Source organism: Salmo salar, chromosome ssa06 (assembly GCF_905237065.1).
Source record: "Salmo salar chromosome ssa06, Ssal_v3.1, whole genome shotgun sequence".
In the NCBI taxonomy this organism is placed as follows: domain Eukaryota; kingdom Metazoa; phylum Chordata; class Actinopteri; order Salmoniformes; family Salmonidae; genus Salmo; species Salmo salar.
The window spans coordinates 24,369,429-24,491,324 of NC_059447.1; the positions used below are offsets into that span (position 1 = coordinate 24,369,429).

The window sequence follows — 121,896 nt, forward strand, 5'->3', positions numbered from 1 at the left end:
TCACATTGTATTATTTTTAAGTAATTAATTTGCATTTTATTGCATGACATAAGTATTTGATCACCTACCAACCAGTAAGAATTCCGGCTCTCACAGACCTGTTAGTTTTTCTTTAAAAAGCCCTCCTGTTCTCCACTCATTACCTGTATTAACTGCACCTGTTTGAACTTGTTACCTGTATAAAAGACACCTGTCCACACACACTCAATCAAACCGACTCCAACCTCTCCACAATGGCCAAGACCAGAGAGCTGTGTAAGGACATGAGGGATAAAATTGTAGACCTGCGCAAGGCTGGGATGGGCTACAGGACAATAGGCAAGCAGCTTGGTGAGAAGGCAACAACTATTAAAAAATGGAAGAAGTTCAAGATGACGGTCAATCACCCTCGGTCTGGGGCTCCATGCAAGATCTCACCTCGTGGGGCATCAATGATCATGAGGAAGGTGAGGGATCAGCCCACAACTACACGGCAGGACCTGGTCAATGACCTGAAGAGAGCTGGGACCACAGTCTCAAAGAAAACCATTAGTAACACACTATGCCGTCATGGATTAAAATCCTGCAGTGCACGCAAGGTCCCCCTGCTCAAGCCAGCGCATGTCCAGGCCCGTCTGAAGTTTGCCAATGACCATCTGGATGATCCAGAGGAGGAATGGGAGAAGGTCATGTGGTCTGACTAGACAAAAATAGAGCTTTTTGGTCTAAACTCCACTCGCCGTGTTTGGAGGAAGAAGGATGAGTACAACCCCAAGAACACCATCCCAACCCGTGAAGCATGGAGGTGGAAACATTCTTTGGGGATACTTTTCTGCAAAGGGGACAGGATGACTGCACCGTATTGAGGGGAGGATGGATGGGGCCATGTATCGCGAGATCTTGGCCAACAACCTCCTTCCCTCAGTAAGAGCATTGAAGATGGGTCTTGGCTGGATCTTCCAGCATGACAACGACCCGAAACACACAGCCAGGGCAACTAAGGAGTGGCTCTGTAAGAAGCATCTCAAGGTCCTGGAGTGGCCTAGCCAGTCTCCAGACCTGAACCCAATAGAAAATCTTTGGAGGGAGATGAAAGTCCGTATTGCCCAGCAACAGCCCCGAAACCTGAAGGATCTGGAGAAGGTTTGTATGGAGGAGTGGGCCAAAATCCCTGCTGCAGTGTGTGCAAACTTGGTCAAGAACTACAGGAAACGTATGATCTCTGTAATTGCAAACAAAGGTTTCTGTACCAAATATTAAGTTCTGCTTTTCTGATGTATCAAATACTTATGTCATACAATGTGATTTTCTGGATTTTTGTTTTAGATGCCATCTCTCACAGTTGAAGTGTACCTATGATAAAAATGACAGACCTCAACATGCTTTGTAAGTAGGAAAACCTGCAAAATCGGCAGTGTATCAAATACACTTATCTACAGTGGGGAGAACAAGTAAGGGGGCTATTATAAGAAGCAAAGCAAAGTAGTTTTTGGAGGGGGAGAAATGCACTTCCTTTTTTCTTGGATTAGAGAAGAGTACTCAAAGAAGAACATATCTTAGACAGATTGAAAATGTAAAGGGTCAAGTAGTAGATGATTATGTTGAGATTTTAGAGACAGTGCAGAATTTTTATAAGGACTTATTTAAGAAAGGGGAGGTGGATGAGGGGTGTTGTACAAGAAATTTTAGGTAGGGTGGAGGTGAAAATTAATGTGTGATGGGAAGATTACAGTAAATGAAGTTATAGATGCGATAAAGGATTTACAGGTGAATAAGAGCCCTTGTGTAGATCGTATCATTGCAGAGTTTTATACAATTTATGAAAGAAAGTCTTTTAGCACCTATTTTATTGGAGGTTTATCACTATATGGAGGAGAATGATTGTGTATCAGAATCGATGGTGACAGGGATGATAACTATTTTATATAAAAACAAAGGGAGTAAGGTAAAATTTGAAAATTATAGGCCTATTAGTTTATTAAATGTGGATTACAAGATTTTAGCCAAAATCTTAGCGAATAGGATGAAGAGTTTTACATGATATTATTGCACCAACACAGAATTATAGTGTTCCTGGGAGGGATATAGCTGACACAATTAATACAATTAGAGACGTGATACACAAAATGAATGGAGATAAGATGTATTGTTTTAAGCATAGATTTAAATAAGGCTTTTGATAGGGTAGAACATGAATTTATGTTTAGGAAAGATTTGGCTTTGGTAATAAAATAATAGGGTGGAATAAATTATTATATAGAAATGCAAAAAGTAGGGTGAAATGCAATGGGGTTTTAACTGATTATTTTACTCTGGAGAGATCTGTGAGACAGGGATGTCCTTTATCTGCTTTACTTTATGTTTTAGCGGCTTTTAAGAAGAATAATTGTATTAATTGTGTACAGACTCCACAGAAGGGTTCTAGTTTGATTCACCAATATGCAGATGACAACTATAACAGTTAGAGATGAAGACAGTGTAAAAAAGGTAAGAGAGTGTTTTAAAGTATATGGAAGAGCATCAGGAGCAAAAGTTAATATGGAAAAGTGTTGTAATGTATATTGGGAAAGTAAATGAGGGGAATTTTCCTTTTAAAGAGGTCAAAGATTATTTTAAGGTGTTAGGAGTTTTTATAGGCGTAAAAGAAAAGGAAGCTAGGGATTTGACATGGAGTGGGGTGATAAATAAAGTCAGGAAGGTTGTAAATATGTGGAAGGGGAGGTTGTTAAAATTAAAGGGGAAGGTTATTGTTATAAATTCTTTATTGATTTTTGTTCACGTCATGAATGTCTTAGATGTGCCAGAATGGGTTTTAACTGAAATTAATAAGATCTTAGTTTAATTTTTATGGGATGGGAAGGGGGTGAAAATCGCTTTTAAAACATTGATTGCAGGTTATGAGGAGGGGGGCTTGAAGTTAGCGGATCTAAAGGTGAGGAAAATAGCGATAAGAGTGAAAATGGTTCGGAAGTATTTATATGGAGAATTAGATTACGGGTGTAAAAAGTTTTTTACAGAGTATTTGCAGGAGGTTGGGAGGATCGGGGATAATGGTTTATTAATGTGTGTAAAACAAGAAATGTTGGGAAAAATACCTTTGTTTTATAAGGAAGTTTGAGGCTTGGGGACAGTTTTTACCACACATTTCCTATGAATGTAACATTTTGGAAAATATTTTAAACCAGCCAATCTTTTTGAATCCAAAGATCAAGTATAATAATGCAATGTTGTATTGTAAATATTTTATGAGAGCTGGGATGAGACAGATTGGTGATATTCTATATGAGGTCATTCCGGGGTTTCTACCGGTACACGCTATTTATGACAATGTTATTGAGGTAGATGATGAAATAAGCAAAACTACAGTAGAAAATATGTCTAAGAGAATTCTGGGGTGTATTCCAGAGGAGTGGGTGGTTTTAATAAATACAGAGGTGGTTAAGAGAGCCAGGGGTTTACCGGTTTTATTTTATGAAAATAATGGAGTGAAACATGATTTGTCAGGTTTGAAAGTTACAACAGTCTATAGTAAATGTATTTTAAAAGAGATAAAAGTTCCTGCTTCGGAGAAAGTGTGGTCGGAGGTCTCTGTAGATTTGGATGTGAAATCAATATGGAAGAATGTTAATGTAAAATGGAATTCCATAGAATGTGAAGATAATGATTTTAAAATAAAACATAAGATTTTTACTAATGTGGTTCTACATCAAATCAACAGAAATATTAAGAGAATGTGACATTTGTCATATAGGGGTGGAAAACTTTATGCACTTTTTCATTGAATGTAGTAGATTAACCGTCCCACCTACTCAACAGCCAGTGTAATCCCGTGGCGCGATATTCAAATACCTCAAAAATGCAAAAACTTCACTTTTTCAAACATATGACTATTTTACACAATTTTAAAGACAAGACTCTCGTTAATCTAACCACACTGTCCGATTTCAAAAAGGCTTTACAACGAAAGCAAAACATTAGATTATGTCAGCAGAGTACCCAGCCAGAAATAATCAGACACCCATTTTTCAAGCTAGCATATAATGTCACAAAAACCCAGAAGACAGCTAAATGCAGCACTAACCTTTGATGATCTTCATCAGATGACAACCCTAGGACATTATGTTATACAATACATGCATGTTTTGTTCAATCAAGTTCATATTTATATCAAAACCCAGCTTTTTACATTAGCATGTGACTAGCATGTGACTAGCATTCCCACCGAACACTGCCGGTGAATTTACTAAATTACTCACGATAAACGTTCACAAAAAGCATAACAATTATTTTAAGAATTATAGATACAGAACTCCTCTATGCACTCGATATGTCCGATTTTAAAATAGCTTTTCGGTGAAAGCACATTTTGCAATATTCTCAGTAGATAGCCCGGCATCACAGGGCTAGCTATTTAGACACCCAGCAAGTTTAGCACTCACCAAAGTCAGATTTACTATAAGAAAAATGTTATTACCTTTGCTGTTCTTCATCAGAATGCACTCCCAGGACTTCTACTTCAATAACAAATGTTGGTTTGGTCCCAAATAATCCATTGTTATATCCAAATAGCGGCGTTTTGTTTGTGCGTTCAAGACACTATCCGAAAGGGTAAATAAGGGTGACGAGCATGGCGCATTTCGTGACTAAATATTCCATTACCGTACTTCGAAGCATGTCAACCGCTGTTTAAAATGTATTTTTATGCCATTTTTCTCGTAAAAAAGCGATAATGTTCTGACCGGGAAATCGTTTTTTTTTATTACAAAGAGAGTGAAAGTAAAAGCATGCTATCCCCTCATGCACGAGCCTCAGTCTAATGGCCCTCTGATAGAGCACTTGCCAAACGCGCTAATGCGTTTCAGCCTGGGGATGGAATTACATCGTTCAGCTTTTTCCCGCCTTCTGAGAGCCGTAGGAAGTGTCACGTCATGCCAGATATCCCTTGTATTTGTTAGAGATGATCAAGGAGGGCAAGAAATTGTCAGACAGGCCACTTCCTGTAAGGAATCTTCTCAGGTTTTGGCCTGCCAAATGAGTTCTGTTATACTCACAGACACCATTCAAACAGTTTTAGAAACTTTAGGGTGTTTTCTATCCAAAGCCAATAATTATATGCATATTCTAGTTACTGGGCAGGAGTAGTAACCAGATTAAACCGGGTACGTTTTTTTTATCCGGCCGTGCAAATACTGCCCCCTAGCCCCAACAGGTTAAGAGGGTTTCATGAATTTTTAAAGGAGCTTTTAGTAAAACATTGGCGGGAGGAGATTTTTGATGGGGTGGAAAGGAGGAGATTTTTTCTTTTTGGTATAAATGGGAAAAGTAAAGTTTTGAACTGTAATTTGGTTAATTATGTTTTAAGTCATGCTCGATATGCTGTAAGATTAAGAAGGAACTTGGGTCATTATGGAGGGAAATGTGTGAGTGTGGAGGTACTTTTTAAGAGTATGTTGGAGAAAAATATAGAGAATACATAGATATGGTGGATGCAACTTTGAAAAACAATGTGTAGGGGGGAGTACATTTATTCGAATTTCATCAAATGGAAAACTTCTGTTTAATTGATTGCATTTTCTTTCTGATTTTGTAAAAGGGTGAATTGTTCACCCTTTAATGATGATTGAGAAACAGACAATTTGACATCGTTTCATAATAAATAATAAAAAAATACGCCCGATCTCGAAAGCTAAGCAGGGTCGGGCCTGGTTAGTACTTGGATGGGAGACCGCCTGGGAATACCAGGTGCTGTACGCTTTTTGCTCCAGTAGAGGGTTCTCTTGTGTCATGCATGGAGCAGAGCAACTGCCTTTTATTTATGGCCCTAATAATATTGTGTCTTTTTATTGGACTAAATGCAGTTTGTTAGTGCTTCCCTGCCCTGCCCTGATCAAATCAAATATTGGACGGTGCGTTTCCCTCAAAATGTAGGCAGTACATTCAGCATTTCTTTTTAGTCTAGGAGACTGTCAATGTGTGTAGTCCATTAGGGCCCAGTAAAATCCCTTCAACGTTTTGCCTGATTCCCCCAATGTCCCCCTTTTCTCCGTTTACATTTCCCCGTTGACCGTTTGTCCCCGTTTCTGCAGGTTTTCAACCTCAAAAGTACACCTTTGTAATAGAAATATAACACGTTTGGATGTTCCATGTCCACGACATTGTTTAAAGCCTATCAGGAGACCACTTTTGAGGTCTGGGAAAAATGGAAGACATTTCGATTTTGGGGTGTAGTTACCCTTTAAACGCAAGTGATGATACCATCTGTACTGTGCGGGATGGAGGGAGTGAATTGTCTGATGAAGTGTTTTGATGTGTATGGGAGAGCTTCTGGGGCAAGGTGAATGTTGAAAAATCTCAAATGTTATGTGCTCCTGATACGGTTGTGTCTACATTTAACATTCCTTTTAAGACTGCTACGGAACATTTGAGAATTTTGGGTGTGAATATTGGGGTAGAGGAGCGGGAGGCGAGGGACTTTACTTGGACAGGGGTGATTAATAAAATGAAGTCGACTTTGAATTACTGGAAACAAAGGAAATTAAAATTCAGGGGGAAAGTGGTGGTGGTGAATGCTCTGTTGATGTCAAAATGGGTCTATACTTTAGGGGTTCTGGACATGCCTGTATGGGCTCTGAAGGAAATTAATAATGTAGTGTCTGGTTTCCTGTGGGGTGGGAAGGGTGTGAAGATTGCTCATGATGTGATGATAGCAGATTATGATAGGGGTGGGTTGAGATTAGTAGATCTGGAGGTTAAGTTAAAAGCCATGCTGGTTAAGAGAGTGAAACGGTTTTTGTATGGGGAGGAGGGTCAGGGGTGGAAGGAGTTTTTTAGGCATTGGTTGCATAGGAGTGGAGGATGCGGTGACTATGGGTTGTTAATGTGTCTAAAGCCTAGCATGTATGCAGAGGTGCCTGCGTTTTATCAGGTGTCCAGGGCCTGGGCGGAGTTTTTAACCTCAGGTTAACTATGAGTGTGACTCTATTGGGATGATTTTGAATCTACCGGTTTTTATGAACCCATTGCTGAAATCTGAAGGAAAGATGCTGGAGAGTAAGGTGCTTATGAGGGCAGGTATGATAAGAGTGAGGGACTTTAGGTATGAGGTGGTGCCGGGGTTCCTGCCTGATCAGGCGATCTTAGATACTGTCTGGGGTGTTGATGAGGATGTCAGGAAAGGGACGGTGTTGAGAATGTATGAGAGGATAAAGAGTGTTTTCCAGGGAGTGGGTGAGGCTGCTGGACAATCACTTGAGTAATGGGGTTTTAGAGACCTTGCCTGAGATGCAGGTGAAATGTGGGGAGTCTGTGCAATCCTTATCCTCTACCCAGGTGAGGGCCTTCTACTGGGCTCTTACCAGGAAGGTCAAGGCGCCTGCATCTGAGAAAGTGTGGAGGCAAGTGTTTCCAGGGTTGGATGTAGAGCGGTTGTGGGAGAATATGGTAGTGAGGCTCAGTCACATTTTGATTTTATGTTGAGGCACAATCGGGTTTTTACCAAGGTGGTGTTACATCAGGTAGACAGGTCAGTGTCTCGTGTATGTAGAGTTATGGATGAAAATCTGATGCACATGATGTTTGAGTGTGTTGATGTAGCTGGGTTCTATGTGAGGTTGAGGGACATGTTAGAAAGGTACTGGGGAGTAGAGTTAATAGGAGGGGTAGATTGGAGGTGTTTGGTATTGTTTGGAGTGTGTCAGCATGTGAGGGGGGTGAATATTGACTTATTGAATTTTATGCTGCCACATTGCAAGGTATGCTGTATATTCGAGGAGGAACTTGGCAAGGTTTGAGGGCAAGAGGGTGACAGTGTGGAAGGTGTTTGAAGGTTTGGTCAGGAAGGATGTGGGATTTATGCATAGGTCTAGGATTGTGGATTCATTGCTGTGGGGGAGGATGGTGGTTTGGTGTATGGGTTTTGATGTGCAAAGTTTTGGGGAGATATCATTAACAATCTTGAAAGCATTGTTTTGAGAATTTCTTAGATTTTATTTGATAGGGGGTTGCTTTGAACCTCTATTTTTGTGGAATTTGTTTTATCTTAGTCTTGCATGCAATGTTTGTATGTAGTTGGTTTTGGTATTTTTATTTCTTTGGGTTTTTTGATTTGATAGGGGGTGAATTGTTTACCTGCCTATGTTGTTTAGTCGTGTTGATTGAATTGGTTTTTGCAAATTGAAAATATTGTCAAATAACATTTTTATAATACAAATAAAATATGCCCGATCTCGTCCGTTCTCGGAAGCTAAGCAGGGTCGGGCCTGGTTAGTACTTGGATGGGAGACCACCTGGGAATACCAGGTGCTGTAAGCTTTTTGCTCCAGTAGAGGGCTCTCTTGTGTCATGCATGGAGCAACTGCCTTTTATTTATGGCCCTAATAATATTGCGTATTTTTATTGGACTAAATGCAGTTTGTTAGTGCTTCCCTGCCCTGATCAAATCAAAGCAAATATTGGACGGTGCGTTTCCCTCAAAATGTAGGCAGTACATTCAGCATTTGCTTTTAGTCTATGAGACTGTCAATGTGTGTAGTCTGCCTGATTGCACACCGCCCCCCATTTCTCTGTTTACATTTCCCCGTTTGTCCCTGTTCTGCAGGTTTTCGCTGTCAAAAGTACACCTTTGTAATAGAAATATAACACGATTGGATGTTCCATGTCAACGACAAAGTTTAAAGCCTATCAGGAGACCACTTTTGAGGTCTGGGAAAAATGGAAGACATTTCGATTTTGGGGTGTAGTTACCCTTTAAACCCAAGTGTGCGCCAGGAAGAGATCTTTGTTTGGTTAAGCGGTGTTGCTGTAGCGCTCATGTGATTGCGGCGTTTGCAAAACAAATGGCCACTGGATTGATGCAAATAATCATGATATAATTCTGCCAGGCTGGCATAGGCTACTTTGCAGTTAACATTTAATTGAGAAGGTTTTGGGGGAAGCCTTTCCTTCTCTACCACAAGAAGGTTATCATTAGCCTCATCGCTAACGGCAACAAAGTGTAGACATGCGCGCGCTCCGCACGCATGCGCACAGAAATTGGGCAGTCCTGTGCCGTTCCTGAAAGTTGCATGGAAAACCGAACCGCTGATGCATTTTGTTCATGTCTTATGATTCACTTGGGCAAATGAATGCATTTTCTAACAAGTCGAAGGGATTTAATTGATTTCCTCTTTAGTTAAATACATTTTAGAATATTGTTGAATTTCGGTTTAACGTCTGGATTCCGTGATTCCGTGTGGGCGAGCCGTATTTTCTAGGGCCCTAGTCTATGAAGTTGTCATAAGTGTCAACATAGGATATGCCCTCTCTCCCCTCTCTCCCCACCGCCCACAAGAGTCAAATATAGGGTGTGGAAATGTAAGCAAGGTTTGAGCTTTTTCAGAGTGTGTCACAAAGTGTACATTTCGCTGTCTCCTTATTTTGTGGGCGACACATTGACTTTATATAGTGTACCAAGAATTGTCCCTTCGCTTACGGCCATACCAGCCTGAATACGCGCTTCCGGTGAATAAGACAGGTGCAGGTAATTACGCTGTGAGTGAGTGTTCGCTCGAGAGCTATTTCTTCGATATTCTTAGTTTTTTGACGGACAATATCTGATTTTGAATTCAAATAAGTTTAAGTTTAGTGAGTTTTTTCCCCCCTTGCAGTTCTGCTGCTTGGGGGTGAGTTTGAGACTTTTTTCTGATTTCTTAATGACGGACAACATGGCAACGAATAATGGAACGGATAAAGACAAAGGCAATGCACAAAGGACAAAATTTGGACCTGAAGGTGGCTTATAATACGGCAAGGAACGAACGGTGGCGGTGGAATTGATGGGAGAAGACAAGATAACGACGATGGAATTACTAAGATCAATTAAAGATGTGTGCGGAGAGTTGGTGGGGTGCAGAATTAAAGGAGAAAGGAAATATGAAGTCACGATGCGGGATGCAAAAGGTAAAGAGCGTTTAATGGATGGGTTCAAGATCAAGAATACGAAGATAATGGCGAGAGACGTGATGGCAAACGAACTCAGTCTCGTTCATGAATTTGCCAGTTTATATCGAGGACGGAGCTATACTAGACAAATTGCGGAGCTGGGGTGTAGCTGCCGTCTCGGAAATCAGAAGGAGAGTGTGGCCGGGGATGGAAATCGTAGATGGGACAAGATACTGTAAGGTAAAGTTCACGGACACCGTGCAGTCTTTGCCGTATTCCACTAAGTTTGAGACACTGGAGGGTGGTGAATATTTCAGGGTGATACATGACAAGCAGGTTAGGGTGTGCCACTTGTGTATTCAACCTGGACATATTTTAAAGGACTGCCCTGACTTTAGATGTTTTAAGTGCGGAAACCAGGGACACTATGCGAGGGAATGTGCTGGAGCGAGAGATAGGGCAGTTTGCACAGGATGTCGGAAGAGAACTGACGAGTGCAACTGTGGAGAGGTTGCAAATGAGGAGGAGAGCCAGGACCTCTTTATGGAAGCTGATGAAGCACCGCGAGGAGAAGAAGAGGATGGGAAAGAGAACGTGGAGGAAGGTGGAGAGATGGAGAAGATGGAGCAGAAGACGGATGAAACGGGGAGCAGCATGGGTTCAGAGATGAGAAGAGGGAGTTTCCAGGAGGGGGGGGGGAATAAAAAAAATTGGGCTGGGTGGAGGCACTGGGGACGCACAGGTTTTGGGGGAAAGCTCAGCCCTTGCAAGTGCCTCGGGGGGGTGAAGATATGGAGGGGGGTGAAGATATGGAGGGGAGTTTGATTTTGACGACAGTACCAGAGACGGAGAGCGATACAGGGAGTACAACGGATGTGGGAGGAAAGAAATTGCGTTGGTTGGATGATATGGACTTGGAGGAGATATCTGATACGGACGATGGGGAAAAGATAGAAAGACTAAGGGAAAGATACAGGAAGAGGAAAGCGACGGGGGGGGGGAGGAGGAGGATGAAGGAGGAAAGAAACAGGACAAAAAGGTAGAGGACAAGGAAGGTATATTTTTTCATTTTATTATTTTTTGAAATGGTTAATTTTGTGACCTTAAATGTACATGGGTTAAGGACAATGGATAAATTTCAAAATATAGTGCAAATGAAAAATGTGGATATCTTATGTCTACAAGAGACGCATTTGGACAATGATTGTGTATTGAAAGTAAAACAAATATGGAGGGATTTTATTTTTGTTAATAATGGTAGAGGGAATTCTAGTGGGGTTGCTATTTTAGTGAGAAAGGATGTGGTGGACAAAGTGGTACATGATGATAATAATGGGAGGATTTCAGTTTTAGAATATGGATATAAAGTTTAGAATTATAAATGTTTGTGCCAAATAACGAAATAGAGCGTAAGGTTTTATTTATTGAAGTGGGACAATGGAGTGTGGGAAATTGTATTGTGGTGGGGGATTTTAATGTGAAATTGGACCGATTGGATATGACAAGGGGAGCAGCTTTTAGAAATGATGCATCTAGAGGGGTTTTAAAGAAAATTATGTTTGAGAAAAAAAACTTATTGACATATGGAGAGATGACAATCACGATAAACGAGAATATGAGAAGGCAGGTGGTTTTAGGGGAATTAAAAACTAGAATAGATTTGATTTTAGTTAAAGAAGGTTTAAGGGATTTTATGAAAGATGTTAAGTATGTTTTTACAACTTTTTGTGATCATGCATGTTTAAGTTTCTCGGTGGGTTTAGACAAGGAAAGAATAGGAGGTGGTACGTGGTGTATGAATGCAAGTTATTTGGGGGATGAGGATTATTGTAAACAATTTAAATCTTTGATAACATGTGAAATGGAGGATAAGCAGAAAGGGGATGATAAGTGTATATGGTGGGACAAGGTTAAGGAAGAAATACAAGTGTTTAGTATAAGATATGCAAGGAAAAAGAGGCAGGATGAAAAGAAAAGAAAACAAGTTGAGAGCTAAATTGGATGAAGAAATGGGCAAGTGTGACAGTGAACCTAATTATAATATAGAAAAGTTTTTAGAGTTGAAAGCAAAATTGAGTAAATATGACATGGATAAGTGTAAGGGGGCTATTATAAGAAGCAAAGCAAAGTATTTTTTGGAGGGGGAGAAATGCACTTCCTTTTTTCTTGGATTAGAGAAGAGTACTCAAAGAAGAACATATCTTAGACAGATTGAAAATGTAAAGGGTCAAGTAGTAGATGATTATGTTGAGATTTTAGAGACAGTGCAGAATTTTTATAAGGACTTATTTAAGAAAGGGGAGGTGGATGAGGGGTGTTGTACAAGAAATTTTAGGTAGGGTGGAGGTGAAAATTAATGTGTGATGGGAAGATTACAGTAAATGAAGTTATAGATGCGATAAAGGATTTACAGGTGAATAAGAGCCCTTGTGTAGATCATATCATTGCAGAGTTTTATACAATTTATGAAAGAAAGTCTTTTAGCACCTATTTTATTGGAGGTTTATCACTATATGGAGGAGAATGATTGTGTATCAGAATCGATGGTGACAGGGATGATAACTATTTTATATAAAAACAAAGGGAGTAAGGTAAAATTTGAAAATTATAGGCCTATTAGTTTATTAAATGTGGATTACAAGATTTTAGCCAAAATCTTAGCGAATAGGATGAAGAGTTTTACATGATATTATTGCACCAACACAGAATTATAGTGTTCCTGGGAGGGATATAGCTGACACAATTAATACAATTAGAGACGTGATACACAAAATGAATGGAGATAAGATGTATTGTTTTAAGCATAGATTTAAATAAGGCTTTTGATAGGGTAGAACATGAATTTATGTTTAGGAAAGATTTGGCTTTGGTAATAAAATAATAGGGTGGAATAAATTATTATATAGAAATGCAAAAAGTAGGGTGAAATGCAATGGGGTTTTAACTGATTATTTTACTCGAGAGCTCGGTAAGACAGGGATGTCCTTTATTGAATTTATCAGTTGAACCTTTAGCGGCTTTTCTTAATAAGAAGGATAATTTTATTAATCGTGTAGACTCCACAGGGGGGTTTGAGTTTGATTCACCAATATGCAGATGACACAACTATAACAGTTAGAGATGAGGACAGTGTAAAAAGGGTAAGAGAGTGTTTTAAAGTATATGGAAGAGCATCAGGAGCTAAAGTTAATATGGAAAAGTCTGTTGTAATGTATATTGGGAAGGTTAATGAGGAAAATTTATTTTAAAGGAGGTCCAAGATTATTTTAAGATGTTAGGAGTTTTTTTAGGGGTAAAAGAAAAGGAAGCTAGGGATTTGACATGGAGTGGTGTGATAAAGTTAGGAAGGTTGTGAATATGTGGAAGGGGAAGCTGTTAAAATTAAAAAGGGGAAAGTAATTGTTATAAATTCTTTATTGATGTGAATAAAAATTGACGTCATGAATGTCTGGATTCCGTGATTCCGTGTGGGTGCGCCATATTTTATAGGGCCCTAGTCTATGAAGTTGTCATAAGTGTCAACATAGGATATGCCCTCTCTCAAATATAGGGCATGGAAATGTAAGCAAGGTTTGAGCTTTTCACCCTATGAGTGAGCGACACATTGACTTTATATAGTGTACCAAGAACTGGCCCTTCGCTTACGGCCATACCAGACCTGAGTGAGCACTTCCTGTTTGGAAAGTGAGACAGGTGTAGGTGATTGAGCTGTGAGTGAGTTTGCTTGAGAGCTTTTTTGGTTCTTTTTCAATGTTTTTTGAAGTATAATTTAGATTTTTGCATTTTGGGGGAGAGTTTTTAGGTCTCATTTTGGTTTACTATGACGGACAACACGGTAATGACTAACGGAATGGACAAGGACAAAGAAAATGCTCAACGGAAGAAACATGGAGATGAAGGAGGAATGAAATACGGCAAAGAATTTACAGTGGCAGTGGAGTTGATGGGAGAAGATAAAGTTACAACGATGGAATTACAACGTTCGATTAAAGAGGTGTGTGGGGAGGTGGTGGGATGTAGAATGAAAGGAGAAAGAAAGTACGAAATTACAATGCGAAATGGAAAGGAACGCTTAATGGATGGTTTAATGATAAAAGACAAGGATCATGGCGAGAGATATGATTGCAAACGAGCTAGTAGTATCTTTCATGAATCTTCCAGTATACATCGAAGAAAGTTATACTGCATAAGCTGAGTAAGCTGGGGCGTAACTGCTGTCTCAGAAATCAGGAGGAGAGTTTGGCCAGGGACGGAGAGAGTGGATGGGACGAGATTTTGTAAAGTAAAATTCACTGAAACAGTACAAGCATTGCCATATTCGACAAAATTTGAGACACTGGAGGGAGGAGAGTATTTTAGAGTAATACATGATAAGCAGGCCAGGGTTTGTCGACTCTGTATCCAGCCTGGGCACATAGTCAAAGACTGACCTGAGTTTAAATGTTTCAAGTGTGGGAAACAGGTTCATTATGCAAGGGAATGTGTTGGAGGGCAGGAAATGGCTTTTTGTGGTGGATGCCGAACGAGACTAGAGGAGTGCAACTGTGGAGAGGTTTTGGCTGAAGAGGGGAGTCAGGAACTTTGAGGAAGCAGTTGTATCACCGCAAGAAGGAGAAGAATATGGAGAGGACGTGATAAATAAAATGAATCATGATAAGAAGGGGGGGGGAGATTGTTTTAAACATAGATTTAAATAAAGCTTTTGATAGGGTGGAACATGATTTTGTGTTTAGGGTAATGGAAAAATATGGTTTTGGTAATAGAATGGATAAAATTATTATATAAGAAGGCAAAAAGTAGGGTGAAGTGTAATGGGGTTTTAACTGATTCTTTTATTCTTGAGAGGTCAGTGAGACAGGGGTGTCTTATCAGCTTTATTATTTGTTTTATCGGTAGAACCTTTAGAAGCATTTCTTAAAAAAGATCATTTTATAAATTGTGTACAGACTCCGCAAGGAGGTTTTAGTTTGATTCATCAATACGCAGATGATACCACTATAACAGTTAGAGATGAGGGAAGTGTAAAAAGGGTGATGGAGTGAGAGGAGAATCTGTTTTTGAGCAAGAGGAGATTTTGTCTGCCTAAATCGGCATTTATAGTATAATTGAGATTTTGTTTTTGGATTAAGTTTGCTTTTTATTTTGTGTGTGTTCCCTGGCAGCTGAGTGCTGTTAGGGGGACTCACCCCAGTTTGTGTACGGACTGATCTAATGGCTGAGACCCACGCGAGTATAATGACGATGAAAAAAGGAAAGGAGGCTGGTGAATCTACAAAAGAGCAGAAAATGAGTTATGAAAACCTTTGCGGGGCATAAAGGAAGTGTGTGGAACGGTGTGTGGCTATAGGTTCAAAGCGGACAGGAAATATGAAGTCACGGTGGCGAATGCAAGTGCAAAGGAGAGAATGCTGGATGGTTTCAAGATAAGAGACTCCAGTATTAATGGCAAAGGACTTGTTGAGGGATGAGATGGTGGTTTCGTTCCTAAACCTGCCAGTATATATCACGGATCAGGCGATAGTGGAGAAACTCAGAGTATGGCGAGTGTTGGCGATATCTCAAATTAAGAGGCGCTTCTGGCCAGGGACAGACATAGCGGATGGAACGAGATTTCTCAAAGTGAAGTTCACAGACACTGTGCGTTCGTTGCCGTATTCAACCCAACTTGAGACGCTGGAGGGGACTAAATATTTTTGTGTTATACATGATCGGCAGGTGAGGGTATGCAGGCTGTGCATTCAGCCAGGGCATGTACTACGAGACTGTCCAGACTTTACATGCCACAAGTGTGGAGTGCAGGGGCATTACACACGGGAGTGTGCGTGGAGGAGAGAGCGGCGCTGTCCAGGCTGTGGAAGTAGTGCAGCGCAATGTTCCTGTCCCAGGAGGGAGTGGTTCCTGAGACCCAATATGAGGATCTCAGCGAGGTGCGATGGAGGAGAGAGTGGCAAGGACAGGACGGGAGAGGAGAGTGGCGATGAGGAGAGGGGGGGAGGAGAGGAGACTACCCAGGAGCAGATGGAGGACGGAGAGGAGAGGGGAGCTGTACCTGTGGTGGAGGAGGGCTCCAGAGAGGATGAACTAGGGTCGACCCTGGATGATCTGTATGGAGATGGAGGAGAGGGGTGGTGAGGAGGAAACGAAGGAAGCCGCTGGTCGAGGGGGTGTCTTTAGGATGGTGAGTCCTGAGCGGGAGGAAAATGGAAAACGGAAAGGGTCTGATGAGGAGCAGATGGGGGTGGAAGTGGATGCGATCCCTGAAAGGTGGAGGGAGAACATGTTGAATCTGTGCGCAAAGAAAGGGGAAAAAAAGGACTCAACATGATGGAATACATATATTTTCTCCTAATTATGTCCATAATGGTGAGTGACTTCTGTAAACATTAACGGACTACGTAGTGTGAGAAAGATGGAAGCATTCTCTGTGGACATATGCTTACAAGAGACGAATTGGACTGAGACATGTATTAAAAGCGTAAAGCAGAAATGGAATGGACACATCTATATGAGTAACGGAACAGTACGTTCATGTGGGGTTGCTATACTTAAAGAAAGGAGTGGTGAGTAACCTAAGACTAATAATGAGCGACAACGAGGGAAGGATGGTGGGAGTAGGATTTGAACATAAAGGGACAGAATATGCTCTATACTGTATATATGCACCGAATACGGAGAGAGAGCGATCTTTTTTGGAACATTGCGACAGAAGTGTGTGGGGAACTGCATAATGGTAGGAGATTATAATGTGTGGGTAGATAGGCTAGATGCATCAAGAGGGGTGCATTTCAGATCAGACTCCTCACGAAAAGTACTGAAGGAAATAATGAGTGAGAGAGGAATGGTTGATAAATGGAGAGAAGAGCACCCAGAGGCTAGAGTTTTTTCAAGGAGGCAGATGGTGATGGGGGAATTGAAACAATCCAGGATAGATTTGTGTTTGTTAAAGAGGGAGGTAGAGCACCTGGTCGGAGGGGTGGAGTATCAGTTAACGGCGTTCAGTGACCATGATGCTCAGTCCTTTACGCTAGGGCTGGAACAGAGAGTGGGAAGAGGGGGCTTATAGTGTTTTAATGCAAGCCTGCTTAGGGAGAAAGGGTTTGAGGAGGTGGTAAGAGAATGTGTGCTTGGCCATGAAAGAACAGATGTATGAGAGTGAAGTGTAAATTAAAATCGGTGACAATAGCTTTTGCAAAACAGGTAGGGAGGGAGAGGATGAAGAAGCAGGGAATAGACCATGAGAGGGTGGATGGTATCCCAGGGTATAATATAAGAGTATTTGAGGGTGAGGCAGGAACTGAGGGAAGTAGAAAGGCGGAAATGTGAAGGGGCTGTAGTGAGGAGTAAAGCACAATATGTGATATAGGGAGAAAGGAGCACAGCCTATTTCTTAGGTCTAGAGAAGAGAAAGCAAGAAAAGGGGAACATTTTAGAATTGGTGCATGAGAATGAGGGAAAAATGACAGATTTAGTAGGAATTTTGGACACTGTTCAAGCTTTCTATACAGATCTGTATACATCTGGGGGAGTGAATGGAGAGTGTATGAACCAAGTGTTAGGGGCGGTGGAGGACAGAGAGATAACAGAAGAAGGGATGAAGTGTGATTCAGGACTGACAGTGGAGGAGATTAAGGCAGCCATAATGGGGTTAAATCTAAATAAAAAGACCAGGGTCTGATGGTTTGACACTGTACAGAGCTTTTATTGATATACTGTCCCCTATCCTGGGTAGAGTGTATGAGAGTATGGAGAGAAGAAGGGTCGTGCCGGACTCTATGGGATTGGGGGCACTAACCCTATTATATAAAGGCAAAGGTGAAAAGAATAGTTTGAAGAACTACAGTGAATGTATGGTGTTTAAATGACGTACTGTCACATGCCAGGTACGCCATATATTCAAGGAGAAAATTAGCAAGGTTTGAGGAAAAGAGGGTAACTAAGGAAAATATTTGAAGGATTGGTAAGGAAGGATGTGGGGCTGATGTATAGGACAGGTCAAGGGGATTTTGAGAAGTTTGTTCAAATGGATTGTGGGTTTATCAGAACAGGGGAGGATGGAGGATTGGAGTTTGGTTTTTGAAGCAATCATGTGTTTTTTTTAAAGTTTGTTTTCGTTGATTTTCCGGGGGGCAGTGCCTGCCCGGTATTTTGAGTGCATGCCGGTCATATGGTGTGTAGGTACAAAGAATGTATTGTTCAGGATGTTTAGTGGTATGCCCATGTAACATTTTGATTTTGTCAATCATAGAGAAAGAATGGAGACTCCTGATTTTTGTTTTATGATTCTGTGAGCAGTAGAGGGCATAAGGGAGTGATGAGACTGTATAATTTTGTTGATGGAGTGGAATAATGTGAATGTTATATCTATGATTGTTTAGTATTTATATATATAAAATATTTTACAAATATGCCCGATCTCGGAAGCTAAGCAGGGTCGGGCCTGGTTAGTACTTGGATGGGAGACCGCCTGGGAATACCAGGTGCTGTAAGCTTTTTCTCCAGTAGAGGGTTCTCTTGTGTCATGCATGGAGCAACTGCCTTTTATTTATCGCCCTAATAATATAATGTATTTTTATTGGACTAAATGCAGTTTGTTAGTGCTTCCCCGCCCCACCCTGATCAAATCATGGACAGTGCGTTTCCCTCAAAATGTAGGCAGTATTGTCAGCATTTGTTTTTAGTCTAAGAGACTGTCAATGTCTTTAGTCCAATAGGGTAAGGTGAACAGATTTCTGAAATTAAAACCGGGGACATTTCCAGTTCGGCGGTCAATATATCATTAAAATATCCAATGTTATTATCTATGAAATAGAAAAGGGGACAATTCCAGTTTCATGTATTTAGTCTAACAGGCACACTGTGATAGAGAAAACAACTATATTACAGAAACACTACAGACAAGACAACTGTCCAATCTGAACAGCCATTCAGTGGTCCTGGTAGTCTGGGTAGAATAAGAACAGAAGAGAACATGAGCAAAATTTAAACAGAAAATAGTATATGTGAAATACTTACCAACATAATAAAGAAATAAGATGAGATTGGTAACTACATAATATACTAATACCAACCTAATCTGTATATTTCTCAGAAGAATGTATCTCCTTCAGGATTGCTCTGTCTTTGGCATGCTTCTCCATGAACTCCTGGCAGGGGAGGTTGAAGTTTGTCTTCACAATAAGCATGACCTTGATGGTAGGAACAGTGAACCTATTTCTTGCTGCTGTCCATATATCATTCATTTGGGAGAACACTCTCTCGACTGGTGCATTACTTCCAGGTAAGCACATGACAGCAGACGCTAATCTAGCCAGGTTAGTGTGTGGGATGTCGTTCTCTTTGAAGTGGGTAACCACCGGGCTCCATCTCTGACTAAGCGGTGTCTCAGATGTTTTCCATGCTTCAAGCGATCCCCCCCTTTAGGAACTATTGCAGGCCAGTAACATCGTCAAACAATGCATCGTCATTGATGGTCACATTGGGGCATTTTTCCTGCTGCCTTCTGGATCTCTTCACGCTGAGATTGCCTTTTTAAAAGGAGACAATGTAAATCTTCTAGATTATCTGTGTGCTTTCCCCATGCTTGCAAGTAGTTCACAGCCGTAGTGAAGAATGATTGGGATGTTTTGAGAAAGCTCTTGTTAGACATTGCTCCATTTCCCTCTAGCTCTCTCAGAAGTCCTCTGACCAAAACTGGAATGAAGTTGTCATCACATCTTGCAGTCAATTTTGCCTCAACGTTTCTCAGAATTGCAGCTGACTCCACAGCCCAGTGGTCCTAGCTTTCAAGCATCTTGATCGTGTCACTGAATGCGGTCAAGTTACCATGGACAAAGGCCAGCCAAAGTTCAGTCAGTGGATCTTCGAACATTGTTCGCAGGACAACAGGACATTTGTCTTCAGAAAAAAGGATTTCAATGGCACATACCTTTTCAGCACTCTTTCTAGCGCAGGGAGCATGGACAGCCAGCAAACATTGCTGTGTCCTAAAATGTTATGGTACTCCTGGCCAACAAACTCACAAAAGCTCTTCAGTCTTTCTACTCTGACGGTGAAAATATCCAAATATCTTTGTGAGCAGGTACTCAACATCAAGGGGAATCATATCCAAAGCTGTTCTGGCCATGTTATGAATGATGTGGGCAGGACAACCTAAGCCAATCACCTCCCGCTGCAGAGCACTTTTAACTTTGGTAAGGACATTGACCCTCCCCAGCCTATTCAGTCCTCCAAAGTTGGTATTTGTGTTGTCGGCAGAGAATGCCATGACTTTATTTTGCAGGTTACATTTTTGGATGACCACCAGGACCTCAGCTGCAATCTCCTCTGCTGTTTCTCCTTTCAATTCAACAAACTCAAGCAATTTTGTTTCCACAAATGTGTTGCCACCATATATCTTACAATATCTGACTACTATTGGCAGCAGCTTTACATGTCTATGATTGGACACATCAATGGACAGGGACACAAATTCAACCTGGTCTAGGTCCTGTGTTACCAAAGTAGTTGCCCATGGAGCTAACACGTTACTCACTATGGCTTCACATTTTGTCCTAGCACATGTAAACTTCGGCTCATAAAGCTTTCGTGTCAGTTGTGCTGTGCAGTCCATAGATCTGTAACTATGATTGTGTCGCATAGTGTGGTATGCAAAGACACCCTCCTGCACAGCTAAATCATATTCTTCTTTTAGAATGTGGTGACAGAGGGCATACCAACACGGGAAATCAGAGAGGCTTTATGCTTTTTTGTCTGTTGATGTTCTACCACTGCCGTTCTTCCCCCGCTGCCCATTGAAAAAGAAGAATTACAAAGGGTGCAGTTAACCATTCTATCGTCTTGACCTGAGCGTATAAATGGAAAGTCTCTCAGCATGTTGTCATTAAAATGGCAATTCCATTTCTTGGAAAGAGCCATTGTACCTCCTCTGTCAGCTCTTCTTCACTCTCCTTGTGTCACTCTTCTTACTCTCTTAACTTTTTCTTCTCCTCCAATCTTTCTCCACTCGTCTTCCTTTCCCACCTCACTCTTCCACACTCTCCTCGCTTCACTCTTTTTACTCCCTTAATTTTTCCTTCTTCTTCTTCTTCTTCTCCAATCTTTAATAAATAGTACACTATTAGATAACCAAAGTATTTTAACAGATTCCCATTACTTGCCCCATTTTTGTATTTTATCTCAAAAACATTGTTTGGAATAATAAATTGGCAGGCTCTGTAATCTCTTTCACTCTTCTTCCTATCCAGTCTTCCTCCTCTCCTTCCTCTCCACTCTCTAACAGAAAACATTATGCTAATGTTATGCATGAAAATGTCAAAATATGTTCATACTACTTATAATGCCAAAACATTACAATTGTAATCTACAAATAAATACTCATAATTGTGCATTAATTTAATATAATCATATTTTCAAAATAGCCCGTACACTGCATGTTTACATGTGAACGTTTTTTAACCTAGCTACCATGACAGTAGCTGGCTAACCTAGCTAGCTAGCTAACTTAGTCGACAGAGCTAATGTTAGCTAGCATAACCAATTTAAAACCTTATAAAGCAGAGCATCTATCTACATACTAAATTGTGACATTATAACATCATTAGCTAGTATTTCAAACGAGTGTAACTTACCTGGCTTGAAAAGATGTTTGTGGCGATGTTTTAGATTCACTTCACACTTGCTAGCTTCTGGCCGAGTTTTCCATAGCAGATTTCTCTAAAACTAGCGCGAGCAAGTAGTTAGAAGAAGAAGAGTGAATGAAGCTGATATACCGAGCAGCGCCCTCTGCTGGACAAAACAAGCACAACGCGATTGAGACGTCAACCGGTAGACTCTGCTCCGCGGTCTTTCTTGCCACGTAAAATATTATTTCACTTTGCAGTCTGTTTTTAACGCACAGTTAAAAACGGGTACAGGCCACCAAAAACGGGGACTGTCCCTGGAAAACGGAGACGTCTGGTAACCCTCTGTAAAATCCCTTCAATGTTTTGCCTGATTGACCACCCAAATCCCCCCTTTTCTCCGTTTCTGCAGGTTTTCGCTCTCAAAAGTACACCTTTCTAATAGAAAAACAACACGATTGAATGTTCTATGTCAATGACAATGTTTAAACTCTATCAGGAGACCACTTCTCTACCACAAGAAGGTTATCATTAGCCGCATGCGCACAGAAATTGGGCAGTCATGTGCCGTTCCTGAAAGTTACATGGAAAAACGAATCGCTGATGCATTTTGTTCATGTCTTATGATTCACTTGGGCAAATGAATGCATTTTCTAACAAGTTGAAGGGATTTAATTGATTTCCTCCTTAGGTCAATACATTTTAGAATATTGTTGAATTTCGGTTTAATGTCTGGATTCCGTGACTCCGTGTGGGCGAGCCGTATTTTCTAGGGCCCTAGTCTATGAAGTTGTCATAAGTGTCAACATAGGATATGCCCTCTCCCCCCCCCGCCCACAAGAGTCAAATATAGGGCGTGGAAATGTAAGCAAGGTTTGAGCTTTTTCAGAGTGTGTCACAAAGTGGACATTTCTCTGTCTCGCTATGAGTGAGCGACACATTGACTTTATATAGTGTACCAAGAGTTTCCCCTTCGCTTACGGCCATACCAGCCTGAGTGAGCACTTCCTGTTTGGAAAGTGAGACAGGTGTAGGTGATAGAGCTGTGAGTGACAGAGTGTTGGCTTGAGAGCTTTTGTGGATATTTTCAACGTATAATATTTTGAATTAAAATAAGTTTATGTTTGGTTAGTCCCCCCCTGCAGTTTTGCTGCATGGGGGTGAGTTTTCGGGTCTTTTTTTCTTTCTTAATGACGGACAACATGGTAATGACCAACGGATAAGGACAAAGGCAATGCACAACGGACAAAACATGGACCTGAAGGTGGTTTAAAATACTGCAAAGAACAAACGGTGGCAGTGGAATTGATGGGAGAATACAGGATAATGACGATGGACTTATTAAGATCAATTAAGGATGTGTGCGGAGAGGTGGGGTGCAGAATAAAAGGCGACAGAAAATATGAAGTCACGACGCGGGATGGAAAATAGCGTTTAATGGATGGTTTCATGATTAAGGACACGAAGATAATGGCGAGAGACATGATGACAAACGAACTAATAGTCTCGTTTATGAATTTGCCGGTTTATATCGAGGACGGCGCTATACTGGAGAGTTTGGCCGGGGACGGAGATGGTGGATGGGACGAGATATTGTAAGGTGAAGTTCACTGACACCGTGCAGTCTTTGCCGTATTCCACCAAGTTCGAGATACTGGAGGGTGGCGAATATTTCAGGGTGATTCATGATAAGCAGGTCAGGGTATGTCGCTTATGTATTCAACATGGACATATTTTAAAGGACTGCCCTGACTTCAGGTGTTTTAAGTGCGAAAACCAGGGACACTATGCGAGGGAATGTGTCGGAGTGAGGGATAGGGCAGTTTGCGGTGGATGCCGGTTAAGAGCAGGGGAGTGCAACTGGAGAGGTTTGGGCTGTGGAGAGAAGTCAAGAACTGATCGATGAAGCAGCTGTATCACCGCAGGGAGAAGAAAATGGTAGAGAAGGGGACGTGGTGGATAGGAGATGAGGAGAGAGGGAAGGTGTAGAAGCAGAGGGCGGATGACATTGGGAGTAGTATGGATTCGGAGATGAGAAGAGGGAGTTTTCAGGAAGAGGGACAGGTTGGGCTGGGTGGGCACACTGGGGACTCACAGGTTTTGGGGGAAATCTCACACCTTGCGAGTACCTCGGGGGGTGAAGATATGGAGGGGAGTTTTATGTTGATGACAATACCAGAGACGGAGACACGGGGAGCACAACGGATGTGGGAGTAAAGAAATTGAGTTGGTTGGACGATATGGACTTGGAGGCGATATCTGTTACGGACGATGGGGAAAAGATAGAAAGAACAAGGGGAGGATACAGGAAGAGGGGGATGGAAGAGGAAAGAAACAGGACAACTGGTAGGACTATATATATATATATATATATATGTGTATGTTTGTTTGTTTTTAAATGGTTATATATTTGTTTGTTTTTAAATGGTTAATTTTATGTCCCTAAATGTAAATGATTTAAGGACAATGGATACATTTCAAAATATAGTTCAAATAAAGAATATGGATATTTATGTCTACAAGCAGCCCAACCTCACATTAAATTCGCGTATATATGTACAAAATGTATTTCAGCAGATTTCGTACGTTTTTGTGCATTTTTGTGTGGTTCAAATCGTTCGAAAATACACGAATTTATGTGCTACTTAATTCGTGCGAAAAGACACGAATTTAACCAGTAGGCGACACACAAGCATTTGCAACAACCATAGACGCAATAGTCTGTAATAAATTATTGATTTATTTTACTTTATGAATATATAGGTATGTTGTATTTTTTTTAATCCCTATTAAAACATTGTAGTTGTATGCCTATATGTACTGTTTTCGATTTTTCGGAACTGACTTTTCAGTATAGAATGAATGTAAGCAATGCATGATGGCGAATTGTGTTTTATTCGGTTGTATTTCTTACAAAAAAACGTGTAAACGATTTTTATTGACCAGAATGTAACTGAAAATACAATAGCAGCCTTGCCATTGTCCTTCAATACCAAAACATTTTTTTTCCGTACATTTTGGGAAACGTATGCAGTCATTGTAGTCTTAACTTTAGTTGGCCAACCAAAATGACCAACACGTTAACCCGTGCTAAGGCAAGGGTGGAATTGTACTATGAGCTGGCTGAGTGTAAATACATGGCTCTGAGTGTAAGCACCTTTTCACTCGAAACTTTCTTGCGTTCAAATTCCCATCAGTGCGAAATAGCTAGAAAGCTTTCGTATGTCCACTTGGCTGCACCTACGGTTATGAGAACGATAAATCAAGTGCAATACCTGCGTCGACCTGTGACGAGCAGCAAAACACCGGAAAGCTTCTCGGCTACCGGAAAGTTACAAGAAGAACAATAATGGTTACCTCATCCGGTCATGTGACATTTGTTGATTATAGATTTTTCGCCCACAGCAGACGTTGAGACCCTGGACAGATAACAGGTAGATCGCCAGTTCGTCCCTTGTTGTCAGAAATAAAGCAAACATACACATTTGTTGGGTTGGAAAAAAACGTGTTAAACCAGCAATGAAGGTTACTTAACTAAGGTGAATAAAGTTGCATACACAACATAGAATGTGTGGATATTTTTGGTGCATTACTTACATATATTTGGATATCATTCTCACTTATTATTTGAGCCACCTATACATTAGGCTATATATTCCCCTTTTTATTTTATTTTATATATATTCCCCTTTTTTATATATTCCTCCTCTGTGTGGAGGAGGATGATCTTCAAAGAAATACACATTGAGTGGCAATCTATTCATCTTGTGACTTCTCCTTGGAAGAAGGAGAGAGGGACCCTAGGAGGGACGTAAAGGAGTTGATGAAATCCTGTTCAGACAGACAATCAGGTGAGAGGAGGTCCTATCTAGTCAATGATCTAAATTGATCAAAACCTGTAGACACTGTAGCCTTTAAGGACTGGAGTTGCACACATGCCATAGAACAACATGAACAAGGAAGTGACAGACTAATAGTGCATTGTTGGTAAATAGAGACATACTGACTGATCTGCAAGTAATAATAGATATGTATTTGTTATTCAAAGTGATTTGTAGATCAGTCAGTCTGCGTGTGGGGGAGGATGAAGACCTTTAGTGACGTGCAGGACATAGTTAAACACACACGCTATCAATGACATGCAGCTTTTCTCATAGACGGGAGGTTACTATGTGAAGGAATGTGTTAGGATTGGAAGTTATCTTTATGTTTCTTTTGAGATGGTATGGCCTCTGAGGACCCACAAGACCAACTGGTTGAGGCTATTAAAAAGGCAGAACGCCTTGCTGAAGAGCTCAACCAAGAGAAGGACCCACAAGCCCAACTGGACGAGGCCATTAACGAGGCAAAAAGGCTGGCTGAGGAGCTCAACCCAGAACGGGTAATGTAACAAGTCATACATTACCGGTAATGTAACCCCTATAGCTCCCATACGTGGACAAATATTCCCAACACAACCCCAGCACCACAGCGTTATGATATCATTGCTTTTTGTTTGTCAAAGTAGACCCCACATGGCACAAATGTGAATTTAAAAGTAGACTCCGTGATATGCCCTGAACACGGGCATCAATGATATTGCCCATTGAGCATGAGGCACAGGGGTGCACTTGTTAGCATCCTTGTGAACTTCTACACATGTTAGCTGTGTGAGTGAGCCAGAACGTGGGTCTACTGCAGATGTATTTCCTCAGCTGACAAATCACTTCACCTTATGTGAAAATAAAAGTATTGCTTGTGCTCCATATGTGCACAAGCAAGCCATGCTTGTGGGAGACCTTTATTAGTGGGCCAGCCATTATAATTGAAATATACTTTTTAGGAAAATAATAAGAAAAAGACAAACAAGCCTCCAGTGATTAGGTTCAGATGGAGACAAAGGGATGAGAGAGGACAGATTGTTCCTCAAACCAGGAAGGCAACTACATCCACTTCTGTTGGTAAGTTTCATCCCGTCTAGGTGTTTAATTTTATTGGTCCCTGATCTGACTTTTTCCTTCCAAACATACTGCATCATAGCATATCAAACGTTTGTTGCCGTGCCATAGGCCGGTCTAGTACCATCTACCCACAGCAAATAATACATTACATGCAGGTCTGATCCCACCTTTCACGGTCTCTAACTGTTGTCTGTCTCTGATGAAAATACATATTTAACGAAAGGAGAGTCAGAACTCCAGCAAATCTTTAGAATTAAAAACCTTTTTATTACACATTTTTTTCAGCTCCAAGGGCCAGTACATCAAGAGCCAGACTAGTGCAACATTTTGGGCCAGTCGCTGAGGAGGAAGAATCAGGTATTGATCTATACAATTCCTTGTTATTCAGTGGCCTTGTAAAGAATGTATTGTATTTGTATTAAATCTGTGATCGGTAGTTGAAACCATAACAAAGCACACTCCCCTCCCCTGTTTTGGTTAAAAGCTGAGTGATGGGGTTGGCGAAATGTAACCACTTTCAATTTATTGACAGAGCTATTATTGTAATCGCATCTCTGCATGTCTGTCAGACATATCAGTGTGGATGACGGATCACCAGCTCAAGCTGAACCTCGGCAAGACGGAGCTGCTCTTCCTCCCGGGGAAGGACTGCCCGTTCCATGATCTCGCCATCACGGTTGACAACTCCCTTGTGTCCTCCTCCCAGAGTGCTAAGAACCTTGGCGTGATCCCGGACAACACCCTGTCGTTCTCCACTAACATCAAGGCGGTGACCCGATCCTGTAGGTTCATGCTCTACAACATTCGCAGAGTACGACCCTGCCTCACACAGGAAGCGGCGCAGGTCCTAATCCAGGCACTTGTCATCTCCCGTCTGGATTACTGCAACTCGCTGTTGGCTGGGCTCCCTGCCTGTGCCATTAAACCCCTACAACTCATCCAGAACGCCGCAGCCCGTCTGGTGTTCAACCTTCCCAAGTTCTCTCACGTCACCCCGCTCCTCCGCTCTCTCCACTGGCTTCCAGTTGAAGCTCGCATCCGCTACAAGACCATGGTGATTGCCTACGGATCTGTGAAGGGAACGGCACCTCCATACCTTCAGGCTCTGATCAGGCCCTACACCCAAACAAGGGCACTGCGTTCATCCACCACTGGCCTGCTGGCCCCCCTACCTCTGAGGAAGCACAGTTCCCGCTCAGCCCAGTCAAAACTGTTCGCTGCTCTGGCACCCCAATGGTGGAACAAGCTCCCTCACGACGCCAGGACAGCGGAGTCAATCACCACCTTCCGGAGACACCTGAAACCCCACCTCTTTAAGGAATACCTAGGATAGGATAAAGTAATCCTTCTAACCTCCCCCCCCCTTAAAAGATTTAGATGCACTATTGTAAAGTGGTTGTTCCACTGGATATCATAAGGTGAATGCACCATTTTGTAAGTCGCTCTGGATAAGAGCGTCTGCTAAATGACTTAAATGTAAATGTAATGTAATAACTTACCATCAATGTTATTAAAATAATAGTTTTAACCATGTTTAACCAGTGTTTTTTTTACATTTACTTTGTTTGCAAACATTGACTAAAACAAGCTTATAGTTTGGATTCTGATGGGTTATGACAGTTGAATTAAACTCATGAGGCATTAATATGTTATAATCTTCTAGAATCAATGGGTATATATCATTAATATAAGTCCAAAAATGGCTTTATCAACTTCTGAATGCCCCTGTAAGTCTAATCCTTTCCTTTTTTGCATATCTTATTTTAGAGACAAGGACCAGTGGATTAGAATCCACTCCAGTTTTAAACATTGATGAATAAATAGGTATGTTTAAATTGTTTTACTTTCAAAATAGGGGTTATCTTGGTGTTACTGAATTATACTGCACTACATCTTTATTTTGACAGTGATGCAACATTTTTAAATGTGGCTCAAGTCTCCAGAATTTCGGATTTGAGATCAAATGTTTGATATGAGGTTACAGTACAGAATTTCTCCTTTTATTTCAGGGTATTTTCAGACTTTTCTGATTTACCGTTTCGAAATTAAAGCACTTTATATGTCTAGTTGCAGGTTTTATTAGTGGTATGTACAGGATACTGATGGTAACCACATCCCACAAAATGCTTACTTGCAGGTAGCTTCTCGACAAAGCAATTCAAAATACTGGAGTATAGAGACAAGTTCAACATTTTAGCATCACTGTCCAAATATTTCTGTAGGGGAGTGCAATAACAAAATTCTGGCAGAGCTTTTTCCTGCACATTTCCTTTAATATGAAGCAATCTGCCATTCCACATTATGGAATTAGTCTTAGTTGAATTCATTCAAATCCACTATTGGAATGTTTACACAGTGTCGTTCCTTTTGCAACCGCTGTCTGTAATTGTGAAAGCATTTGCCTTTGAGGCGAGTTTACTCTGTAGTCAAAATACACTGAGTGTACAAAATACTCCTAATATTGAGTTGCACTCCCTTTTGCCCTCAGAACAGCCTCAATTCGTCAGGGCATGGACTCTACAAGGTGTCGAAAGCGTTCCACAGGGATGCTGGCCCATGTTGACTCAAATGCTTCCCACAGTTGTGTCACGTTGGCTGGATGTCCGTTGGGTGGTGGACCATTCTTGATACACACGGGTAAATGTGGATCGTGAAAAACCCAGTAGCGTTGCAGTTCTTGACACAAACCGTTGGACCTTGCACCTACTACCATACCCCTTTCAAAGGTACTTAAATATTTTGTCTTGCCCAGTAACCCTCTGAATGGCACACATACACAATCCATGTCTCAAGGCTTAAACATCCTCCTTTAATCTGTCTCCTCTTTATCTACACTGAAGTGGATTTAACAGGTGACATCAATAAGGGTCATAGCTTTCACCTGGTCAGTTTGTCAGCGAAAGAGAACGTTTTGTACACTCAGTGTGTTTTTGCTGTTTTAAGAACATTCAGAATTTCTATTCGACGATGGGATCAAGTTCTATTGTTTGATATTCCAATTTAGACTTTACTCAATATTTTGGTTTGCCCTGTGATTTAATTAACTGTAGAATCAAAGCTGAGGTTTTTGGCTTGTCACACCATAGATTGTGCAGAGATATATTTGCTGTGACCTACTTACAGCCCTATGTGCGTTTTAATAGATTAATTATATAATATTCTTAATTTAATCCTTTTCCCATTTTTGTGTTTTCAAAAAAGCAATACTTCCATCGAAAAATTAACATCCTCCTAGCTGACTTAGAAGACTCTGAGTGTTCAAATCCTGCTGTGCCTGGTGCATCACACAGTTGGAGTGTGAGGATGGAACTCACAGCATAGTTGGAGGGAGTCCAGGCCTGAGATTGTAGATTCTCTGCTGGCTGCAGAGCATGCTTCTCAGAAGATCTGTCAGTCATGCAATGTGAAAAGGGCTATTCTGCGATGTGGAGACTGTCTGCCGAAACAGCTTTACTGCGAAGACTGCAATGTCTCTACACATGCAAAGTTCCCCCGGCACAACAGTCCATGATGGAGGGATTCTACACGCCCCTTCCTCCAACTACAGCCATATCACTCCACACTGATGGCAAATATGCACTTCATGAACAGGGTGTGTTTTCATTTATTTTGCGGCTGAATGTATTATATCAAATTTCAAATGTATTCTTGTTTATTGTTGTATATAAATATTGTCCCTAGATTGATATGTGGTTGCCTGACTAGCACCATCCATGTTGGCCCTGGGAAACATATCCTCGTAGGAATAAATAGTATGTGCAATATCTACAAGAACCAAACAGTGATGTAGCAATGCTATGTAAAACAACATTAATTCAGACTACATTTTTTCCCTCAAGGTCGCTACAATGTTACAGTGCCAGTGCTGACATGCACAACCTGTCTTAGCACCTGGACAGCAAACTTGGCAGATCCGATAAAGAATGGCTTCTGGCCTGCCACTGTCAACTGTGACACCATATACCAGGTAGATCCGTTCAGCTCTTTTGAGGAGCTGAAAGTGTCAGCCCCAGGAATGTCCCGTCTGGCGTTTGTGGATTTTGGAGCAGCGAACTGACTTCTTTGGCAGGGTAACAATACATTATACTCAGCTTTACCAATGTATGACTTCAGGTTAACTATGTTACATTTGTTACAACACTTTGTGTAACTTAACTTTATTTCCAGTACTACAACTATGTTAAAAGTTCAGGTCTCTTGCTACAGTATGTGTTAGCCTCCTGCACCACTGTCCTGCCATGCCCCTTATCTGTGCCCCTTATCTGTGCCCCTCTTGCATCCAATATTTCCTGTTCTTTACAACATAAGTACTCATCCTACTTTTGCATTGGCTTTCACCTGATTTGCTGTCAACACTATGTACTGGCCCTGCTTTAACTCAAATCCAGTCAGCCATAGTGAATTATAGTATGTTTTGTTTATACTATTGTTGTAAGTTATTTCATATGTATTTTTCCCTTACCAGAATGGAATGATCTGTGGGGACACTTTTCAAAAAAGCTTCTTTGAGTGGATGTACTGCCGCTCTGAAAATGATCAGGTCTGTGATATACAGTACTTTGACTGTTCAGTCTGTTCACCCAGCATGCTTGCAGTGTCAGTGGACGGGAACAAGAAGCTGTATCGATTCAAAAAAAGGGTATGTAAAACGATTCATAATTTATTAAATAACACCATACTCTATATCATTTAAACAATCCAAACAAGGTTTGCCTTTTCTTTGTCCAGTGTGAACGTTTTCAAATGCAGTTGAGTTTATTTTAGCTTAAATGTTTTGAGTTTGTAATTAAATTAATTATCAACATTGTCAAGTGTCCCACAATCAGTTACTGAGGTTGATTGCTATGTCATATTTAATGTATTTCACGTATCCTTTCAAGGACTGATGACAAAGGATTATTTAATGGCGTGTTTATCTGCAAGGATGAGGATGTGTCTGACTTTGAACTATGTCCATAGAAAGACTAAACATGTACGTTTCCTGTGTATCTTCTAATAAGTGAAATAGGACTGGCCTCGGGCCATCTGACTCAAAGGCAGACTCGTTATACACTATTCCAATAAAAACATTATTTTGGAGAGATGGTAATCCTCGCTCTTCAAGTCCATGGTCGTTACACTACTCCCTCTGTTCAGAAATGCAACACACTTTACAAGTGCTTCTTTTTGACAGTCAATCTCCAACTTCTGATCTCCATTGTAGCGAACATAGGGGGTAGCTCAGCGCCCTAAGCTAGATTTTAAAAACCTAACCACTGTCCCGTTAACACTTCCCCCCCCCAAAAAAACATTTTTTCTACCTATACTCTTCTACTTCCTTGTCTAGGGTTATGGAAAAGGGGCATGTGGAGCATCCCAGTTCACAGCAGCTAAAGAGTCGTCGAAAACAAACGACAAACTTGATGAAGAGGGACTCGAAGTTGCCGTCTGCCGCCACGGAATACTACTAAGGAGCCTCAACATGATGCGTGAAGAGATATTTGCTGTTCTTGCAGAAGGAATTGTCTGGCAGCAGGAACATACAATTCATGTGTACAGATGTGATCTGCAAATTTTGGCCATACCTGACCAAAGTTGCCCTTCATTGTCTAGAGCTCGCCACTCTTCTAGACATGAAGCCACTTCTTTCCGTCATGCATGCAAAGGCACATCCTTTGAAATGCAAGGTAAGTTTTTCTTTATTAAACTGTTCTAAGAGAATTTCCAGCTTCAGTCCTTTACAAGGCTTCCCATTTAGATGTTTGTTATTCACATAATTGCAATATTAAGTCAATATTTTTTTAATGTAAATTAAGATTAAGTGGGGAGGACGGAATCAGGAAGGAGCTGGCACAACTCTGGGGGAGGAAGTGGAACAAGGGAACAGCTTCTTGTCGAAGGCTGCAATCTGTTCCAAGCAAATGTCCAAAGGAGGTAAACAATTTGTTTAAGGTTGTTCTATTCAGCTATGTTAATACTTATCTGGAATAAGGACTTCTATTTGGCTTTTCTAGCAAGAACAGACATGCTAACCATCCAGGCCATGGGGTGGAACAGAAGGAAGAAGAACAACCTGCACAGAGTATTGTCCAGAAGATACTTGAAGGTGTATTGTGTGGAACAATACATTTATTTTAGAAGTATTATATCTACGCATTTAATTTATTTTAAAACAATTATTCTGTTTTGTTTTTGTCAATTCTCAGACAACAGCAAAAATCCAGGAGACCCAGACTCTTGAAAAGTTTGAGAGATTTGGGTGTAGGCGATGAGACTCTACAACTGGACAACGGAAGTTCAGCAATGGGCTAATACAGGTAAATGGATACAAAAATATAAATAATCCTAAATGTAACTCTCCTGGACTGTCACCTTGACGTGGTGGAGAGGCTTGCGTATTCCAATGACCCCGAGCTAGCCCTTAGAGGGTGTATTCCACCGGCAGGTGCAATCAAGCTGGACAGGTGGAAGGGTAGGAGGCAGACAAAACATTCCCTGGTTCTCCAGGTTGGGGCTCACTCACCCCCCCACATAACAAATCATTTATTACAGAAACCTTCACAGGGCCTATGTTCCTCCAGGAAGTGAGTGCAACTACTCACCGTTGGAGATACGTTGTTAATTTATAGATTTATTGTATTTCAGAGGAAACAAATGAGAACATGGATGGTCCCCAGGTACTACAGAGAACTGAAGTCCTGTTTCTTAGCATCAAACAAAGGAAACAGAACCTCTACCGTCAGACAGGTTTGTTACATAGTTCAACTGCAGTACCCTATCAGATCCCAAAATATATTTTTTTCTACTCCAATGTTTGTAAACATACACTAGCATGTGTCAAACTCATTCCACAGGTGAGCCGAGTGTCTGCGGGTTTTTGCTCCTCAAATGATTGACGAATTAAGGTCACTAATTAGTAAATAACTCCCCTCACCTGGTTGTCTAGGTCTTAATTGAAAGGAAAAAACAAAAACCAGCAGACACTAGGCTCTCCCTGGAAGGAGATTGACACCACTGGACTATAGCCTGGAAACATGGTTTAAACTATGGTTACATTTCTCCAGCCCCATCCCTCTGCTTTTTACAGAACCATTGGCAGGGAGAAAGATTTGTTTCACCTGGTGATTTCCGATTTAAACATTGTTAAACTGTAATGTACTGTGCTTGTGTGTGCTTATTAGTTTAGTTAATAAAAAGGTCATCCTTGTCTTCAAGTAATCGTTTGCATCCTGATGGAGCTACATTAGTCATTTAAGTCAACGATTCCTTATGTATGAGATGTACAAATGCTTAACTAGTACTGAGTACTTTGACCAGTTACTTCTTTACTCAAGGAGTTTGAGAGGGCTACTTTACTTGTACTTGAGTACAAGAACTGACTCCCATCAGCTGCAGATAAAACCGGTTAGTTGAAAAATGTTGCCAAGAATCTACAGGCATTTGCAATGAATCATCAAAAGTATGGACACAGAATGATTGAAGTGATTATTGTATTTTATTATGCTGACCCAATTATGACCTATGACATCTTTTGGGAAGAGTAAGGCATAGATAGCCCTTGTGTTAAGCTGCAAACTTGGAAATGTTCCTATTGAAATGGGGGTTGTCCCATCCTGAACAGGCCAGTTGCAAGTAACATGCTACTATTAGCAACACCGTATTATTAAAATTAGATGAAAAAAAAGTTATGCAGGTCTGACAGTGGGAGAATTGTGAACATGCGCACACACACACACACACTATGCACCTACATACACATATGCACATGCACATATATACATATGCACACACACATACATACACATACTGCTCAAAAATAAAGGGAACACAATGTAACTCCAAGTCAATCACACTTCTGTGAAATCAAACTGTCCACGTAGGAAGCAACACTGACAATAAATGTCACATGCTGTTGTGCAAATGGAATAGACAACAGGGGGAAATTAGCAAGACACCCCCAATAAAGGAGTTGTTCTGCAGGTGGGGACCACAGACCACTTCTCAGTTCCTATGCTTCCTGGCTGATGTTTTGGTCACTTGAATGCTGGCGGTGCTTTCACTCTAGTGGTAGCATGAGACGGAGTCTACAACCCACACAAGTGGCTCAGGTAGTGCAGCTCATCCAGGATGACACATCAATGCGAGCTGTGGCAAGAAGGTTTGCTGTGTCTGTCAGCGTAGTGTCCAGTGCATGGAGGCGCTACCAGGAGACAGGCCAGTACATCAGGAGACGTGGAGGAGGCCGTAGGAGGGCAACAACCCAGCAGCAGGACCGTTACCTCCACCTTTGTGCAAGGAGGAGCAGGAGAAGCACTGCCAGAGCCCTGCAAAATTACCTCCAGCAGGCCACAAATGTGCATGTGTCTGCTCAAACGGTCAGAAACAGACTCCATGAGGGTGGTATGAGGGCCCGACGTCCACAGGTGGGGGTTGTGCTTACAGCCCAACACCGTGCAGGACGTTTGGCATTTGCCAGAGAACACCAAGATTGGCAAATTCGCCACTGGCGCCCTGTGCTCTTCACAGATGAAAGCAGGTTCACACTGAGCACGTGACAGACGTGACAGTCTGGAGACGCCGTGGAGAACGTTCTGCTGCCTGCAACATCCTCCAGAATGACCGGTTTGGCAGTGGGTCAGTCATGGTGTGGGGTGGCATTTCTTTGGGGGGCCGCACAGCCCTCCATGTGCTCGCCAGAGGTAGCCTGACTGCCATTAGGTACCGAGATGAGATCCTCAGACCCCTTGTGAGACCATATGCTGGTGTGGTTGGCCCTGGGTTCCTCCTAATGCAAGACAATGCTAGACCTCATGTGGCTGGAGTGTGTCAGCAGTTCCTGCAAGAGGAAGGCATTGATGCTATGGACTGGCCCGCCCGTTCCCCAGACCTGAATCCAATTGAGCACTTCTGGGACAACATGTCTCGCTCCATCCACCAACGCCACGTTGCACCATAGACTGTCCAGGAGTTGGCGGATGCTTTAGTCCAGGTCTGGGAGGAGATCCCTCAGGAGACCATCCGCCACCTCATCAGGAGCATGCCCAGGCGTTGTAGGGAGGTCATACAGGCACGCGGAGGTCGCACACACTACTGAGCCTCATTTTGACTTGTTTTAAGGACATTACATCAAAGTTGGATCAGCCTGTAGTGTGGTTTTCCACTTTAATTTTGAGTGCCAAATCCAGACCTCCATGGGTTGATAAATTGGATTTCCATTGATTATTTGTGTGATTTTGTTGTCAGCACATTCAACTATGTAAAGAAAAAAGTATTGAATAAGATTATTTCTTTCATTCAGATCTAGGATGTGTTGTTTAAGTGTTCCCTTAATTTTTTGGAGCAGTGTATATATATTCCATAAGTCAATGGTGCCACCTGTCAATGATTTTAGAAGGCAGGATGATTTAAATGGTTTTACTGTCAACTCCAGACGTGGTCAGGAAGATCTGATCAAAATGCTTCTTTTAATCGTCTACACCTGTCTGAAAATGTGGGAACAATCAGACTGTGGACAAGATCAGGACATATAATGCATGTTAGAACCAGGTATAAACGGGGCTAAATAGAGGTAAGAAGGGCCCAAGGAAAGGGTGTGATGTGTGAGTGAGATAGCAGGTGAGTGAGCAGGTTTTGCGCATATGTGTGAAACAGAAAAGGTGTGTGTGTGGGAATGGTAGGCCATGGTGAAGAGGTGGGTTTTTAGGCAGGACTGAAAGATGATGATGGACTTAGAGTGACGGATGGCTGGAGGAAGGGAGTTCCAGAGCCTAGGAGCAACCCTGGAGAAGGCCCTGTCACTGAAACTCAGGAGCTTGGACCTGGGGATTTATTATTTTACCTTTATTTAACTAGGCAAGTCAGTTAAGAACAAATTCTTATTTTCAATGACAGCCTAGGAACAGTGGGTTAACTGCCTTGTTCAGGGGCAGAACAACAGTTTTGTACCTTGTCAGTTCAGGCATTTGATCTTGCAACCTTTCAGTTACTACTCCAACGCTCTAACCACTAGGCTACGCTGCCGCCCCAATGACAAGTTGGCCAACTGTGGTTGAGCAGAAAGAGCATGAGGGCTGGTAGGAGAGAAGGTCAGAGAGGTAAGGGGTAGCAAGGTGGGGGGAGAGTTTTCTTTAGGTCAGGAGGATCTTGTAATTCATGCGGTGCGAGACGGAGCCAGTGGAGTTCAGAGGATGGGGGTGATATGCTGCCAGGATGATTTAGTGTGGGTTAGAAGATGGGCTGCTGAGTTTTGAACCATTTGGAGCTTATTGAGGGAGTCTGTGTTAGTGCCAGGGAGTAGTGAGTTGCAATAGTCTATTCGGGAGAAGAAGAAAGCATGGATGAGAGTTTCGGCCCGCAGGACAGGAGAGGGAGAGGCTGATTTTGGCGAATTTGCCTAAGTGGAATAATTCGTTTTTTACAGTCTGACGGATGTGGTGGTTGAGGGATAGAGTCTTAAGGTAGACAAACATACATATATGTCCAAATACCTTTCACAATTGCCTCATACAACCTTTGGATTGCTGCCATTGAGGTCTGATTCATCATACCGCTGTGAGGACACAGTGCAGTCGACGGCAAAATGTTATCCTTCTTCCTCTTGCTGAGGAAGAGGGTACACTCCTACATTGTGGAACCTATGTACCTAGAATCATTAATGACAAAATAACTTCCAGAAACACAACAAATATCAGTCAAATAATGACATTTAGATTTACACTCTTAAATGACACAATGAGACAACAACAAATAAGTGCATAGGGCCTATCATATCCCTAAGCTAGAAATGCAGAAATCTTTTTAGAGGAAAACATAAAGCTTACCAGCTTGTTTGCTGCATTAACCAAGGTAGAATATCTTCCATGTCTTATTTGCCCATTCATCTGTAGCCTTCCTTTTTTGGGCCTCTAACTTGACCTTTAGCTGGATTGTTGCACCACAGAACTTGCACTTCTTTGATACTACTCCTATTGATGTGTTACAACTAGGACACAGCTTACGACTGGAGCCAGGAGCCATTCTGCATGAAAGGTGGATACAAAAGTGTCAGAAAGAATAGCCCTATACACAACTTTGACTGATGGAATGCACCAGGGAGGTCCACTCTGGCAATGGGCTTGAATTGACAAGGAGAACTAGATACTGAGATAAAAACTATACTAACAATAGCAATTAATAAAGAGAGTTTGGCCAACTAAGCAGCTAATGTTGAGCTCACATTAAACATCAAGCCCTGACCCTTCTCAAACCCACTAAAGAAGTGCTGTGTGTGTGTTCGAAGGTGACATGGGTTTCAATGACTCAATCATATGGGTCAGATCTGATAATGGACCTCGTCTAGTAATAAAACTAAGCCTGAGGCTTTAACATGCCACACTGTAACATGTCATACTAACTGTTGACTACTATTGTAATCTAGATGTTAGCTACCTGCCATAGCCTCAGGTGCACAGTGCAATGAGTGTCATTAGTTGGCAGATGAAACAATACCTGGGCCAGTGGGATTTGGTTACAGATGAAACAGTACCTGGGCCAGGGGGATTTGGTTACTTATTTTACGATACCATTTTTTTAATAATCTCCTCCAGTTGGTTTACATTTTAAAACTACAACCTGGTTTGTTTTTGAAAACAAGAAATGGGGAGAAAGCTGAATTAAAAGAGAAAAAGTCTCCACTTACTTAAAATGTAGCCAGAGGATGGATCAAGAGATCTGTCCATCAAGAGGATGGATAGAAAGAAGAGAGATAGAGAGACTAAAGGTGTCAGCCGTGGGTCTGAGTGGTCTGAAGAGAAGGGTGGTAGGTGTGAAGAGTTTATTTGGAGCTGCAAAGTAAAGAGAATAGAACAAGTTTAGAATTGTATTTCACAGCTGTATATGTAGGATACTTATTTTAATAAAAAAATGTAACTGTGGATTTAAATGTACTTAATTTGTAAGTGGATTACATCACAAAAACTACAGGTGGTGTACAAAAATGTAAAGAATGTGAATGATGGATAACAAGATGACCATTGGATAGATACACATTCACTGTGGATGGGAGCATTGTTGTCTGGTGGTCCCAATTCATCCATTGGTTGGAATTGTTTTCTCCACAAGATCTAAAACTGTCTTTAGAAAGGCTTTGCAAAGACCAGTTGAACTAGCTCTATGAAGCAGGGGTGTCAAACTCATTCCACAGAGGGCCAAGTGTCTGCTGCTTTTTGGTTTTTCATTTCAATCAACACCTGGACAACCTAACCAGGTGAGGGGAGTTCCTTAGTCATTTGTGACCTTCGTTTATCAATCAAGGGTGGAGCAAAAACCTGCAAACACTCGGACCTCCCATGGTAGGAGTTTGACTCATGTGGATTAAAGTAATTAACCACTCAAACTAGTTTAATCAGGTGTGTAGATGTTGCCCAGAACAAAACCCTGCACCTACCATGAAACACCAGACCGTAGCCTAGCTAAAGCTAGCTGAAACTGTTGAGTAGGCCTATAGCTAAGATTTTGATTGAAAACTTTGACAGATCAGTGAAAATGCATAGTGATTTGAGAAATGTCGTAAAAAGCAATAAATCAATCTCCATTACATTATATACTAACGATTACAACCACATGGTTTATTTGCATACTTCACTTACCGGGAAAGAGAATGATCGCATGGGAGGATCGGGTACGTTCCAAGTTGCCTTTTTTGTTGAGGTCATGATGCGCATTTGTGTTGTACGTCAAATTACACAGAATCTGCACAGAATAAGAATATACATTCAAACTGCCTGGAAAAGCGTTTCTTAGATTAATTTAATTTGATATTCTTATATAAATTGAACAACACAGAAAGTAACCTCCCCTGCAGCCGATTGTGTTGACGAGCTGGAACGCTGTCCGCATTACATTGGGTTGAAGTTGCATATGTACAGTACTGATCTTGGGTCCGTTTTCCGTCATTTTCTCGTACGACTTGGGGAGAGAAAGCAACATCACCCGCAAGGGTTTTGATCGGCCAACATATTTTCTGACTGCAATGAGCGCAACACCCAAAAATATTAAGTGAAATCAAGCATAGAAAACTGTATTTGCCATTGATAATGTATTTAAATGTTCCCTGGCAAAGATCCCAAAGAGTGCCATTACTTGGAGTAATCTCTGAACGGTTTCAAAATGCCTACCTGTTGAATATCATCTTGTCTGCAGCAAATAAATGTATCGGAAGAGTGGAGTGGATGATTAAATACATTTCTTCCAATGGGAAAAAAAATTAAATAAATAAAAACACACCCATAAAATAAATCTGAAGACAGATGTAGGCTGCTATTACACATACTAATGCCTCGTTCATGTACTATCGAAGTTCTCGGGAATTCCTAGTTCCGACTGGGAAGTTTAACTTGAATGACCCTCCAAGTGGGAAATTAGAAATGTGTGTGGCCAATCTTATTGGTTTAAGAATTGTTCAGACTTCAAAAGCACTTGAACACAATCATGTCGGAGTTAAAACTACCCATTTTCCCGTTTCCCACGAGAATGTGAAGCCAGCATAATAATGCATTCAAGTGCCAGTCGGTACTAGGAAACTGACATTTCTGACTTGCTAACTAGTTGAACGCGTTACAGTAGCCTAAGTATATAACATGAGTGACATGACCGTAATAATCATAATGGAAAGGCCTTGGAAGTGCCATAAGTGTAAGCCAACATAATTCATTATTTTACATTCACCTGTTTAACATGTAATACATGCATCATGAAGAAAATTGTGTGATTTAGGCTCCACGAAATATGAAATGGGTTAAAATCGTGTACTGTTGCCTACATGACAAAAAGGCCTTCTGATTACAAGTGCACCTGTATCCAAAGTATTAAGCGAAATCAAGGACAGAAAACAGCATTGGCATAAATAAAACCCATTTTCCCACGAATTAAGTCGCACGTAAATGTGCGTCTTTTCTCCAGAATTCTGTTCAGAAAATCTAAAACAGTGCATATAGGCATTCAACGACACGTTTTAAAACAGGGTTAAACAAAGACAACATTTCTGTATATTCATAACGTTGAATTAGCCATTAAGAACAGCAAAAATGAAAAATAAACTACCGCGTCTATGGTTGTTGCAAAGCCTACTGGATAAATGTGTCTTTTCGCACGAATTAATCCACACAAAACGCACGAAATTTGCTGAAATGCATCATGTGCATATATGCACGAATTGATCGTCAGACTGTTGCTACAAGAGACGCATTGGGACAATGATTGTGTATTGAAAGTAAACAAAATATGGAGGGATTTTATTTTTGTGAATAATGGTAGAGGGAATTCTAGTGGGGTTGCTATTTTATTGAGGAAGGATGTGGTGGACAAAGTGGTACATGATGATAATAATGGGAGGATTTTAGATTGAATATATGGTTATGATTTTTAGAATTATAAATGTTTATGCGCAAAATAACGAAATAGAGCGTAAGGTTTTATTTATTGAAGTGGGACGATGGTGTGTGGGAAATTGCATTGTGGTGGGGGATTTTAATCTGAAAAATGGACAGATTAGATATGACAAAGGGAGCTATTTTTTAGAAATGATGCATCTAGCGGGGTTTTAAAGAAGATGATTTTCAAGAAAAAACGTATTGACATATGGAGAGATTACAATCCCGATAAACAGGAATTTTCTAGAAGGCAGGTGGTTTTAGGGGATTTAAAACAAACAATAGATTTGGTTTTAGTTAAAGAAGGTTTAAGGGATTTTATGGAAGATATTAAGTATGTTTTTACAACTTTTAGTGATCATGCATGTTTAAGGAAAGAACAGGGGGTGGGTGGTACGTGGTGTATGAATGCGGGTTATTTGGAGGATGAGGATTATTGTAAACAACTTAAATCTTTGATAACATGTGAAATGGAGGATAAGCATAAAGGGAATAATAAGTGTTTATGGTGGGACAAGGTTAAGGAAAAAATAAACGTTTTTAGTATGAGATATGCAAGGAAAAAGAGGCAGGATGAAAATAAAAAATGAGTTGAGAGCTAAACTGGATGAAGAGATGGGGAAGTGTGACAGTGAACCTAATTATAATATAGAAACGTTTTTAGAGTTGAAAGCAAAATTGAGTAAATATGACAGATACGTGTAAGGGGGCTATTATAAGAAGCAAAGCAAAGTAGTTTTTTTGGAGGGGGAGAAATGCATTTATTTTCTTGGATTAGAGAAGAGTGCTCAAAGAAGAACATATCTTAGATAGATTGAAAATGTAAAGGGTGAAGTAGTAGATGATTATGTAGAGATTTTAGAGACCGTGCAGAATTTTTATAAGGACTTATTTAAGTAAGGGGAGGTGGATGAGGGGTGTGTATAAGAGATTTTAGGTAGTGTGGAGGTGAAAATTAATGTGTGATGGGAAGATTACAGTAAATGAAGTTATAGATGCGATAAAGGGTTTACAGGTGAATAAGAGCCCTTGTGTAGATCGTATCATTGCAGAGTTTTATACAATTTATGAAAGAAAATCTTTTAGCACCTATTTTATTGGAGGTTTATCACTATATGGAGGAGAATGATTGTGTATCAGAATCGATGGTGATAGGGATGATAACTATTTTATATAAAAACAAAGGGAGTAAGGTAAAATTTGAAAATTATAGGCCTATTAGTTTATTAAATGTGGATTACAAGATTTTAGACAATTTCAGCGAATAGGATGAAGAGAGTTTTACACGATATTATTGCACCAACACAGAATTATAGTGTTCCTGGGAGGGACATAGCTGACACAATTAATACAATTAGAGACGTGATACACAAAATGAATGGGGATAAGATGGGGGGTATTGTTTTAAGCATAGATTTAAATAAGGATTTTGATAGGGTAGAACATGATTTTACGTTTAGGAAATATTTGGCTTTGGTAATAAAGTAAAAGGGTGGATTAAATTATTATAAAGAAATGCAAAATCGAGCCTAATGGGAAACTTGTGTTTAATTATTAATTGGTCTTAGTGGTTGATTTGGGTTCTATTTATATTTCCCTTTTATTTCTCTATTGTAAGAGGATGAATTGTTCATCCCTATTTATTTTTAAAAAAGGTTCCCGATCTCGGAAACTAAGCAGGGTCGGGCCTGGTTAGTACTTGGATGGGAGACCGCCTGGGAATACCAGGTGCTGTAAGCTTTTTGCTCCAGTAGAGGGTTCTCTTGTGTCATGCATGGAGCAACTGCCTTTTATTTATCGCCCTAATAATAATAATAATCATCTCTTTTTATTGGACTAAATGCAGTTTGTTAGTGCTTCCCTGCCCTGATCAATTTAATGTCTGTAGTCCATTAGGGCTCTGTAAAATCCCTTCAATGTTTTACCTGATATCAAATCCCCGCACGCATGCGCACAGAAATTGGGCAGTCCTGTGCCATTCCTGAAAGTTCCATGGAAAAACTAATCACTGATGCATTTTGTTCATGTCTTATGATTCACTTGAGCAAATGAATGCATTTTCTAACACGTTTAAGGGATTAAGTTGATTTCCTCCTTAGTTCAATACATTGCTTAATTTCGGTTTAATGCCTGGATTCCGTGATTCCGTGTGGGCGCGCCGTATTTTATTGGGCCATAGTCCATGAACTTGTCATATGTGTCAACATAGGATATGCCCCCTCTCTCTCCCCCCCCAAGACTCAAATATATGGCCTGGAAATGTAAGCAATGTTTGAGCTTTTTCAGTGTGTCACAAAGTGGACATTTCTCTGTCTCCATATGAGTGAGCGACTGTTATGTGCACCTCTTAGAGGAGGGAACACAACACCCTGCTACAACTCAAAGGCAGAGAATTGATCGTTTACTGGGAATTTATTTATTCCTTCACACAGTAAATTTGGGGAAAAGTGGCTGGATGGAACCAAAGAAAAGAAAGTTGAAGTTAAATAGCCCCCTCTCCTACCTTACCTGCCTACAAACTATTTACCTAACCTTTTAGCACCACCTGGTGCGCTAACCAAAATACAGGGGGTGGTCCGCCCAGGTCTTACCTAGTGTGCATAGCCAGTAAATACTACGGGTTATGTATGCCCGCAGGCCTCTTGCCTAAGCACTCCCTAGGTGCCTTCCCCTTCCCCCCGGGAACAAAACAGAATAATACAACCAATTTCAACAATAAAAACAGTCCTTTGGACATAAACATACCTCCGCAGAACCGATTACAAAATACTTCACAAAAAATGCTTGAACCAATTAATTTGTAGTTTTGATTTCTGGGTGTCTACTACTTCCAACACAGGAGTGACGTTACCACCAGCAATATCGTTCCCTAGTAGCAATGCGACTCCTTTTACTGCAGTGTAGACACTACACAAACACGGAAACATCCTGATACCAATTCTGACACTAAGTGGACCCAGTGTAATGGTACAGGTACAGTTTGTCTCTATACCCTGTAATATGACATGCGAGCCACAATACGTTTCAGGAGACCCGGGTAAAGCATCAGTAATGATTACTGACTGCGCCACCCCGGTGTCTCGTAACATTTGTATCGGCTTTTGATCCGCTTGTTCTCCAGTTAAGGAAACACAACAGGCAGAGATAAACGGAGCATAGATATTGATTCACCAATTGGGAAACCGAATCCTAACTCTGTCCAACGGATGAGCCAAAGAATTGACTAAACCCACACTTTTCAATTTAGGGGATGGTGACAGGGACTGTTTCGGTTTATTTTTCAAAACCTGGCAGTCCGCAATCACGTGACCCTTTTGGTGACAGTAAAAACATTCACGGATTTCGTGCGAAGGCTTAGTGTTGTCGTTCGGCCTTCAAAACGAGGTGCACCAAAGACAGTCTTGTGTGTCAAAGCATACTCATCTGCCAACACTGCTGCCTGGGCCAATGTCGCCACTTTCTGTTCATTTAAATGAACTACAATTCTATCAGGGAGGTTGCTTTTAAAATCCTCCAACAGCATCAACTCCTGAATATCAGCACAGGTGTTAGCTTTGCTGGCTGAACACCAGCAATTAAACAGAGACAATTTGTCCCAAGCAAAGTCAACAAAAGTAAGGTGAGATGGCTTTTTGTAGTTCCTGAAGCGCTGCCTATAAGCTTCAGGCACCAACTCATAAACCCGCAATACGTTTGTTTTAACTATATCGTACTGTAAACTGTCTTCCAGGGAGAGAGCAGCTACTACTTCCTGGGCTTTCCCAGACAATTTACATTGTAACAGGAGCGGCCAAACCTCAAGTGGCCAACGCAGCGCAGCAGCCACGCGCTCAAACGCAGAGTAATAGGAATCAACTTCCGACTCCTGGAATGGAGGGACTAAAGCAATATTTTTACTCACATCGAAGTGGGCTTGATGATGAGCAGGTTGTGGAGCCAGCGTCTATCGCCAGTTGTCGGATCCTCACCTCTAGATCAAACGTCACCTGTCTCGCTCTCTCTATCGTTTTGTGCCATTTCCAAACGGGCCAGCCTCACCTTTAGCCTACCGGTCCCATCTGAAAGACCCGAAGCAGAAGCTAAAGGGTCATATCGGGGCAATGTAAAGGGGGTACGATGAACCCCTTCCTCCACCCCATCCTCAGACTTGGCATTGGAAGGTCTACCCGTCTCCTCTCCTGAAGCCTCCCTCTTGTCATTCAATGAGAAATTGTTTTCTCATTAAACCCTCCGACTTGCACCAAAAGCTCAGCCATTAGGGCGTTCTCAGGGACGAAGAGTCCATAATGGTCAGTTATGGCACAAAGGTCTACTTTACGCAACCCCACCAACAGATCAACAAAGGGCGCTTCAATAAACTTGGAGATTGCTGAGGCAGCCATTTTGTAGACAGCAGCTTACTGAACACAGGTAACTAAACAAGTCATCCAAACTCACAACCTACCGTCACACCCCAATCACAGAGAGCTCAGAGCAGCAGGGTCCGGTGGGTTTAATTAATTATCCCGGATGAGCCCCCATTATGTTACGAACGCCTCTTAGAAGAGGGGACACACCCTGCAACAACTCTACTCCCCGTGGAGGGATAGATGAATGGGATTATAGGTGAAGGTAAGGATGACAAAGGCAGAGAATTGACCGTTTACTGGGAATAAAAAAAAAAGGGGCTGGACGGAAACAAAGCAAAGAAAGTACAAGTTAAAGAGCCCCCTCTCCTACCTTACCTGCATACGATATTGTAACGTGAAATTCACTGACACCGTACAATCTTTGCCGTATTCGACGAAATTTGAGACACTTGGAGGGTGGAGAGTACTTTCGGGTAATCCCCGATAAGCAGGTCAGGATTTGTCGGCTATGTATCCATCCTGGACACATAATAAAAGACTGCCCTGAATTCAAATGGTTCAACTGCGGGAAGCAAGGACATTATGCGAGGTAATGTGTTGGAGGGAAGGAAAGGGCATTTTGCGGTGGATGCCGAATGAGACCAGAAGAGTGCAACTGTGGAGAGGTTGTGGCTGTGGAGGGGAGTCAGGAACTGGTTGGTGAAGAAGCTCTATCACAGCGAGAACGTGGAGAGAGGAAGGGGGGAGAAGATGGAGCAGAGGCCGGATGACATCGGGAGCAGTATGGACTCTGAGATAAGAAGAGGGAGCTGTCAAGAAGAGGGAAAGATTGGGCTGAATGGAAGCACTGGTGACTCACAGGTGTTGGGGGGAAGCTCAGCCCATGTGAGTACCTCGGGAGGTAGTGAAATGGAGGGGAGTTTGTTACCGACAGCTATACAAGAGACTGAAATGGACACAGGGAGCACAAAAGATACGGCACAGAAGAAAATGAGTTGGTTGGAAACATGGAATTAGAGTCTATTTCCGATTCAGAAGAATTTGAAAAGATAGATAGAACAAGGGAAGGCTACAGGATAAGGAAAGCGGTGGCGGATGCGAAAAAGGACGGCAGAGGGAAAAAAAACAAGAAAACAGGTAGAGGAGAATGAGAATATGTTTTCTATTTCTATTTAATGTAATGGTTAATTTCATGTCAATAAATGCTAATGGTTTAAGGATAATGGAAAAATGTCAAAGTATAGTGCAAATGAAGATTTCTGATATTTTATGTCTGCAAGAGACACATTGGGACAATGACTATTTTAGAAGTAAAATTAATGGAGATATTTTATTTTTGTAAATAATGTTAGGGGGAATTCAAGTGGTGTTGCAATTTTTGAGGAAGGATGTGGTGGAAAATGTAAAACATATTCATGCTGATAATAATGGGAGGATTTTAATTTTAGATTTTGAATATGAGTATGGTTTTTAGAATTATAAATATTTATGCGCCTAATAATGAAATAGAGCGGAAGGATTTATTTCGAGAATTAGGACAATGGTGTGAGGGAAATTGTTTTGTGGTTGGGGGTTTTAATGTTAAAATGGACAGACTTGATATGATGAGAGGAGCTACTTTTAGAAGTGATTCATCTAGGGAGGTTTTAAAGAAGATGATGTTTAAAAAATGAATTATAGGTTGGAAGCCAAGGATGTAGAACGCGTTTCCCTATTGCTCCTGAGTTAGTGACCAAATGTATATATTTAACCTTGCTAAATTGTATTATATATATATTTTCTGTTTGGCCAGGAGTCTGAAGAGACCCATAAACAATTCAGATCAGGTTTGAGAAATCTAAGTTTGTAATGTCGTCTACCCGGCCACAAACGGAGTCTGCAAGAGCAGGCCGCAGCAAGCCCGCGCCCTTTCCTGATTAACCCCCGCCAACGGACGCTGCTAATGCCGGACACACCGACTGTGGAGATGCTACATTCCCTGATAGGTGTAACCGATGTGAAATGGCTAGTTAGTTAGCGGAGGTGAAATTATTTCCTACACCGCACATGAGAACTAACTGGAAAGGGATAGGCTATCTATGTTAACACTCTGTATTCCCCAATTAGATGACATTTATGCCGTTTCACCATCCCCGGATATTTATAAGCAACGTTTAACTCTGCAAGCAGAATTTGACACATTATTAACAGACCAGGTTACTGAACTGATTGTCAAGTCTAGGAGCACTTACTATGAAGAAGGACATAAAGCCAGTAAATTATTAGCTCACAAGTTACGTCAACTATCATAATTTCATATTCCTAAAATTCGTACATCATCTGGGATATCGTTAGATCCTAGGGGGATCAATGATGAGTTCAAGAGATTTTACCAGTCTCTATATATTTCTGAAAGTAAAGCGGATACAATGGAATTGGATGATTTCTTCCACTTACTTGCTGTGCCTTCTGTCAGCCGGGATTTGGTTAAAAAAAAATAGCAGTCGCTGACTGCTTTAGAATTGTCTACTGCTGTCAAATCCCTTCAATCTGGAGAGAAACTCAGGGCCTGACGGCTACTCTGCAGAGTTTTATAAAAAGTTTATCCAAAATAGCCCCTATTCTAATTGAAATGTACAATGAAGCATTTGTAAATGGTGCTCTTCCACAGACTCTCACTCAGGCAACCATTTGTCTTATTCTTAAAGAGCCTGTCCAATTACTGTCCAATTAGCCTGCTAAATGTTGACTATAAAATTCTAGAAACGCGTCTGGAAACAGTCCTCCCATCAATTATCTCACCCGATCAAACAGGATTTATTAAAAATAGACACCCATTCCTCAATCTTCGACGATTATTTAATATTATATATAATCCTTCTGTCGTCAATACTTCTGAAGCCATTATATCCCTGGATGCGGAGAAAGCGTTTGATCGGGTGAAATGGAAATACCTGTTTTACACTAAATAAATTCGGCTTTGGCTCCAAATTCATGGCTTGGATAAGACTTCCGTACTCATCCCCTCAAGCCTTTGTCAGGACTAATAACACTCAATCAGACTGCTTCCCTTTGCAACGATCGACACGCCAGAGTTGCCCTTTAAGTCCCCCGCCATAGAACCACTTGCAATAACACTTCGCTCCAACCCCCTCAAAGGTATAGTCAGAAACGGACACAAACTGTCTTTATCTTTATATGCAGATGATTTATTATTATACACATCCAACCTTTCTGTCTCTGTTCCTGCTGCCCTTGCCACGTTTGCATCCTTCGGTCACTTATCAGGGTATAAACTGAATCTCAGTAAATGCGAATATGGTAAAAGATGAATAAGCTGAATATGGCCGCAAAAAAATCCCTCTACATAACTTGCCATTTAAAATTGCTCACAATAGTTTCATTTATCTCGGGGTACATGTCACAATCAGATTTGAAAAACCTTTTTCAAGGCAACTTAGCTCTTCTTTTGTAACGCTGGTCTTTGTAACGCTGGTCTTTGCTACAACTCTGGTCTTTGCTACAACTCTCCAATAATTAATTATATTAAAATGAATGAATACTCTCCCTAAATTCATCTCTATCAGTGCCTATCAGTGCCTTCCAATTTTTCTTCCCAATACATTTTTCAAAAACATCGACGGCCTAATACTACCCTTTATATGGGACAAAAAGCCCCCCAGGATACGAAAACAGCTTTTGCAGAGGCCCAAACCAGACGGCGGTCTAGCTCTACCGGATTTCAGAATCTATTATTGGGCCGCTAACCTTAGGATCATTCACTACTGGTTGCAGAGCAGAGAGATATTCCCACCCCCAATTTGGCTAGAGATGGAGGCTGCCTCGTCTATAGCAGCATCATCGTCTTCCCTCGCTCACTCCTCCGTTACAGGCCCTTACTCCTCCATCACCAAAAATATGTGTGTCAAAACAACATTGAAGATCTGGAATCGATTTAGGCGCCACTTTGGGTTTCAAACAACAGTATATTAACAATACATTTAGTACGTTTGAACAATTATCAGATACATTTGGTCTCCCAGACATACTTTTTTTAGGTTCTTACAAGTCCGGAGTTACATCCGCAGCATAAATCCAGGATTCCCCACCCTTCCTGGTGAAACCCAGTTTGACACATTTCTTGTCCCACTTCCTACTCTGAAAGGCACCTTGTCAATAATCTATAGTCAAATTTGCTCACTACAAGTTCTCATTAAACAATATTAAATCCTCATGGGAGGAGGAACTGGGTGAGGAAATATCTGATGAACTATGGGAAGGGGCACTCAAAAGGGTACATAGCTCTTCTATTTGCGCTCGACAAGGCCTCATTCAATGCAAACTCATTCATAGGGCCCACTGGACCAAAGCAAGATTATCCAAAATTTACAAGGATGTGAACCCTAATTGTGTATGATGTAATCATTCTCCTGCTAATCATGTACATGTTTTGGTGTTGCCCATCTCTTGTTGGTTTCTGGAAAGACATCTTTAACACACTCTCTGAATTAAGCGGCACACAGATTGAGCCAGACCCTTTTATTGCACTATTTGGGGTTTCCTTACCCACAATACAATTGACCAAAATGAATAAGGATGTAATTGCCTCTGTCACTTTGTTAGCGAGACGATTCATTTTACTTAGATGGAAATCCTCTGCAGCCCCTTCTCATGCTCTTCGGATTAAATCTGTTTTGAATGGCATAAAGTTGGAAAAATGTAAACACACTGCAGACAAATTCTACGCAATATGGGCTCCCTTCTTTCTTATGTTAAACGAATACATTTCCCTGCCGTTCCAGAGTGATGTATATTTATATATTGGTGACGTAAGAGGCCAGGTATGTGCAAACACGACATCTTGGATGTTAAGGACGGTATTAGAATATGTGGACAACTACAAATACCTAGGTGTCTGGTTAGACTGTAAGCTCTCCTTCCAGACTCACATCGCACATCTCCAATCCAAAGTTAAATCTAGAATTGGCTTCCTATTTTGCAACAAAGCATCCTTCACTCATGCTGCCAAACATACCCTCGTAAAACTGACCATCCTACCGATCCTCGACTTCGGCGATGTCATTTACAAAATAGCCTCCAATACCCTACTCAATAAATTGGATGCAGTCTATCACAGTGCCATCCGTTTTGTCACCAAAGCCCCATATACTACCCACCACTGCGACCTGTACGCTCTTGTAGGCTGGCCCTCGCTTCATACTCGTCGCCAAACCCACTGGCTCCAGGTCATCTTCAAGACCCTGCTAGGTAAAGTCCCCCCTTATCTCCGCTCACTGGTCACCATAGCAGCACCCACCTGTAGCACGCGCTCCAGCAGGTATCTCTCTGGTCACCACCAAAGCCAATTCCTCCTTTGGCTTTCTCTCCTTCCAGTTCTCTGCTTCCAATGACTGGAAGAACTACAAAAATCTCTGAAACTGGAAACGCTTATCTCCCTCACTAGCTTTAAGCACCAGCTGTCAGAGCAGCTCACAGATCACTGCACCTGTACATAGCCCATCTATAATTTAGCCCAAACAACTACCTCTTCCCCTACTGTATGTATTTATTTATTTAGCTCCTTTGCACACAATTATTTCTGTTTCTACTTTGCACTTTCTTCCACTACAAATCTACCATTCCAGTGTTTTACTTGCTATATTGTATTTACATTGCCACCATGGCCTTTTTTGGCCTTTACCTCCCTTATCTCATCTCATTTGCTCACATTGTATACAGACTTATTTTTCTACTGTATGTTTGTTTTACTCCTTGTGTAACTCTGTTGTTGTATGTGTCAAACTGCTTTGCTTCATCTTGGCCAGGTCGCAATTTTAAATGAGAACTTGTTCTCAACTTGCCTACCTGGTTAAATAAAGGTAAAATAAAAAAAATACAAATACAATTATCTGTACTACTTGACCCATAACAACTGTATCAAAATATATTTTTCCTTATTATCATTATTTAATTTTGTATTAATTTTTTTATGTCTGTCTCTCTATGTTTTGCTGTATTGTTGTCTTTGTGTTTTATACTACTACCAAATAACTTACAAGTGCAATTCTTTTCTAAATGCTGGTATTGAAAATTCAATAAACAAAGTGTAAAAAAAAAAGAAAGGAATTATGGATATGGAGGGATGAAAATCCAGACAAAAGAGAATTTTCTAGAAGGCAGGTGCTTTTAGGTTAATTGAAACAAACAAGGATAGATTTGGTATTGGTAAAAGAAGGTTTAAGGAATTTTATGAAAGATATTAAGTATGTTTTTACAACTTTTAGTGATCATGCAGCGTTACTATTCTCGGTGGGCTTAGATAAGGGAAGAACAGGAGGTGGAAAATGGTGTATGAATGCAGGGTATTTAGGAGATGAGGAATATGGGAAACAACTTAAATCATTGATAGAATATGAAATGTAAGATAAGCATAAAGGATATGATAAGTGTCGTTGGTGGGAAAATGTTAAAGCAAAAATTAAAGTATTTAGTATTAGATATGCAAGGAAGAAGAGATTTAGGATGATAAGAGAAGAAAATGAGTTAAGAGCAAAATTGAATGAAGAAATGAGAAAATGTGAGTTAACCTAATTATAATATAGAAACCTTTTTGGAATTAAAAGCAAAATTGAGTAAATATGAAATAGATAAGTGTAAGGGTGCAATTATCAGAAGTAAGGCAACGTGTTTGAGGGGGAGAAATGTACTTCCTTTTCTTGGTTTAGAGAAGAGTAAACAAAGGAAAACATAGAGAGATTGAAAATGTAAAGGGTGAAGTTGTAAATGATTATGTAGAGATACAGGAAACAGTGCAGAATTTTTATAAGGATTTATTTAAGAAAGGGGAGGTGGATGAGGGGTGTGTAAAGGAGATTTTGGAGAGTGTAGTGGTTCAAATTGATGTGGAAGACAAACAAATGTGTGATGAGAAGATAACAATGAATGACGTTAAAGATGCGATTAAGGATTTACAATTAAATAAGAGTCCTGGAGTAGATGGAATAATTGTAGAGATTTATAAAATATATGGAAGTCTTTTAGCACCTATTTTATTGGAAATGTATCAATATGGAGGATAATAATAGTGTCAGAATCTATGGTGACCGGGTTGATAACAATTTTATATAAAAATAAGGCGAGCAAATTGAAACTGGAGAATTATAGGCCAATTAGGTTATTAAATTCAGATAAGATTTTAGCTAAGATACTGGCAAATAGAATGAAGAAAGTTTTAAATGATATTATAGCACCTACACAGAATTATAGTGTGCCTGGTAGAGATATTGCTGATAAAATTAATACAATTAGAGATGTGATAAATAAAATGAATCATGATAAGAAGGGGGGATTGTTTTAAGCATAGATAGGGTGGAACATGATTTTATGTTTAGGGCAGGGGCGAAAATCTGATATCAACTTTGGAGGGGACAATTACATTACATTTTCTCAAGAGCAATTCCTGAGGGGGACACCAAAAGTAGTGCTGTAACACATAGCCTACGTTTAATATGGTAAATGTATATTGAGGAACCAAAGAAATAAGGTGTTTGCCATACTCCTAACTATGGCAAACACAACTAATCACAACAGCAATACCATGCCTTTAACAAATCTTAGTTCAGTCACCAGTTTAAGTTGAGAGTGGGGGTATCCATGGCATTTTCCAAAATGTGCCTATTTTACAAGTAAAAAAAATGGCGAACCTTTCATAATGTTGCCAAACAAAGACTCAACAAACTTACCTGAGACTCCCTGTCTCTGCCAGTCTGTCCCTGCATATCTGTCCCCAACTCTGCTGTCTGTGTGCCATCTGTTGCCTGCTCTGCCTAATGACATCATTGTGAAACATTTCCATTAGAATTTCATTTCTTTCTTATGAACATTTTATCAACTAGTCTTTGAGATATTAGGCTACTAGGGTTCTTACTTTGCGTTTTGGTGTACTGAAAAACACTCTGATGTCCGTCTTTTTTCTTTTTTCTGCCATTTTTCTACCTGGCTGGCTGGCTGGCTACACACACACACAGGATGTAGGTTATTTACAGTAGGAGATGGGCTTCTATCATCTTATCTTCTATCATTCTATATGGGCTTCGATCTAAAAGGTTGCTAGCAAATGTGAAACGGATTGCAGTGACAAGAGTTGACAGCTGTATGAGTTCACCATTTACACAACATATGCTGCAACCTTTTGTAATTTTAATCGTTTGTTTCATATTGGCTGGCTTCTAACAATAGCTGAATTTGCAAAGCTAGCGAGCACCAATTCAGTGGTGTTTGCTATAATCTTTGCTACCCGGGTTAAATAAAGGTGAAATAAAATATATAAATAAAAGTTCCCTTGCGACAATTTAGCTTTTGCAACGAGACCATTAAATATATTTAAAACAATGGTAGAAGAGAGTGTAGTTCTGTTCAGTTTATCGCTAACCTTATCACAGGGACTTTGAAGCACTAACTTACATGCATGCTGATCTTGGAATAAATTGACGATAGCAAAGATTCCATCTTTGACGACGCCACATAAATGGAATAGGTACTAGCTAGCTTAATAGTTAATATTTGCGGACTAGCTCTGCATATTCAGCTAGTGTGTGTGCGCGATTGACTGGATTAACCTCACGTCAGTTACGTGCATTGAGTACCTTTCAGACAGTAGATACGACCTCTACGTTACCTCGCAAGCTAAGGAACTGGCAGTGGATCAAACCATTGTGAGGCAAAGGGTGGGGGGGGGGTCGCAATCTTTTGAAACTTAAAAACGAGCTTGAGTGCATTTCCCTCAAAATGTAGACAGTACATTCAGCATTTGTTTTTAGTCTAGGAGACTGTTAATGTCTGTAGTCCATTAGGGCCCTGTAAAATCCCTTCGAAGTTTTGCCTGATTCCCCCCCAAATTCCCCCTTTACATTTCGTCCCTGTTTCTGCAGGTTTTCGCTCTCAAAAGTATACCTTTGTAATAGAACATCCAATCGTGTTATATTTCTATGTCCACGACAATGTTTAAACCCTACCAGGAGAAAAAAAGACATTTTGATTTTGGGGTGGTGTTACCCTTTAAACGCAAGTGATGATACCATCTGTACTGTGCGGGATGGAGGGAGTGTGAATTGTCTGATGAAGTGTTTTGATGTGTATGGGAGAGCTTCTGGGGCAAGGTGAATGTTGAAAAATCTCTAATGTTATGTGCTCCTGATACGGTTGTGTCTACATTTAACATTCCTTTTAAGACTGCTACGGAACATTTGAGAATTTTGGGTGTGAATATTGGGGTAGAGGAGCGGGAGGCGAGGGACTTTACTTGGACAGGGGTGATTAATAAAATTAAGTCGACTTTGAATTACTGGAAACAAAGGAAATTAAAATTGAGGGGGAAAGTGGTGGTGGTGAATGCTCTGTTGATGTCAAAATGTGTCTATACTTTAGGGGTTCTGGACATGCCTGTATGGGCTCTGAAGGAAATTAATAATGTAGTGTCTGGTTTCCTGTGGGGTGGGAAGGGTGTGAAGATTGCTCATGATGTGATGATAGCAGATTATGATAGGGTTGGGTTGAGATTAGTAGATCTGGAGGTTAAGTTAAAAGCCATGCTGGTTAAGAGAGTGAAACGGTTTTTGTATGGGGAGGAGGGTCAGGGGTGGAAGGAGTTTTTTAGGCATTGGTTGCATAGGAGTGGAGGATGCGGTGACTATGGGTTGTTAATGTGTCTAAAGCCTAGCATGTATGCAGAGGTGCCTGCATTTTATCAGGTGTCCAGGGCCTGGGCTGAGTTTTTACCGCAGGTTAGCTATGAGTGTGACTCTATTGGGATGATTTTGAATCTACCGGTTTTTATGAACCCATTGCTGAAATCTGAGGGAAAGATGCTGGAGAGTAAGGTGCTTATGAGGGCAGGTATGATAAGAGTGAGGGACTTTAGGTATGAGGTGGTGCCGGGGTTCCTGCCTGATCAGGCGATCTTAGATACTGTCTGGGGTGTTGATGAGGATGTCAGGAAAGGGACGGTGTTGAGAATGTATGAGAGGATAAAGAGTGTTTTCCAGGGAGTGGGTGAGGCTGCTGGACAATCACTTGAGTAATGGGGTTTTAGAGACCTTGCCTGAGATGCAGGTGAAATGTGGGGAGTCTGTGCAATCCTTATCCTCTACCCAGGTGAGGGCCTTCTACTGGGCTCTTACCAGGAAGGTCAAGGCGCCTGCATCTGAGAAAGTGTGGAGGCAAGTGTTTCCAGGGTTGGATGTAGAGCGGTTGTGGGAGAATATGGTAGTGAGGCTCAACAGTCACATTTTGATTTTATGTTGAGGCACAATCGGGTTTTTACCAAGGTGGTGTTACATCAGGTAGACAGGTCAGTGTCTCGTGTATGTAGAGTTATGGATGAAAATCTGATGCACATGATGTTTGAGTGTGTTGATGTAGCTGGGTTCTATGTGAGGTTGAGGGACATGTTAGAAAGGTACTGGGGAGTAGAGTTAATAGGAGGGGTAGATTGGAGGTGTTTGGTATTGTTTGGAGTGTGTCAGCATGTGAGGGGGGTGAATATTGACTTATTTAATTTTATGCTGCCACATTGCAAGGTATGCTGTATATTCGAGGAGGAACTTGGCAAGGTTTGAGGGTGACAGTGTGGAAGGTGTTTGAAGGTTTGGTCAGGAAGGATGTGGGATTTATGCATAGGTCTAGGATTGTGGATTCATTGCTGTGGGGGAGGATGGTGGTTTGGTGTATTGGTTTTGATGTGCAAAGTTTTGGGGAGATATCATTAACAATCTTGAAAGCATTGTTTTGAGAATTTCTTAGATTTTATTTGATAGGGGGTTGCTTTGAACCTCTATTTTTGTGGAATTTGTTTTATCTTAGTCTTGCATGCAATGTTTGTATGTAGTTGGTTTTGGTATTTTTATTTCTTTGGGTTTTTTGATTTGATAGGGGGTGAATTGTTTACCTGCCTATGTTGTTTAGTCGTGTTGATTGAATTGGTTTTTGCAAATTGAATTGAAAATATTGTCAAATAAGATTTTCATAATAAAAAATACAATTTAAAAAAATACGTCCGATCTCGTCCATTCTCGGAAGCTAAGCAGGGTCGGGCCTGGTTAGTACTTGGATGGGAGACCGCCTGGGAATACCAGGTGCTGTAAGCTTTTTGCTCCAGTAGAGGGTTCTCTTGTGTCATGCATGGAGCAGAGCAACTGCCTTTTATTTATGGCCCTAATAATATTGTGTCTTTTTATTGGACTAAATGCAGTTTGTTAGTGCTTCCCTGCCCTGATCAAATCAAATCAAATATTGGACAGTGCGTTTCCCTCAAAATGTAGGCAGTACATTCAGCATTTCTTTTTAGTCTAGGAGACTGTCAATGTCTGTTGTCCATTAGGGCCCAGTAAAATCCCTTCAATGTTCGGGCTTGGTTAGTACGTGTATGGAAGACTGCCTGGGAATACCAAGTGCTGTAAGCTTTTTGTCCAATGAAATGCACTGCAAGCAAATAGTGTAGTTTGTGTAGACAATAGCAGCAGGAAATAAATTATCAATTTTTCCCATTCTATATTGTTTTATTTTCAATACAAATGGACTTTAATTTAAGCGCTTTCATATGCTTCTGAAATAGGCCACATGATAGAACTTGAGATGAAATTCAGTTCTTGCAAGATGAGATTACTGTTTCACCACTGTTCCTGCCAATGTGAGTGGCCTTATTGTTGATAGTGGATGAGAATAGACAAACACCAATACCTCAATCAAATCCATACAATAGGCTATGCCCATAATGTCAAGCTGATCAATAATATATTCTCCCTATCCCAGTCTGCTGTCCCCACATGTTTCAAGATGGCCACTATTGTTCCTGTGCCCAAGAAGGCAAAGGTAACTGAACTAAATGACTATCGCCCCGTAGCACTCACTTCTGTCATCATGAAGTGCTTTGAGAGACAAATCAAGAATCGTATCACCTCCACCTTACCTGTAACCCTAGACCCACTTCAATTTGCTTACCGTCCCAATAGGTCCACAGGTGATGCAATCGCCATCACACTGCCCTATCCCATCCGGACAAGAGGAATACATATGTAAGAATGCTGTTCATTGACTATAGTGCAGTATTCAACACCATAATACCCTCCAAGCTCATCATTAAGCTTGAGGCCCTGGGTCTCAACCCCACCCTGTACAATTGGGTCCTGGACTTACTGACGGACCACCCCCAGGTGGTGAAGGTAGGAAACAACATCTCCACTTTGTTGATCCTCAACACTGGGGTCCCACAAGGGTGCGTGCTCAGCCCCCTCCGGTACTCCCTGTTCACCCATGACTGTGTGGCCATGCACTCCAACTCATTCATCAAGTTTGCAGACGACAACAGTAGTAGGCTTGATTACCAACAACGACGAGACAGCCTACAGGGAGGAGGTGAGGTGTCAGGAAAACAACCTCACTCAATGTCAACAAAACAAAGGAGATGATTGTGGACTTCAGGAAACAGCAGAGGGAGCACCCCCCTATCCACATCGACGGGACAGCAGTGGAGAAGGTGGAAAGTTTTAAGTTCCTTTGCGTACACATCACAGATAAACTTAAATGGTCCACCCACACAGACAGTGTGGTGAAGAAGGCCTGACAGTGCCCCTTCAACCTCAGGAGGCTTAAGAAATATGTCTTGTCACCTAAAACCCTCAAACTTTTACAGATGCACAATTGAGAGCATCCTGTCGGGCTGTATCACCGCCTGGTACGGCAACAGCACCGCCCACAACCGCAGGGCTCTTCAGAGGGTGGTGCTGTCTGCACAACGCATCCCCAGGGGCAAACTACCTGCCCTCCAGGACACCTACAGCACCCGATGTCACAGGAAGGCCAAAAAGATCATCAGGACATCAACCACCCGAGCCACTGCCTGTTCACCCTGTTACCATCCAGAAGGCAAGGTCAGTACAGGTGCATCAAAGCTGGGACTGAGAGACTGAAAAACAGCTTCGATCTCAAAGCCATCAGACTGTTAAACAGCCATCACTAACACAGAGAGGCTGCTGCCTACATACAGACTTGAAATCATTGTCCATTTTAATAAATGGATCGCTAGTCACTTTAATAATGTTTACATGTCTTGCATTACTCATCTCATATGTATATACTGTATTTTATACCATCTATTGCATCTTGTCTATGCTGCTCTGTCATTGCCCATCCATATATTTATATGTACATATTCTCATTCATTCCTTTACACTTGTGTAAGGTAGTTGTGGAATTGTTAGATATTACTGCACTGTTGGAACTAGAAGCACAAACATTTCGCTACACTCGCAATATCTGCTAACCATGTATGTGACCAATAAAATTGTATCTCTATAGATAATTAGAATAGGTAAGCCTACTGTAATGTTATAGGGTTGGCATACAGTGCAGAATTCATTAGAAATTGAATCATGAATCACAAAAACATGTTCTTTACATTTTCCACAGTGGTGTAAATCTTGAGGACAGGACAACCTCTGGGTGTTGTTGAGTTCCACCTGGCATACGTTCTGTTCTCTGCTGAGGTCACAGAGCTGAGGAATGCAGTGTGGAGTCTATACAATGAACTGAGACATACAGCTATGCATTTGGGACAGAGAGGCATGGGGACGTGCATAACATTCTGACTCCCACACCTCAGTCCAGCTAGCCAAAATATTTGAATGGAGTTCTGGCTCCAAGCTGGAATCTAATAAGACATTTCACATGTATATAGGAGCGCCATTGACAGGCTATAGCCTAGCCTACATTTCAGTCTCCACTTTGTGTTGCATTGAAGTTGTTACAGGCCTGAAGAGAACATACGTCGCTTTACCATTACAATCTTTTATCAGAAATCAATTGCAGGTTGATTTGAAAGCCAACACAAAGTTCTCTCAGTGTCCACAGAGTCCAGAGCCTTTGCAAGACAGTCTCTTTATGGCCGAGATTAGCGTGTAATCCCCTTTTGTGGAGGGTTAGTGGATTTGGGGGTTGGGAGTAGGGCAGGAAACTAGCCGTTATGTAAAAGCTATTAGCGGTCTGGAAGACAAAGCCCTATTATTGGCCTGAGAGGCGATCCCCAAGGACATTGGGGACTGAGGTGCTCGTTCAGAATTAGGGGGTGGGGGGGGGAGATTTGTCCCTTGATCAGAAATACTAATTTGTTCTATAATACATGTAAAGTAGGATATCTAATATACTGTATGACACAAAAGTTGTCATACTGGCTGTATTTCTGCCTGCTTGAACGGCGAATAGCTCAGATACACAAGAAAACATTAAAATGACCCCGGGAATTGATAGAACATCGCTCAGAGATGCACAAATACGATATAACATCAAAAATGGGTTTCTTTAAGAGGAGGCCATTTTAAGAGTACTGTAGGTCTACATGTGTGACGGTTGTCTACTTTGTACCCTTTAGGATGGATTCTCTCACCATAGTTTGTCAGTTCACATGAATATTGAGAGAGATTAACATGCCCTATTTAATACTACAGACATTAAAACATGGAAGGAGGGCTGGCTGAGACAGCCCTCCAAGTAACAATGCAGGGACACGATGGTATCAATCTATGAAGCCTATTTTATCTAGCCAATATATATCCCACGTTTGCTTGGGCATGTTCTCCATGAGGCTCTTGTATGGGAAAGAATCATAACATCTCTTGCACAATTATTTTTTAATGGTTCACTGTAAGCATGTGTTAGTCATCATGGAGAACACTTGTAATGCTGATCTATGACATCTTACTATAAGCTGCATCTATATATTAATTGCAGTTGTATATTACTATGAAATTGCCATTTGTAATAGTTCTCATTTTCATTATATCAAGTATAGAATTAATAAATAGTTCAGCCAAATAATATCATTTCAAGTTCTAATTTGATGTAAAACACAAAATGTAAGTCAAGTTTGAGTCTCGGTCCAGGATAAGTAACGCCATAATGGACCCTGGTCGTAGAGGGAGAAAGGGCGACTTGCAGTTCACCATTGTTGATGTACAGCTGCATTTTGAGCCCAGAGACTGTTATGAGGTTTATTCAAAACAGAACAGTCATGGAGGTAATGGGAAACTACACAACAAAGAACATAGACCAGGGGATCAGTTAGCTTACATGTAAGCCATCTTCCACTGTTCTGAATAAGCTCCTGAAACAAAGAAGTAGGCTATAAGAGGAAATTCCTCATCTGACCGTTTGGCTACTGATCATCTAATCCAGATTGTATATTCATCTAATACACACAACTCTAGTCCTTGAAGGCTGCAGTCCTGCTGCTTTTATGTATCTCCTTGTCAAATTATAATTTATTTTTATTCCTTATGTCTGCCCTGAGACACCAAGTATTTTGAAAGGAGCAAAAAGGAAGTCAATATTGACAGGCTTTGTTTCTACTTTTCAGTCCATCACAAGTAAGAAACAGTAAACCCATCCGGAAAACCAGACACTGAGAAGCATTGGACTTGAGATGGAAAAGATGTCGATGTATTGATCTGACCTCTTGTTTTTTTCTGAAGTGTCTCAGTGTCTGTTTGACCGACTCCACTGCTCCTACCCTCATTTGTTGTGGTCTAAAGGCAGGATATTGCTGAGCACAGAACCACCAGTCTACCATTCTTAGGGCTTTGAGATTAAGCACCTTTTGTTGAGGGATCCACAAATTAAAAGACAACTCGCTGCAACCTTAATCATATCTTCTTTTTTCTGTTGTGTTAACACTTCCGCTTACAAAACCTAAGTTTCACATATTCAATTAAGAAGCACCTTAACATACTTTGAACCTCAGTGTCAGTCAAACTCAAAACCACTGAAGTCCTCTGAATCAGCATTCGCTACAGCAACAATCACATTATAGATTTGGAATACAGTGACAAATATTAGCATTGTGAAATAAATACCATCTCATCGTCTAAATAATTGTCAAATAAATACTTTTTTTTTTTAAAGTGTCAATGGAAAGTGCAAAGCCGCGATGTGTCCTGTTGGCATAGGTAGCTATAGGGACACACATTACACAAACGAACATAGAAACAGTGAGAACAGACTGGGCCTTTTCCAGTGTTCACTTATGGTTCTCTAGTATTACAGGCCAATCTATCTATAAATCAATGTTGACTACTATAGGCCTAACCTCCATAAATACACTACATGACCAAAAGTACATGGACACCTGCTCATCGAACATCTCATTCCAAAATCATGGGCATTATATGGAGTTGATCCCCCCATTTGCTGCTATAACAGCCTTCACTCTTCTGTAAAGGCCTTCCACTAGATGTTAGAACATTGCTGTGGGGACTTGTTTCTATTCAGCCACAAGAGCATTAGTGAGGTCAGGCACTGATGTTGGGCCTGGCTGTCAGTCGGCGTTCCAATTCATCCCAAAGGCGTTCGATGGGGTTGAGTTCAGAGCTCGGTGCAGGCCAGTCAAGTTCTTCCACACTAATCTCGACAAACCCTTTCTGTATGAACCTCACTTTGTGCACTGGGGCATTGTCATGCAGAAACAGGAAAGGGCCTTCCCCAAACTGTTGCCACAAAGTTGGAAGCACAGAATCATCTAAAATGTAATTGTATGCTGTAGCGTTAAGATGTCCCTTCACTGAAACTGAAGGGTCTAGCCCGAACCTTGACAAACAGCCCCAGACCATTATTCCTCTACTACCAAACTTTACAGTTGGCACTATGCATTAGGGCAGGTAGCGTTCTCCTGGCATCCGCCAAACCCAGATTTGTCAGTCGGACTGCCAGATGGTGAAGCGTGATTCATCACGCTAGAGAACGCGTTTCTACTGCTCCAGAGTCCAATGGCGGCGAGGTTTACACCACTCTAGCCAACGATTGGCAATCTTACGCTCCCGCCATGGAAATCTTACGCTCGGTCATGGAAATTTCATGAAGCTCCTGACGAACAGTTCTTGTGCTGACGTTGCTTCCAGAGGCAGTTTGGAACTCGGTAGTGAGCATTCGGCGTTGCCGTTCTGTGAGCTTGTGTGGCCTACCACTTTGCGGCAGGACCGTTGTTGCTCCTAGATATTTTCACTTCACAATAACAGCACTTACAGTTGACCTGGGCAGCTCTGCCAGGGCAGAAATTTGACAAACTGACCTGTTGGAAAGGTGGCATCCTATGACGGTGCCACGTTGAAAGTCACGCAGCTCTTCAGTAAGGCCATTCTACTGCCAATGTGTGTCTATGGAGATTGCATGGCTGTGTGCTCAATTTTATACACCTGTCAGCAACAGGTGTGGCTGAAATAACCAAATCCACTAATTTGAAGAGGTATCCACATACTTTTGTGTGTGTGGAGATATAGATAGATATATAGATATATATAGATATATATTGCATAAGTACTTATTGAGTCTAAAGTACTCCATCTAGTCCAGTACTCTTTAGTTGGCATAATAAAAAGGTACACAAATGTAGTTAAATCTATAATCTGGCAATATGTACAGTGTGCACAAAAGGTATGGCTCCCCCGACATACTTAACACTAAGCGGATTGAACACAGACTGCTAGATAGTCTAAGCAAGTTCAAGATCTGTACAATGTTGGTTCTGTACGTGGTATCAGCGTACAAACAAACACTTTCAAACACAGCGTAGGCCTACTCATTAAGCTGCAAGACCAAATCTATGGTACATACACATACCATTCTAATTGCTATGATTACTTGAATTTAGTAGAAAACAAAATAATAGAAAAACCCTGCTTGTTAATATTTTTTGCACCCACTGACCTCAAGCGAAGAGGTGGTGCAATCGAGCTAAATGAGGCATGAGAGCAGTCGGCTGCTAAGAGGTGATAGCATCAGGACTCAAACAATCCATTTATCAACATCTGACCTGGAAATGTTTGCACCAAAAACAAACTTGTAGATAAGGATGGAAAGTAGTCAAAGGGATGGACGGTAGATAAGAATAGTGCTTATTGATGAAACCATCGGAGCGTGTCGAGGTGATAGTGTTGACAGGATTGAAGGAGACAACAGGGTACATGTAGTATAAGAGGTACAGGTGTTAGTGCACGTGCGCACACACACACAGAAAACACCCTTTGGGATCTACTATTTGAGGCCCTCTCCTATAGCAATATCCTCTTGAGCAGTCCATTCAAAGGTGCAGAAAAAACAAATACTGCCATCACTGTCCCCAGAGTCAATGACCCTGACTCGGCCACTTGTTCTCACTTAGGTCCTCTTTGGTCTTCTGGATGCAGGTGAAGATCTCCTGGAAAAGGGCCTTGTACTCCGGCTGAGGCCCGTTGTCTTTGGGGACAGCTGGGAGCCCGATGGAGGTGGCTGAGCTTGAGAGGCGCCGTCGGGGGTAACTGACAGTGCCGTGGGAACTGTGGGGTGTCTGCACGGCCTTGTGACTGAACCCGTCTGCCCCCAGCTGGCAGCGCCGAAGAAGCTCCTCGTATTTGACCTGCAGGAGGCAAACGTTCAGTCACTCATTGGCAACTTTAAGCAATAATGATAAATGAAAACCTTTACCTGTAGTGCACTATACTGGGCGTCCACCTCATTGAGCAGGGAGATTCCTCTCTGCTTCACCGCCTCTGCTCTTCTGATACATGTACGCTCATGCCCCCGCCGGATGTCGTCTGCTAGTGTCCCCTTCAGAACACTTTCGCTGTTGCACCTCTGCAGGCTGCGCCTCCCCTGCTCCCCCACCTCCTTCTCCTCCTCCCTTTGTACCAGACTGGGCTTCTCCTCTGGGGCGAAGAAGACCGTGTCGGGCAGCAGTAGCCGGTCAGGTCTCCTGACGCTGGTGGAGTAGAGTATTGTCTTTATTATGCTGAATATACAAACAACATGTACCAAGTATGAATAGAAAGTGTTATGATCATACCTGTTGGCATAGTCGGCCTGCCACAGCTGCCGTAGCTCCTCCACCTCTGCCTCCAGCTCCCTCTGCCTAGCCCGGCAGCCCTCCAGCAGGGCCAGCCGCTGCTCCAGAGCCCCGTTCTCCCTGGCAGTCAGCTCAGTCTCCTGTTCCGCTGCCTCCCGCTTCCCCCGCTCAGAGGCCAGAACAGCCTGCAGGGTCTGGATGGAGTGCTGGAGCACAGAGTTCTCCTCCTCTGGGTCTGGGTCCTGACAGGACTCCTTCCTTGCTGGCCAGGAATGCTCCACACGCAGGCTCTCATAGGCCATGTACCTGGGACAGGGAAAAAGACTAAGGGTCAACAAGATGGTGAAAGTGGTTATAGAGGCCTGTTTTTTTATCATGTACAGTACCAGTCAAAAGTTTGGACACCTACTCATTCAAGGGTTTTTCTTTATTATGACTATTTTCTACATTGTAGAATAGTGAGGACATCAAATCTATGAAATAACACATCTGGAATCATGTATTACCAACAAAAGTGTTAAACACTCATTCATCACACACTCATTCTCTCAACCAGCTTCATGATGTAGTCACCTGGAATGCATTTCAATTAACAGGTGTACCTAGTTAAAAGTTCATTTGTGGAATTTCTTTCCTTCTTAATTAATGCGTTTGAGCCAATCAGTTGTGTTGTGACAAGGTAGGGGTGGTATACAGAAGATAGCCCTATTTGGTAAAAGACCAAGTCCATATTATGGAAAGAACATCTCAAATAAGCAAAGAGAAATGACAGTCCATCATTACTTTAAGACATCAGTCAATGTGGAAGGTCAGTCAATGTAGAAAATTAAGAACTTTGAAAGTATCGTCAAGTGCAGTCGCAAAAACCATCAAGGGCTATGATGAAACTGGCTCTCATGAGGACCGCCACAGGAAAGACCCAGAGCTACCTCTGTTGCAGAGGTTACGTTCATTAGAGTTACCAGCCTCAGAAATTGCAGCCCAAATAAATGCTTCAGAGTTCAAGTAACAGACACATCTCAACATCAACTGTTCAGAGGAGACTGCGTGAATCAGACCTACATGGTCCAATTGCTGCTAAGAAACCACTACTAAAGGACACCAATAAGAAGAGACTTGCTTGGGCCAAGAAACACGAGCAATGGACATTACACTGGTGAAAGTGTCCTTAGGTCTGATGAGTCCATATTTGAGATTTTTGGTTCCAACCGCCTTGTCTTTGTGAGATGCAGAATAGGTTAACTGATGATCTCTGCATGTGTGGTTCCCACCATGAAGCATGGAGGAGGAGGTGTGATGCTGCTTTGCTTGTGACACCGTCAGTGATTTATTTAGAATTCAAGGCACACTTAACCAGCATGACTACCATAGCATTCTGCAGTGATATGCCATCCCTTCTGGTTTGAGCCTAGTGGGACTATCATTTGTTTTTCAACAGGACAATGACCCAACACACCTCCAGGCCGTGTAAGGGCTATTTGACCAAGAAGGAGAGGGATGGAGTGCTGCATCAGATGACCTGGCCTCCAATCACCTGAACTCAATCCAATTGAGATGGTTTGGGATAAGTTGGACCGCAGAGTGAAGGAAAAGCAGCCAACAAGTGCTCAGCATATGTGGGAACTCCTTCAAGACTGTTGGAAAAGCATTCCAGGTGAAGCTGGTTCAGAAAATGCCAAGAGTGTGCAAAGCTGTCATCAAGGCAAAGGGTGGCTACTTTGAAGAATCTCAAATATATTTTGATTTGTTTAACACTTTTTTGCTTACTACATGATTCCATGTGTTATTTCATTGTTTTCACTATTATTCTACAATGCAGAAAACAGTACAAATAAAGAAAAACCCTTGAATAGTAGGTGTGTCTAAACTTTTGACTGGTACTGTATGTGCTTTATCAATGGTTTTGTATTGCATGCTAAAACAGGCTACTAAACTATGTATGTATGTTAGTGTATGTATACAGGCTAGACTTAAATCTTTCAGAGGGGGTTATCTGCAGGGGATTATGTCCGAAAAGCCTTGGCCCAGACTAGGTGACCTGGGGACGCCCAGTCAGCACACGGCTGAGAATGGCGGTAATACATAGTCATTAGACTATGGACCCATCTCAATAGTCAAAAGTGTCTCTCTGCCTGTCTCCTTTTCTTAATATGTACTGAAAGGGAATACACAGTACGCAGATCACTATAAGGGGAAGAGAGGAGAAGCGGCTCTATGACTGCTGGTTTGACACCATTGATAGTGCAATTTCTATAAACTTTCAGAAAGACCTGTGCCTTGGCCAGACACACAGTTCCTGGAATGATGTACTTTAGCTTGGCCAGTGACAAACATTCAGGCTAGCTGAAGTAAAACATTCCTCTCAAGGCACATGCTTGTTACTGTACTTTAAAATAACATTTAAGGTAACTTCCTCTGTTTATTATTGTGTTCCCTGTCTTAGCATGCACATAATCTCCAAATTGTTTAGTTACTATAATCCGAGTGCAGGAAATTAGTGTTGTGACACAAAGTTCACGGTGACCATTCCCACTGCAGAATAAGGCCAGCTCATTTGGTTTCTCAGAGTTGGTCTCGTCTCCATCTACTCTCTTCTCAGCCTAGTCTTGGTTTGCATGGTTGAGATGAGAATTAAATTGATCAACATTGATTTGAGCTGAATAAAGCTGAACACATCTGGTTCTGTGGTGGAATGGCTATGTTTTAGAGTAACAATAACATTAGCAGTTTGTTGGTACCAGGTTCAATTGCACAGCTGCAGGACACTCACTTGTCTTTCTGCAGGTCATACAGCTCCTTGAGGCAGGACACACTCTGTGCTCCGAGGTTGTGTCTATGTTCGGCCAGTTCTCTCCTGCTCCGGTCAGACTGGGCTGTCCTCAGCTCCTCCACCTGGGTCTGCAAGTCCTCCATGTGGGTCTCAAGACTGTTGATCGTTTCTGTCAGGCTGAGAGAAGACAAGCATAGAAGTGGTTCAAATTACTGAGCTTTGTGGAGAAAATGTATTAAGCCAAAACCTTGCCACTTAGTAAATTTGGGTTCTAAGTATTTATACTGGGGGGAAATGTTTGCAGTTACTATTTTCAGAAAGGAATCAAAGTCCTGAGTCTCACCAGTTGATCCTCTGCTGGGCGACGCGGTTGTCCAGAATCAGCCTGTGGTTGCCCTGCTCCAGGTCTCTGGCCGCCACATCTAGCTGCTCGTATACCTTAGCATGCTGGTCATTCATGTGCCTCAGCAAATCCACCTGCTTAGTCAGGTACTGGGAGGAGGTCAAAGGTAATTGCCATTGAAATAAGATGGATAGAACCGTTTTTGGGTCCACTAATAGGGTCCAGCATTTGTCAGGTGAGAGTTTATACTGTATGTAAGTATTAATCAAGCATTTAATTATGGTTCCATTATGACTGCTACAGTATGCGAGTTCTCTCATTCTTGCAATTTGATTCTCAGAACAGTGATCCATTACGAAACAGGTCAGTGCGTCTTCTGAAGAGGACCAGAAGCACCGAACACACTATTGGACTGGCAAAACACTGTGGCTTTGTGACCGGAATACTTTATGCAAGCATGGAGCTGGGACATATACCACTTAGCATTATCAGGATGGGTCACTGCCACTTGTTAAAGGACTCCTAAGTGATCCCCCTGTGTGCCCTCGAATTTAGGCTTAACCATCATGACTCATTCAAATCATTAGATTTTGATATTAACTGACTGGCAGACGAGGCATAGGAGGATAAAGCCCTAACCCACATCACTCAGTGAGCTCCTTCAGAGAGACACAGTTCAGTTGAGAAATACATCAATGGAACTTTGAGCTGGTTCAATTACATGTGAAAGATACTTTACTGATCTTGCAGTCAAAAATGTACAAAGATCTTAAGAGTCCAAAGTGAAACAAATAGCAGTGTCACAATACTGACAGATGAGTAACACTGTCACAGTAGTTGCATAGGTGACAATAGTACCTTGAACTTTACATATCTATCTAACCATTACCTGAAAATAAAAAGCCTATATTCCTCTGTTAAAGGATCCAACACTTTAAAATTACATACCCAAATCTAACTGCCTGTAGCTCAGGACCTGAAGCAAGGATATGCATATTCTTGATACCATTTGAAAGGAAACACTTTAAAGTTTGTGGAAATGTGAAATTAATGTAGGAGAATATAACACATTAGATCTGGTAAAAGATAATACAAATAAAAAAACATGCGCTCACTTTTTGTTCCATCATCTTTGAAATGCAAGAATAAGGCCATTACATGACTTAGGACTCTAGGCGCAATGTAGCTTTTGGCCACTAGATGGAAGCAGTATATGTGCAAAGTTTTAGACTGAGCCAATGAACCGTTGCATTACTGTTCAAAATCTTGTATCAAGTCTGCCTAAATTGGTTAATTGAATCATTTAAGTTCATAACAGTGCACTCTCCTCAAACAATAGCATGGTATTATTTCACTGTATTAGCTACTGTAAATTGGACAGTGCAGTTGGATTAACAAGAATTTAAGCTTTCTGCCCATATAAGACCTATGTCCTGGAAAATGTTCTTGTTACTTACAATGTCATGCTAATCACATTAGTGCACGTTAGCTCAACTGTCCCACGGGGGGGGACACCAATCCTGTAGAGGTTTTAACCCTCTAGTCTAAGACCTCTGTCTTGACGTTTAACCCCAGGATGTCTGACTATTACTGACTGTACCAACTGTCCCGTTCTATTTGAATTACTGGAGAGACCATCTAACTGACAGCAGGTCAACAAAGGACCTTAAAATTCTTTAGTGCTTATTATGAGGCCAATGCCTTCAGTGCTTAGAGTTGTAATCCCATGTATCTGACCATCTCTATATGTGGTGTCTGTACCTGGTTTTAGGCTAGTCTTGGGCTATTCCACGATAACAGAATGATGGTCTGTGCTGTTTGTGCCGTCATTCTGTTACCAAACGTTGCCTCTGCACTGTTCTTCAAGTAAACGTGTTTTGGTAAAATTTTCTGTGGAAACTGTTCAAAGTAGTCCTTGTACATGAAGTTTTATGTTTTTATTTTTTTACTTTGCGATCATTGGTTTTTATTTTACGTACATTTGAAAGTGGAAAATCGGGAGTCTCAGCATCATTCTGTTACTGTGGAATTGGCATTTTTCGTTAATGTTAAAATCCCCTGTGGTTGGTTGTGTGCTGAACGAACACGTTGCGCCTGAACACCCTTTGAATGTATCACCTGTTTGTGTGAACTCATTGAGACTCCTCACCGAACACATACTGCTTGTTCCACCATGGTCGCCCAAAGCTAGCACCTGCGCAGTGCACATATTTGCCAATCTTTGTACAGATCTGTTGTTCATGCTTATTTCTTTGGAAATGAAGTGACTTACTGTACAAATCAGACCTGTTCCGCATGCCTGGCACCTATAGCTCAAGTTGACCCTTGTGAACAAGCAAGGAGTTCATACTTAAGAAGTGGTCACTAGACAGGATGATGGAGGAAAGGCAGAAAGGTCTGATACGAAAATGTAATGTTGTTTGCACCACCACCCTAACTGAGAACATGTGTGTTTGAGTACTCAGCAGGATACATCCCGTGAATATAGTGAGGGTACTATTAGGCAACCCCAAAATGTTGGTCGTTAAACACATCATGATACATTTTAGTCATTTAGCAGACGCTCTTATCCAGAGCGACTTTTTTTTTTGTACTGGCCCGCCGTGGGAATCGAACCCACAACCCTGGCGTTGCAAACACCATGCTCTACCAACTGAGCCACAGGGAAGGCCCATATATCATGAGGTGTGAGGCAGGAAAAAGCATTTGCACACCAAGTTCTCTTAGGCTGTGCTGTCTAAACACAGCCTTAAATACCCTGTGTTGAGAGGCAGGATAACATCAGTAGTAACTATGAAAATTCACTACCTTGACTAAGCATAAAGCCGTTGGCCACTGCTCTCCTTACAGAGAGGAAGTGAAAGGTGTCCTAAAGGTGCCTTAACGATAGTAAGACAAATACCTGTCCATGCAATGCACCATGCCAAGGACCAATTAAGACATGAGCTAATCCAGACAGGCTTTCACTTGATCCCATTAAACGAGAGGAAACTAACGATCGGAAGAGCCTGACAAGAAAAGAGATTTGGGCGAGAGATTTGTCAACGTGGACTTTCGGCTCCCATTGACGGACTTGTTGGTCTGTGCGTAGGGTTGTTTCCTAATGACGTCATACAGTTGAGCTAAGCTTCTTATTGCTTTTGAACACCGGAAGTCCTGTTTTTGTTTATATACAGGACAGGTGCAGTTCCTTCGGAAAGTATTCAGACCCCTTGACTTTTTCCACATTTTGTTACAACCTTATTCTCAAATGGATTAAATACAACAAAAAATCCTCAGCAATCTACACAGAATACCCCATAATGACAAAGTGAAAACGGGTTTAGACATTTTTGCAAATTGATTCAAATAAAAAAAACAGATACCTTATTTAGATAAGTATTCAGACCCTTTGCTATGAGACTCGAAATTGAGCTCAGGTGCATCCTGTTTCCATTGATCATGCTTGAGATGCTTCTACAACTTGGAGTCCCCCTGTGGTAAATTAAATTGATTGGACATGATTTGGAAAGGCAAACCAAGACTAGGCTGAGAAGAGAGTAGATGGAGACAAGAGACCAACTCTTATTCTGCAGTGGGAATGGTCACCTTGAACTTTGTGTCACAACACTAATTTCCTGCACTGGGATTATAGTAACTAAACAATTTGGAGATTATGTGCATGCTAAGAGAGGGAACACAATAATAAACAGAGGAAGTTACCTTAAATGTTATTTTAAAGTACAGTAACAAGCATGTGCCTTGAGAGGAATGTTTTACTTCAGCTAGCCTGAATGTTTGTCACTGGCCAAGCTAAAGTACATAATTCCAGGAACTGTGTGTCTGGCCAAGGCACAGGTCTTTCTGAAAGTGCAATTTCTATAAACTATCAATGGTGTCAAACCAGCAGTCAGAGCCGCTTCTCCTCTCTTCCCCTTATAGTGATCTGCGTATTCCCTTTCAATACATATTAAGGGCACTGCGTTCATCCACCTCTGGCCTGCTCGCCTCCCTACCTCTGAGGAAGCACAGTTCCCGCTCAGCCCAGTCAAAACTGTTCGCTGCTCTGGCACCCCAATGGTGGAACAAGCTCCCTCACGACGCCAGGACAGCGGAGTCAATCACCACCTTCCGGAGACACCTGAAACCCCACCTCTTTAAGGAATACCTGGGATAGGATAAAGTAATCCTTCTAACCCCCCCCCTTAAAAGATTTAGATGCACTATTGTAAAGTGGTTGTTCCACTGGATATCATAAGGTGAATGCACCAATTTGTAAGTCGCTCTGGATAAGAGCGTCTGCTAAATGACTTAAATGTAATGTAATGTAAATATTAAGTAAAGGAGACAGGCAGAGAGACACTTTTGACTATTGAGATGGGTCCATAGTCTAATGACTATGTATTACCGCCATTATCAGCCGTGTGCTGACTGGGCGTCCCCAGGTCACCTAGTCTGGTAAATTAAATTGGTAAATTAAATTGATTGGACATCTATATAAAGGTCCCACAGTTGACAGGGCATGTTCGAGGCACAGATCTGGGGAAGGGTACCAAAAACAATTCTGCAGCATTGAAGGTCCCCAAGAAAACAGTGGCCTCCATCTTTTAATGGAAGAAGTTTGGAACCACCAACACTCTTCCTAGAGCTGGCCACCCAGCCAAACTGAGCAATCGGGGGAGAAGGGCCTTGGTCAGGGAGGTATGTATATACAGGCTAGACTTAACCCCCTCTGAAGGATTTATCTGCAGGGGATTATGTCCGAAAAGCCTTGGCCCAGATTAGGCGGTCTGGGTCTGTGTGACCTGGGGACACCCAGTCAGCACACGGCTGATAATGGCGGTAATACATAGTCATTAGACTATGGACCCATCTCAATAGTCAAAAGTGTCTCTCTGCCTGTCTCCTTTACGTTTGGAACCCCCAAGACTCTTCCTAGAGCTTGCCGCCCAGCCAAACTGAGCAATCGGGGGAGAAGGGCCTTGGTCAGGGAGGTGACCAAGAACCCGATGGTCACGGACAGTAAAAGGCACATGACAGCCTGCTTGGAGTTTGCCAAAAGGCACCTAAAGGACTCAGACCATGAGAAACAATATTCTCTGGTCTGATGAAACCAAGATTCAACTCTTTGACCTGAATGCCAAGCGTCACTTCTGGAGGAAACCTGGCACCATCCATACGGTGAAGCATGGTGGTGGCAGCATCATGCTGTGGAGGTGTTTTTCAGCAGCAGAGACTGGGAGACTGGATCAAGGGAAAGATGAATAGAGCAAAGTACAGAGAGATCTTTGATGAAAGCCTGCTTCAGAGTGCTCAGGACCTCAGACTGGGGCAAAGGTTCACCTTCCAACAGGACAATGACCCTATGCACACAGCCAAGACAACGCAGGAGTGGCTTCAGGACAAATCTCTGAATGTCCTTGAGTGGCCCAGCCAGAGCCCGGACTTGAACATCTCTGGAGTGACCTGAAAATAGCTGTGCAGCAGCGCTCCCAATCCAACCTGACAGAGCTTGAGAGGAAGAATGGGAGAAACTCCCCAAATACAGGTGTGCCAAGCTTGTAGCATCATACCAAAGAAGACTCAAGGCTGTAATTGCGGCCAAAGGTGATTCAACAAAGTACTGTAATGAAACAGGCAGGGAGCAGGTCTCGAACCCTCGACCTTCTAGCCCAGCACGACTTTGCCGCAAAAGCATGCTTGTGCGGCAGAGTCGATATCCACGCTTATAAACACAGGGTCGTTACACTACTCCCTCCTTTCAAAGAGCGCGTCCTCACGCTAGCTTGCGACTCTACGTCTTACAGGAACGCGCTCACCGGCCAAGCACACGCACTGTGTGGCTCAGTTGGTAGAGCATGGTGTTTGCAACGCCAGGGTTGTGGGTTCGATTCCCACGGGGGACCAGTACGGGGGAAAAAAATAATAAAACAAATGTTTAAAATATATGCATTCACTACTGTAAGTCGCTCTGGATAAGAGCGTCTGCTAAATGACTAAAATGTAAAAAATGCACTGCCGTGGATGCAAGGTCCGATCACTTCTGACACCAATGTAATGAAACAGGCAGGGAGCAGGTCTCGAAGCCTCAACCTTCTAGCCCGAAGTCCAGTGCGCTATCGACTGTGCCGCAAAAGCATGCTCACGCGGAAGAGTCGATATCAGCACTTATAAACCCAGGGTCGTTACACTACTGTGAAAAGAGTCTGAATACTTATGTAAATGTGATGTTTAGTTTTAATGAATTAGCCAAAATTGAAAAAAACTGTTTTTGTTGTCATTATGGGGTATTGTGTATGGCTTAATGAGGGGGAAAAAACTATTTAATACATTTTAGAATAAGGCTGTAACCTAACAAAATGTGTAAAATGTTGTGGGGTCTGAATACTTTCCGAAGGACAGGTTAGCTAAGACTAAGTCAATTTGGTGAATGAATGTAGGGCTACTCCAGTGGTATAGTATCTGCAAAATGATAATTTATTAACAGTCAATATTCCAGCCATAGTGACCTTCAGAGCAAGGTTTAAAAAGTGATTCATTCATATTACACAACTTGCAGCCGTTCAATATGTTGCGGACTGATTCTAAATCACTGGGGGGAAAAATTAACCTACAATGTGGTGTGCGTGTTTGTATTTGCTCTCAGTGGCTTAGTATGATCATATTTAGACTAGCTACCTCAATCTCCTGCAGCTGCTCCTGGTTGGTGGAGTACATCTGCTGCAGCCCCTGCTCCAACTCATGGTTCCGGTCCAGCAGGGTCTTACCCAGCTGAGCCGCCAAATGGAGATCTGTAAATAGATACACGCAAACAAAACACATTCATTGTATATGTAACCGGGTTGGTTATGTTTCCAACTTGCCTCTAAAGAAAAGTGTATTTAATGTTCAAGCATTCTTATTGGTTGGTTCAATTCCGATGACAATAAGGCGTGTTGTTATTGGCCCCGCTTGCAGATAGGGGGAGATCGCGAACGTCAGGTCTCCCCAGTATGAAAATGTGACGCAAGGGGTAGGTCAAGTTCTGAATACTGTTTTCTATTTGACAATGTGTTACATTGCTGATTTATACATGTGTGGGTATATGATTGCTGTATATAAGTGTGTTAGCTAGCATGCACCGATGGAATGGTCACATAAACCCACTGCTAACACAGTTGTTTTCGTGCTACAGATTTCACCATCAACAGCCATCAACATCATTAAGCCCTGCACAACTAACGTGCTGTTTCCTATTTAACAACAGATACTAAATAATGCTCAACTGGGACGATTTATTTATACAAAACACTACGCAAGGAGAGTACGATTATCATCTGTTACATATACACACTAAACATGGATCAGTTCACACTTTCACAAATGTGTACACACACAGTATGTTAGGCTCCTTTAGTCCAATATTGGGCTAACATTACTCCTTTTAGTCCAAGGACCTTACATGTTCTGTTTAAAGGTGAATTGGCTCTGGAAGTCAAAACAGCCAAAAACTCCATCTAAATCGATTCTCAATTGCGGTATGGTTCTAGAAACATAAATCCCTCTACTTTCATATCACAATATAATTTCCAAATGCAAAATACACACTTACTGTACACAGATTTAAGCGGTTTTAACACAGTTGCAGCCGACAGTATTTTTCAGTGACAACACATTTGTGGCGTCTGACTTCCGTTTACACAAGTGTTCGGATACGCAGATAGCTAATTTACACAGGTAGTCCACTTGTTGTTTTCTGTAAACAAGCACTGTAACATGGAAATATGGCTGTGTGGGAACCCTAACAAAATAAAGGTGTATCAATTTAACCTTTTGTTTTGTATAACGTGAACGTCTAGCAACCCAAAGGTTGCGAGTTCGAATCTCATTGCGGACAACTTTAGTATTTTAGCAACTTTTTCAACTACTTACTACTTTAAGCTACTTTGCATGTTAGCTAACCCTTAATCATTTTAGCCAACCCTTCCTTTAAACTAACCCCTTAGCCTAGCTAACGTTAGCATCCTAGCCACCTATCTAAAATTCGTAACATATTATATTGCAAACTCGTAACATATTGTACATTTTGTAAATTCATAACATATCATACAAAATGGGTGATAGACATCCACAAATTAATACATAATATACAAAACGTATCATACTAAATGGAGTGTGTTGGATTTACATACAGAATAATACAAAATGCTCTGAGACCAGGTTGCAGACAGCCACGTAACGTAATGTAATGAATGTCATGATCAACAACATACAGGTGCACAATAATAATGCAGTACACATGTACATGCAAATAGTGCCCAAACAAACTACAAAAACTGTAGCCTACACACACACAACACACAACAATCAACACATGGGAAGTGACAGCCTCAGGATATCCTGGCAACAAGAAGGCTCTCAGTAACTCTCAATATAGACCCCACTATTACTGACCGTGTGAGTGTCACAAGAGTTACCATTTACAATAAGATGTGTTAGATACAAATCACTCATTTTGTTGAGACTTTAATAAAAAAAAATGAGTTTTTAAAATGGAATGGATGTGGGTCTATGAAATGGTATCATTTGAGGCTTGCGGTTGCAATGTGGCAATTGCATGTCTGCCACTGAAAATGTAATCAGCCTGAGTGCAATAATCGTGAGGCTATTCACTGATTTTGTCTAGGACAGTTTAAACTGACCTTGTAATTATATTCTATCTGTAACCTCAGATGACTGTAGAATAGTGGAGTCGTATTGCAATAAGAGGCTGGTGATTGTTCTCTCTCAACTGCGGCTGTTTAGGGCGCAACCGAGCTATCCCTCCCTTCAACGCCCGCAACACAAGTCTCTTACCGTGCTCAAGGTCCTGTTTGCCATACCATGGCTCCTCATCCTTGAGCTCAAACTCTTCCTCCACTATCATATCGGTCAGCATTTTCCACTGACAATTGTATTCCAATAGAGAGTGCGCGCTCCACCCGGCAGAATCCTAAAACACCGGTGTGATAAACAGCCTGGAGTGACCAGACAATATCCTCTGGTGTCGTAGTCCGGTGTCTTTCTGCGGCAACGTGGCAATCTGCGCAGCCGGAGAACGAACTCAGCCCCTAAGGAAAAAGCAACACTACTTTTTTAGTGACAGTTCATTGACCAATAATTAGAAAGTAGGTGGGACCAGAGCACCTTTTTGTCCAATGTTTGTTTGTTATGGTTCGGTCACATGGATTATTGCCCCGCCTATTTCCGCATTTACAGAAACGGGTTCGATAGCTGCAAGTGAGGAGAGGAGCATAATGTTATTATTTTATATTAACACATAGTTGTGATTGTGTATTCATCAGTGAGGTTATCTTAATTAGTATTTGTAAAGCCTGTTTGCTGACTAAGCCGAAATAGTAGAAATCCTGCGCGCGACTGCAGCACTTTTGCCATGGAATATGAATAGCTGTGAACTCCGTTTCTATAACCTCACCTTTCACTCAAGTGACACTCGACTCACTTTGCAAATCTGTGGTAATTAGATCAAAGTGAGTAGCCTGGAGACATTAAACCACCACCAGGCATGACCTTGGAGAAACCAGCCGCAGGTGTTCGCACCTACGGCGGCCTGAACATCCTGAGGCACCTGGCGAGTCTGGGGGCTCACCCCGCCGCCGTGGCTTACTCCATGACCACCCTGGGAGCAGGCATGATGAACAGCATATTCAGCTTCTACTATGTCAAGCTGTTCCTCAACAAGTACAAGATATCAGAGGGAGCTTTCCATCAGTCACAAGTGAGTACTGTACTACAGTAACAGATACTGTAAACTTTATGAGAGGCAGGTAGCCCAGTGGTTAGAGTGTTGGGCCAGTAACCGAACCAAATTATTATTTATTAAACAGCAACTGTAGCCTTTGGGCCCTATGACTATGGTGCACTTGTATAATAATAGGCCTACATTGTGCACTGCCCAATAATAGTATGTCAATTCAAAATGGGAATAACTGGCTTGATATGTCAATGGAATAGTTGGAATATTTATATTTGAGTGTTTCAGCGAATGGTTAGTGAGGGAGGCCCTGCTCTCTCGCTTCCCCAGTTGTTTAGTTAATTTTCTTTCCAATCTCCTTTGCATTAGCGTAGCCTGTCAACTATGTGTCTGTCTATCCCTGTTCTCTCCTCTCTGCACAGGCTACACAAACGCTTCACACCGCATGGCCGCTGCCACTCTAACCTGGTGGTCCCAGTGCGCACGACCCACGTGGAGTTCCAGGTCTCCCGCAGCCTCTGGAACTGCCGGTCTGCGGCCAACAAGGCAGAGTTCATATCAGCCTATGCTACCCTCCAGTCCCTCGACTTCTTGGCGCTGACGGAAACATGGATTACCACAGAAAACACTGCTACTCCTACTGCTCTCTCCTCGTCTGACCACGTGTTCTCGCATACCCCGAGAGCATCTGGTCAGCGGGTGGTGGCACTGGAATCCTCATCTCTCCCAAGTGGACATTCTCTCTTTCTCCCCTGACCCATCTGTCTATCTCCTCCTTTGAATTCCATGCTGTCACAATCACTAGCCCATTCAAGCTTAACATCCTTATCATTTATCGCCCTCCAGGTTCCCTTGGAGAGTTCATCAATGAGCTTGACGCCTTGATAAGTTCCTTTCCTGAGGATGGCTCACCCCTCACAATTCTGGGTGACTTTAACCTCCCTACGTCTACCTTTGACTAATTTCTCTCGGCCTCCTTCTTTCCACTCCTCTCCTCTTTTGGCCTCACCCTCTCACCGTCCCCCCTATTCACAAGGCAGGCAATACGTTTGACCTCATCTTTACTAGATGCTGTTCTTCTACTAATCTCACTGCAACTCCCCTCCAAGTCTCCGACCACTACCTTGTATCCTTTTCCCTCTCGCTCTCATCCAACACTTCTCACTCTGCCCCTACTCGGATGGTATTGCGCCGTCGCAACCTTCGCTCTCTCTCTCTCCTGCTACTCTCTCCTCTTCCATCCTATCATTTCTTCCCTCTGCTCAATCCTTCTCCAACCAATCTCCTGATTCTGCCTCCTCAACCCTCTCCTCCCTTTCTGCATCCTTTGATTCTCCATGTCCCCTATCCTCCAGGCCGGCTCGGTCCTCCCCTCCTGCTCCGTGGCTCGACGACTCATTGCGAGCTCACAGAACAGGGCTCCGGGCAGTCGAGCGGAAATGGAGGAAAACTAGCCTCCCTGCGGACCTGGCATCTTTTCACTCCCTCCTCTCCACATTTTCTTCCTCTGTTTCTGCTGCTAAAGCCACTTTCTACCACTCTAAATTCCAAGCATCTGCCTCTAACTCTAGGAAGCTCTTTGCCACCTTCTCCTCCCTCCTGAATCCTCCTCCCCCTCCCCCCCTCCTCCCTCTCTGCGGACGACTTTGTCAACCATTTTGAAAAGAAGGTTGACGACATCCGATCCTCGTTTGTTAAGTCAAACGACACCGCTGGTCCTGCTCACATTGCCCTACCCTATGCTTTGACCTCTTTCTCCCCTCTCTCTCCAGATGAAATCTTGCGACTTGTGACGGCCGGCCGCCCAACAACCTGCCCGCTTGACCCTATCCCCTCCTCTCTTCTCCAGACCATTTCCGGAGACCTTCTCCCTTACCTCACCTCGCTCATCAACTCATCCTTGACCGCTGGCTATGTCCCTTCCGTCTTCAAGAGAGCGAGAGTTGCACCCCTTCTCAAAAAACCTCCACTCGATCCCTCCGATGTCAACAACTACAGACCAGTATCCCTTCTTTCTTTCCTCTCCAAAACTCTTGAGCGTGCCGTCCTTGGCCATCTCTCTTGCTATCTCTCTCAGAATGACCTTCTTGATCCAAATCAGTCAGGTTTCAAGACTGGTCATTCAACTGAGACTGCTCTTCTCTGTGTCACGGAGGCTCTCCGCACTGCTAAAGCTAACTCTCTCTCCACTGCTCTCATCCTTCTAGACCTATCTGCTACCTTTGATACTGTGAACCATCAGATCCTCCTCTCCACCCTCTCCGAGTTGGGCATCTCCGGCGCGGCTCACTCTTGGATTGCTTCCTACCTGACAGGTCGCTCCTACCAGGTGGCATGGCGAGAATCCGTCTCCGCACCATGTGCTCTCACCACTGGTGTCCCCCAGGGCTCAGTTCTAGGCCCTCTCCTATTCTCGCTATACACCAAGTCACTTGGCTCTGTCATATCCTCACATGGTCTCTCCTATCATTGCTACGCAGACGACACACAATTAATCTTCTCCTTTCCCCCTTCTGATAACCAGGTGGCGAATCGCATCTCTGCATGTCTGGCAGACATATCAGTGTGGATGACGGATCACCACCTCAAGCTTAACCTCGGCAAGACGGAGCTGCTCTTCCTCCCGGGGAAGGACTGCCCGTTCCATGATCTCGCCATCATGGTTGACAACTCCATTGTGTCCTCCTTCCAGAGTGCTAAGAGCTTTGGCGTGACCCTGGACAACACCCTGTCGTTCTCCGCTAACATCAAGGCGGTGACCCGATCCTGTAGGTTCATGCTCTACAACATTCGCAGAGTACGACCCTGCCTTACACAGGAAGCGGCGCAGGTCCTAATCCAGGCACTTGTCATCTCCTGTCTGGATTACTGCAACTCGCTGTTGGCGGGGCTCCCTGCCTGTGCCATCAAACCCCTACAACTCATCCAGAACGCCGCAGCCCGTCTGGTGTTCAACCTTCCCAAGTTCTCTCACGTCACCCCGCTCCTCCGCACACTCCACTGGCTTCCAGTTGAAGCTCGCATCTGCTACAAGACCATGGTGCTTGCCTACGGAGCTGTGAGGGGAACGGCACCTCCGTACCTTCAGGCTCTGATCAGTCCCTACACCCAAAGAAGGGCACTGCGTTCATCCACCTCTGGCCTGCTCGCCTCCCTACCTCTGCGGAAGCACAGTTCCCGCTCAGCCCAGTCAAAACTGTTCGCTGCTCTGGCACCCCAATGGTGGAACAAGCTCCCTCACGACGCCAGGACAGCGGAGTCAATCACCACCTTCCGGAGACACCTGAAACCCCACCTCTTTAAGGAATACCTGGGATAGTATAAAGTAATCCTTCTTCCTCAACGTCGTCTCTCCATCCTGTATGGTGCTCCCTTCTACGCAATCGCCTTCCTGCTCGCCTGGTTTCCATGGCAAGAGTACGCCCCCGGCGACTGGATGAGCGGCGTCCACCTGATGGTGGCGTTGTGTGCGTTCAACGGGATGCTGACGTTTGTGTTGCTGGCGCAGTGCGCCCTCTTTGCAGAGATATCAGGCCACCACCAGAGCAGGCTGAGACTCATCAAATACAACCAGGTAGGAAAGGGAGGTGTTTTGTGTACTGTTTTCTTTTACACGTTTTATTTTAGCCTGTATATGGTATTTATTTTGTTGTCTGAAGTCAGTAAAGTGTTCTCACGTTTGTCTCCTCTTCCCCCTCCTCTCCCCAGGTGGCGTCACTTATAGGTTCCTCCAGTGTTCTATTCTGCGGCCTCCTCTCCCAGAACATGGATGACTTCCCATCCTTCCAGGGCTTCACTGTCCTGGTGGCTGTTCTGGCTTGTGGCTGCATGATCTACACGGGCCTACACAGCAAGAGCCGCTTTGACACCAAAGGGTCAGCACCGGGGTCAAACTACCAAGGTTCTGGCCAATCAACTCTTTCCTTCTCTTTGGTGACCTCTATGACCTTGCAGATCCTGACCAATAGGAACTTCCAGCTCTTCGTGCTCATGAACTTCTTTCAGGTCAGAAAATAGACTGGGATACAGCCACTCAATGGGGCCACAGAATGTGGTTTGATCTGTTAATGGGGATGTGTGTATATGAGTGTGTACCACAGCTGACCATTACATTTATATTTCCTATCCATTGCACTTTTTCCAGGTCTTCATGGTGGCATTCTGTAATAACTTCACTATGATCTTCGCCGAGCATCTGATACCCCCCAACGTGCTTCCGTCACTGGCCAAGAGCTTCATGTATGGAGCTGGCTTCATCTGTCCTCAGGTAACATACCGCAGCTCAAAACACTTTATACTGACTGGAGGGAGTCACTAACCTCACTCAGCATCACCAATGTATTGCATTGAGTGCCTTGCCAAGTGCTGACCACACACTAGACCACCTATTTTATAACATTGCCTCATTGATTTATTTCCCAGTGTTACTTACTGTATCTTATTGTCATCTCTCTGTGGTGCGTCTCTCTCAGTTGGTTGTGCTGAGCAGTCAGAGCCTGCTCCACGGCCTAGGTTACTACAAGATCATCCTGCTCACCTTCTACGTGGAGGCTGGCATGGCTGCCGTCATGCTGGTGCTGGGGCCACATCACTACTACATCCTGGCATTCTTCCTGACCGCTAACATGTAAGAAGTTATGTTGTGGTAGTGTCATTTTAATGCTATTATATCATCTATTTCTATGTTATTGTAGCCACTGGCATTAATGACAGTGAATTTCCACATATATCAGTGTCAGTTATGTAATTCAGTAACATGATTTGCTCCATGAGTTGGATATTCAACTGTGCCATTTTACAACTGTTTGCTTTATCATACAAACACTATTTAATTGTAAAAATATATATATATATATATATATTCTCTTTGTCGCCATTAAGGGTCCTTGTCCAGGCAGCCTTCAGTCTGTTTAACCTGCCTCTGGCTGACATTATCGACTCAGACCTTCAGAGACACAAGCGCAGGTAAACCCAGGTCTGCTGTGTGACAGCACAGTTATAAAAGTGCCACATCAGCACACAGTGACCTCCACACGCCCAGCCATCCATTACAGATAGACAGAAATAGAACACTACTCTCTCAGGTGTGTTCTGTAGGTTAACACTGAGCTTCATTGGCAGTGCTACAGTACCTAACAGCCTCCCTTGGAAGGGCACCTACCTAACACTACAAAAGTAACAGAGGCTGTATGTACTTTGTAGGGCACATTAAGTATGTATTGATATTAACCCACCAAAGTAAGTGTGTAAGAGGAAGTTATTTGAACTTCAAATGCAAAAGGTTACAATCAATGTGCATCTCTGTAAGTCACGTACAGTACACAGACAGGAATGTAAACACAGTGATGGAGATAAACACTAGCAAGGGTATGGCTAAAAGCGCTTTGAGCCCTTGATGGAAAATATAAATCCAATCATTCCAATCCATGATTATTATTGTCATTGTTATATCCTTATGACGTTTAAGTAAGTGGATCAAGTATTAAAGCCTTGTTGTGTCCTTTCCCTCTGTGTCCCCTACAGCTCCCCCCTCTCCTCCATGGTGTTTGGGACCAATGCTCTGTTCACTAAACCAGCCCAGTCTCTGGCTCCTATGCTGGTGGTCTCCATCCTAAACCAGTTTGGCTATGAGAACCTAAAGGACGCTGGGAGGGATGCAAACCCCTGGTAAGGGCTGCTGGGAGGGATGCAAACTCCAGGTAAGGGCTGCTGGGAGGGATGCAAACCCCAGGTAGGGGCTGCTGGGAGGGATGCAAACCCCAGGTAGGGGCTGCTGGGAGGGATGCAAATCCCAGGTAGGGGCTGCTGGGAGGGATGCAAACCCCAGGTAGGGACTGCTGGGATGGATGCAAACCCCAGGTAGGGGCTGCTGGGAGGGATGCAAACCCCAGGTAAGGGCTGCATGTCAATAGTCTTATGTCCACTCCTTATCTCCTTTTTGCTAATTGTATTATTGTGGTGAGCACTGAATAGGTGAAAGTGAATTCCCTGTAGACATTGTCATGACATTGCCCTCTGGGGACAGCGAGCACCATCCCCCTCTCCCTCTCTATACCCCTTTCACCAGGCTCTGTAAGAGAGGTCGTAAATTCCTGTAGGAGATCCTCTCCTCATGGCCACAGTATAGAGAGAGAGTGAGTTTTCTTAGAGAGAACAAAGGAATTTCTTCCACCTCACAGAACTGGAGAACCGAACGAGATTTATGTTCTGGAGAAGGTATAAAAGATCGGTGAAGAATCCAGCTACGAACTGGTCCGTTTGGTACAATTTTGTGAAACTCATGAGAGACAATACCGCAACATTACCATAACCATGTTTATAGAAGACATTTGGGTTAAAAAAAGGTGACCCATTTTTCCCGTGTCCAAGGGCATTGAAATATTTGATATTGATTTATACACTTTGTTCTGTTGGAATTTAGAATTCCCAAATCAAAGCTTTTGAGATAGCAAAAGCTCAGGTTGCCCAGGCCGGCGGAGATACAATCTTCGGCAAAATCATTCGCAAGGAGATTCCTGCAAAAATATTATAGGATGAAGCTATTTGTGAGATGATGGGATGTAATGATGTTAATGTGAGAGAATTGTATTTCTGTTTAAAGTTTCACTAAGTCATTGGCACACCCCCCAGGGGCACAGACAGGACCTGGCGTCATGAGACAGCCTTTTCTATGTCCCGAATAAAACCCCCACCTAGGTTTTCTATCTGCAGACCACTAACATGAGGTAAATAATAATTCATTAATTCGAAGACTAATTGATCAGATATTAGAATATCTGAAAGTTATATTAGGAAAATTATAACTTTGTAATCTGAATATTTTCCTTGGTGCCCTGACTTCCTAGTTAATTACAGTTACATGATTAATCAGTTTAATCGCATAATAATAATTAGAGAGTTATTTGATAAATAGGTCTTCAGTTTTAATGATGCCAAAGACACGACAACATCCATTTTGCTTTTATCTGATCTGTGTCTTCAGATAAGCGAGGCGAGGAAGGCACTTTAGATTATCAAGGACAACCATTTAGGATCCTGTTCTGTGTTTTGCATTATTAGCTATAATCCATGTTTGCTCTGCCAGCATGCAAATTAACTTTAGCCTGACCAAACCAGTCTTACTGTTACAGCCTGGTGTATTTTGGGGCTGAAGGAGTACGAATGATCTAGGATTGGTTCACAGCCAGCGAGTCACCTGCTGAATTAAAGTAGCATTTGATTCATTTCAGGTGCCGATATCACACATTGTTATCCGTAGATGTAGTGTTTCACAACTTGCTGGGGTTAAAGCTTGAACTCTAATGTTATGCTTACTGAGATGACTGCCTACTCCCCCTAGTGGTGAAATAGCTGCATTGACATGTTACATTAATTGTGTCAGTGAACCCATGGAAAGCAACTGCATTTATTCTACGACATAGTAGTTAATTGTACGTTACTTTAATGTATCTCTCTCATAGCATTATTAGATGTAATTTTTATGAATTGTCTTGCTACACAGACATACTGGTTGAATTCATGACAACACATTTCCAGTAGCTCCTCTATATCTTGTAACGTATCCTGTACTGTCTGAATAATGTCCTACTCCTCCCCTGCAGTGGCTTGGAGGCCCTCCACACCACCATGTTCTACCTGGTGTGTGTGGTGCCCATGTGTGTCGCCGCCCTGCAAGTCTTCGCCTGGAAGCCCTTCTCAATACGCAACAGTCACACCGTGGACCCCATGTATATCGACGGCACTCAATTTATGCTGTTTATGAGTCACTGTCTATGCTGTCTTTTAAGACTTGATAGGTTGCTGCAGCACTCCTAAAGGGAACATGGGGGTGTAATGGCCCGAGGGTACTGCAGAAGAAAACACTCCATCTGTATGTGTTTGTTATGTTTGTCGGTGAACTTGTCTGGTGGTGATGAAGGGAATGGTACTGACCCTAACTCTGGTAGCAGGAGCACAGTACCTGAGTCTGCTATTACTCTATGCAATAATATTGCTAGTTACTGTGAAAACTGTATGACTTAACCAAGTTTGAGGGATATTGTAGCATCAGATTACTTTCACATAGTTTATTAGTTTGCGGACTTTGTTCTCCAAACAAATTGAATGTAAAACAGATATTTTCTTTGACATTGTGTTTACTACATACTGTTATCATGGGACCTGAACCATTGTGATGTTGTGCCTTTGTCTAAATAGTTAATACCAAACAAATATGCAATTACTTTTCATTCAAATGATTTGCATTAATTTGTTGGGGAATGTTTTCTACAAGTCCATTTACACTGTTTCCATTTGAATTAAAAACAAGCCTTCATTCAAATAACTTGCACGTGTTATTTACGTTGACTTGAAACTGAAACATGGACAAAAAAAATGGATATTCAAATAGGTGAACTTCAGATTCAGTAGAGGGACTTCTGTTTTTCTTTCTGATTAATTTGAAGTTCATCAAATCGGGATTGTTTTTGTCTTGTTACTCTCTTTGGTTAAGGTCAGGGTCAGTTTTAGATTTTGGTTAGTCGTTTTGCAGGTCAGCAGTGTCCTTATAGTTTACAGTCTCCCCCGCCTGAAAATCAGTCTGTGTAGCCTGAAGATCAGTCTGTGTAGCCTGAAGATCAGTCTGTAGGGAAGTAGCTGTCATTAGCGGTTCTCCTTTTTGTTGAGTCACTGGTTTTGGTAAATGTCCTCTGGATGGTTGGAGTGGGGGCTTTCAACCTGCAAGACGATTCAGTTGAGTTTATCAGCTGTCGAGTCAACATGGTGTAGATTAGATGTGTTGATGGAGTAGAGTTTGCTTAAGAACAAGGTGTGATAATTTAGTCAATTGAAAACAGGTTGATATAACTGAGTCATAACATAAAATCTAAGCACTTTCCTAGCCTCTCTCATACTCAATAGGAAAGCCAATAAGCCATATTAGGAAAATGCAATGTGACCATCCCGTACCTTGTTTTGAGCAGGGCCACTGTGGTTGGGGTTTTTCTTGTTACTTCGTAACTTCCTCTTGCCGTACAGCTCTTGCACAACAGCACCAAACTGTACTTGAACTTTATTCTTCTGTAAGAGAATGAACAGCAAACAAATCGGTTACATCGCAGTGGTAAATAACAACTAAAAAGTGTTGTATTTCCTTGTCTTTCTGCAATGTAAACATACATTAAAGTCTCAACATTGTGAGACAGGATTATACTAGGAATTTACTGAAGAGGAATACCCCCTCTTACAAAACAATGATAGCAAGGGCTAGGGCTTGTTTAAGACATTGGGCTTTCCACAACATGGTGAAACTAAATATTGTGAACACATTGCACATTGTGGTGGTATCAAGTATTCTTTAAGACATCATGAACAACTTCAGTGAGGCAGTACAAAAGAGAAGACTGCACCTGGATGTCACTCTTCTCTGTGCCTCTGCAAACGGCAATGTCTTTCCCAGTCTAGTGTAGAATGAGCAGGTTAGAATCCAATGTAGACTAGATGATTATGATGGTTGCATGATTGGTCAATATATTTTATGCACTGTTATGTCTCAAACAACAACCAATTCACAATGATCATTATATGTATGTATCTAGAGTAATACAATAACTTACCTTCTTACGAATGATCAGAATCAGTATTGCCAGGCTGTACAAGACCAACAGGACAAACAGCAGGCACAGCAAAACATGCCAGGCCATCTGCATGCCCCTCTCTGAAAGCACACAGAACTGTCACTTGGTTTTCATATAGTTGTAAAGGCAAAACTTGAGTAGAACTGAAAAGTCCCCCTTGCTACCCCAAACACTCTAACCCATAGAGATACATTAAATGATGAGTAATAATTTCAAATGACACATGTTCTATTTAATTCTATGCTCTTACCTCTCACCACCAGCGTGGTGCCCTGCCCTATCTCCTGTGCCCGGCTGCATACCACGTCTCTAAACACGGCAGCACAGTGGTACACTCCGCTGTCATTGACCTGGAGTGAGTTGATATTTAGGCTGTTTCTCTCCAGGCTGTATTTGTGTTGCTGGGTCATCAGATCGACCGAGTGGTGAGCGTCCTGCTTGAAGACGAACCAGAGGACATCAATTTTCCTATTGGTATCATATGCGATGTTACAGGGGAGAGAGGCTGACTGACCCCCTATCCGCCAAATGTTCTCGTCTGGCTGGTGTAACGATAACCCTGCGGGGCAGTTTTCCTTGTTCTCCATGATGTCTGGAGTAAAAAGAGATACAGGTACAATCATAAAGTTGTACTCTCAATCGTTATAAGTGAAGCTAATATGGAATCAAAACAGTTTTAATCTGATATTTTATCATACTGACATAAAGATACATTTAATTTTGCTGATATGTCCTTACCGGCTGTCGAGATTAATTCGCGTGATAGAGGAGAACACTGATAAATCCGTTTTTATGAAAACATAATGTTGACACCATAAGTGTGTGCGCGTTGTGATCTCATGACTAAGTGTGCAATAGACAGAACAGGAAGATGGATGTTTTCACTTCTCTCAGTTTTCCATCCTGTTTACTAAGTATCTCATCATTATGTGTTTGGTGTTGTAATCCCAAACTAATTTTCTCACAGTTGTCAGTCAAAATTGTCTTCTCGTAGTAATGTTGCAGCATCAGCGAGACGTGGGAATCAATCTGTTCGCCGTTCTTCAAATTCAAGGCCCTGGCATGACGGTCACATTGAGTATTATTCAACTAGACATTCTTACCAATGGATGCTGGTGGGCGTGTTTAGCACAGGTGTCACTCAAACCGCTGTATCCAATCCGAACACAACTTGCTTTGTAATTTACGTTTTTCTTACGCCCCCTTCCACGTCGACTTGCCCTATCGCCATATTTCAACTCGTTGCATCAAAAAAGGGATAGTGAAGCCGGTTAAATAAATTAGATAGAAAGCTAGTTTAAACCAGAAAAAGTTAAAAGAAGGCATCAGCTCTAGCAATGAACATCTTCAGGTTAACGGGAGACCTCTCTCACTTGGCAGCTATCATCATTCTCCTGCTCAAAATATGGAAAACCAGGTCGTGTGCTGGTGAGTATATTAGCTACTAAAATGTATATTTCTTCAAATGACTTATTGGCTATGTGCTGTTTACTTATGTATTTAGTTTGCCGTCTGCCCATATTCCAACCCATCCAGTTAGCTGTAGTTTAGATCCCTGTAGACAGCTAGCTAACATGGATAGTTAACGTTATATTCCGAACCCACTGATATTTACCTGCTAACTGCAGAACAAACAAGCAATGAATGGCATTTTAAGTGCTGATCAGTATATATAATGCATCATGAAACAATTATATGCAGATCATGTTGTGTTCGCTAACTAGTGAGCTTCAATTGGTTGAACGTTAGCTACTTCACCACCGTAGCATGTCAACTTGTTAGCTGTCTATTCTAGCGCGGCAACTTGGATTGCTCTGATTTTAAAGTTAACTACTAGCTATACGGATTACTGTTTAATCAAAGCCTTCATTGAATATCTGGTTTGCCACCTATGTAACTGGTAGCTAACTTGCTACGCAAAACATGTTAACTACGGTATCTAATTAGCTAGTTACGTGTAACAGCCAAAATAGTCGATTAAAAAAAAAAATCGATTGCTCATAGAGTGATGCAAGTTTGGACACTGTACCGTGCTTTCAGATGAGGTATTTATTAAGAACTTCTGTTTAAACATCCCGTCTAGTGTCACCTTGTTTTCTGCAACAGTCTGGCATGCGAGTTCACTCAATGTAGCCTGGCGTTTGATTGTTAGATCTGGACTCTGACGTGGCATTCTAGAAAGTCTCACGAAATTAAATTAGGTGGAAAGGAATCAATGCATTCCTACTCATAAGTAGTCGACACTTCTACATTTATGTCTCAAATTAGCTGAACACATCCTATATTCTAAACACTCGCACACGTTTCTCTCATCGACCTTGTTTGCATCGAATTAATTTGCCTTTGGGGCATTAGGATCTGCTGTCTTTTTCTAATACCAGTCACTGTAATATATGGAATAAATACGTTTTCTTGTGCACATTGCGATTAGGCCTACATGGAGATGCATTAGTTGCAGAGTGATCACCCTGGTCTTAAGATGCAGCTGCATTTCTTGATGTAGTCAGACATGGGGTTTGTCTCATTCACATTTCCAACTGCTGTTGATAAGATACTGTCATACTTGCAGCCCTGACCGGGCAGGGGCTTGCAAAGGAAGACTATTTCAGAAGTTGTGAAGGACTTGCCATTCTTCCAGAACTTGTTCTTGAAGTGATGCAAAACTAGAAGAATTTCTTATTTCATTCCAGGGTATTATCTGTCCTACTGTTGTAAAACTGGTTGTCCCTTCCAGGTATCTCCGGGAAGAGCCAGATCCTGTTTGCTTTGGTCTTCACTACTCGCTACCTGGACCTCCTCACCTCCTTCATTTCCCTCTACAACACCACCATGAAGGTAAGAGGATGGCAGGGCCTTAATACTGAGCCTTCGTTTCCTTCTCTCCATACCTCCAAACCACTGATAGTAGTGATTAAGTGTTATGAGTTGGGCCAGGCGGAATCTGTGGAATCCCTTACAGAGTTGACTGCATAAGCAATTGACAACGTCATCACCAAATCTCTCTGGGGCTTCAGATAAGTTCTATCTGTAGATTTCTTCTGGACCTAGTCCTTATGAGAGACGCTCTAGACTGTGCTACTATTTTCTTCTCAGCACCATTAACATGGGATACCTTCATTTTCTCCCTCTCCTCTTCCCTGCAGGTGATCTACATTGGTTGTGCCTACGCCACTGTCTACCTGATCTACATGAAGTTCAAGGCCACCTACGATGGGAACCATGACAGCTTCCGAATGGAGTTCCTGGTGGTTCCTGTAGGGGGCCTCGCATGCCTGGTCAACCATGACTTCTCTTTCCTAGAGGTTAGAGACATTTACATTACATATGAAGGAGAAACCCCTAGTTGATGGCTACTTAACCTATTCCACATGGTCAGTTGTTAGCGGGTGGGTGGATGAGATTAATGGCTAATATACAGTGTTGTGTTTGTCTTTCTCTTTCTATCAGATCCTGTGGACATTCTCCATCTACCTGGAGTCGGTGGCCATCCTGCCCCAGCTCTTCATGATCAGTAAGACTGGTGAGGCGGAGACCATCACCACCCACTACCTGTTCTTCCTGGGTCTCTACCGGGCCCTGTACCTCTTCAACTGGATCTGGCGCTTTTACTTTGAGGGTTTCTTTGACATGATCGCCATTGTGGCCGGCATGGTGCAGACCATCCTCTACTGCGACTTTTTCTACCTTTATGTCACCAAAGGTGAGTGTCCACCTAAATGTCCACCTCTGATTTATGTTCTGCCATCTGTGTATTCGCTGTTTGACCTTCTGGTATTTTATGTATGCGTAAGTAAGCATTGTTGAGTTTGTAGGACTACATCATATCCTAAACGAGTTATAATCTATCTAGATACACTTTGAATGTTGTAGTACACAGGAGTCAGCACACTGCAAGGGAAATGCATTAAAAAATAAAATAATTGGACCCTCTGACATGTATCTCAATAATCCTCAGTGCTGAAAGGAAAGAAGCTGAGCCTGCCAGCATGAGCGGTTCAGACGGAGACCCCGTGTCTCCCAGCAGACTCAGGGTGCGTGGAGATAACATCATGGAACCCCACCGAGCGAACGCAAGATGCCTGAGAGACAGAGCGACTCAAGGGGGAAAAACACTAGTCTTCTTCATGAATAACTTTGAACTGGTAAACAACAAACGGCTCCAAAACTGAATGGGAGGTCATCCCAGGTCTTCACGCAGTCTTCAGATATCTATTTTTAGCATCTTGCCTTACCTTTTCTCATTGCTGTTCAAAATAGAAAGAAAACATGTTTTGTTTTTTCAACATGTGAGGTGTGCTCTTTGATGGCTCAATATGCATTGTATCGATTAGGGTTGACTCAATGCAAAGTACCATGCCAAACTTCAAAATGAGATGCAAAAATCTAGTCTGTATGATTAAGATGGAAACGATGTGTCAAGGAGTATTATGTAATGATTTTTATGTCTTGCTATTTTTTCATACATAGTTTTTTATGTGACTGTACCCCCTTGGCCAATGTATTATTCACAACTACATTTACTTATGTTTTGTAGGTGCTCTTTCATTTGGATATCCCAGTTTGCACTCCTCTCTTGAAAAAGTTATCCTGCAAAGCCCACTTCTGGGTTCTTGTTTTTATAGAACCCTTTGCCCAATATTCTTTTTCTCCAGTTGCCCTTTTGACATTTTTGGTAAAATTTGCTTCAATGCAGTTGTCAAATTTGAAAAGCATAAATTCTTCATCTTTGTGTCCTCCATTTATGTACATACTTGCCATTCTAAGATGAAGTTCCCATCTTAACATGATACATATCACCTTTCACATCACCAACCAAGACGACTTTATTGCATTACTTAGGCCCAGCCTCAGCTTGTTCAACATTGGAAGTAATTTAGGGGTCCGTGTCAGTAAATGTGCTTCTCGCGATAGGGCTATTTGGTTTATTTTCAATGCAGTCATAGACTAAGGTTAATTTGATTGAATACTGTAATTGCCTTACTTGTCAGTTTTTTTAGCTGTTTAAATAAAGATGCAGTCATTTGTCACAGAGGTAAAAGACCCATTGAAATATACATGATATTCTAGAACAGGGTTGAGGAGGAATGTGTGTTAGATATGGTGTTTGGTATGTATGCATTTGAGTTAAATGTTGAGATTTGACCAATTTTCCCAGCTAAGTAAACCCCCATAGTCTTTTCATTTGAGTCATTCCTATAGCTTCTTTTGTTTTAAGTTGCATGATAACTGTGATACCACCTCACCTCCAATAAACTTTTTATGAAAAAGCACAATTTTACCTTGTTAATGTGAAAAAACACCTATGTACAGACAGCTAAAAAAAGATTAGCCAAAAAATGGTAAGTACTTTAGAATTACTTGTATTTTATTAGAATCCCCATTAGCTGTTGTGAAAGCAGCAGCTACGATTCATGGGGTCCACATTAAACATGACAATACAGAACATTTAACAAGAACTGCTCAAGGCCAGAACTACAAATCTGTGAAGGGTCAATTACAAATGGGCACACTTTTGTACATTAGAAAAATATCTTACAATATTGAGACACTGGCTTTCTAGAGCAAATCAATTTAGTGCAGTTGAAGTGATTTACTTGAAACATTCCATCAAAGTAACATCTCACCACTAATCTTCAGAGGAAAAGGTACATTCAATTGAATACATATAAAAACACTTTTTGATACAAATCATCAGTCACTATCTCTATTAGTGCATACTTGACATTTCTGGTTTACACAAACTGACATGACCTTAGTAACAGAAACTAGCTCCCACTGTTCAAATGGCCCACAGATTTTAAACTTAAATGACTGACCTGTTATTAATCCTATGTGGATCAAAACTAGAGGAGCGCATTTAATAAAATCTTTGGAAAATGTACAATATGGATTATAGCATACTGCACACATTGTTTACAAAATACACAGATTATTGTCAAATACAATGTAGCAGTAAACATGTATATTATTTGCACTGCTACCTGGTCATCTGTCATGTTCTAAATGGGCTTCGTTTAACAAATCATTTCTACCATTACAGGTGCTTAGTCACCTCTCCATTGCAAATGATGAGGACAATAAAAACCAAGGTACATTCATTGCATGTAACATCTGACAATCAGACTAGCAACCGATAGCAGCTTGAATTTCAACTATGTTTATGTATAAAATATACATCTTTGTACTCTTAACCCTTAGAAAGATCAAGAAAATAGAGATAATAGTACAAATGCTATAATGCAATAAAAGAAATCAACAATCAATGTGCCTACATTGTCAGGTGAAATTATACAACCTCTAGAATCATATAAAGAAATATTAATACTTGTATCAAATGGTGATGATTCCATTGGACTGTTTGGATAATAGATTTTTGTAGTTAAAGGCCCAGGGCAGTCAAAGACATGATTTTTCTGTTTTATAAATATTTGTAGAGTATGAGGTTGGAATAATACTGTGCAATTGTGAAAATGATGCCCTTTCAGTGCAAGAGCTGTTTGAAAAGACCTGAAATTTCAGCTTGTTTTGGTGGGCTGAAAATGTGGCCTGCCTGTTGACATCACCTGGCAGTAAATTAGTTAATAGACCAATAAGAAAGTGAGTTCCAAACATCTCTGACAATAACAGCTATTTTTCAGTTTTTCCCTCCCCACTTAGATCTAAACAATTATTGCTTGAGAACATGCTCTTTGCTAAGAAGCAATTTTTTCTTGTTTTAATTTAAAACAAATCACAGTAAGGTACGTATTAGCCAGAAATGATTTGATATTGAGATAAAAACAGCTGCATTGGGCCTTTAATGAAAAGTCAACCTGAGGTTTTACTCTATCTAGTTCTCAAGTCTAGAGGAACCCCAATCTGCCAGTGAGAGGACTGCAGTGCAGTGATCAGTATACGATTGTGTCTATAGAAGGCCATCTCCATCACTGACGCTGCAGCTCCTTAAACCTCCGGCTTCCCATAGGCTTCTTCATCTTCTTCTCTGTCAGATTTTAAAGTAGGGGAGAGAACAAACAATTTGAGGATTAAATTAAAGGGACACTTTAAACTTATGAGCAACAACATTGTATGATAGTTAAAGTACACCTTAGCCAAATACCTTTAAACTCAGTATTTCACAATTCCTGACATTTAATACTAGTAAAAATTCCATCTTAGGTCAGTTAGGATCACCACTTTATTTTAAGAATGTGAAATGTCAGAATAATAGTAGAGAGAATGATTTATTTCAGCTTTTATTTCTTTCATCACATTCCCAGTTGGTCAGAAGTTTAGATACACTCAATTAGTATTTGGTAGCATTGCATTTAAATTGTAAAACTTGGGCCAAATGTTTCGGGCAGCCTTCCACAATAAGTTGAGTGAATTTTGGCCTATTCCTCCTGACAGAGCTGGTGTAACTTAGTCAGGTTTGTAGGCCTCCTTGCTCGCAAACGCTTTTTCAGTTCTGCCCACAAATTGTCTATGGGATTGAGGTCAGGGCTTTGTGATGGCCACTCCAATACCTTGACTTTGTTGTCCGTAAGCCATTTTGCCACAACTTTGGAAGTATGCTTGGGGTCATTGTCCATTTGGAAGACCCATTTGTGACCAAGCTTTAACTTCCTGACTGATGTCTTGAGATGTTGCTTCAATATATCCACATCATTTCCCTGCCTCATGATGCCATCTATTTTGTGAAGTGCACCAGTCCCTCCTGCAGCAAAGCACCCCCACAACATGATGCTGCCACACACGTGCTTCACGGTTGGGATGGTGTTCTTCGGCTTGCAAGCATCCCCCTTTCTCCTCCAAACATAACAATGGTCATTATGGCCAAACAGTTCTATTTTTTGTTTCATCAGACCAGAGGACATTTCTCCAAAAAGTACGATCTTTGTCCCCATGTGCAGTTGCAAACAGTAGTCTGGCTTTTTTTATGGCGGTTTTGGAGCACTGGCTTCTTCCTTGCTGAGCGGCCTTTCAGGTTATGTCAATATAGGACTCATTTTACTGTGGATATAGATACTTTTGTACCTGTTTCCTCCAGCATCTTCACAAGGTCCTTTACTGTTCTGGGATTGATTTGCACTTTTGGCACCAAAGTACGTTCATCTCTAGGAGACAGAACGCGTCTCCTTCCTGAGCGGTATGACGGCTGCGTGGTCCCATGGTGTTTATACTTGCATACTATTGTTTGTACAGATGAACGTGGTACCTTCAGGCATTTGGAAATTGCTCCCAAGGATGAACCAGACTTGTGGAAGTCTACAATTTCTTTTCTGAGGTCTTGGCTGATTTCTTTAGATTTTCCCATGATGTCAAGCAAAGAGGCACTGAGTTTGAAGATAGGCCTTGAAATACATCGACAGGTATACCTCCAATTTACTCAAATGATGTCAATTAGCCTTTCAGAAGCTTCTAAAGCCATGACATGATTTTCTGGAATTTTCCAAGCTGTTTCAAGGCACAGTGAACTTAGTGTATGTAAATTTCTGATCCACTGGAATTGTGATACAGTGAATTAAGTGAAATAATCTGTCTGTAAACAATTGTTGGAAAAATGACTTGTGTCATGCACAAAGTAGATGTCCTAACCGACTTGCCAAAACTATAGTTTGTTAACAAGAAATATGTGGAGTGGTTGAAAGACGAGTTTTAATGACTCCAACCTAAGTGTATGTAAACTTCCGACTTCAACTGTATATCTAGAAAGGAGTTTTTGTTCATCAACCAAATAATGTGTTAAGTTGAACACACCCATCTTGTTCCATGACTGTTATATTTGTTGCAGGCTCCAACCTAGTGACTCGGTACCTACTGGCATTGGGTGAAAGAGAGAAAGAAAGAGGGAGAGAATGAGAATCTCAAATGAAGGGCCTCTGTGTGTGTGTGTTTACTACAGGCTGTGTGTTTCGATACCGCTGGCTGTAGTAGAAGTTGAGCACATTGTTAGAGGTAATGTAACAGGCACCGAGGACCAAGGAGACCAGGATGGCGAGGATGGCCAGAGCAGAGAGCACACACAGCAGACTGACCCCTCCCAGGGATAGCAGAAACACTGGAGGGAGAGGGAGGAGGTAGGAATAATGAGGAAAAACAAGAAAGGGTGAGAAAGGGTTTCAGTATTAGCCACCATCATTGTCCCTGATAGACAGGCATTCAGGCTAGTTGTTACACTACACAGCTGGGAAGAGTGTATTGGTACTGTAGTAGTGGACAGTAGGTATTGTATAGGTAGTGTGGGGACTTACCCTCCAATAAAACTAAACCCATGGTGGCACCAATGAATGTAACAGTGGCAAAGGTCAGGAAAATCCCAATGGGTACAGTGGCCATGGCGCCAAATACCAACACAGCCAGGGCTAAGAATGGGTGGCCATTGAGGAACTGCCCCATTGACGTGTTCATCAGCTCTGCCACCTAGTGAGGAGAGAGAAGTGTCATGAACATGCTTCACATGACCTATTGTCCTATTAAGAAGTAATAGGTCCCTACATGCCTGTCACTGTTAGACCAAGAGTTTGTAACAGTGTTGCTGAAGAGGAGACAGGGTGCAGTTACCTTGGGGTCATAGTACAGGCTGTCCATCATGCTACTCAAACTGCCTCGAAGCTGCAGTAGCCCTTTGGGGATATTTGTCACATTGTTGCACTGCATCGTTTGGTTTCTGTCATGCACAGAGGTGGAAGAAGAGGAGATAACAGGAGGGGGTGAGGGATACATTTACAAATAAATAAATGTCGCTATGTCACATAGTTTAGCTTCCTCTCATGGAAACACACATATGAATACCGAGTATCTAGCTAGTTCACTTATAAGTCTATTTCAGCAAAGCGCCTTGATGACACATCAGCTAACGTTAGTAGTAGCTAGGTTTCTTGGTTTGTTTACTTTCACTAACGTTAGCCTAACTGAATCGCTAAAGCTATTTCCAACGACTTACTAGCTAAAAAAGCAAGCAACACATTTAGTTACTCCTCAATCACACACGACTTTAATTTTAACACAGCAAATCGTGTAGTTCGCTACTAATCCAAACGTTTTGCGAAGCTGTTCGTTACCTTCTTCTTCTATAATATTATGGCGGTCCGCAAACAAACGTTATCGTTGAATGCCGCCACCTACTGTACTGGAGTGTCTAGTCAATCACAGTTTACGGACTAAAGAACCAAACCCTCCTATCTAATCCTGTACTACTCTGTTCGTTACCGACCTGTCAGTAAGTGTGCCGATTGGGTTGACGCTGCGTGTGAACTATCGCGAGGTTAACAAAAAGGTGTAAAATGCATAGAACAAAAATGACAAGGACTGAAAAGCATGTCTGACTGATACATAGAAATAGAACCTATAGAACAAACAACCCATTCAAGAAGTTTGCATCCAAATTATGTACCCTTCTCCCCAAGTGTACACAGAGAGGAATAGGCAGTGGTCAGTTTAAAAAAATATATAATAATAATCTTATACAAAGGACAACAGACAGAATCAAGGCTTGGACTGGCAACCCTTCAGTCTTGAGGCAAATGCTACATCCCTTTCTTCACAGATAAAATTACATAACTGTTGATGAGAACTGCACCTGTTTCTGGGAAATCATATGATACTGTAATACGAAAATAAAATATCTAGGTTATGTAAGAGCCCAGACAGCAAATAGATTACAACATGGAAGATCTCTATGCTAGGTGTGTTCACTGTGTGTGATATATGCCCTTCAGTAAGAGTGGTCTGGACACCCAAAAAAATTCTAACATTCCCCTAGATGTGGGCAGTGGGCTGTGCCTTCTCAAAAAGAAATCTGCAATAGTTTGGATCTCAGTACAAAATGTGAGACACATTGAAATATAATTAATAGAACTGAAAAAACACATAGAGACACATAGAAATTGAATTTATATAACTGGCATCCCCATTCAAGAAGGTTGCGTTCCAATTCTCTACCCTTCCCCCCCAAGTGTACACAGAGACGGATAGGCAGTGGTCAGTCAAATAAATATTTGCTTACTGGTCATGCAAAACTAAAACAGAAAAGCAACAAAACAAGATGATGCAAAATAACTTGTCTGTACTTCATGACAGAGAAAATAAACAGAGCCTGCCCACTGGTCATTCTCAAGCATGCCTCTCTTCCTTGCGCTCTTGCGAGCAGGGAAACACTGTGAGACATCTCACTCCTATTATCATAGAACCGGGGTTACACAAGTAGCCCTAAGTTCTATTTCAAATACTTGTTTCGATGTCTCACATTGGGATATAGCCAAGTCCCATATCGCAGACATGCTATCTGAAGCCAGGGTAGTCCCAACAGTATCACCCCTCAAAGGCTCCGACACTGAGAACAGTATGTGCCAATGAAGTTGTAATGACTTCCAGTCGGTAAAACCTCAAAAGTATGATTGGTGGCCCAACATGCCATCTCACAAATCTCTTATAAAGAGACGCCTTTGAACAGAGTTGACCCCCCTTACAGGAGGGCACCCAAGACACTAAGGAGTTGGTCACTGTTACGTCATACGCAAAGCACGTACTGTACATAAACAGTGGAGAAACTTCTTCTGTAGAAGTGAAGGGAGGCGGTTGGAAAGCCATAAGCTTTAAGGCGAGACAATTGTAATTGCAGCTGACCTTAGGCATAAATGCTGGGTTGGGTAACAATGTTAACTTGGATAACACCAGGGCAAACTGTAGGCACAACTGGTGGACTTTATCCTGAAAAGCCACCTTTAAGGTGCAATATTTCAACTCCACACTTTCCAGCGGTTCAAAAGGTTGCTGTGAAATCACCTCAAGCACAATAGACATATACCAAGATGGGGCTAAAGGCCTGGAGACTGGGCGTAAGCACCGCGCTCCCTTCATGAAATGACATAACAGAGGGTGTTTCCTTAATGTGTTGTTAAATCCTATCGACAGGCCGGCTAGATAGACCTTAACAGTGGAGAAAGCCTTCCCTCTGTCCAAAAGGTCCTGTAAAAACCATAAAAATTTGGATACAAAGCGATTGGTAAGGAATTATCTGTTTTAGATCACACCATGTCTCAAAAACACATCACTTGTTTCCATACAGTGAGCCTGTAGAAGGGGCTCTGGCACTTTGGATAGTCTCAATGACTCCAAGAAGCAAGCCTGTCGCATTTATCTTCAAGAGCCAGGCCAAGAGGGCCATGGTTAATATGTGAGGGTGGAACCTCTCTCTATTCACCTGGGTCAAGAGATCCCTGCATAGCACTAGTTGCCAGGGCTTGTTGTAAAGGAGGAGAATCTCCACTGACAAGAGTGTAGAGAGGAGTAGGCAGTCGCAGATTTGGAACTACTGAATGTATTTAAGCGCCATATATTAAAGCAAAACCCAACGTGCAAAATTATAAAGTACTCAGGAAATAGTAAGAGATTCCTCTCAGAAAAACAAGAAACATTTACAATGACCGACCAAGACAAATGACAGAGGGAGTATATATACAGTGATAGAGTGGGGATTGAAACCAGGTGTGTGTAATGATGACGAGACAAGTCCGGGTTGATGAGTGAAGGGTGTTTGCCAGCAGCAGGTTCGGCAGCAGCTAGAAGGCCTGCGATGGCAAACGCCGGAGCTGGATAGGAGGGGGAGCAAAAGCGAAGCATGGTGTGAAAAAGAGCTCCCCTTGCCATCAAAGGGGCTACAAAAATGAGAAATAATCCATATTTATTTATTTTTTATTTAACCTTTATTTAACTAGAAAAATCAGTTAAGAACAAATTCTTATTTACAATGACGGCCTACCAAAAGGCAAAAGGTCTCCTGCGGGAACGGGGGCCTGGGATAAAAAAATAAAAAAATAAATACAATATAAATATAAAGGACAAAACACACATCACAACAAGAGAGACACAACACTACATAAAGATAAAGAGAGACATACGACAAAGTAACAAGGCAGCAAAACATGACAACACAGCATGGTAGCAACACAACATGGCAGCAGGACAAAAACATGGTACAAACATTATTGGGCAAAGTCAACAGCACAAAGGTCAAGAAGGTAGAGACAACAATACATCATACAAAGCAGCCCCAACAGTCTGTAAGAGTGTCCATGATTGAGGCTTTGAATGAAGATATTGAGATTAAACTGTCCAGTTTGAGTGTTTGTTGCAGCTCTTTCCAGTCGCTAGCTGCAGCGAACTGAAAAGAGGAGCGATCCAGGGATGTGTGTGCTTTGGGGACGCTTAACAGAATGTGACTGGCAGAACGGGCGTTGTATGTGGAGAATGAGGGCTGCAGTAGATATCTCAGATAGGGGGGAGTGAGGCCTAAGAGGGTTTTATAAATAAGCATCAACCAGTGGGTCTTGCGATGGGTATACAGAGATGACCTGTTTACAGAGGAGTATAGAGTGCAGTGATGTGTCCTATAAGGAGCATTGGTGGCAAATCTGGTAAAGAACATCTAGCCGCTCGAGAGCACCCTTACCTGCCGATCTATAAATTATGTCATGGTCATCTGAATAGTTTGGCAGCTGGGGTGAAAGAGGATTGATTACAATATAGGAAACCAAGTCTAGATTTAACTTTAGCCTGCAGCTTTGATATGTGCTGAGAGAATGACAGTGCACCATCTAGCCATACTCCCAAGTACTTGTATGAGGTGACTACCTCTAAACCCTCAGAGGTAGTAATAACACCTGTAGGAGAGGGGCATTCTTCTTACCAAACCACATGACCTTTGTTTTGGAGGTGTTCAGAACAAGATTAAGGGTAGAGAAAGCTTGTGGGACACTAAGAAACCTTTGTTGAAGAGCATTTAACACAACATCTGGGGAGGGGCCAGCTGAGTAAAAGACTATCATCTGCATATAAATGGATGAGAGAGTTTCCTACTGCCTGAGGTATGTTGTCGATGTAAATTGAGAAGAGCGTGGGGCCTATGATTGAGCCTTGGGGTACTCCCTTGGTGACAGGCAGTGGCTGAGACAACACATTTTCAGACTTTATACACTGTACTCTTTGAGAGGGGTAGTTAGCAAAGCAGGCCAAAGACCGCTCAGAGACACCAATTCTCCTTAGTCGGTCCACAAGAATGGAATGGTCTACCATATCAAAAGTCAATAAAAATAGCAGCACAATATTGCTTAGAATCAAGGGCAAATGGTGACATCATTGAAGACCTTTAAGGTTGCAGTGACACATCCATAACCTGAGCGGAAACCAGATTGCATACCCGAGAGAATACTATAGACATCAAGAAAGCCAGTCAGTTGATTATCGACAAGTGTTTCCAACACTTTGATAAACAGGGCAAAATAGAAATAAGCCTATAACAGTTAGGATTAGCTTGATCTCCCCCTTTAAAGAAAGGACGAACTGTGGCTGCCTTCCAAGCAATGGGAACCTCCCCAGAAAGGAGAAACAGGTTAAAAAGGTTTAGATAGGCTTTGCGATGATAGGGGCAGCAACCTTAAAGAAGAAAGGGTCTAAACCATCTGACCCAGATGTATTTTTGGGGTCAAGTTTAAGGAGCTCCTTTAGCACCTCGGACTCAGTGGCTGCCTGAAGGGAGAAACTTTGTAGCAGGGCAGGGGAAAAAGAGGGAGAAGCATCGGGGATAGTCGCATAAGAAGGGGTGGGAGATGAGGAAATGTTGGATGTTTAAGGAGGCATGGCTGAGTCAAATAGGAATCCTGACTTAATGAAGTGGTGATTGAAGAGCTCAGCCATGTGCTTCTTGTCAGTTACAACCACATCATCAACATTAAGGGACATGGGCAGCTGTGAGGAGGAGGGTTTATTCTCCAGGTCTTTAACCGTTTTCCATAACTTCTTTGGGTTAGACCCACAGAGAGAGAACTGCTTCTTAAAGTAACTAACTTTGGCCTTCCGGATAGCCTGAGTGCACTTATTTCTCATTTGCCTGAACGATAGCCAGTCAGCCTGAGTATGCATGTGCTAGGCCTTTCGCCAAATGCAATTCTTGAGGTGGAGTAATTCTGCAAGATCACGGTCGAACCAGGGGCTGAACCTGTTTTTAATTCTCATTTTCTTTATGGGGGCGTGTTTGTTAACAATGCCACTGAAAATATAAATAAAGATGTTCCAAGCATCTTAGACAGAGGGGATCAAGCTGATTCTATACCATTTTACAGAGGCCAGTTCATGAAGGAAGGCTTGATCATTAAAGTTTTTTAGCAAGCGTCTATGACAAATCAGGACAGCCATTACGCACACAGTGTAAACACTGTAAAACAGTGATCACTAAGGTCATTACAGAAAATGCAAGACTGATACCTATCAGAATTATTTGTGAGGATAACATCGAGGAGAGTAGCCTTTTCTGGGTGTTTGGAGTCATACCTTGTGGGATTGGTGATAATCTGAGAAATATTAAGGGAGTCCCATTGCTTTGGGACTTGGTCAGGTTGTTTAAGTATGTCCCAGTTTAGGTCACCTAGCAGGACAAATTCTGACTTAGTGTAAGGGGCCAGGAGAGAGCTTAGGGCAGATAGGGTACAGGCCGGTGGGAATGGAGGACGATAGCACCTAGCAACAGTCAACAAAGAGCTATTTCAAAGTTTAATGCTTAAAACCAGCAAATCAAATTGTTTGGGGACAGACTTGGTAGAGACAACCGAGCACTGAAGGTGATCCTTGGTAAAGATTTCCGCTCCCCCACCTTTGGAAGATCTGTCTTGCCTAAAAGGGTTATAACCAGAAAGGTTAACAGCAGTATTCAAAGCACTCTTCCTTAACCACGTCTCAGTAATGACCAACACATCTGGATTGATCAGGTAAGATGAATACAAAGCCGGTGAGAGGTGGTTAGAATAGGATGGGAGGCCAAACGTCTGTGTAACCAATAGAGAGTCAGAGTCCCGAGTGTGGGAACAAACAGTCTGTCCCACAGTTTGATAAAGAAAGTTTGTAGTCAACAAAGTACACAGGAGTCACAAGGCAAATAGCAAAATGCACAATATTTAAAAATATATATATAACGACTTGGGGCTAGCCATTATAAGTTCAGAGTCACTCGCCCCAACAGTGCGTGTGTGCTGGAGGCGAGCGAAAGCTCGGGAGAGAGGGGTGAGTGTGGTGGAGGTACCTGTACCAGACAGGGAGGCCAGGGCAGACGGTGAACAGATCGCCAGGTGGAATCCAAGCAGCAGTGCAGCAGGCAATGGGAGTAGGTGTTTTGACTTTTTAACATTCATTTCCTGCAATCTTACACATTTTGCCATGGGTCATAGAGAAAATGTTTCAGTTTTAAAGCAAGTTTGATGCGTTTCTACACATTTTTCCATGTGGCTGAGGGAACATTTTGCAGTTTTACAGGTAATGCCTTGCAATTCTACACATTTTGCCATAGGGTGCAGAGAAATGTTTGCCATTTTTAGGCTTATTTCCTGAAATTCTACACATTTTGCCTTGACTTATGGCATGTTAGTATGATATCTGAGTGAGAGTTACTTACCAGAGCTGGCTAGGCTAACTTGCTGACATGGGCTAATTGAGTGACTGTCAGTGACCCCAACTGAATTCCTAATATTTGGAAAGTGATTTGCGGGCCGTGCCGCCTTTTACCCAATTTCTTGCATAAAGCATTACCTTTGGCCAAGGGTGTGCCGGTATATGCAATCTCAGTGGTACATCTCCTGCTATCGCAAAGAACAACGGGCAGTGCGTGTTTTTGTGCGATGCGAAAAGATCTATGCTGGCTAGACCGTATCTCTCCCAGTCTTGGTTCACCACCTGGGGATGGAGCCTCCAATCCCTGCATAGGGGATTCCCTCTGGACAACAAGTTCGCTCTCACATTTAGTACGCCTGGGACATGACTCACGTGTAGTGAAAGTAGGTGTGCCCTGCTCCACAAAATAATCTTGACAGCTATTCTGTGTAGATGCAGAGAGCGAGTGCCACCCTGGCAGTTGATGTATGCCACCACAGTCGTATTGTCTGTCCCAACAAGCTCTTACAGTCTCACTGCAGAATTTGACATTCATCCACGTTCTCCAAATGTCAAATTTCAAAGTTGTTCCAAATGTCACATTTCAGTTTTTTAGTTAGTCCTGCTGCTCTGTATTGTTCCATTTCTCCAAACATCAAATTTTGAAGCTAAGGGTTAAGTTTAGGCACTCATTATGAATGGTTAGCGTAAGGGTTAAGGTTTGGGATAGGGTTAAAACCCACAATAAAAAAACAACTGGGATCAGACACACAACCTTCTGATCCAGAGTTGCAGTCATTCCAATGGGTAAGAGTTAAGGTTAGGGATACGGTTTAACAGGGAGAGGCACTGTTGGAACAACATGATGTGGCTGTCTGATAGCGTAGCCCGATAAGAGAGAGAATCCAGTATTCTATTTTCTGTGTAGGCATCAAACAGCTCTTTTTCTGGTTGATCTTGAACCATAACTCTTTGAGCTGGGTTACAAGGGAAGCCGTGTCTCGTACCGCTTGCTTGGGTGCTATAGCCTCCACACACTTACTGAATGTACGGGAAGCTAGGGCTAGCCCGAAGGGAACAGCAAGGTATTCATAGGCTGTGCCTTCAAAGGCGAACCTGAGAAACTTCCTGTGTGCTGGCAGAATATTTATGTGAAAATAAGCATCCTGAGGTCGACTGAAGTGAACCAGTTGCCTCGACAAATAGAACAAGACAGCACATTGATAATAAGCATATGGAACGTGAACTTCCTCAGGAAGCTGTTGAGGACCCGTATGTCCAAAAGGGAACCAGGAAGTACCGGGAGTAGAAGCCTAGATGGCTCTCTGCCACTGGTATTACTCTGCCCCTTTGATTAATAGAGAGGAAATGTTCTGCTCTAGTATGCAGTCTGAGTCGCCATTTGCTATTGAAACCAGAACTCTGCTGAAAACGGGTGGCTTCATAGAAAACTGCAGTCTGTACCCCTTTATGACTGTGGACAAGAACCAGGGCTGGACTGCCAGTTCCCTGCTCTTGCGGTGAGTCGCCCACAAGTCTGATGACTCTCGCACACCAGTGTCATATTTTTGCTCTGTCCCTAGGCAAGACGCCTGGATGCAACATACTTTTTTATTACAAAGCACAGTGTTAAAACACTGGGATTTGGGGACAGTGCTTGGTGGCAACTGGCAATTTGTCTTCCTGCCTCGCTTGCTTGTGAAAGCGATGATGAGAGAGCTATGGCACAGATAGTCACGTTTATGTCTCACCCAGAGATTAGCTGCGCTATATGAGCATTCAGATTCTCTTATGTGTAAATCCGGCTCATGTCAATAACACTATCTAGATCCCAGTAAGTGTTTTGAAGGAAAGACAAAAGAGACAGTCTGAATGCCACACTTGCTGTAAAGGAAAAGGGCAGGAGAGGAGGGATGGCAGGATGAGGAAGGTGATTTGTGAGAATAGTTGCCATGGTGACTCTGACATCCCTGAAGGCGTAGGCTTGAGTGCTTACTCACCCCATCTTCCCTGTGAGCGGATGCATAGAGATTAGCTGCTCTATATGAGCGGAAGGGTTTTAGAAGTGCGGATGTGGCGGGAGTCTGTGCTCCAGCTGAGAGGAGGCAGGCCAGGACAAGGAGTGAACTGTTGGATGCTCCTCAGAAGTCCCTTCTTTCCCCCAAGGGATTCAGGGTGCAGGACCCTGATGCGGTAGCAGCGAAGGATCGCTTCCCATACTGTCAGCCTCTGTTAGGAGAGCCGAACTGTGGGTTCGCTGCCTGCTGCATTTCTGGGGGTTTTGAGTTACGTAAAACAATGAAGCCCTGGCTCGTGGAAGGGGAGACCGGGTTACCACAGTACCCAGGTCTACGGGGCAAGCAGAAGTTGAAGGCTTCACCTTCATTCTTGCGGAGTTTGCACTTCTGCTGCATGGCAGCAACAGTTAATTTGGCACTATAGGAGCATCAATGAAATCTGCCTATTCTTTGTACGAGAGGTTGGACAAGTTGATAAGACTCATGATGCACCCACAGCCTCTGGAGGCTCGGAAGTTGAGATCTGCAATGATGCAGATCTTGTCCCATTGGTCCTGGTTGGCTGTGCCTTTGACTTAGAGAATGCTCATCTCTTGTAACAAATCCACCTAGTTAGTCAACAGTAGAGACGTTACGTTCAACGCCCGTACTGAACATGCCACAGACACGTATACCTTTTGGAATATGGAAGCGGTGAAGCACTCCATTTTCCTAGGGAGATCAGTGCTGTTCATAGTTTCCTCCCATTGAACCAGTCCCTCTTGGCGCTGCCACCCCCCATGGGTGCAGCCCATGTATTTGTCATCGGGTGCTGATGTGCGCTGAGGGAGGAAGAGGACCTCGAGCCAATGGATCTCGAATCTCCTTTTCCTCCTCTCCCTACTTTCACTTCTCGTCCTCCTTGCTGTTTCATCTTGATACAGCAAATCGAGGACCCCGTATTCCATAAGGCTAGGGTATGTGGGGTAGCCTCAAGACAAGTCTTGTTTAGGGGCTGCTCTGCACACTCGCCGATGGAGGGAGTTTGCAGGCAGTGCCCTACAATGTACACAGTACTTGTATTATTAAGCAAGTAAATCCAAGACACTCAATTTAGAATGTATGTTATGTTTCGTATGGTATGTATTAATTTGTGGATGTGCATCACCCATTTTGTATGATATGTTAGGAATAACAATTTGTATTATATGTTGCGAATTTGCAAAACATACAATATGTTATGAATTTGCTAAATTTACAATATGTTACAAAATCTGCAAAACTTATGTTATGTTATGAATTCTAGCTAGGTGGCTAGGATAATAACGTTAGCTAGCTGGCTTGGATGCTAACGTTAGCTAGCTGGTTAACGTTAGCTAGTCAGCTAGCTTGCTAAATAGCAATTTTCGTAAATTAACTTTGTCTCTACATTAACTAACATATTCCTCTCGACTGTACATTTTTTGCATGATTCGTTATGACATTTTAATTACTTACATTTGCTTCCATCCTAGTATTTTTGTCAGCCATCTTTGCTGAAGAATGTCTCCAGCCTAGGGTCGCATACCGTCAAATTAGTCATGGGAACCACTCGATATGATTGGTCATAGCCCAGTGGACTTCGCAGGTGATTTGCATAAAGTTGGGAAATGTTGAACTTTTTTACATCCTCCCACACCACGTTTATGCCACCCAATGGTCCCCCGCCCTCTCCGCTATCCAAGGCTTTTCTTCCATTGAAAATAAATGGGAAGCGGTGTTTCACCCCACCTCACCACATGCTAGTGTACACGGCGGGGCAAAAGAGCTTTCATTGTCTGCTTATATCCCCCCTTTATTTATCCTACAGTTCTGACTTGGTGTACAGGGAGAATACTGGAAGAACAGCCCATGTTCTGAATTCTGTCCTGTACATTTCAAAAGTCTTAGCTTGCTCATTAATGTCTTAATTGAAATTACTTATTGCCTCTTATCCGCTCGTCATTCCCTTATGCCACAGTTTGTATATCTCAATTTTCAATAGAAACCACATTAGTTTAAGCAAGTCAGCCATATCCGCTATGTTTCTTAAAAAGGCAGTAAATGAGGTTGAATATCTGTTTCATTGCCAGACAAGACTCCGCTGATAGCCAGGTGTAGCTGTGGTAAGGATTTACTCCATGGTGCTGAAAAGAAAGCTCTGCTGTTGGGACAGCTTTATGTAGGCCCTAACAGTTTGTGGGAACTGTTTGTCACCGTTATAGTGCAATTAATGTATTGTTTAATATTGTGTTGTGTAGTGGCTTTGCTGGCACACATGTAAAACATTCTTTGGGAGTTTGCCCCAACACGATTTACATGCTAAAATCGCCACTGAGAACAGGGTTTCCCAAACTCAGTACTGGAGCACTACACAGCTGATTAAAATAATCAACTCATCATTTTTATTTATTTTTATTTCACCTTTTTTTAACCTGGTAGGCCAGTTGAGAACAAATTCTCATTTACAACTGCGACCTGGCGAATATAAAGCAAAGCAGTGCGACACAAACAACACAGAGTTACTCATAAACAAACATACAGTCAATAACACAATAGAAAACTCTATATACAGTGTGTGCAAATGTAAGATTGGGTGGGCTATTTACAGATGGGCTATGTATAAGTGCAATGATCAGTAAGCTGCTCTGACAGCTGATGCTTAACGTTAGTGAGGGCGATATAAGACTCCAGCTTCAGTGATTTTTGCAATTCGTTCCAGTCATTGGCAGCAGAGAATTGGAAGGAAAGGCGGAGGAGTTGGCTTTGGGGTGACCATTGAAATATACCTGCTGGAGCGCGTGCTACGGGTGGGTGCTGCTATGGTGACCAGTGAGCTGAGATAAAGCGGGGCTTTACCTAGCAAAGACTTATAGATGACCTGCAGCCAGTGGGTCTGGCGATGAAATTTGTAGCGAGGGCCAGCCAACGAGAGCATACAGGTCGCAGTGGTGGGTAGTATATGGGGCTTTGGTGACAAAACAGATGGCACTGTGATAGACTACATCCAATTTGCTGAGTAGAGTGTTGGGGGCTATTTTTGTAATGACATTGCTGAAGTCAAGGATCAGTAGGTTAGTCAGTTTTACGAGGGTATGTTTGGCAGCATGAGTGAAGGATGCTTTGTTGCGAAATAGGAAGCCGATTCTAGATTTAATTTTGGATTGGAGATGCTTAATGTGAGTCTGGAAGGAGAGTTTACAGTCTAACCAGACACCTAGGTATTTGTAGTTGTCCACATATTCTAAGTCAGAACCGTCCACAGTAGTGATGTTAGACGGGCGGGTGCGGGCAACAATCGGTTGAAGAGCACGCATTTAGTTTTACTTTCATTTAAGAGCAGTTGGAGGCCACGGAAGGAGTGTTGTATGGCATTGAAGCTCGTTTGGAGGTTTGTTAACACAGTGTCCAAAGAAAGGCCAGAAGTGTACAGAAGGGTGTCGTCTGCGTGGAGGTGGATCAGAGAATCACCAGCAGCAAGAGCGACATCATTGATGTATACAGAGAAAAGAGTCGGTCAGTAGGGAAAGGGGGGATCAGTAGGGAAAGGGGGGAAACCTAGTGTTGTAGAACTGAATGCATTCAACTGAAATGTGTCTTCCGCATTTAGTATGGTGTTTATCAGTGGAAGCTGCTGAGGGGCTGGAACGGAGAGATTGAATGGCATCAAACACATGGAAACCATCTTATCGCCTTCCTCTTAATCTGCTCCAGCCATTACCACTAGACTGACCTCCGCAATTAAGGTGCCACCAACCTCCTGTTGTATTTATATGTAGTTGTAATTTTGCATTGTATTTTTACAATATGAAACCCACCAAAAAATGTATTTCCGCAGGAAATAGCATATAAAAACGAATTTCCTGTTAGAAGTTATATATATATATATATATATTTGAATAATTAAATCCTCTTGTGACAAAACTGGTCAAATGAATGTCCAACATTTGTTTTCTCTGTTAGCATCATTTATGATTTTATTAATCTGCTTTTTCCATGTTTCAGTCTAATGACCTTCATCAGGATTTATTTTCTGAAAAATATTCTGTTACTAGCTTGATTTTAAATTCATAGCAACAGCGAGCACATGTTAGACTAGATGTCTGTCTGAGATTATATATGTCTAACTGAGGAGTGTGAGGTCTAAAGTAGTCATGTAATTTATTAGCTCAGCCTGGATCTGGTCTTTTTCCTGTTTTCCAGTTTAGCATTTTTCCTCAAGCACCTTCATTCATTGGTTTAAAGAAGTCATGTGATTTACCAGAAGCGCACAGTATAAATAAAGATGGACATGCATGACGCAGACACAAAAAACGAAACTAAAATATTGTCAGAGGGGTGTGAAAAGCTGTGTTAATATAGCCATGACACTTTTTTGGGACATCCTTAAATACTTGAGAATTATTTTTCTTTGGATAACAGGTATAGACCATTTTTTGTCAATTTGTTTATTTTATATTATAATAATTGTATCATTGATGTTATGTTTACAAATTAGGCATACATTATATAGTTACTTATTTGGATACAGTGTTTGACCACTTATTTTAAAGGGATATTTAACTCAAAAAGTATCTTTTAGTGTTTTCTTAATTTGTCCAATGTTGATATGGTCCCAGAAAATTGTGCATCAGCAGTAATATTTTAAGATAACGGTAGAGCACTTTCAGTAAAAATCAAAAAATGTGATTAAGATGCATTTTGCATCCTAGGATGCATTTTGCACACAACACTCACATAGTCTGAGCAGACCTGGGTAAAAAATATCAGCTACATAAAATGCACTAATAAAAATGATACAAACTGCAGCACACAGGTAATCTTGATTCCAACAAATGAATGGCTCTTTTAACTATTGTTTCAGTCTTGGTCGACCTTCATCAGGGTAGCTAAATAAAGTGCCCCTGAAATATTTGAAGTATTGGACAGTATGTATTTGACCCCAGGTCTGAGTCTGTGATACAGGCAGGGTTAGTTAGAGTCACACCTGTTTACAGAAATTGTGGCAGACAAGACAGAAGTGAAAGTAAAAGTAGGAGACTGATCGGAGTGTGGGTGGGTAGTCTGTTTTATGTACAGTAATTCCATTGGACTTTGTCTTTAAAGGGATGCAGCTGTTTAAATCAACTACACCACCTATGCCTACTGCAGGTAAGTTGTAGTGTGTTTGTATGTACAGTATGCTCTCTGTTCCTGTATCGGTTGAACTCAGTTCACGTCCTATGTGTCTGGTGCGTCATAGCAGCTCGGCACATGATTTTATGCCAACCTCTTCATTAGCCCACTACAGGACCATTTACTTATAGAAGTACAAAAAATATAAACTATCAAATTCACAGAAAACCTTTGATGGTTCTATGTGGAATCATAATGACTCAAAGAACACTTGGAGCTCTTCAATGTTTTTTTGCAGTTCACAAAAGGGTTCTTAGCTCTTTTAGTGATAATTAAAATGTAGGGGAGGTAGCTTATTCAAATATTTTGGGGCGTGGTGTGCTCACAGCTATTTCTGTGCAACTGGGAGTGTTGTGTGTACCTAATTTGTTGTGTTTTGCCATTACATATTATATGACTATGGCCAGTGTCTTGTGAAAGAGTCGCATAACCTTGTGTCAATTGAGAATGGTTGTGGATGAAAAAAGGTTTGGCTCATTAATCTATATGGTCCAAATCAGGATGATCCATACTACTTTGAAAATATTTATTCCAATTTATTGAACTTACAGGCAACAAACGATCAAATCAGTGTTGTGGGAGACTGTCACGTCCTGACCAGTAGAGGGAGTATTAGTTATTGTAGTTTGGTCAGGACGTGGCAGAGGGTATTTGTTTTATGTGGTTCGGGGGTTATGTGTATGTAGAGGGGTGTTTTATTTATGTGTTCCGGGGTTTTGGTGTATGTTCTGGTTTTTGTATTCTAGGGTTTTTCTAGTGGTTATATTTCTTTGTGGTCTGTGTGGCTCTCGATCAGGAACAGCTGTTCATCGTTGTTCCTGATTGAGAGTCATATTTAAAGAGCTTGTTTTCACTTGTTTGTTTGTGGGTAGTTGTTTTTGCACTGCTTGTAGTTATAGCCTGCAAAACTGTTTCCTGTCGTGTTTTTGCTATTTTCTTGTTGTTTTTCCGTGTTCACGTGTTTAATAAAATATGATGATGAGCATGCAACCCGCTGCGCCTTGGTCTCTACATTACGACACCCGTAACAGAACTACCCACCAAACAAGGACCAAGCAGCGGGGGAAGGAGCAGCAGGTAAAAAATTATATGGACTATCAGGGGAATTGGACATGGGAGGAAATTCTGGACGGGGCTGGACCTTGGCATCAGGCTGGGGACTACCGTCTCCCTCCGGAGGAAATAGAGGCAGCCAAGGCGGAGAGGCGTCGGTATGAGGCTTTGTATGCGCTGAGGGAGAAGCACGAGAGGCACCCCCAATAAAAAATTTTGGGGGGGCACACAGGTAGTTTGGCTGGGCCAAGGGTGAGCCCTAAGCCAGCCCTCCGTGCTTATAGTGAGGCTCGTATGGAGTGGAGGGCGCTGAGGTATGCAGAAGTGCGCACGATCTCGCCCATACGCACGCACAGTCCGGTGCGAGTGATCCCAGCCCCTCGCAAATGCCGTGCTAGAGTGGGCATCCAGCCTGGTAGGAGGATGCCTGCGCAGCGCATCTGGTCACCGGTGCGCCTACTAGGTCCAGGCTACCCTACGCCCGCTCTATGCACGGCAACCATCAGGCTTCTGCACAGCCCAGTTCGCCCTGTACCAGCACTCTGCTCGTACAGGGCTACTAGTTCCATCCAGCCAGGACGGGTTGTGCAGGAGGTGCGATCGAGACCGCCTGTGCGTCTTCATGGCCCGGTATATCCACAGCCAGCATCACGCACCAGGCCTCAAGTGCGTCAGCCCAGTCCAACTCAGCCTGTTCCCGCTCCCCACACTAGCCCTGAGGTGCGTGTCCCCAGGCTGGTACCTCCACTACCAGCCCCATGCATCAGGCTTCCAATGCGGCAGCCCAGTCCAACTCAGCCTGTTCCCGCTCCCCGCACTAGCCCTGAGGTGCGTGTCCCCAAACTGGCACTTCCAGTACCAGCACCACGCATCAGGCTTCCAGTGCGTCAGCCCAGTCCAACTCGGCCGCTTCCTGCTCCCCGCACTAGCCCTGAGGTGCGTGTCCCCAGGCTGGTACATCCACTACCAGCCCCACGCATCAGGCTACCAGTGCGTCAGCCCAGTCCCGAGCTTTCGACGACATAGCCCCGTCCAGAGAGTCCGGCAACAGTACCCCGTCCAGAGTGTCCGGAGACAGTACCCCGTTCAGAGTGTCCGACGACAGTGCCCCGTCCAGAGTATCCGGCAACAGTACCCCGTCCAGAGTATCCGGTAATAGCGTATAGCCCGGAACCGAGTGAGACGGCCTACAGTTCGGAACCAAGAGAGACGGCCCACTGTTCAGAGCCGAGTGAGACGGCCCACAGTTCGGAAAGGAGTGAGAGGGTCTACAGTCCGGAACCGAGTAAGACGGCCTACAGTCCGGAACCAAGTAAGACCGCCTACAGTCCGGAACCAAGTGAGATGGCCTACAATCCGGAACCAAGTGAGAGGGCCTACAGCTCAGAACCGAGTGAGTCTGCCTACAGCTCAGAACCGAGTGAGTCTGCCTACGGTCCTGAACCGAGTGAGTCTGCCTACAGTCCGGAGCCGAGTGAGTCTGCCTACAGCTCAGAACCGAGTGAGTCTGCCTACAGTCCGGAGCCTTGCGGGTCTGCCTACGGTCCGGAGCCGAGCGGGTCTGCCTACGGTCCGGAACCGAGCGAGTCTGCCTACGGTCCGGAACAGAGTGAGTCTGCCTACAGTCTGGAGCTTCCAGAGTCGGCCTACAGTCCAGAGACGCTATACAGCCCTGAGTATTCTGCAGGGGTGGACAGGTTGGGTGGGGGTTGTAGACCGGAACCTGAGCCACCTCCAGTATAGGTTGGTTGGGGAGGGGGGGGTGTAGCACAGGAGCCGTCGTTGACGGCAGCCACCCTCCCTTCCCTCCCTTTTAGTTAGGGGTTTATTTATTTTTTTTATTTTTTATTTAGGTGCATACGGGGTCTGCACCTTTGGGGGGGTAATGTCACGTCCTGACCAGTAGAGGGAGTATTAGTTATTGTAGTTTGGTCAGGACGTGGCAGAGGGTATTTGTTTTATGTGGTTCGGGGGTTATGTGTATGTAGAGGGGTGTTTTATTTATGTGTTCCGGGGTTTTGGTGTATGTTCTGGTTTTTGTATTCTAGGTTTTTTTTTGTGGTTATATTTCTTTGTGGTCTGTGTGGCTCTCGATCAGGAACAGCTGTTCATCGTTGTTCCTGATTGAGAGTCATATTTAAAGAGCTTGTTTTCACTTGTTTGTTTGTGGGTAGTTGTTTTTGCACTGCTTGTAGTTATAGCCTGCAAAACTGTTTCCTGTCGTGTTTTCTCTATTTTCTTGTTTTTCCGTGTTCACGTGTTTAATAAAATATGATGATGAGCACGCAACCCGCTGCGCCTTGGTCTCTACAATACGACACCCGTGACAGAGACCATAACACAGTGTTAAGTACCTGAATGAACCGTAATGGAAATCACTCTATAAACTATCATCACCGTGCCCTTAAGGAAATCACAAACAGTATGGGCACATTAGAAATAGTGGATATTTGGAGACTAGTGAGATACACACGAAGGAGACTTAATCAAGCTAGTCGTCTTGACAACTTTCTTGTCTCTTTCTCTCTTGCATCAAAGTTTAAAAAAGTTTTAATAGGAGACAGAACGTGATTGAATAATTATCTAATTGGCCTTCACATAACTCTCATAGGATTTTCACGTGGACAAGGATATTGGAAATTTACTCAAAGTTTACTGGAGGACAATTTAATTTTTAACCTTTTAGGGACAGACGTTCCGCTGTCCCTAAAATGGTAGAGCGTGGCGCGAAATACAAATACTTCAAAAATGCTATAACTTCAATTTCTCAAACATATGACTATTTTACACCATTTTAAAGACAAGACTCTCGTTAATCTAACCACATTGTTCGATTTCAAAAAGGCTTTACAGCGAAAGCAAAACATTAGATTGTGTCAGGAGAGTACCCTGCCAAAAATAAGCACACAGCCATTTTCAAAGCAAGCATATATGTCACAAAAACCAAAACCACAGCTAAATGCAGCACTAACCTTTGATCTTCATCAGATGACACTCCTAGGACATTATGTTATACAATACATGCATGTTTTGTTCAATCAAGTTCATATTTATATCAAAAACCAGCTTTTTACATTAGCATGTGATGTTCAGAACTAGCATACCCACCGCAAACTTCCGGTGAATTTACTAAATTACTCATGATAAACGTTCACAAAAAACATAACATTTATTTTAAGAATTATAGATACAGAACTCCTTTATGCAATTGCGGTGTCAGATTTTAAAATAGCTTTTCGGCGAAAGCACATTTTGCAATATTCTGAGTACATAGCCCGGCCATCATGGCTAGCTATTTTGACACACACCAAGTTTGGGGCTCACCAAACTCAGAATTCCTATTAAAAAATTAGATTACCTTTGCTGTTCTTCGTCAGAATGCACTCCCAGGACTTCTACTTCAACAACAAATGTTGTTTTGGTTCCAAATAATCCATAGTTATATTCAAATAGCTCCGTTTTGTTCGTGCGTTCAGGTGACGCGCGAGCGCATTTCGTGACAAAAATTTTCAAAATATTCCATTACCTTACTTAGAAGCATGTCAAACGCTGTTTAAAATACATTTTTATGCTATTTTTCTCGTAAAATAGCGATAATACTCCAACCAGGCAACATTGTATTCATTCAAAGGCTGAAAGAAAAAAATGGAGTAGTCTCGTGGACGCGCATCTCCAGTGTCACTGTTCCCAGCCTGACCACTCACAAATTCTCCTGCTGTTCTTCGCCCAGAAACTGCAGACTCCCCATTCCACTTTCTGGCATCTTCTGAGAGCCAATGGAAGCCTTAGAAAATGCCTTAGAAAATACAGCACAGATGCTGTATTTTCGATAGAGATGCTACAGAAGGACAACAAATTGTCAGACAGGGCACTTCCTGTATGGAATCTTCTCAGGTTTTGGCCTGCCATATGAGTTCTGTTATACTCACAGACACCATTCAAACAGATTTAGAAACTTTAGAGTGTTTTCTATCCAAATCTACTAATTATATGCATATTCTCAGTTCTGGGCAGGAGTAGTAACCAGATTAAATCGGTACGTTTTTTATCCGGCCGTGAAAATACTGCACCCTATCCCAAACAGGATATTATTAACTAAGACAAAATAATTTATAACAGAATTTTTCCAGTATACAATACCAGTCAAAAGTTTGGTTCATCTACTCATTCCACAGTTTTTCTTTATTTTTACTATCTTCTCTATACCACCCTACCTTGTCACAACACAACTGATTGTCTCAAACGCATTAAGAAGGAAAGAAATTCCACAAATTAACTTTGAACAAGGTACACCTGTTAATTGAAATGCATTCCAGGTGACTACCTCATGAAGCTGGTTGAGAGAATGCCAAGAGTGTGCAAAGCTGTCATCAAGGCAAAGGGTGGCTACTTTGAAGAATCTGTATTTGAAAATAGATTTTGATTTGTTTAACACTTTTTTTGGTTACTACATGATATCAAGCCTTTTTTGATATACTAAAAGCTCCATTGTTAGCTTGTTTTAACTACTCCTATAGAAATGGTGGCTCTGTCAGGAAGTTCTGATGTCACTATTATTAAAACAAGACCCAGATGGCAAGTATAAAGATCCAGTCTGTCTAAAAAAAACTGGAAGCCTCTTACACTTCAAGGTTTGATGCAAAAATACTAGCGAAATGCATAGCACACACCTGGTATTACCATGTATTGTTCATTCTGATCAGACAGGTTTTTTTTTAACATGGATGATACGTTGGAGATAATGTACGACAACTACTATAAATAATAGAAAAACATGAAACATCTAAGAAGGGTGTCCACTGTCACCATATTTAATCATTATGGCCATCGAAATTGTTCTCAAGTAGATTACTAAGAAAAGCTCATCCATTGTTTAAAAATGTCATTTTTGCTTTTGTGCAGATTGCCATGTCTCATTTCTAATTAATTGAAAATTGAACTTTTTTCAAAGTATCTCTCTTTTTCAAACTAACATTGCAGAGCTGGCTACAATTTACATTTCATCCCCCTGAAAAGATACAACAAATACTATGGCTGAATTCAAATGTACTGTTTGATAAAAGACCTGTATTTATGGAAAAGATGTTTCAAAAGGCTATTTTGTTTTTAAATGATATTGTAAATTGGAATGGTAGAGTCAAGGCTCAGGAGAAGACCCAGATGAAGACAGATTCGAAGTAACAAAAGTGTATTACAAAAACAGGTGGGGCAGGCAAACGACAGGTCAAGGGCAGGCAGAGGTCAGTAATCCAGGGTGGTGTGATAAGGTACAGAACGGCAGGCAGGCTCAAGATCAGGGCAGACAGAATGGTCAAAACTGGCAAAAGTAGTAAACAGGAACTAGCGCAAGCCAGGAGCACGGGAAAAAACGCTGGTAGGCTTGACGAAACAAAACGAACTGGCAACAGACGAACAGAGAACACAGGTATAAATACACTTGGGATAATGGGGAAGATGGGAGACACAGGGAGGGGGTGGAGATAAGCACAAAGACAGGTGAAACAGATCAAGGTGTGACAGGTAGAGTTATGTATTTCATGAAGTAATCAGAAGGTCGGCTCAATCCAAGATTACAGCATTACCCCAAAAATGGTGGAGGCAGGTGGCAGTGGGAGGACGTAGGGAACTGGTCTGTCTGCCTAATATAAAGGATCAAAACTGGAGAGGAATAAAAATAGCATAAATAGGAAAGTATGCCAGTTTCATTTGAGGACCAGGATGTTGACAGCTGTGCCATAGAGATTTTTGATGTACTGATTCCATAGTACAGGGTGTATGAGTTGATATATAAGATTCAAGACTTTTCATCAAAAATTATTTTACAGAATTCTTGCCACCAACAAAATGTTGAATATTTGGGGCATACAATCATCGCAGCTCTGCAGATTTTGTTGTGAGGATACAGAATCAATAGACTGTTTATTTTGGTATTGCCCTCAGGTAGCCTGTTTCTGTCTCAGGTTCGGGAATGGCTGAAAATGCATAACATTGATCTAAAATTGACCCTAGAAATAGTATTGTTTGAAGATCTGGAGAGACCAGGTTCGTCAGTTACTAATATACTAATACTCTTAGTAAAAGTACTTATCTTCATCTCGCAATCTGTGGATTCTAATCGATTAGATAGATTCAAATTGTATGTTAAATATCACAGAATAGTTTAAAGATATATGGTGCATAGAAATCCGAAGAGGGTGGATGGCAGAGATAGGTGGGATGGGATGAGGGAAGCTGAGGGTTGGGATGTGGAATTGGAGACAAGTGTGAGTGGAGTTGCTGGGCTGGGGATAGAATGACGGTCAAAGATAAAAAGTACAAAAATAACGTTGAAATAAAACATAACAAAAAGTACGTTTGAATGACACGGAGGGGCACTGTTGCTACAACTAATACCTGTTTGCCCGAGGCTGATGCTGCGCAGGTGTTTGTACACATGCATATACACACACTTTCATTAAAGTGCACATACACGGACACACATACACACGCGTAAATAGTGCCATACATGCATTCAAACATATTCAGTTGGCCTTGATGTCTTTTGTTTTTGCATTTCTGTTTTCCTTTGTTGGTTGTAGGTGCTTTGGGGGATGGGGGATTGGGGGTGGGCAGTGGAATTTTTTTTTTTTCTCGGGGGGGTTAACGTGGGGGGGTGGTTGAAGGGCTGCTCTTGGGGAACTGTGGGGGGGATCTTGGAGAGCTGGTGGCCTGGCGGTTGGGAGCTTGGGCCGATGGCTGATGGGTCGCTGGTTCGGGTCCCCGTTTTTAACCTTGTGGGAGATCTGTCGACGTGCCCTTGAGCAGGGCGTTGACCCTGGTTGCTTCTGTGGGTCACTCTGGATGGGAGTCCGTTAGATGACAAGGTGATGTAAATGTTGAGCGGTTTCACTGCAAGTTGATTGTATGTTTTAAATAAACTTTTATTTTTATTTTTAATAAATAGAGAACAGTTGAGTAAATCAGTCAGTGGTTCTCAATTCTCTCCTCAGGAACTCTCAGCTGTTCCAGAGATAGCTCACATGATTCAACTTGTCAATTAACACAATATTAGCTATGGAATTTGAACAATATAAAATGGCTGACCAGATTAAAAAACCCTGTATAACCATGGATCAAATGGATCTACAAAGAACATTGCAGATTGAGAATGGTTCTATAAATAACCTTTCACCATAAAAGTTCTATAAAGAAGCATAAAACCTCTTCCAAAAGAGTAGTAACCATAGCAGAACCATTTGTTGGTGCTATGTAGCTTCTTTATATAACCTTCAAAAAGTGTTCTATATAGCACCAAAAAGGGTTCCGCTATGGTTATAAGCCAAAGAACCCCATCTGGTACTATTTAGAATTTGTTTTGTGTGTGTGTGATCCAAGATCATAGTAGTATATCGTAGTATATTGCATTTATATCAAAATATGTTTGTTTAACAGCTTTTGACAAGGAATGGAGGATCACACCCTGGGGGTATGTTTGAAAATACTGTGTACACTGTTCACCTCCCATCAAAACCTAACATTTAACTAAATGGCATCATTCCAAGTGCGTCTATTTGTTTAAAAGGTACACTCGGTGATATGACAGCATCATACAAATGGGGCGACTTCCTGCTTACAGACATACAGTAACAACAATAAAACAACAGATTGCAAACCAACCAAAACGGCCACTTCTGGCTCTTCACAAATTATGCCTTCCCAATTTATGTGGCAGTCTTGGCACATGCTGTTGATTTCTGTAAGCAGGAAACTGCCTGCTGTGTCATGTCATATCGCTGAGTCTACCTCTAAACTTGTTCTCTACTCCCCTATGACAGTCAGAAAGAGGTAATACTGCAGAAATTGAAAGACTATGTTCCTGGAAACCCTGATATTAAGAGTATCCGAGTCTTCCTCCATGGACCAGTCGGAGCGGGCAAGTCCAGCCTTATCAACTTCATCAACAGTGTCTTTCAGGGTCGCATTACCAGCATCGCACTAGCTGACAGTGCTATTGCAGCTGAAAGCTTCACCATAAAAGTAAGTTATTTACCAAGTGTTATATGAAACCCATTGATTGAAACCACAACATATTACCACAAATGCCTGTGAACTATTCTGAATTATTACTGCAAACTCAAATTGCAATGCTTTCAAATCTGCATTCTGTGTATAATTCATTAGAAATGCCACATCCTATTTTACAGTACCAAACCCACAAAATTGAAAAAGGGAAACATGGAATCTACTACCCCATCGTCTTCAATGATGTCATGGGTCTGGAGGAAAGCAGTGGCAAAGGTGTGCATAAGGATGACATCATCAACGCCCTAAAGGGCCATGTAAAAGAGGGCCACAAGGTAATGTGAATAAAGTAAAACACAATATCACCAAGGAATCTCTGTTTCAGTCAGTATAGATTAAAACACATTTTTATTCCTCATCCTTGGCTAGTTTAATCCCATGTCACCGTTATCAGAAGAGGATCCTGGCTACATAAAGATCCCCAGTTCAGAAGACAGAGTTCACTGTCTAGTCAGTGTCATGCCAGCTGATAAAATGGCTTTCTTGGGAAAACATGTCATCCAGAAGATGAGGGACATCAGACTAGCTGCCGCTGATATGGGTAAGAGGGCAAAATATTGTTTAGTAGTACTTGTTGGCTATACAAACTAATAGTATGATAGGTGTACTATGTCTTTGAGTATGAACATCATTGCATTGCCTGGAGAGAAAAAGGACTGCTGGATTAAATCAGTTTGCTCTGGCAGGGATTCCCCAAATGGTTGTTCTCACCAGAGTGGATGAAGCCTGTCCATCAGTAAGGAAAGACGTGAAGAACATCTATCTGAGCAAGTACATAAAGGAGAAAGTGAGTAAAAAAAAAATGCTTCTATACTAGAATTCTTTAATATAAGACAATCAGCCATATACACACACATATACACATAGATATATGCTACTGTCACGCTGGTATAAAGGATTTGGAGACAGGTGCAGGAATACATAATAGTTTTTTTTTTTATATACCCAAAACAAACACGAATACAAAACACTGGGATGTACCCAAACAAAAGAGCGAGGGTAAACCTCGTAGGGACGAGACCCGTAATACACAAAACACGCAGCACAAAAGCTGAACCAATGCATGGTTACTCACACAACCAATGGACATGGGAACAATAACCAACAAGACACGTCGACCGGTGACGTCGACCTCCGGAACTGGTGAACAGAATGAGCAGCAGTACCGGGCGGATCCATGACAGCTACAGCTCATTCCATTGCATTCCAACTGTATTCTTTCATTGCAGATGGAGCAGTGCAGTACCGAACTGGGAGTACCAGTGAACTGCATCCTGCCTGTGAAGAACTACCATGAGGAAATTGACTTGAATGAAGACATGGATGTGCTGCTATTGAGAGCACTGAGACAGATGGTGGACTTTGCAGATGACTTCATCAAAAATATCCCTCTCAAAATAACCCCACAAGGTAACTGAGGATGCATGTATATTAGGGCTGACCCCATTTAGTCGACTGGTGGATTAATTGGTCGATAGGCTATTGGTCGTTGAATTGTTATGTCCAGCAGTTGCAAAAAAATTTTTGATTGACGCCTGTCTCAGGGGACTAATCTTTTGCGGAGGCCGCGGGGATGTCACACCAGTGGTACATTTACCGTTAATTCCCAGAATTTCTAATCTACAATGTTTGTTTGGTGACCGTAATTTCTGTTAATGTATTCAATATATTATTATTAGTCTTTTACAGTTTTCATTGTGGAGTGGACACATTATTTGTCATAAAATAGGCCTACCTGTCTTATTCCTTGTGCAAATAGCCTACAGCTGTGTCTGTCCAGAGCTCACTGGTGCCAGAAACTCTGAGGGTCCAGAATATTTTATACCATGTTTTTATTTGTTGGCTTTAGTTTTTTGCATAATTGGTAATGGCAATAGAAGTTACTTAAAGATTTGAATAATTTTCATTCATTAGATTTAGATATCATTTTTATTAATCACATGACAATGATTGAGATATGATGACTTTATTATAAAATAAATGAAACTGTTCCATGAAAATGTGCATATTAAAATCCTAACTGGCACGCAGATCGGTAGAAATGATAAGATGAACAGGTACTCCAATTGGAAAAGGTTGCCGACCCCCTGGTGTAGCATATTACCGACAACGGAGCATAATGGCAGAATCTGCAAAGGCCAGCAGCAGTGGGAGGAGGTGGTTCGGGAACAGGTTTTCACTTTGTAACACAATAAAATGTGAAGAAATCCAAGGGGTATGATTACTTTTGCAAGGCACTGTATATAAATAATTGTCTCAGACGATTGTTTTTGTTTGGTTTTTGTTGGTTTTGGTTTTGGAGAGATGTCCCCCTCTCGCTATGCTCTTTTAGTAAATCACATGATCTCATCAAACTTCTCAGTTAGAGACCTCAGACATCTCTAATCTGTGTTTACTGTTCCCATTAACATGGAATCAAGTAACAGAAAGAAATGTTAGAAGATAAATCTTGATGAAGGTCATTAGACTGAAACCTGGATTAAACAGATAGGACCAATTTATGAAATTGTTTTTTCCCCTCATCAATCTACACACAATACCCCATAATGACAAAACAAAAACTGGTTTATATTTATAAAAAAATACAACTGAAATATAAAATGTTTCAAAAGTATTCAGACCCTTTACTCAGTACTTTGTTGAAGCACCTTTGGCAGCGATTACAGCGTCGCATTCTTGGGTATGACGCTACAAGCTTGGCACACCTGTATTTGGGGAGTGTC

General features: G+C 42.1%; 5 protein-coding genes, 1 long non-coding RNA gene and 1 pseudogene across 12 annotated transcripts; 3 read left to right on the forward strand and 4 right to left on the reverse strand.

The window, feature by feature from the left end:
- Window positions 1–18,718: 18,718 nt before the first annotated feature.
- LOC106593273 (uncharacterized) lies at window positions 18,719–22,026 on the reverse strand. Of its 3 annotated transcripts, XR_006770178.1 has the most exons (3): window positions 21,525–22,026; window positions 18,966–21,168; window positions 18,719–18,838 (listed from the first exon to the last, which is right to left on the reverse strand). It is a non-coding gene; the product is annotated as an uncharacterized lncRNA (long non-coding RNA). The 3 variants fall into 3 exon arrangements; XR_001325828.2 differs by having other exon boundaries at window positions 18,719–20,993; XR_001325829.2 differs by having other exon boundaries at window positions 18,719–21,168.
- Window positions 22,027–59,832: 37,806 nt separating this feature from the next.
- Window positions 59,833–76,206, reverse strand: LOC106606747 (cerebellar degeneration-related protein 2). The gene is made up of 7 exons (XM_014203109.2): window positions 75,960–76,206; window positions 73,803–73,915; window positions 67,146–67,294; window positions 66,803–66,979; window positions 64,033–64,338; window positions 63,675–63,948; window positions 59,833–63,606 (listed from the first exon to the last, which is right to left on the reverse strand). The coding sequence occupies exons 1-7, from the start codon at window positions 76,039–76,041 to the stop codon at window positions 63,337–63,339; spliced, it is 1,371 nt and encodes a 456-aa protein (XP_014058584.1). The 5' UTR covers window positions 76,042–76,206; the 3' UTR covers window positions 59,833–63,336.
- On the forward strand, window positions 76,185–84,906 carry LOC106606752 (transmembrane protein 180-like; annotated as a pseudogene).
- A 2-nt stretch (window positions 84,907–84,908) lies between these two features.
- On the reverse strand, window positions 84,909–88,774 carry LOC106606748 (immunoglobulin superfamily member 6). 2 transcript variants are annotated; one of them, XM_014203111.2, is made up of 6 exons: window positions 88,501–88,774; window positions 86,722–87,063; window positions 86,451–86,551; window positions 86,244–86,294; window positions 85,804–85,914; window positions 84,909–85,572 (listed from the first exon to the last, which is right to left on the reverse strand). In XM_014203111.2, the coding sequence occupies exons 2-6, from the start codon at window positions 87,056–87,058 to the stop codon at window positions 85,522–85,524; spliced, it is 651 nt and encodes a 216-aa protein (XP_014058586.1). In that variant the 5' UTR covers window positions 87,059–87,063; window positions 88,501–88,774; the 3' UTR covers window positions 84,909–85,521. The 2 variants fall into 2 exon arrangements, with proteins under 2 accessions (XP_014058586.1, XP_014058585.1); XM_014203110.2 differs by lacking the exon at window positions 88,501–88,774 and adding an exon at window positions 87,210–87,572.
- On the forward strand, window positions 87,652–91,741 carry LOC106606750 (ER lumen protein-retaining receptor 2). The gene is made up of 5 exons (XM_014203112.2): window positions 87,652–87,899; window positions 89,206–89,306; window positions 89,615–89,773; window positions 89,919–90,171; window positions 90,427–91,741. Exons 1-5 carry the CDS (start codon window positions 87,809–87,811, stop codon window positions 90,459–90,461), a joined length of 639 nt encoding a protein of 212 aa, XP_014058587.1. The 5' UTR covers window positions 87,652–87,808; the 3' UTR covers window positions 90,462–91,741.
- A 74-nt stretch (window positions 91,742–91,815) lies between these two features.
- Window positions 91,816–96,616, reverse strand: LOC106606751 (lipid droplet assembly factor 1). 3 transcript variants are annotated; one of them, XM_014203113.2, is made up of 6 exons: window positions 96,515–96,616; window positions 96,015–96,120; window positions 95,705–95,873; window positions 95,373–95,511; window positions 95,211–95,270; window positions 91,816–93,453 (listed from the first exon to the last, which is right to left on the reverse strand). In XM_014203113.2, the coding sequence occupies exons 2-6, from the start codon at window positions 96,108–96,110 to the stop codon at window positions 93,414–93,416; spliced, it is 504 nt and encodes a 167-aa protein (XP_014058588.1). In that variant the 5' UTR covers window positions 96,111–96,120; window positions 96,515–96,616; the 3' UTR covers window positions 91,816–93,413. The 3 variants fall into 3 exon arrangements, with proteins under 3 accessions (XP_014058588.1, XP_014058591.1, XP_014058589.1); XM_014203116.2 differs by having other exon boundaries at window positions 96,397–96,525; XM_014203114.2 differs by lacking the exon at window positions 96,515–96,616 and adding an exon at window positions 96,397–96,508 and having other exon boundaries at window positions 95,211–95,267.
- Window positions 96,617–108,359: 11,743 nt separating this feature from the next.
- ifi44b (interferon induced protein 44b) lies at window positions 108,360–121,434 on the forward strand. 2 transcript variants are annotated; one of them, XM_014203108.2, is made up of 9 exons: window positions 108,360–108,400; window positions 108,495–108,630; window positions 109,991–110,035; window positions 118,544–118,577; window positions 118,927–119,128; window positions 119,296–119,448; window positions 119,543–119,714; window positions 119,860–119,960; window positions 120,403–121,434. In XM_014203108.2, the coding sequence occupies exons 3-9, from the start codon at window positions 109,993–109,995 to the stop codon at window positions 120,589–120,591; spliced, it is 894 nt and encodes a 297-aa protein (XP_014058583.1). In that variant the 5' UTR covers window positions 108,360–108,400; window positions 108,495–108,630; window positions 109,991–109,992; the 3' UTR covers window positions 120,592–121,434. The 2 variants fall into 2 exon arrangements, with proteins under 2 accessions (XP_014058583.1, XP_045575975.1); XM_045720019.1 differs by lacking the exons at window positions 108,360–108,400; window positions 108,495–108,630 and adding an exon at window positions 109,156–109,306.
- Window positions 121,435–121,896: the final 462 nt, after the last annotated feature.

What these genes read in the sequence shown, in the direction of transcription:
- LOC106606747 (XM_014203109.2), bottom strand. Translation starts at nt 76,041, where the DNA reads ATGCTGACCGATATGATAGTGGAGGAAGAGTTTGAGCTCAAGGATGAG. An exon ending in CAAACAGGACCTTGAGCACG is followed by an intron (nt 73,916 to 75,959) that starts GTAAGAGACTTG and finishes ATCTATTTACAG; the next exon opens with ATCTCCATTTGGCGGCTCAG. An exon ending in GCCCAGCAGAGGATCAACTG is followed by an intron (nt 66,980 to 67,145) that starts GTGAGACTCAGG and finishes GTCTTCTCTCAG; the next exon opens with CCTGACAGAAACGATCAACA.
- LOC106606748 (XM_014203111.2), bottom strand. Translation starts at nt 87,058, where the DNA reads ATGGAGAACAAGGAAAACTGCCCCGCAGGGTTATCGTTACACCAGCCA. An exon ending in TTCTGATCATTCGTAAGAAG is followed by an intron (nt 86,295 to 86,450) that starts GTAAGTTATTGT and finishes ATTCTACACTAG; the next exon opens with ACTGGGAAAGACATTGCCGT. An exon ending in CAGAGAAGAGTGACATCCAG is followed by an intron (nt 85,915 to 86,243) that starts GTGCAGTCTTCT and finishes ATTCTCTTACAG; the next exon opens with AAGAATAAAGTTCAAGTACA.
- LOC106606750 (XM_014203112.2), top strand. Translation starts at nt 87,809, where the DNA reads ATGAACATCTTCAGGTTAACGGGAGACCTCTCTCACTTGGCAGCTATC. An exon ending in TCTACAACACCACCATGAAG is followed by an intron (nt 89,307 to 89,614) that starts GTAAGAGGATGG and finishes TCTTCCCTGCAG; the next exon opens with GTGATCTACATTGGTTGTGC. An exon ending in CTACCTTTATGTCACCAAAG is followed by an intron (nt 90,172 to 90,426) that starts GTGAGTGTCCAC and finishes AATAATCCTCAG; the next exon opens with TGCTGAAAGGAAAGAAGCTG.
- LOC106606751 (XM_014203113.2), bottom strand. Translation starts at nt 96,110, where the DNA reads ATGCAGTGCAACAATGTGACAAATATCCCCAAAGGGCTACTGCAGCTT. An exon ending in GCCTGTACTATGACCCCAAG is followed by an intron (nt 95,874 to 96,014) that starts GTAACTGCACCC and finishes TCTCCTCACTAG; the next exon opens with GTGGCAGAGCTGATGAACAC. An exon ending in ACAGTCATGGAACAAGATGG is followed by an intron (nt 93,454 to 95,210) that starts GTGTGTTCAACT and finishes AAAATCTGACAG; the next exon opens with AGAAGAAGATGAAGAAGCCT.
- ifi44b (XM_045720019.1), top strand. Translation starts at nt 109,180, where the DNA reads ATGACGCAGACACAAAAAACGAAACTAAAATATTGTCAGAGGGGTGTG. An exon ending in CTGAAAGCTTCACCATAAAA is followed by an intron (nt 119,129 to 119,295) that starts GTAAGTTATTTA and finishes CCTATTTTACAG; the next exon opens with TACCAAACCCACAAAATTGA. An exon ending in ATGTAAAAGAGGGCCACAAG is followed by an intron (nt 119,449 to 119,542) that starts GTAATGTGAATA and finishes ATCCTTGGCTAG; the next exon opens with TTTAATCCCATGTCACCGTT.